Source organism: Panthera leo (assembly GCF_018350215.1).
Source record: "Panthera leo isolate Ple1 chromosome F3 unlocalized genomic scaffold, P.leo_Ple1_pat1.1 chrF3_random_Un_scaffold_30, whole genome shotgun sequence".
Classification (NCBI taxonomy): domain Eukaryota; kingdom Metazoa; phylum Chordata; class Mammalia; order Carnivora; family Felidae; genus Panthera; species Panthera leo.
The window spans coordinates 13,515-156,818 of record NW_024962231.1 but is presented as its reverse complement, the minus strand read 5'-3'; the positions used below and the strand labels follow the sequence as shown (position 1 = coordinate 156,818).

At 49.3% G+C, this 143,304-nt stretch overlaps 1 protein-coding gene and 3 long non-coding RNA genes across 6 annotated transcripts; 1 reads left to right on the top strand and 3 right to left on the bottom strand.

Moving 5' to 3' along the window:
* Positions 1-76,679: 76,679 nt before the first annotated feature.
* Positions 76,680-139,613, bottom strand: LOC122212798. Of its 3 annotated transcripts, none has more exons than XR_006199327.1 (3): positions 139,537-139,613; positions 137,698-137,879; positions 76,680-77,259 (listed from the first exon to the last, which is right to left on the bottom strand). It is a non-coding gene; the product is annotated as an uncharacterized LOC122212798 (long non-coding RNA). The 3 variants fall into 3 exon arrangements; XR_006199326.1 differs by lacking the exon at positions 76,680-77,259 and adding an exon at positions 106,443-107,976; XR_006199328.1 differs by lacking the exon at positions 76,680-77,259 and adding an exon at positions 129,904-130,020.
* On the bottom strand, positions 78,694-82,194 carry LOC122212800. The gene is made up of 3 exons (XR_006199330.1): positions 82,087-82,194; positions 81,043-81,184; positions 78,694-79,198 (listed from the first exon to the last, which is right to left on the bottom strand). It is a non-coding gene; the product is annotated as an uncharacterized LOC122212800 (long non-coding RNA).
* LOC122212797 (serine/threonine-protein kinase SIK2-like) lies at positions 116,920-118,196 on the bottom strand. Its single transcript, XM_042926761.1, has 2 exons — positions 117,558-118,196; positions 116,920-117,240 (listed from the first exon to the last, which is right to left on the bottom strand). The coding sequence occupies exons 1-2, from the start codon at positions 117,928-117,930 to the stop codon at positions 117,236-117,238; spliced, it is 378 nt and encodes a 125-aa protein (XP_042782695.1). The 5' UTR covers positions 117,931-118,196; the 3' UTR covers positions 116,920-117,235.
* On the top strand, positions 125,989-126,793 carry LOC122212799. Its single transcript, XR_006199329.1, has 2 exons — positions 125,989-126,197; positions 126,568-126,793. It is a non-coding gene; the product is annotated as an uncharacterized LOC122212799 (long non-coding RNA).
* Positions 139,614-143,304: the final 3,691 nt, after the last annotated feature.

Genomic DNA, 143,304 nt, shown 5'->3' with positions numbered 1-143,304 from the left:
TGTTTTGATTTAGCTTCCTTGAATGAAGAGCGACATCAAAGATTATTTTGTAAAAAACTAGGAAAAAAGTAAAAGAAAGCAGAGGTTTAATGAATGCCCAAGTAGTACACATCAGGATTAGCTAAAAAGCATCAAGGAGCCAGATGTTCTGAATGAATGGGGAAAAATTAGAACTATTTCTCATACGGTCCCCCCCCCTTAGCCCCACCCATCCATCACTTTCACCTCCTCTGTATCTTATTATACAGATTTGACCTTCCTTCTTCTTACTGTAGGTATGGAGTTCTAAGCCATGTTAAAAAAATTAATGAGGTATAATATACATTAAAAACTCCACAAGTGTAGAGTTTGATGAATTTTTGCCTATATATGCATCCACAATGACTACCTACATCATTTCCAGCACCCCGGAAGCTTGTCTGCACTTCTCAGTCAAAATCCCCCTCACCCCCAGAGATAATCGCTATTTTAACTTCCATCATCAAAGACTGATGGCTACGTTTTCTTGAATTTCATAAATATAGAATCTGCATGTATGCCTACTTTTGTGTCTGATTTCTTTTGCTTATCATTATGTCTGGGAGACTCATCCGTGTGACTGCTTGTGTATTTTCTATTGTTGTATAGTATTCCATTGTGTGACTATAAGCCATGTATCTATTTTCCTAATGACACATTTTTTGATTCCCCTTTTTTTTTGATTATTAAAAGTAAACCTGCTATGAATGTTCACGTACATTTCTTTTGGTGAACACATGCAGTCATTTACCCTTGGTATACACCAAGAGTGTAAATCACTTCTTTTGCTTTTGGCTACTACAAGGGAGACCATTTCATGAAGGAGATTCTGAAGCTTACTTTCTATCTGCAATAGTTGAATAAAGAAATAAGGTCAGGGGCGCCTGGGTGGCGCAGTCGGTTAAGCGTCCGACTTCAGCCAGGTCACGATCTCGCGGTCCGTGAGTTCGAGCCCCGCGTCAGGCTCTGGGCTGATGGCTCGGAGCCTGGAGCCTGTTTCCGATTCTGTGTCTCCCTCTCTCTCTGACCCTCCCCCGTTCATGCTCTGTCTCTCTCTGTCCCAAAAATAAAATAAAAAAAAAAAAAAACGAAGAAATAAGGTCAAAGGCTATCCCACTACTGAACACTAACTAAAATGCCTAAAATGTGTCAGATCCTTTCCATACATAGCCTCATTTTCTTCTCACTACTCTAAAAAGTATGTATGTTTCTATTTTGCAAACAGGAATATCCAACGCAAGACATTATGTTAGGAAGTGGCCCTCGGCCTTGTAAGGTGGAGAGTACATGCATGTAAATGCTCTCTGTGAGGAGCTATGTGAGACAAGAATGTGGTAGAAGGACCCACTACGTAGATGAGGCTGGAGATTGGTCTGTGGAGATGAGACACGACCTGGAGAACACAGAGCAGTGCATCCCAGTTGGACCACATGGCATGGGAGGACTGGAAATGGAAAACAGGCTTTAATTTGATTGGAATGGAATGCATATGTGTATTGTCAGGGGAGAGGGGATAGATTAGACATTAACAGAACCTGCTATTGAATACAACTTGGTGAATATAAGTATTTGCACTTATCTGTGGCTTGTGGTGTGGGCAGAGATCACGGACTCCATTTCACTGATGGGGACACAGAAGGTAAGAATGGTCCAATCTCAGGGTGCCTGGGTGGCTCAGGTGGTTAAGCATGGACTTTGGCCTAGGTCATGATCTTGCCCTTCTAGAGTCTGAGTCCCACATAGGGCTCTGTGCTGACAGCTCAAAGCCTGGAGCCTATTTCAGATTCTGTGTCTCCCCCTCTCTGTCTGGTCCTCCCCCCCCCCACCCCGCCCCATCCTCTCAAAAATAAATAAACATTAAAAAAAAAGAATGGCCCAATCTCACTTCCAAATAAGCAAATGACAGACTCTAGACTTGAATCCCAACCTGTTGCTTCACTACATCATGTTGCCTGTACACAAAGGTAATGATTGAGATGCTTACAAGTTTCTCCCAGTTCCATTTAAATGGAAAACATCACAGGATACAGATGGTCTAGCTTTTGTGAACTTCAACCTTTCCCCTATCTCTAGGTATTTAATTCTCTAAGAGGAGGCCATGTGACATTGTATCTATGTTTACAGGAATCCTGTGCCCTGAAAAAATCTGACCTCAATTTATTTGTACAGTTCTTCTGTCTGATCTTTCCATAGAGAAAGACAAGAGGTCTATAAAGGCTTGAGTCAACAACTTCCAACTATTTCCAATTCAATACTCATTTTTTTCAATGACCATTTACTCTACACACTTTTTCTTGTAAATGTGAGTAGGAAACCGTGTAAAAATGACTATAGATAGGCAAAGAATACGAGATATTGACTTATTAGAAAATCAACCCAAAATGGTTCACATAGGGTTTCTAAAGTGACTCGACACTTTAGAAAATTAGAAAAAAAAAGATTTCAAAGTAATAGACTATATGCTACTTAAAAGCAGGAGTATTTTTCCTCTAGAATCTGTCTGTGCCTAGCCTAATGCCCAGCATATGGTAGGTACCTAAATGTTTACTGAATGAATTACTGTGATATGATAATCCATGGGTGCACCTAAATGTAATGTAACTGTTGTGGAAAGAGCATTAGGCAAAGAAGTTTCCTTTGCGGTCTTAGCTCCACCCCTTCTTAGATTGATCTTGGGCAAATCACCTATTTCGCTGGCCTCAAGTGCCTCCTGTGTTAAATGAGAGACTCAACTAACAGATGATTTGGTAGTTTTATGCCATTTCTCACATTTTATGACTAAGTATGTTTTCCTGGCATCTACTCTATTTTTTCAATGGTAAACTTCGCGTAACTAAGTTCAATAGTGTTTTTTATGCTAGGGAGAGTAGGAAAAAAGGTATCACAGGGTCTTTCTCTTCCTCAGTACCTCCTAGGGAAGTAATGAAGAGAAGGATGCGTTTTGGAAGATCATTAGCTGATAAGTCTTTCTCGCAGTGGTTAGTTCTCAGAGTATGGTTCTCAGCTTGTCAGATTCAAAAGACAACTTGTAATAAAGCAGTTTTGTTCTTTTTCTCATACTAAACAGGTCTTTCACCCCTTGAACATGGCTCATTTTCTCTATTCTCATCCATCAACTAGAGTAGCCACGGGAAATATGTGGCAAAAGTTGTTTTTTGTTGTTTTTTTTTTTTTTCTCTTAAAGGACATACATTCATATATGCCAGTACATTAACCCCAGGTACAGTGAGAATGAAATTGTTTCTAAAATGGGGATCCTCTTTGGAGAGTGTGGTGCATTAAATTCCTGGAGAGCAGGAACTACCTATAGGAGACTTACAACACTATTTAAGCAGCATGGAATAAATGATGGAGGGGCCAACTTTTAAAAGAAATGATTGGTTATCACGTGAGAGAAAGTTCAGTAAAACATCAGATTCCAGCACACACAAACTTCACTTTTCTATCACGGTTTATTGCACATAGTCATTGTTTTGTTAAGGCAACACTGCCCAGCACTAATGGAAACACACCTTATATGGGTTATCGCCGTTATCTACACTCTTCTACTTCTGATGGGGCTGGGACTGACTTGGTCCATACCGGAGGGACATTCCTTTATTCCGTTCCAATTCGTTAGGGGTACTTAAGACAACTTTGTTTCCACATGTCCTTCCAGCTCTGATCTATTTACTGGATTCTCCAAAATTAAAGGCTCAACAATTTCTTCCAGCTAGTTCTGCTTCTTCTGTAAGTTATAGCACTCCCCACATCGTTTTTATATTGGTTACCAGAGATAACATTTGTAACAGAAATGGAACAAAGGAGAGAAAAATCGCCAATAAAACTTCTGGTCTTCAGCTTCACTGTATACAGTGCATTGGCTTTGTTTTGCTGTTCACATCTACCTCTTGAGATATCTACAACCCACGTATTTCCTCCAAATATTTCTGCAGAGTAGTGCTGAGTAAAAATATATACATCCAGATTTCTCAGCACCCGTTTATCCAACATATATTTGCACAAACAGTGGGTAAAAAAGAATGGGGCCACCGACACCGACAAGATAACGGGGGGCTCATTTGCATCTAGAAAGGCCCCCCCCCCCACACCTGCTCTCAGGAAACGCCTTTTAAGGTGTGTGCCTGAGTGGCCTTCCTGAGCCATCCGGATGATGATGCGAGAGGGAAGATTTTGCATTGCAAAGACCGATTTTTAAAAAAACGCTGTGCAGGTAGTTCCTAGCCAAGAGCGTGCTCGTGCCGGGGGAGGCGAAGGAGGAGAAAGGCGGCAGCACCGGCAGCCTGCTGGCGGCTGACCTGATTCCCTAGAATCCTCAGCTCCCTTCCTCTCTCCTCCGACGTCCTTCCTTCCCTTCTCTCCTCCTTCCCCCCCTTCCCTTCCCCAGCGAAGCAGCTGCGAGGAACAAAGAACGCGGGCGCTCCGGGCAGCAGCGCGCAAGCCCCGCGCACGGCGCGCGGCGTCTGGCTCCGCGGAGCTGGGCTCTCCCGGCTCCACGTCCCTCCGCAGCCTCCCCCGCCTCCCGTGCTCGCTCGCTCCCGCCCGCTCGCCGCCTCCCCCACCTTCGCGGCGCCGGAGGAAGGCGGCCGGGGCTCAAGATGGCTTTAGCCGGGCTCTGCGCCCTGCTCGCCTGCTGCTGGGGGCCGGCGGCGGTGCTGGCCACGGCCGCCGGCGACGTGGACCCATCCAAGGAGCTGGAGTGCAAGCTCAAGAGCATCACGGTGTCGGCGCTGCCCTTCCTGCGCGAGAACGACCTGAGCCTCATGCACAGCCCCTCGGCCTCCGAGCCCAAGCTCTTCTGCTCGGTGCGCAACGACTTCCCGGGAGAAATGGTCGTGGTGGACGACCTGGAAAACACGGAGCTGCCCTACTTGGTGCTGGGTGAGTCCCGGGGGAGGTCGAGGCGGCCCGAGGCGCGGCCCGGCGCCCCCACCCCCCACCTCCCCTAGCTCCACACACCCACTAGCCGCCGACCTCCCCTCCCCCACAGCTACCTCCTGGATCCGCCCGCGCCCGGCCCGCCCTCCACACCCACCTGCCGGCCGGCGCCTCCGTGCCCCCGTCTTCTCCCTGCTTCCGACCTGGACGCCGGGCCCTCGACCTCTCCGCGGCCGCCCTGCCCCACGGAAGCGGGTTGCAGGGGTCTCTCTGAAACCTTTCCCGGCCTTGACCTCCCCGCTTTCCTTCAGGAGCCGACTGACAGAGCACTTCTTGGAGGCTACCAGCTCCACTCCCATAAGCCCTTCTCCCCACTCTCTGGCCACATGCTCAGTTCTTGGCTTCACACCCCCTGGACACCTGCGGCATTTCCTGGGGGGAGTTAGGAACAGGTATCTGGCCCCCACCTTGGCAGACGTGTGCAGGCCGGATTGCACCGGCTGGATCTCTAGGCTGCACCCTCTGAGAGGGTTCTTTATCTTTCACCAGATTACTGACACTCTTTCTGGCCTTCCTTCAGAACACTCAAGTTTCCTCTACCCCTGATGTCCATCCTGGCAAGTCCTCCCTCGGTGCCTACGTGCAACAGTGTCCTCATCCAGCCACCTCCACATGTCCATGTCACATCCCAATTCCTCGCATAAAGAAATCATTCGACTGTAGTCTCTTAACGTTGGCATCTTCTTTGTTCCCAGTGCTACTTTAGGTAGGCATAGGCGTTCCTTCACCCAGAATGATCTCCCTGGGTGAGAGCTCTCCGTTCCTTCCTTTGTTTACATCTCTCTCCCAGTACCCCTATTTTAATTTTCTTAGGCCACAAAACTCCTTCAGATCCTGGAACCTCTACGTCATTTCTGATTCACCTCTTTTTCACTACCAGGCTGCAAAGATCTTGTGGTCCTGCTCCAGCATCTTGCAAAGCACCGCAGGTTCATGTGACTTCATTAACCAAAATTTCTTTTCCTACTCCCTGTGCAGATGTGTGTCTCCCCTGCTGTGCAGGCCCACCATGCAGTCCGTTTCTTTAGTGATGCTCTAAATCATCCTTCTTTTGCCCAGGCGAGAATTCAGAGATAACCCAATTCAAAGTCGTCTTTAGACCCCAAAACTGAAAAATAACAACGAAACCGTCCAGGAGGCTGTTCCGTCTACTTCATGTACTACCAGCTGGAGTTCACTTTGTAGGAACATGGCTTCCTGACGGCCATATGTAGGTGACAGCCACATGTGGAATGTCATCTAACATCTCCCTCATGCTCTTTATTCGCCAGAGAGCTCTTCATAGTGAAAGCGTTAAGAAGTGGGTGAGTAAACCTCCCACTCTCCAACCCGCACAGAAAAGCAATTTCAGAAATTGCCCAATCCTTTGAAAAGTTGGTTTGCGTTTCCTAGAGTGCAGCTTAGTTGACCCCATTAAGTCCAGCCTACACTCTGGATGGCATTATTTATTTTTGCGTTAAAGACATACCAATAACATAATAAAAGCTGGGGGCTGGCTGGGAATGGGGACGCTGGGGACATGCTACTCATTAAAAGGTACAAAAAATTGCTGGGTTATTCAGTGGTTGTAGATTTTGTGTGGAAGTCATGCTGATGTGCAAGTACAATCTGTTCATCATAATATCCAAGAATGAGTATAGGGAATTCTGTGTTTCTAAAGAGCCCTGCTTTGGGCTCTACAATCAGTGTTTACTGTGCATGAGGAGGGCTGGGTGTGGTGCATAAAAAATGGGAAACTGGACTAGCAGTTCTTCAAAATTTTCATGTCCCTTTTTGCAGAATCCCAAAGCCAGGGCCTAAGCCTGCTGGGATCCAGTGTGCACAGTGAAAGACCAGATGTTAAAGAATGGGGTTTCTGCACCTCTATGCAAAGCTGCCCACTGCAGCACCCTGCTGGAGTTGCTATGGTAACCTCCTGCAACTTGGCATTTACATACAGGAACAGACACACTCTCACTTCATGGCCAGATGCATTTCCTAAATGCATTGATTGTGTCTCCCCCTATCCCCTGTCAGTGGGGGCATGTTCAGAACCAGAGATGTGCTGATGCCTATCCCTTCTGGCCCAGTATTCCCAGGGGGAATAGGAGTGACTGTCAGCTTGTGTAAGGGAGCAGAGCTAGTCCAGGTTCATGGAGGAAAGATTCAAGTGTATAATTGCTCTTGAAGTTAAGTGTTGTGGTCCTGGATTCTGTCGCTCGTGGCCAATAGTAAGAGCTGTAGTGACTTTGGTTTTGAGCTTCCCGTACTCTTATCTCTGGAACTGAAGTGTGCTTAAGCCATCCTCTAGAGGAATACGAATTCACTAGTCCTGGGAAATTACTGATCGTTCACTTGCTCAGCACTCTTAGGCATTATTAGGATAGACAAGTGAAAAAAAAATAAAAGGCCCCTGCCCTCGGATTCTCTCTAGTCAGGGAAAACAGACTGAAATACCTGTAAGAATTGGAAGAAATAACACTTGATCGTGTGGTATGGGTGTTAAGGGGTGTGGGAATGCTGGGGAAGGAACTACTTGCATGGTAAGAGCAGACTCCATGGATGACATGGGCTTCATTAGCGACCTTGACCCAAATCAGCTCCTTTGATTTCCTTTTGCCTCCAGGATCAAGTCCTGTCTTTTTCGGTGAGGCAAACAAGACTATGTTCTGACTCCAGCCAACGTCTCCAGCCTCATGTCCCTGCAAGACTTTGCATATGCTGTTCCTTCTACCTGGAATGCGCTTTCCCCCTTCTCTACTTGGCACCCATCTGTTCTTCCTTTTAAACCATGCACACTTGTTCCCCTCTCTAGGAAGCTTTACCCGTCCCCCAAGGCACATGCGTGTATCCCACTTCCGTCCTCTTTGTGCGGATTTAAAAAGTCAAAACACGAACGAACAAGATTAAAGATGGATTCAATTTGGCTTGGCCAAGGGGAAGGTGAAGCCATCTCAGCAGTGGGTGGTGATGAACAGGAATACGGGATGGCCCGTGTGTGGTGCAGTACTGGGATCGCCCTTGTGGGAGGAGAGTCGTCGGGACGGTGTGCGGCTCGAGAGAGTGGAGCGTAGTTCTCCACTTAGAAGCCAGGCAGTGCAGGGCTGATTTGACATAGAAGGTCGTGAAGCCTGACTCCCAGCAGCTAGCTCAGCCAGCAATGCTGTGGGTTTTGCTTGTAGGATGGGTCATCCTGTGGGGCAGTGTTGGGGGTGGGGTGGGGTAGTGGGAGCTCTTGTTGTCCAAAGTGAGTTTGCAAATGGTGCAAGGGCCACGTGTAGCTTTCAGTTGTGCTTTGTTTCGCTACGTGTAATTTTAAAATGCTTTGAATCGGAATGTTTTTAGTCAAGGCCTGCCATCTCTAGATTGTCATGCTTCCCTTTTCTTTATGGTATTTATCTAGCAACTCTAAGCCAGGCAGTCTAAACCTGCTTTCAGAAATGTTGGGGAAACTCTATAATGTTCCAAAGTAAAGACAGTTTCCAATTTAAGATCTTTAGATGCATAGACCTGTGGACTAAAAAGAGGCTATAAAATAATCATAGGTTTTTTGGTTTGTTTGTTTTTTGGAGGGGCATGGGTCTTAGGTATTGCAATCCAGGAGATAGAGTCCATGGAAAAAGAAAGTATGCTCAAATTGCAAGCAGAGAGTACAGGTTTGTAAAAGCAAGACCCACATGGTGAGGAAACTTGTTTTGAAAGAATTATGATTGGTGCTGACAGAGTTAACCCAGAGGCTACAGGGTTGGCTATTAAGCTAACAGGTGTTACATTGGATTTCAGTCCAAAGTAGAAAGATATGTTCCAGGAGGCGGTCCAGTTGTAATGGACAGGTTGCAATTGATGAACTCAAAAGTTCATGGTGTTCTAGAGAATTGAAACAGGAGAAGTGAGTGGGCCCTGCTTCGTCAGTATCCTCCCCACCCTATTTTGGACAGACTCTGTTAGCAATGTGTATTTCACGTTGGAAGTTTCTTTAAAAGGCCTTATTACTCTCTCAGGAGAAGATAAAATCATTAAAATTTCCTATCTCAACTAAAATTTTGTATCCGAGCTCTTAAGACCGTAGACCTTCTTGCTTTGGAGGTGTGTCTGATTTTGACACAGTTGCTTAACCTGCATTGAAGTGTGGTCTTCTGTGCTGTGAACAGAACAGATTTATCAGTCTCACTACTGTTGAGGGGTGCTCCTGTGTTTCAGACCCAAAGATTGAGCTCGTGCATGTGTGAAACTTAGTGAAGAAGGCTGTTTCTCCTGAGCCTTGGTGTTTAGTTTTAGCTGCCATGGCTTTTGATAGAAGAAGGTACTCCCAAAGATCAATCAATCAGCCTGCAGAGATGTAGTCCGTTCCCACATGCAAGGTGCAGTTTAATCTGTCTGGAACAGTCCAGTGTGGTGGTTAAAAGAACAAGCTTTGAAGACAGATCTGGTGTCAACTCCTGGCTTTTCACTTCTTCCAACAGTGGAGAAAAGTAAGGATCAGAGAGGTTAAATAACTCACTCAGGGTCGCAAAGCTCACAATTGATGGATCCATTACTTGAACTCAGGTCGATATGACATTTAAACCTTTCTCTTAGTGGCGATTTTATGCCTTAAAATTTTTCAAAATCTGTTCTTTTTCATGATTGGATAAAAGAAGGCTCGGCAATGGTGTAGGATAGGGAAAGTACGCTAACCTACTTTGTACGGAACAATCCTTTATGACGTCTACGTAAATACCTTTTGAATATCCTTGCCCATTGAGTGATTTCTCACCCAAGCCTTAATGCGGAAGAGAGTGAACTTCATCAAGAAATATTTGCCTTAGCAGGTATACTTACTCACCGAAGCAGAGATGGGGATTCTTGTTTCATTTACAGCGTCCAGGTTTGGGGAGCCATGTTCCATGATGTGTACAGACGGCACCCTCTGTGGTGATGAACGATGTAGGATCCGTGGGGATGAAGATAACCTGTCCAGTGCTCTTCTTACAAAGACCCCGCAGAAATGCAAACTGGGAATCCCAGAGAGACGGCTCCACGGATAAATGGAGCCATCCAGAAGGTTTTAGCTGCTTGTCCCAGGCCACTGCCCTTTGTATTAAGTAGCCTTGTGCTTTGAATCCACTGTCAGGGCCCCGTGGAGCTGCTCGATTAGCAGTTACTGAGCTTTTTTTTTTTTAATTTTTTAAAAATGTTTTCTTATTTTTGAGAGAGAGAGAGAGAGAGAGAGAGAGAGAGAGAGAGTGTGAGTGGGGGAGGGGCAGAGAGAGAGGGAGACACAGAATCCGAAGCAAGCTCCAGGCTCTGAGCTGTCAGCAAGGAGCCCGATGGCAGGGCTTGAACTCCCGAACTGTGAGATCATGACCCGAGCTGAAGTCGGATGCTTACCAACTGAGCCATCCAGGCGCCCTTTACTGAGCTTTTTAATTGACCTCCAGTGTGATAGTGGGCATAATTTTCTACCTTTCTGCAAAAGTTGAGCTTTGCTTGTTAGGAAACAACCCTACATTTTTTTTTTTTTTCACTCGTCCGTCCAATTCTCCATTTGAGAAGAAACTTTAAAATTTCTTGTCCTTCCTTTCACTCTCTGTTACAATCAGCTGCTTAGGTTAACAGTAAATAAATTTATATACAGTGACAGCCCATCTAAGACACCAGGAGGATGAATGGTAGCAATCTGAAAGTAGGGTCTCCTATACTTACATAACTCAAAGCAGAAGAATGCACTAATTTACAGTATTGAGAGGATTATTATTTATAGTTTGTCTACAGAAATGTAGATTTTTACATCAAAGGCATTTTGAACGCCAGGGTGATGAATTTTACAACACTTCAGATGCTCTTGTAGATATACTGATAGGTTTGAATTCAAGTCATTGGAGTTTTTGAAGGAAAAAATGAAATACAAGTTTAATTTCTTTACAGTTTTTTGGAGTGAAGATTGAGGTCTTGTTTTATCAAGCATATATATGTGTGTGTGTGTGTGTGTGTGTGTGTGTGTGTGTGTGTGTGTGTGTATGTATGTATTTGGAGGGAGTTTTTTTTGAGGGTGGAAATGCAATTAAACCCAAAAGGCTCGAAGTTTCTCAGATTAACGTCAGTTTATGGGCACAGAACTTGACTTCCTTTCAGCGGGGACACGCCCCATGTTTATTTCTCCACTTTCACACTGAGTTGAAATATATGCACACAAATGGCAGAAAAAAGTTCTTTTATTTAAGCAAGTTAATCTCTCAGGACAAGTTAAGGCCTCTGGCAATTTCTAATGTACCACAACTTGTCATCTATCCTTCTTTTTATTATAAGTATGTAATAGTTATTAACTTATTTTTTAAATTGCATATAATTTAAAATTTTGAGACAACACGATGAGGTGCCTCCGTTGATTCCTGGGTTTCCAAGGAACAAAATTTGTACAAATTAAACTGTTGCTGATAGTTGTCTAAATTGATATATGACAACTTTTATAAAACAGTTTGGTATCACATGGTAAAGTTGAGAACATGCATGTCTCACAATCCAGCATTTCTACTTCCAGGTATTTACTACACAGGAATTTTTATATGTGTATTGTTAACCTTAAAATAAAAGTGCTTGTGGTGCCTGGGTGGTGCAGTCGGTTAAGTATCCGGCTTCGGCTCAGGTCATGATCTCGTAGTTCGTGGGTTCGAGCCCCATGTTGGGCTCTGTGCTGACAGCTCAGAGCCTGGAGCCTGCTTTGGATTCTGTGTCTCCCTCTCTGTCTCTCTGCCCCTACCCTGTTTGCACTCTGTGCCTCTCTCAAAAATAAATAAGCATTAAAAATAAAGTTCTTTTACCAGCAGCAATGGGTTCATTTGGGAATGGCAGAGAATTCCAAATGAGGACATAGAAGCTATGGCAGAACCATAGGCAAGTCTAACAAACAAAGGAGAGGAACATTATTTTATGGAGAAGGCAGAGGAAGTTGAGAGGGGTTGTTTTGAATGACAGTCCGTTGGTGAAAAGCAAGAATTCAGGGTGATGATGATTCCTCATTGTCTGAGTTGCGGGGCTAGTGGACTTCTTGTAGAAGATTCAGTGTACATCTTTTCCTGTTGGGGCCTGTAAACTGATCGTTCTTTCCTATGAATGATTCTTCTGTTGGGGTTTGTGATTGATAGTTCTTCCTGTGATTGACATTGAGTGGTAGGGCTCCCCCTTCTAGCCTCCCCCGGTCACTTCAATGAGGTTTGTCTTTAGTAATCTTCACAATACACAGGAATGTTGTAGTAGCCTTGTCAGTCATAACAAAATCTGGAAGCAACCAGTGTCCATTAATAGGAAGCTAGAAGTATGGAGGTGTAACAGTCATCCAATGGAATGCTATCCTGCCATGAAAATAAATGAATTGCAGCCACATACACCAACATGGATGCATCTTACAACTGTAATGTTAAGTAGAAAATAAGCAACTAGCTGAAACATTCATGCATCATATTGGGGCACCTGGGTGGCTCAGTTGGTTAAGCGTCTGACTCTTGGTTTCAGCTCAGGTCATGATCTCATGGTTCATGGGTTCGAGCCCTATATCAGGCTCTGTGCTGTCAGCACAGAGGATTCACTCTCTCGCTGTCTCTGCCCCTCCTCTGCTCTCTCTCTCTCTCAAATCAACATTAAAAACAAATACAGCACGGTCTCATTTATATAAAATTCAAAATAGCAACACATTATTTGAGGACATAAAGATACACATTTTTTATGAAAAGCAAAGAAACAAACCCACAAAATAAAAGTTGGGTGTTATGTCTGGTGGAAAGGGAAGATAATGTGAAGGCGGAGGGAAAGAAGAGGGGCTTCAGACATTCTGGCAGTGTTTCATTTTTGTTTTTGTTCTCGTTTAAAAATAAACTTACATTTTTTTTTGTGTTTATTTTTGAGAGAGAGAGCATGAGTGGATAAGGGAGGGGCAGAAAAAGAGAGAGAGACCGAGAGAGAGAGAGAGAGAATCACAAGCCGGCCCTGCACTGATAGTGCAGACATGGGGCTCGATCTCACAAACCATGAAATCGTGACCTGAGCTGAAATGAAGAGTTGACACGTAACAGACAGCCCCCCAGGCACACCTAAAGTTAATTTTTTTGTAGTAGTTCTAGATTTACAGAAAAATTGCAAAGATAGTACAGAGTTCTCATACCCCACATCCATTTTCTCCTGTTAAATAACATCTTATGTTGGTATGATGTATTTATTGCAGTTAAAGAACCAATGTTGATATATTACTATTAAAGTCCATCCTTTGTGTAGATTTCCTTAGTTTTTACCTAATATCCCTTTTTTTCTTTCCCAAGTTCTGAACCAGGACGCCACATTACATTGAGTCATCAAGTCTCCATATACTCTTCTTGGCTGTGGCGGTTTCTCAGACTTGTTTTTGATGATCTTACCAGTTTTTGATGACCTTAACAGTTTTGAGGAGTATTGGCCAGGTATTTTGCAGGGTGTCCCTTAACTGGGATTTGTTTGTTCACGATGAGACCGGAACTATGTGTTTTGGGGAGGAAGCCATTTTTCACATCATGTCAAGGGCACATTCTGTCAATATGACTTAGCATTGTTGCTGTTGCCCTCCATCACCTGACTGAAGTAGAATTTGTCAGATTTCTCTACTGTAAGTTACTCTCTTTCCTCCCCTTTCCATGTGTACTCTTTGAAGGAATTCACTGTGTATAGTATATACTAAGAAGCTGGGGAGTTGTGGTCTACCATTTTGAGAGCTGAGTAGCTACATAAATTATTTTGAATTATTGTACATGAGAGAATTGTCTCTTATCCCTCATTAATGTATTTATTTAATCATTTATTTATATCATATGGACTCACAAATACTTATTTTATACTTTGGGTTATAATCCAATACTGCTTTATTGATTTTATTGCTGAAATTGTTCCAGCTTTGGCTAATGGGAGCCTTTTCAGTTGGCTTCTGTGTGCCTTTGAGGTAACCTCATCAATGTGGGCATTTGCTTTGTTTTTGTTTTTTGAGCACTTTGTTACTTTTTATCTCTTTCTGCTCCAGCTCATTTTGTATATGCCTACTACGCCCTCTAGCCCCTGCCCCCAGAGTTCTAGAATCAGCTCTTTCTCTAATTAGCCCTGATTCTTCAAATTAGAGATTAGTATTAAACAAGATCTAGGCACCGTATTTATTTATTCTGGGGTATTGTAGCTTGTAGGATCTCAGCTGACAGAGCAAGGAAATACCATGTGTATATACTAACTCCTATGTATACACATATTTACAAATATTTCTATAAGTAACCATCTGTATCTTATTAAGCTAAGCATGAGTTCATGCTGATGTGTCTGGCTCTAACGCATTATCTAATCCATGGATCATTCTAGTCTCTTGACTTTCTTTAGCCCAGCCCAGCATTGAGAAATCTGGTTCTGTCTTCCATCCATTTTTTTAATTATTCACTTCCACTGTGCATCTGTGGCAGTATCAGAATTGTTTACCCATACCCCAGTGGGGACAAACTTGATCAATTAGAGTATAATTCTTACATCCAGCATCTTTTGTCTTTAGTCTTAAAAGACCAGCCGAAGGTATGTAAGTCAGGATGCCCCCCCCCCTCCTTTGTGAGGTTGTTTCATATATTTTTGATAGAATTAGAGTTCTGCCTCGTTCTACATTCCATCCCAGGATCACCCAGCCTCCTAAATGATTTTTCTTTTAATTTGCATGCATTGAGAGGGGCTCTTTGTGCTCTAAAATTCTATGGGTTTTTAACAAACGAAATGCATACTATCAACTATCTGCAATTCTAGGATCCCACATAATAGTTTTAATGCCCTACACAATCCCCTGCCCTTCACCTATTCAACCTTCCCTTCATTACGTCCAAACTCTGGCAACCACAGATCTTTGCTGTCACTATAGTTCTGCCTTTTTCAGAATGTTATAGAATTATAATCATACAGTGTGTACCCTTTGCAGACTTGCCTCTTTTCATTTAGCATTATGCATTTAAGATTCATCCACATTGATTTTTTTTTTGGCTTGATAGCTCATTCATTGTTAGTGTTGAATAATATTCCATTGTATGAATATACCACAGTTTGTATCCATTTACCTGTTGAAGAATATTTTGTTGCTTCTAGTCTTGGGCAATTAGGAATACAAATGCTGTAAATATTAGCATATGCGGTTTTGTGTGTTCTCTTTTTGTTTTTGTAATTTCAGTGCAGAGGTTTGAGTTAATCATACTCCTCAGTTCACAATACATTTTGTCATAGGCCTATGAAAACCCACCTTCTTCCAGTGGTTCATATATTTGGCTCTTTGTTTCTCTTTCTCACTGCTCCCAATTCCCACCTACCCTTCCTCACGGGCAAGCACTCTAGTTGTCCTAATGTTTATCTTCTGGTGGGGGGAGGGCTATGTCTTCTTGCAAAATGTGAGTAGTTGTTTTGTGTTCCTGCATTTGTGACTTAACTAAATGGTGATGTAATATAATGACATTCTGATTCTTACTCTTTGCGCTCAGCAAAAACTTAAAAACTCTTTGTTTTTAAGATGTCCTCATGTCACTAGGTGCAGATAGAGCCCAACACTGTCTAACTGAGCTTTCCATAATAATGAGAATGTTGTACATATGCCTTATGCAATATGGTAATCCCGAGCCGCACGTGGCTCTTCAGCACCTGAAATGCAGCTGGTGCGACTGAGCAGCTGAATGTTTTACTTTTTAAAAATTTTCATTAATTTGCACTTGAAGAACCTCACGTGGCTCGTGACTACCATATCGAATAGTACGTTTATAGTACATTATTGTGCGTATACATTATGGTACGTGTAACACATATAGTACATGTGATATATGCAGTATTATCTATTTTGTACATACTATAGAATATACATATGTAGTAGATATAACTATATAGTATATACAGTGTATATGTGTGTAATTCTACATACAATATGTATATGTATATAGAACACTTCCATCATCATCGCAGAAAGGTTTATCGGACAGTACAGGTGTAGCCCAATGGTTCTCATTGCTGCGGAGGACTCCGTGACAGGTATCCATCACATTTGACCAGTCTCCTCAGTGATGGACACTGGGTCGCCTCCGGCTCTTCATCCCCATAGATAATGCTGCATGTGTCATCTTTGTGCATCTTCCCTCAAGGACTGTTGTTACAATTTCTCTGGGATGTGTAAGCGGGAGTGGAATCACTGACTCATAAAGATTATGTCTATTTAATTTGACTAAACACTGTCAGATTGTGCTCAGAATGGCTGTACCAGTCTGCGCACTCATCAGTAGTATTTGAGGGCCACTATACCCCCATACCCCCACCAACACTTGTCTTTATCCAGTGTTCTCAAATTTGTCAGTTTGCTAAGTGTTAAGTGATCTGTCGTCGTTACTTCATATTTTTGGAAGCACTTTAAACACTAAGGAGATTATCCCTTTGACTGTAATAGAAGTTACAAATAAAATTTTTCCTCAGATCAAGAGATTAATGTCTCTGGATTTTGCCCGTGTTTTTGTTTAGTTGGCTGGTTTTCCAACAGCTTTTGAATTTTTTGTAAGTTACTATTTATTTTTGGCTTTCACACCTTAAGTCTCAGTCGGGAAGTTCTTCCTCACTTTAAGATAATAAAATGATTCACCATTTTTTATCCCTATATTCTACTGGTTTCATTCTTTGCATTTAAATATTTCATATGTTTTGAACATTCTAACATATTCTGTGAGACATAACCTTATCCAGATGTACTGTGGGAAGTACCAAATTTAGCTCTCCAGATGGTTACTCAGATGTCTCAGTACCATTTATTAAATAGTTTGTGATTTCCCCTTTGATTAGAGGTGTCATCTTTATAACATGCTGAATTCCTTAATACATTTAGGTCTATCTGAACTTCTGTTCTATTACTGTGTGTGTGTGTGTGTGTGTGTGTGTGTGTGTGTGTGTGTGTATACGTGCCTATCCATGTTTTAATGATTGAAGCTTTACAGTATATTGTAGTATGTTTTAATGTTCTGTAGGATTAGTCACCCTCTGCTAGTATTCTTTTTCAGAGTTTTCCTAGCCACTTTTTTTTCATGTAAACTTTCATGGGTGCCAGGGTGGCTCAGTTGGTTGAACGTCCGACTCTTGATCTCAGCTCAGGTCTTGATTTCAGGGTTGTGAGTTTGAGCCCTGCATTGGGCTCCATGCTGGGTGTGAAGTGTATCTGAAACAAACAGACACTTTCAAAGAAGCTTGTTCGGTTCCTGGGAAAAAAAAAAAAAAAAAAAAAAAACAGGAAAAATAAAAGCTGGGTATTTTTGTTTGAGATCTTGTTAAAAATTTTAACTAACTTATTTAGGGAGATTAAATCCTTACGATGTTGAGTTTTTCTGTTTAAGAACTTGGTATATTTGCATTTGGTCGGGACTTCTGGTCTGCCCTCTAGTAGGGTTTTCGAGGTTTTTCTTTCTTGTCATAAAGTTCTTGTACATTTCTTGTTGGATTTACTTCTAGGTATTTTGTCTTTCTGTACTCCTGTAAAAGGAGTATTTTGTATATACCTATGTAGTATATGTATTATGAATTGTGCATATATATATATATATATATATATCTCCTAAATGATTACAGTTTGTGTATATCAAAGATACCGATATTCATGTGTTAATTTTCAACTGCCGCTACCTTACTAAATTCTTTAGCTATTCTTGTGTTTCAGTTGGTTCTCTTGTGTATTTTAGTTAGGCAGACATATAGGCAAATGTTGATCGTTGTATATTGTCCCCTCAAATTTTTATTTCTTTGGTTTCATTTTCTTGCCTGATTACACTAGTAGTAACTACAATACAATGTCAAATAAAAACATGATAATATAATTTCTTGTCTTTTCCTGGCTTTAATGGTAGCAACTGTACTGTCTTGCCATTATGGTAATTGCTTTTCTGTTAAGATAGATAAACGTTATCATGTTAGAGAGGAGTCGAGTGTTTCTTTCTTTGTTGAGAATGATTTTTTAAAAATACTAAAATTTCTTTAGTATTTATAATCATGTGATTTTTCTCCTTAGACTAATTAAAAGGATGAATTATATAAGTGGATTTTCTAATATTGAACTATCCTTGCCTTCCTGAAATAATCTTCACTTGGTAAATAGTGAGTGGTTGTTTTCCTTTAATATGTTGTTGGAGTCTGTTTGCTAATATGTATTAAGGGTTTTTCTGCACCAGTATTCCTAAGTGAAGTTAGCCTCACATTTTCTTTGTGTATTCTTTGCCAAGATTTGGTATCAATTGTACATTTACTGTATAAAATAATGTTTAACTTTTCCTTCTTTATTTGCTCTAGAGCAATTTATATAACATTCAAATGATCTGTAAAGCCTATAGTCTTAGCCACTGTCCTACACAGTGTGGTAAATGCAATGACTTGAGTTAAGAACTGATTGCTTTGTTAGTCAGTAATGAACAACTAAATCAGACAGGATCGTAGGAAATTCTTTCCAGAGAAAGTGTTCTAAATTGAAGTTAAAGGATAGTGGGATTTAATCTGGCAACTATGAGGATTCTAAGTTTTCAGGAGAAGTTACGAGCTGTAGCCTAAGGGAACAGGAAGTAGAAAGTGTAGAAACCAAAATGAGTGAAGAGAAGTGCAGTTTAGAAATATTTAAGTGCCCTCTTTGGGATCTGTGTGAGAAGTTGACAGCCTTTGGTTGAGTGGGTGTGAAGCTAAGGATAGAAACCAGAGAAGTGCCCAGAGAGACTCTTTCATTGCTGCCGGCTTCTAGGTGGCTTTTGTAATGCTAAATAGTGAGAGAATACTTTTAGTGACTATACCACACCATGTAACTTCATGAGGCAGCATTTCCAGTAAAACCCGTGTACCTACAGTGTCCTCTGGAGACGTGCAGTGCAAGTCTGGGCACCTCTAATGGCCTGCACTGATGGCTTCAGATTGTCCTGTTCTCCCCTGTATGTCTACTTTTCTCCCAAATGTTGGGAATTAAAATTCTCCTGCTCATTTTTCCCTCTTATAGTCTCACCCTGTGCCTTGGACTTACTCTCTTCCTCATGTTCCCCCTCCTGTGTTTCCCACTGTCCTCTGGATGGCTCTTTTCAGTCTAGCACGAATCAGAATGCAACCTGGAAGGGTGCAGAGGCAAAGAGCGGCTACTTGATTGAGAAGTGTCCTCTGAACACCTTCTCAGAGTGTTGTCTAAGCACGTAGGAGGGATGGCCGTGCCCTGCTTTCTTCACTGATGCTTCCATACCAGGTGTTCTTAGCCCCAGCATCATGAATGGGCTCCTGAGTCCATTAAGTAGAAGATTTGTGTGTTAAGTGCAGTTTCCTGGAAAGAGAGTCCATAGCTTAATCGGATTTTTAAAGGGGTCCTCTAAGTTGGAAAGAGGTTAATCTTCTGGAACAATGAGCCCTCTAAAAATAACTTAAAGAGGAAGAGTTTATTCTCTCTCAGATGACTGTCCCAAGAGACGTGGTGCAGTTTGGAAGGGCAGCTCCATTCCACGCACTTTTTCAGCACTCCGGGGTCCTTCCGTCTTGCTGTTCTGCCTCCCCGCCAGGTCATCATCCTCTTGTGCATGGACAAGCAGGTTGACCAGCACCTGTTTGTACTTCTAGGAAGGAAGAAGGCAGAAGTACAGGATGACGATATTCTTTTTGTTTCAACAGGTGAGACACACATTGTACATATATATACATCTACCCCCGTGCCCTTGTGAGAACTTTGTCACCTGCCCTAAGTCCAGGCAGATGGTGCTGGGAAATGCAGTCTTAGCTAGGTGGCCACGTGCTCAGCTTCAATTCTTTGTTGTTGTTGTTGCAATATGTTTGACATTTTTATTTTATTTTATTTATTTTTATTTTTTTATTATGAATATAATTTGTTGTCAAATTGGGTTACATACAACACCCAGCGCTCATCCTCAATGCCCGTCACCCATTTTCCCCTCTCCCCCACTCCCCCATCCACCCTTAGTTTGTTCTCTGTATTTAATAGTCTCTTGTGGTTTGCCTCCCTCCCTCTCTGTTTGTATCTATTTTTTTCCCTTCCCTTCCCCCATGGTCTTCTGTTCAGTTTCTCAGTATCCTCATATGAGAGAAAACATATGATATCTGTCCTTCTCTGACTGACTTCTTTCACTCAGCATGATACCTTCCAGTTCCACCCACGTTGCTGCAAATGGCATGATTTCATTCTATCTCATTGCCAAGTGGTATTCCATTGAATATATAAACCACATCTTCTTTATCCATTCCTCAGTTGGTGGGCATTTAGGCTCTTTCCATAATTTGGCTATTGTTGAGAGTGCTGCTGTGAACACTGGGGTACACGTGCCCCTGTGCATCAGCACTCCTGTATCCTTTGGGTAAATTCCTACTAGTGCTATTGCTGGGTCATAGGGTAGCTCTATTTTTAATTTTTTGAGGAACCTCCAGACTGTTTTCCAGATAACCTGCACCAGTTTGCATTCCTACCAACAGTGCAAGAGGTCAACTTAAATTCTAAGCAGGGATACAGAATAGGTGTTTTGGAAAAATAGCAGTCTCTGTCACAGGGACGTCAAAAAAGTTAAGACCCATCCTTCTAGACCCATCCAATTCTGCTGTCCTTCCGGAAGATGCCTCCTTTTTGGAAGTACGCATCAGCAGCTTCATCACCTCCTGCCCCTCCTTGTCCTTATTCTTCGTACTGCCACTCTGTTTTCTTTCTCTCTCTCTCTCGCCTCCTGCCTTTACCCAAGAACATTTCCTTAACTATATAGACCCCATCAACAAACCTATTCTTAAAGGGCAAGATAGCAAATACTTTAGGCTTTTCGGCCCATATGGTCTCTGGTGCAACTACCTAACTGTATCTTTGTAGCAGAAAACCAGCTGTAGACAATGCAAGAATGAATGCGTGTGGTTGTTCCATCGAAGCTTCATTTTCAAAAATAGGCAAGTGGCCCATATGTCATAGGCTGCCAACCGCTGACGTGGACAACATATCCCATTTCCTACTTTGTAAATTCCTTGCCTTCTGGCACTTCATTGACCTTCAGAACCCCATTTTATTCACTTGTAACCGTGGCCACTAACCCCTTACCCCTAAAAGTCCTCCAGTTCTGAAACTGGTCAGCTCATACCACAGATTCCTCTTTCCAGCGCTTTCCTGCTGTTCCTTTCACTCTGACTGGTATTTGACCCTTGAAATTCACCATTTCACTGATCCTTTTATTTTCCCCATGTCTATTAGAATGCTTCTGGCAACTCTGCCTTTTACTGAAGTACTTTTTTTATTAGAATCCTCAATTTCATTGCTTCTTGTTATTGTATAGCATCTACTAGTAAATGTCTAAATTTGGATCCATTTCCCCATACGACATGCTTTACTTTGAGCCCTAGACTGAATGCCAAGATTTGTATGTAAATTCTCCCATTTGTCTGGATTGATGGTTCCATAAATATCTGGATTCCAATTTTGATGTGGTCCTTAACATTGCTTATTAATTTTTTATTGTCCTTGATCACCCTCTCTTCTCATTGCCTTAAGTGACTATTTTAAAATCTTTAGTAGGTAGTTAAGCTCACAACGTAATTTCTATATCTTTACACTTAGCATACAGCTTTGCCTCATACTTTACCTAATAAACAAATTGAGTCTGATGATCAGGCATAGTTTCTGTACACCCCCTACCCTCAAACTTGTAGATATGCTTCCACATTCATTCTTAGCTTCTCATTTCCATCTGACAATATTTTTTCAAGTAGCTGCTAAGTATTGGTGATGATACTAGGCTCTCAGGATGCAAAATAGAAAAGATAGTTCTGTGTTCACAGAACAAAGAATTTTGCCTCTTCTGGGGCCTCACGTATCTGTCATTCCTGTCTTCTAGATCTTTACTTTGTCTTGCCCGTTCCTTTTCTTGGATCTCTCTCTTCAGTCTATCCTGGTTTAAAAAAAAATTGTCTGCTCCCTAGTATACCCTCTTAGCAAGCCACCTGATCAGTCTCTCTCCCTGTTCAGAATGGCTTTTAGCTTCCTGACTGCTTCATTGCACTGAGATGCCATGTGAAATCCAGGGAACGCTCTCTGGCCCCATCTTAGTGACCCACTGCTGATGGCTCCTACTGATCTTCCTTGAAATTGTCTCCTCCTTTTCTTGGATAACACAAAACCTCTTTATAGGTGGGAAGGTACCTTGTAAAACTGAAAGAAAGCCAGTGTGGCCAGAGCATAAAAATGAAAGAGTCCTCCCCAAATCAGCTGGTGGCATTTTCAGAAGATTTATTATTTTCCCATTTATAATATGGTATTGACTTCCTGGACCTGCTGAAGAATGCTCACGATTCTTAGCAAGGTATGGAAGGCACTCCATGATTTGGTTCATACCTGTCAGGACCATGTCAGATCAAGCTCACATTAGTTTGGAATTTTTCCATTATGAGTAAGAGAAAACTGAACTTGAACTGAAGTAATTGATACAGGGGATCCAGAGGCTCAGGCCTGTGAAAGTGGTAATCAGGTGTACTGTTATCCGGGCTTCAACTTTGTGTCTCTGCAGTTCTCATGGCTTTGGCCTCCCGTGTGCATGGTCTGCATCCTTAGACTGGTAGTAAGATGGCGGCTATGGTTGCAGGCACCACCTCCATGTGGAGTATGTCCAGAGGAAGAGTCAGGATCGCTTTGAGAGCTGGCACAAACCTCCCCACAGCCCCCTGCAAGCCCCTCCTTGCAGTTCACTGGGGTGAGTTGACTTAGGCCTGCCCATCCCTGGACCAATCTCTGTGCCAAGAGCGATGCAAGAATGGCTCAGCTTGGACTAGTCGGGGGTCATTCTTGGAGCCGAGGTCGTACTCCCGGGCTGCATGGGGAGAGGGAGTCACTTCAGTCCCTTCCACTTCATGCTTGATGAATGCTGACCTGTTACTTTTCTTGTACCTCTACCTCCCTTTCCAGTTCCTTTCGTTCTTCCATATACGTCGTAGATACAACGTCCTCTTCTGAGGGTTGTTTGCCTGCTGTGTTGTCTCCACACATACCTCCCTAGTAATACTCCCTCAGTCTGAAATTATTTTCTTCCCCATTTGCCTATCCCATGAAAGAATAGGCTCCTTCCAGGCAGTGTCTTAATCATCTCTGTATCCTCAGCTTCCAGCACAGTGCTCACTTGTTTGGCGTAGAGCACGTTCGTTGTGAAAACACCTTGAGCTTGGTTCCATTGACCTTCACCAGGCCAACTCCTGAGGGGCGTTGGCGTTTAGCTCAGTGTTTTATTTTATTTTATTTTTTGTTTATTTATTATTATTTTTTGAAATGGCCTTCATAGTCAAGCCATTTAAAATTTTTTTTAATGTTTTGTTTATTTTTAAGGCAGAGACAGAGTGCGAGAGGGGGAGGGGCACAGAGAGAGGGAGACACAGAATCCAAAGCAGGCTCCAGGCTCTGAGGTGTCAGAGCCCAACGCGGGGCTTGAACTCATGAACCATGAGATCATGACCTGAGCTGAAGCTGGACGCTCAACTGACTGAGCCACCTAGGTGCCTAGAGCTCAGTGGTTCTTTTTTTTTTTTTTTTTTTTTTTTAATTTTTTTTTCAACATTTATTTATTTTTGGGACAGAGAGAGACAGAGCATGAACGGGGGAGGGGCAGAGAGAGAGGGAGACACAGAATCAGAAACAGGCTCCAGGCTCTGAGCCATCAGCCCAGAGCCTGACGCGGGGCTCGAACTCATGGACCGCGAGATCGTGACCTGGCTGAGGTCGGACGCCCAACCGACTGCGCCACCCAGGCGCCCCTAGAGCTCAGTGGTTCTTAAAGTGTCCCACTGACCTTTCCATAGATCGACAGGACCCCTTCCACAGGCTCTTGGAAGTGAAAACTGTTTTCTTCATGATATCAAGATGATCTTTATCTTTTTCACGGGGTTGATGTTTGCAAAAGCAGTGGTGGGAAAAACTGCAGGTGTCTTAGCAGGAATGGTCGCAGGGATGGCAAACCGTACAAGTGTTCATTGAGTATTTCACCACACTCTCGCTTGTTCCACGAATCCACTTTCACTTGCGGATGTCCTAGAATGAAACAATGTAAGTGATTAATTTATTAACTTTTGGCCCTCGAGCATGTGTCCTCTTCTGCTCTCACCTATCGAGTGGGAAGGAGCACACATACGACTTCTGCCTGTAAACTCAAGTGCAGGTGTTTCAGTTGCAAGCTCAACTATCTGCTTTTGTCACATACCGTGACTTGTGCCTGACAGAACAAACGAGCTGTGTTTATTCAGACTTGGGAACTTGGCCGACATTTTCTTGAAAATGAACAAAGTGAGCTTGGAAAATAACTGACAATATTTGTAGCGAATGGTAAAATCCAAGCTTTCAAGAGGAAAAAAAAAAGGAATATCATAACAACTTGTGAATGTCACAGCAAGCGTGACAGCTTTTCAGTACTTATAGACTTGACTCATGAGACTGGTAATGCTATTCGTGAATGGGAGATTTTGCAGTTGTATAATGAACCATGGAAGATCTGTGGAAATCCATGAGCCAATATTTTTGAAGTGAGCAGTGCATGACGTTTTAAAACTGTGCACGAGGGGCCCCTGGGTGGCTCAGTTGGTTGAGCATCTGACTCTTGATTTTGGCTCAGGTCATGATCCCAGGGTTATGCGATCGAGCCCCGTGTGGGGCTCCAGGCTGAGCATAGAGCCTGGTCAAGATTCTCTCCCTCTCCCTCTGTCCCTCCTTTCCCTCTCTCTCTTAAAGCACCCAGAAAACAAACAACCCCCACAAAACTTCCAAAAACCACAAAGCTGTGCATGAGTAAAAAAGTACATTCAAATTTCAACATGGATAATGGACTTTAACGAAGAGTATACAATATGTTCCATGTATGGTTTCTGTTTCCACATGGCCATTTGCCTTTAAGAAGTTAATACTTCCTGAGCTTTGGTATAGTATCAGAAAAGAATATGCACAGTTTTCTGAAATCGCTATTAAAGACTCCTCCCTTTTCTAAATTCATCTCTCTGTGAGGCAGGATTTTCTTCATATACTTCAGCCATAGTATTTTGTAGTATATTTAATGAAGAAGCAGGGATGAAAATCCAACTGTCTTTCTTTTTCTGATTTTTAAAAAAATGTAATTTATTGTCAAATTGGTTTCCATACAACACCCAGGGCTCATCCCAACAAGTGCCCTCCTCCCTGCCCGTCACTCACTTTCCCCTCTCCCCTACCCCCCCATCTGCCCTTAGTTTGTTCTCAGTCCTTAAGAGTCTCTTATTCTGATTTTGTTTAATGTTTATTTATTTTTGAGAGAGAGAGCGTGGGTGGGGGGAGGGGCAGAGAGAGAGGGAGACACAGAATTTGAAGCATGCTGCAGGCTCTGAACTGTTAGCACAGAGCCCGACGCGGGGCTTGAACTCACGAACCATGAGATCATGACCTGAGCAGAAGTCAGATCCTTAATTGACTGAACCACCCAGGCACCCCCTAACTGTCTTGTATTTAAATAGCTGGATATTTAAAAGAATTTTGGAGAATTTTGGAAAGATAATGTCATTCACTATTTCTTTTATCATAAAAATATTGTTTTTTCTTTTTTTTAAATTTTTTTTTTTTTCAACATTTTTTATTTATTTTTGGGACAGAGAGAGACAGAGCATGAACGGGGGAGGGGCAGAGAGAGAGGGAGACACAGAATCGGAAACAGGCTCCAGGCTCCGAGCCATCAGCCCAGAGCCTGACGCGGGGCTCGAACTCACGGACCGCGAGATCGTGACCTGGCTGAAGTCGGACGCTTAACCGACTGCGCCACCCAGGCGCCCCAAAAATATTGTTTTTTCCATACCATACATGGTTTTTGTTAACATGGGGTGGGTTTCTTATTATTGTTTTTAAATGAATTAATAATTAGGGGCTCCCGGATGGCTCAGTCAGTTAAGCGTCTTACTTTTTTTTTTTTAAATATATTTTTTAATGTTCGTTCATTTTAGAGAGAGAGAGAGAGGCAGGAGCAAAGAGAGAGAGGGAGACACGGAATCTGAAGCAGGCTCCAGGCTCTGAGCTGTCAGCACAGAGCCCAATGTGGGGTTTGAACTCATGACCTGTGCCAAAGTCTGACGTCTGACCGACTGAGTCACCCAGGTGCCCCAAGCGTCTTTACTCTTGATATGGGCTCAGGTGGTGATCTCACAGTCATGAGATCCAGCCCCATGTCAGGCTCTGTCTGCACGGAGTGTGGAGGCTGCTTGGGATTCTCTCTCTCTCTCTCTCTCTCTCTCTCTCTCTCTCTCTGCCTCTCCCTCATTTGCTCATGTGCGCACAAGCATGCTCATGCCCTCTCCCTCAAAATAAACAAACACTAAACAAATAATTATAACATTTCTCAGTTCTGGCTTCAGATAAATACCGCAAACTCTGATAGACATAGCCCACATAGAACAACAAAAGCTCGCTGTGGTTCCCATAGTTTTTAAGAAGGAAAATTTCTTGCCATCAGCTCAGGGATAACACCACCCCATTAGGCTCCACTCCCTGCTCCTGACCTGTTTTGGTTTCAGCCCCAAGAGTACTTATTTAGTACATATGTAGTCCAGTAATCTCGCTTAGAGAGTATCTTCCAGAATTTCTGAGACCGAGAAGCTGGAAAATGGCTCACCTAGCTCATGTGGCGCCTCAGCCAAGAGCTGCCCCTGATGTCCCAGGGAGAGTTAATTATCTTCCACATGAATTGTGGGCACTTGGTTTACGTCTGTTACAACACTTTGCAGGGAGCAACAGTAGTTTGTACGCCTGTTGTTCCTAGCCTGTGGTCCTATGCTGGCGCGTCTCTGGTACATGGTTTTTGGTGAATGAACAGAAGAACGAACGAACGAATGAATGAATGGAGGTTCCTCGTCTCCTCGTTCTACTCTAGCTCGTTTTTGTTACCAAATTTTGGTGTGTATTCTGTGGTTCCTCTGGAGGACAGTGCTTTATAGGATCATAACCTGTACCAAGTAGGTGTGCCGTATTTAGCCCCCATGACCTTCATGTGTGGGGGATTTTTACCAGTCAGCAAGAAAAAATGGTTGATTAAGAATCTCAGAATCATGGTGTTTAAAGGTGCTGGCTTACAGAGGTGGTTATTTTTTTTTTTTTAAGTCATGTTCTGTAAGACTTTGGATATATTTTACAGTGAGCCTGGAAGGCACACTGTTATCATTACTTAAAGGTCATGGGGGAGGCCCATTGAGCAACTATGACATTTTAAGCAATTTCAGCTCATTTCCTAGGGGGTTTGAGATTAAAGGTGAGGGGAATGGCTGTTGTTCTAGACCCACTTGGAAGAGTTTGCACTACCCTAAGACAGAGACTCTAAATCTGAGGCATTTTCACCTTCACGCATCACCAGAGGATCAGCGCTGAAAGTTGACTTCTCCAAAGTCACAGGTTAAAGGAATCCAATGAATCATCCGCGTTTCTCGAATCTTGGTTCTGGGCTTTGCGATCCTGGGGATTAGACACTTGGGGATTTGAGGACGTAGCGTGCTCTGAAAGCATCAAGGCCAGTGCTTCCCAAACCTTTTCATCGCAGGAGACCTCTAAGGAGACAGTCTTTGTGGGTCTCCCTGGAGTACCTTACGTGTTTTCTTGAGGTTGGAGGTGATGGGGTTAGTGACTGTGGCTTACTCCAGACCCCATCGGCTACCCTGACGGTTGGAGGTGAACGTTGTGGCATATTTCAATTCGTGTGTAGCATGTCAGTATGCTGTGGTATACCAACTGGGAAATTCTTTTCTAATTTAAAGCGTCTTTGTGGGAAGGAGGTGGAGTCTCATCGTAGCCTGTGTGGAGCCCTTGTGTGCAGCGAGAGATCAGAAACGACCTTGCCAAGCATCTGAACATCGTGGCACCTCCGAATTGGACCAGATTGCCGCTACACCATTGGGGCTGTTATCCAGTAGGCTAAACCAGCTCAGGGATGATGCCACCCCATTAGGCTCCACTCCCTGCTCCTGACCTGTTTTGGTTTCAGCCCCAAGAGTACTTATTTAGTACATATGTAGTCCAGTAATCTCGCATAGAGAGTGTCTTCCAGAATTTCTGATGGCATCATCAACAACAGGTTATGGTCTGTGGAAACATGTTATAGCCATAATGTCCACGGAGACTTGGTAAAGTTCTAGCTAAACCTGAAGGCGAAGAAACTTGACATTTTGTTTACTTGTGGGACCTGGTTCAATGATATTATTGCCCGATAAGTGGTGACTTATTATTTGAAATAACGTTAGGCTTATGGACACATTGCAGAAATAGTGCCGGTAATGCTCTTGTACCCTTCCCCCATCTTCTACCCTTGCCCAGCTTCTCCTCATTCACATTTTGCCCAAATGTTATGAATGACCAAAACTAAGAAATTAGCATTGGTATGAGAATGTTTCTAGGTAGGACATGGGCTGTTATTTTAAAAAATATATGAGATTCAAACATATATTAGAAAATATATATGATATATATATATGATATATATGATATATATATGATATATATGATATATATGATATATATATGAGATATATATGATATTATATGAGATATATATGATATGATATATATGATATATAAGACAAATATATATATTAGAAAATATATCTTTCTAATATATTAAACATATATTAGAAAATATGTGTACTAGGAAATAATAGGTGTACAAAATTAATTTCGTTGATTTTGGTCACTAAGCTTCAGATTAATCAGAAATTGATTTGAAGTAAAGTAAAATTTCAGGTGGTGTTTCAACATGGAAGAATTAAATTATGAAGGTATCCCTTGAATGAGTGAGACTTGGGGAATGTCTGTGAGAGTCAATGCCTAATTTGGAAATTTTAAGAATTTACCTCCTTCTCCTTCCTGCTTGGCTCGGTGCTTCTTGGATGCTGGTTTCCCAGGGCAGGCGTTATTGCTCCAGAATGCCACTGCTGAATGATTTGTGATCTCCATCCAGCACAGTGATGACGGTCGAGCCTAGAATGACGTCCCTGCACCTGTCCATAGCAAAGTTGACTTCCCAGTAATCCTCACGTTACAATGTAGATTGATGGTTATGGTGGTGATGATGGAAGTTAATGTTCTTCCTCAGCCTGGACATTGACAAAAACTTGGAAATGTGCGTACTAAAGGGAGACTTGAGAGGGAAATGTAAATTACCCAGTTAATGGGTTTTCCCCAATATAAATGCAAAAACCGCTTTCGTCTTCAGGTCACCATGTAAATCACATGGCTGCTTGGCAGTTTTACATTCTGCCGGGTTCTGTGCGGAGGTGATTACCAAGAACTCTGGAGCAGGGTGGCTATTTGAGTTTAGATAGCCATGAGGGGTGTGCAGAAGGCTAGGAAGACCTGTGTTTAGTCTGGAAGGGAATTTGCTGACCACATCTGTCTTCTGAAGTTCAGTTTTTCTTCCTGCCTCGGGAGTCAAACTCACTGTAAATAATTTGTGACTCTTCTAACTCACCCTTCCTTAATGTGTTTCTTCTCTTCTCCCTCCCCCCCCGCCCCCCCCCTCAAAGAATCCTGATTTCCTATGCATGTTTTCATTGTTAGTGAGTGAACACCTGGTGAGACATAGGGCTTAAACTAAGGTCCCCCAATTTCATTGTCTTCACAGAAGTCAGTAATTTGCGAGATTAAATAATGACCATCGGATAGAGCAAAAGTGCTGTTTGTCACAAGAGATACTTAAAATTTTTTAACCTCAGTCTTTCTCAAGGAAAGGAAACTCAGTCCCAGTGATTCTCAGATGCTCTTGCTTATTATCCCTATTTTTTTTAAATACAGGGGTGCCTGAGTGGCTCAGTCGGTTAAGCATCCGACTGTGGCTCAGGTCATAATCTCACGGATCGTGGGTTCGAGCCCTGCATGGGGCTCTGTGCTGACAGCTCAGAGCCTGGAGCTTGCTTTGGATTCTGTGTCTCCCTCTCTCTCTGCCCCTTCCCCATTCACACTCTGTGTGTGTGTGTCTCTCTCTCAAAAATAAACATTAAAAAACATTTAAAATATAAAATCGTGGACGTGAAGAGTAACAATGATGTATCAAGGACTATTTGATTGGTAGGTGCTACCTGACAGTCTTCTTCTGTGTTTTGCTTCATATTTGCCTGGCTTCCCAGACCATTGCACATCAACTGGTATTGCAAAGTAATACCAAGTCCTGGGGGTGTTCTGGAATAACAGGAGAGGATTCTGATTTCTAAATGTCAAGCACATGAACTGTAGTTAACTCACTCCTTCATTTTTTCATGGCTTTTGTTTACTAATTTGCTTCTTTATTTTATTTCATTTCCTGTGGTTGTTTATCATGTAACAATTGTTGGCTACAAGCCTAATTTTAAAAACTACGACAGCAATGTGGCCACGGAGCCACATGCTGACCACCTTGCCTGGAATTTGTAAATTTGCTGGCAGTGTGCCGTCATTATTTTTATTGCTTCAAATGACAATAACTACTGAATAAATATGACCAAAGGGAGCTGTCACCAGAGTATGTCTGCATAACCACTAGAGCTAGGGCTCATGGTATCATGATGCACACTCAGTCCCCTGTGGCCCTTGTTATACCACAGACCCTAATACCGCCCCATAGACACATGAAGGACATTCAGCAAATTGGCTGAAACGTTTATGCTTATGTGGCAGGCGGGAGCCGCTATACTCGTGTCCTGCTAACCACTGATACTGATGCAGACTAACTTGACTTCCTATAGACGGGTGAGGCGTAAAGCCCACTATGCTTTGGTCTTGCCCGCAGGTGCTATTTGTGAGATACTAACTGTTGGGGTTGAGTGCACTCAATGAATGTCACCCAAGTTCAGGACCAATTGAGAGACAGAGGGACAAGAGTTAGACAGTTGGAAATGAGAATTACCACCTTTGTTACTGATAACACTATGCTGGGAGACATGGCTTAGTAATGGTCAAAGGCTTGCATACCATTCTTTTTGACTAAACAGACTCGTGTCCCAAATGCCATGCCTCCTGGGAGATGGAGCTGCCCCTGGTAAGCCCCCACTGAGTAGAGAGAGCAGAGCAGAAGGTATGCTTTCTCCGGGCACGCAGACATCAAAAATCCCCAGACAGGAGGGGAGGGGCTGAGCCCTGCCAGCTCAGATCTTTTCCTCCACTCACCACTCAGATCCATTCCCCTTCTCCTCGCAAGGAATCCAAGGGCAGAAAGACCAGCACTGCTGTCCTAATAGGGACTTCTGACATAGGGAAGCATGAATCCAGGGGAAAGGCGGTTCCCAACCACCCCCAATACGCTGTGTGCCAGGTCCTCTGCTAAGTACTCTACCTGCACAATCTCCTACACCACAGCTATCCTGTGAAGTGCTTTGTATTAACATGGAAGCTAAGGCGTCATAAGGCAAGACGTGTCCTCAGGATCACACAGCTAGAAAGTGAGTGAACAAAATGCATTGTTTAGTCTACCTTACCCCAAAGCCTATGCTCTTTTTTTTTTTTAATTATTTTAATCTTTGTTTTTGAGAGAGAGAGCGAGTGGGGGAGGAACAGACACACACACACACACACACACACACACACACACACACACACAGAATCTGAAGCAGGCTTCAGGCTCCGAGCTGTCAGCCGGAGCCTGACACAGGGCTGAGCCAAAGTAAGATGCCAAAGCCTATGCTCTTAACCAGACTTCTGCGAAGTCTCAGATGTTTTACATTCATAGTACTTCTTACGTTGGTGTGTACCTGGACAGAATGCCACATCACTCGATTTTCTTGGTTTCACTATCTGCTCAATGGAGAGAGCTTCCAAGTTATCCTGATTTAGAGGAGAGAACTCTTACAAAGAATAGATCATAAATAACATAAAGAACGTTTGTAAATTACATTTAGCCGACACACACATGGATTCCCAGTGAATCCACATATGGATGAAGGATATACACTTTAATTGGGGAGAACAGTGTGCCCTGGTGCTTTTCAAAATGTTCTTTAAAACAAAATCTTTAAAAATGTTTATTTATTTTGAGAGAGAGGAAGAGGGAGAGGGGGGGTGGGGAGGGACACAGAGACGGGAAGAGAGAGAATCCCAATCCCAGGCAGGCTCCATGCTGTCAGCCCAGAGCCTGATACGGGGCTTGAACTCATGAACCGTGAGATCATGACCTGAGCTGAAATCAGGAGTTGGATGCTTAACCAACTGAGCCACGCACATGCCCCTCAAAATGTTCTTTATCTTGTGTGCTGATCCATGCTGGGTGATAGAGGTTAGCCTTGCTTCCCAGGAAGTGGTCAGTTGGGTCACATGGTGCTTGAGAGATTCTTTCATTCATTTGTCCATAAAATGCATGTATGGTGTCCTCTCCGTACCAGGAGATTTGGGGCTGAATCGGGATGCTCGGAGGGGGACAGATAATGCTCACGTGATCCCCATCAGAGGAAAGGTGTAAGGTCTGCTCAGCCATGGTGGATTCTTTTTTATTTTAAATTTTTTTTTTCAACGTTTTTTATTTATTTTTGGGACAGAGACAGAGCATGAACGGGGGAGGGGCAGAGAGAGAGGGAGACACAGAATCGGAAACAGGCTCCAGGCTCCGAGCCATCAGCCCAGAGCCCGACGCAGGGCTCGAATTCATGGACCGCGAGATTGTGACCTGGCTGAAGTCGGACGCTCAACCGACTGCGCCACCCAGGCACCCCAGCCATGGTGGATTCTTGAGGGACGTTTTCTGCCGACGTGACTTTCATGCTTCTCAAACACACTTTCACTGATTTGAGTGCCAAAAGTAAAACACTGTTTCTTTTCCTCTGCTCACAACCCTTTGGACACCAGACGTCTGGGGATTCTTCTCACACCAACCAATTCTCCACCTCTCTGCACACTTAACTGGGTGTCTTCATAGTTTACGACACCACCTACCCGGAGTTAGTGCAGACTCCACAGGTTAAGGACTTGGTTCCACAAGACTCCCTCCCTACCCCCACTTTAGATGCCAGTCACAACCCAGGTTGTCACTTGTAATTCTGACCAACCAACTATAAATTGGGGTTCCCACAAGCCCCTCCTCAGATTTGATAATTTGCTGTAACAGCTCACAGAACTCATGGAAACACGTTCACCTGTTTATAGTATAGGATATGATAAAGGACATGAATAGCCAGATGAAAAGGGACATATGTGGAAGGGTCCCAAGCATTGATGAGGTGCGCCACCCTCCTAGCACGTGATTGTGTTTGCCAGCCCAGAAGCTCTCCGAACCTTGCAGTTCAGGGATGTTTTATGGAGGCTTCAACACGTAGGGGTGGTCGATTTCGGACTCATTGTCCCACCCCTCTCCCTTGCCCAGATGATGGGGGTGAGGCTGAAAGTTCCAAGCCTCTAATCATGGTGTGGTCTTCCTGGTCACCAGTTCCCATTCACGAGCCTAGCAGGAGTCACCTCATTGGAACAAAAGATACTCCACCTCCCAGGAAAATCCAAGGTATTTAGGAGCTCCGTGTAAGGCACTGGCGTTATCTTCATCCCTCAGGAAATTACAAGGCTTTTAGGAGCTCTTTGTCAGCAGCCAGGGGCAGAGGCCCAAATACATATTCCTTTCTATGTCACAACTGCCTATAGCATCACCACAATGATAGACTTCATTCATTCATTCATTCATTCACTCAGTGTAGTGCCTCAGGGTGGTTGTAAAGCCATATATTTACTTCTCAAGACTCTCTCTGATTAAAGCCAATTGGGAAAAAAAAAGTTTTTTTGAGCTCAAAATGGCAGTGTTTTATGGAAGCTCTCATTTGACGGTTAGGGAGATTTGACTTATTTATGAGTATCTTGTCTTCTTTTTGTGCCAAGGCAAGCATCTTTCAACCATATATGGCAAACTTTCCTAAAGTGACTTATTTTCTAGGTGGTAAAAATACCATGATAAAGAAAGCAGTAGGGCGCCTGGGTGGCTCAGTTGGCTAAGCATCTGACTCTTGATTTTGGCTCAGGTCATGATCTCAAGGGTTTGTGACTTCGAGCCCCTCCTTGGGCTCTGTGCTGGACAGTGTGGAGCCTGCTGTCTCTCCTTTTCTCTTTCCCTCCCTTGCTTTCTCTCTCTCTCTCTCTCTCTCTCTCTCTGTCTCTCTCTCTCAAAATAAATAATTAAAACTGAAAAGAAAAAAAAAAAGAAAAAAGCAGTGAGAGTGCTTGGGATACTTAGATGGAACCAAGGTCTGTGATTCATCCTGTTGGGAACATTTTCTCAGAGGGGCCCCTGGAAGAGAAACAAGGAGGACGAGTGGAGATTGTTCTGACCGTGTCCCACCCTCTTGCTGCTTTCTGTAGACACTGTCCACTTTGAGTCTTCCACTTGTAAAATTGGAATAATAATTACTATCAGATAAGTCCTAGGAATTCACGAGGTTTTTGTCTCAATTCTAATAGATTTCCTGACAGTGAAGATTCTCGGTCATTTCCTCAATATCTCTGCACACCTGTCCTCATTACTGCATCCAGAGTGCCCTCTTGACCTGAGCTATAAGCTTCTGTTTAGGGGAGAGACATCAGTCCTGGTTGGTTCATATCATGTCTTTCCTTTCAGGATGTTCTTTTCCCTTTCTCTACTTCCTGAAATACTAGTCATTCTGCAAAGAATAGCATGGGTCCCTCTCTTTGATAAAGGTTTCCCATAATTGCAGTTTCTCATGTAGATATTCCCCATCTCGAGAGTCCCAGAGCTCCTGGTATCTAACTGTATTCTTTATATTACTTAACTGTTCGCTCTGTGTTTATGTTTCCTCCCAGCTGGATGGTAAGCTCATGTCTGGGAAGCCCTATTTCTTATTGTTTTAAATGTTTATTTATTTTTGAGAAAGAGAGAGAGTGTGAGCAGGGGAGGGGCAGAGAGAGAGGGAGACACAGAATCTGAAGCAGGCTGCAGGCTCCCAGCTGTCAGCAGAGAGCCCGACGCGGGGCTCAAACTCGTGAACCACGAGATCATGACCTGAGCCAAAGTTGGGACGTTTAACTGACTGAGCCACCCAGGCGCCCCGGGAAGCACTATTTCTTAGATGTCTTTCATTAGAGCCCTTGTCTTTTGTTAGAGGCTAGAACAATGCTGTGCTCATCACAGATGCTCCACAAATACTTGGTTACAGAATAAACCCACGAGTCCTCTTGTGCTGAGATTCACTAAATCCTGAGCTCCGTTGTTGACTCACACCTGGAAGGGCTTTTCAGTGGACCGTTCTTTTCTTCCTAGCCCTTCTGTGTGCTGGAGTGGAAAGCTTGAACTTTGGTGTCAGAGAATCCACCACTGACGTGTTAAATGACTACAGCCAAGTTTTTATTCAAAGCCCTGAAACCTCGGCTGTCTCATCTGCATGGGAGAGATAATACTTTTCTCCTAAGAGTGTAGGAAGTCACTTTCGAGGAGAAGCTGGCACGGTGTTTGGCACTGAGGAGGTACCTCTTCTCGCTGCCCCCTTGGACTCCACTCAGGCTGCACCTTCTTCACTGCCTTTAATCAGTAGCTCCCGAGTGCCCATTCTGTTCAGTGGAGTCCTGATTAATGAAAGCTTCCTAAGGAAGCTCAGCTTGGTGCAAACAAACTCACAAAAACCTCCTCTAAATCTTGTGAAGCAGAGCTGTCTGGCTGTATTAGCATGACAAAACCACCCCAGGACAGAGCTATTTGTCCCAGTCCAGTTGCAGAGGGAGCCATGTTGGCTCAGCAAAATGACCAAGTGCTTTAAATATATTTGGATTCACACTGTTTTCTTTCTGTGCTCTCCCTCTTCCTTCCCCTCCTCAACAACCCAATTCCTCAATAGCTTTGCCTCCACTCTGCCACAGAAACTGTGATCTGACATAATTAATACTCTTCGATTAACTGATTGTAGTTGAATGAGAATGAGTTTCAGCCAGTCCGTTACCCCAGCACACTGGTGGTGTGAGAGACTTTGTCCATGATAAGAGAGCTCCAGCATCAGCAAGCAGAGAGATTTCCTGGAGCAGGAAAATTCTGCAGTCCCAGTCAGCTGGCTCTAAGGTCAACCTTTGACATATCCCAAATTTAGCATTTTTAAGGTGATCGGGTATATTGACTCAGAGGTAGTAACATCTTTCTTCTTCCTCGATGGCTTGGTCTCCTCCTCTCTGGGGGGGGGAGTTGACTGGGCTAGGTTCTGGGGCTTGTTGTAGTGGCTGGCAGGGACTGGGATCCAGCCTCTGAAGTGTTCTGTTCCTTGTCATTGGTACCCTGGAAGGTAGCTCGCCTCTTGCTTGAGTGATGGCATCTGAACCTCATTCTAAACCCTGTCCACTTTATTTTCTATTTTGAGACCCAGGGATGCACATTGTACATTTTTCAATACACTAGATATGATTTTATTTTAAAAAATTTTAACGTTTATTTATTTTTGAGAGAGAGAGATGGAGCATGAAGAGGGGAGGAGCAGGGAGAAAGGGAGACACAGAATCCGAAGCAGGCTCCAGGCTGAGTTGTCAGCACAGAGCCCAACACGGGGCTCGAACCCACGAACCGTGAGATCATGACCTGAGCCGAAGTCGGATGCTTAACAGAGTCTGAGGTGCCCCTAGGTGTGATTTTAATCAGCATTTCATTAACAGATTTTCCACACTCTGCAAATCCTCATAAATCACAACAGGCAGAGTGGCATGGTAGAATGATTATCAGGCCAAGAGATAGGAGACCCAGTTCAATTTTATCTTTGATCCTCTGTTCTCCAGGCCCTGCTCTGGGCGTCGGGCAACCAAAGACCATGAACACTGAGCCTCAGCCTTCACAGACATTGAAGGTTTCTGTTCTAACTCTGCCTCTTGGTAACTGTGACCTTGGATTCGTGCATTTACTTCTCTACATTGTGTATAGAATAACGGCATTGGAGTAAGTGAATCTCATACTCATTCCAGCTGTAGATTTCATGAATCTGTATGCAGCAGACCTGCATACAGGTCTTTGAATTAATACTTCAAAGTGATATTTCCTACTGTAGCACCCCTGTTTGTCTGACATCCTTGAACCCTTTTCTCTGTTTCTTCTATGGTTTCCATCTTAGTTGATGATGCGTGTAGCTGAGAAGCAGACCTCTGCTCTTCAGTAAGAGACACTTGCTGGAATTAGAGCCTAGTCCCCTTGGTTTCTCCTTTCTGAATCATGTGTCTCTCTTGAGTCTTCCTTCTGTCTTCACCAGCGCGTTGACTTGCATGTGTTATTAATACCTCTTTGTTTATCTTACCCAAGAATATAAGTGCTGGGCATTTGTGTTGTGGCTCTTTCGAATCACATTTCCATAGACTTCTTCCTTACGCTTCCTGATTGTCCACACTCGTGTTTTCTCACCCAGTGGTTTGCAACCAGCAGCGATTTTATCCCTCCTCCCCAAGGAACACTTGGTACTGTCTGGAGACATTCCGTTGGCCACCACTGAGGGATCCCTGAGACGGGCATCTAGTGAGTGCAGGCCAGGGGTGCAGCGGAACATCTTCCAATGCATAGGGAAGCCCCCACAACAGCAAATCGCCAAGCCCAGCATGTCTGTAGTGCTGATGTTTAAAAAACCTTGTATAATCATTTTGAATGCCTTAGGTGAAGAAACCAAATATGTCCGTTTCCATGTGAGAAGCAAGCAGTACAGTGCTGCCTGACAAGACAGAGAGGCGTTATTCATTTTTGTTTGACTAACAACCCCCCCTGGGGAGGTAAACGGATCCACAGTGAGGGCACATTTCTGGGTGTTACAATCGTACAAGCACATCCAGGAAGGGAGGTCTGCCTAAAACCACAGTGCGATACTTCCTAAAATACTTTGAAACATCTACAGACTGTTCTGCTGGGATTCTTAACCAAATGCAGTAAGACTAAAGGCCCCCAGGCAGTCCAATTGAGCTGTGTTCAAAAGCGGACTCTTGGGGAGAGGACAGCCACCAGGACTGCAGCCATGGCTTCTGAGGCACTGTGCACCTGCTGTGAGCCAAAACTATGAGCAAGAGCCTTGAGTAGGGTGAGATTTAACTTGATGACAAATTTTAGCACAGTGTCAGGCCCTCTTAATGGGCAACAGTGATGCTTGCTTCAAGAGGAGAGGTTGGCTAGACTGGCATTCATTTTGCTTTATTTTGTAATCCTCAAGTTAGAATTGATGATTCTCTCCAAGCCTGTGATAAACTGTTCTAGAACAATGCTTGTAAAACTTTAATGTGCATATGAATCACCTGGGGATATCATTAAAGTTCAGAGTATCTATAAGTACTTCTGGGGTGGGGACCAAGATGCCACATTTCTTTTTCTTTTCTCTTTTCTCTTTTCTCTTCTCTCTTTTCTTTTCTTTTTCCTTCCTTTCCCTTCCCTTCCCTTCCCTTCCCTTCCCTTCCCTTCCCTTCCCTTCCCTTGTCTTCCCTTCCCTTGTCTTCCCTTGTCTTGTCTTCCCTTGTCTTGTCTTCCCTTGTCTTCCCTTGTCTTCCCTTGTCTTCCCTTGTCTTGTCTTGTCTTGTCTTGTCTTGTCTTCCCTTGTCTTCCCTTGTCTTCCCTTCCCTTGTCTTCCCTTCCCTTGTCTTCCCTTGTCTTCCCTTGTCTTCCCTTGTCTTCCCTTGTCTTCCCTTGTCTTCCCTTCCCTTGTCTTCCCTTGTCTTCCCTTGTCTTCCCTTGTCTTCCCTTGTCTTTCCTTGTTTTGAGAGAGAGAAAAAGCCTGAGCCGGGCAGAGGGAGAAGCAGGCTCAACACCCATCGTGGAGTCCAACTCAGGGCTCTTATCTCATGACCGTGAGATCATGACCTGAGCCAAAATCATGAGTCAGACGCTTAACCGACTGAGCCACCCAGGCGCCCCAAGAGGCCACATTTCTAACAAGCTGTAGGTGATGCCGTATATAGATACAGGTGCTGCTGGGCCGTGGGCATACTTGAACTGACACAGTTTTAGAGTGTTAAAAGCTGGAGAGTATGTTTAAAGGTCATTTAGCCCAAGCCTGTATTTCACAAATGATGGAAGTGAGACCTGGGGACTCAAGGGCAGTCCTAGACACAGTATGGTGACCGGATGTCTGTGCCCAGCCTAGTCCCCACTCCCTTTCTCACTCTGGCCTCACTGCACGACCTTTGGCAAATCACATGCTGTTGCTGGGTCTCAGATTTCTCCTTTTAGAAACAAGTGGGCTGTGGTCCCTATGAATTGCGCTGTGATTTCCTCCGTGCCTCTGTCATTTGGATGCTGACGGTCACCGCTGCTCATATCTCCTTTCCTGTTGCCTCTGGCGGGGGTCGGGGTGGGGGGTGAATGTGGGGAATGCAGGAGGCACACCAGACAGATCGAAGATTGCTGGGGATGGTGACGGGGTGCCGGCAGGGGGCGCAGGTGCCGTCCTCATTTGATGAGCACACCGCCTTGAGGTGGGCTTTCACCTTGGTCACAAATGAATCCGGGCACCCATCAAGCTGGCTCAGAGCCCCCGCTGATGTGATGAGATGCACAGAGCTTAATGTGAACTGGCATCCCTTGCTGCCGTGACACAAGCAACAAAGCAAAATCAGCGCCCCGTGGCAGTGAGCACATCCCCCCGCCCCTCCGCAGGTACCGGAAGTTCTCTTCGAATCCCAGGGATGGTCCTTCGATTAATATTGCACCGGAAGGCAGCAAGGAGAGGGAGAGAGGAGAGCACACACAGACCTTTGCCTTCGTTCACTTGAACCCCTTCGTTATTCATCTGCTGTAATGTCTGCCCTAGTATCTTGTTGCTTTTCAAGTCGTTGTTATAACTAACCACCGTGGTTAGCTTTGGACATCCCTCTGGGAATTCCTAAGGCATTTCTCACAACTCATTCAAAAATAATGATGATACCTCTTCTCGTGGATGGTTATTATTGCTAAAGTTTCCTTTCCCTCCCGTAGCCATTCTTAACACTTCCTCTCTGTGTTCCATAGCAGCATCCAGTGAAGACATTTTTAAAACTTGAGGGAAAAAAAATCAATATTTTAAGCAATAAAAATCCATTGTTTCTCACAGGATTTTCATTTGAGGATTTTTGCAGACATCAGACAATAAATCTCCTTTGGATCCCTTTGAAATTATTAAGGAAAGGTAACTCTTTTCATTCAGTTTCGAATAATAGCAAGGCTGAAACACAGCACTTCAGCGTTGGCCTAAATTCAGTCCTGCGGGCTGGTGGGAAGTGGACGCACTTCCAGAATAGAATCAGGTTATCTGGTTGAAATCCAGACACCTTGTGATTCTCCACGCGAGTGAGGTTGTTCCCAGTAGTGTATTAGGCAGGACGCCAGGGGTGGGAGACCAGTGTTCTCTAACAAGATCAGAACTGGAAGAGCTGATTAGACCCGTGAGATGGGGCAGGAGTGGATAATGAGTGGTGGAGAGGTCAGTTCGGTGCTACTGCTTTCCTGGGCCTGCATTTCAGAAGCAAGAAGGCACTCCGTGAAATGAAAACGTAACCCATTTAGTGTTGATGAAATGACATTCTTGTGTTTGCAATCCATTACTAATCTGTGGATCTCAGTGCTCCTTGGAAGCACAGAGGCCAGCAACGTTCGTGGAATGATGAATTTTGTAGATGTTCGTGCAGGAGATTGGGATTTTGTGGATCCAGAGATCGGTGCCATCGTTTCTGCCACCGTCATCTGCAATCAATATGTGCTTTCAGCATACACGCCCTGGGTGACTACGGTGGGCACGGCATGGTCCTGGGCACAGATGATTTTGTCTCGCTAGCATCTGATGCGTGATAGCTACCGAAGTTTGTTGAAGGGGTCAGTGTCTGAATGAGTGAATGAGTACCCTAAGGCAAATGAGGCCTGTTCCTTGTCCTCATCAGCTTTCAGAAGAGTGTAGTCTGGAGCAGATCAGTCATGTTCTTGTGCCTCACTTTCTCCATCTCAAAAATAATAGAAACAAACTAGACCTTTACAGGGTTAACCTGCGAACTCATTCATCCTCGCCCTTTCAGATAAGCAGAAACACTTGCCTACCGATTACTAAGGAACGTCTCAGTCGTTGCATTAGCTGGGCTGTGGGTGGGATGGTGGTCTTTATCTTTGTTCTGTTGACATTCAGTGGGAAAGTGATAATAACTACAACATACGGCCCCATTCCTTTGCCATCATTGTGTTTTGATTGTCGCTATTCTTGCCTTACTCCTCACCAGTTAGAGGGAAAAGAAAGGCAAGGATGAGGAATTTGGGACTATAAGGCATTTATGCTTACATGGCACATGGGATTTTGTACCATGTGTTTTGTTAGGTAGAGGAGAATTAATTCAGTGTCCAAAAAAATCCTAATATATTTTTGAGGTAACAGAATGTTGTGAAAAGAAAAGAGGCTGGGCTTGGTATCCAGGCAGACCCTGTTTTGAATTCGGTCTATGTGTGATTGCAATCCAGTTACTTAACTTCTCTGAGCATAGGTTTTCCTCTGACCACGGGGAAGTCTAGATCCAGCAAAGTGCTTCGCCTGTTCTGATTATTATTTAGGTCAATGCTTCGAGGTATCTTTGCACATGCCTCGGTTGACAGCTAAGGTTGTGTGTGTGATAAGAACGAGATCCAACCTATGTTCATAACTCTAGGACATCAGGGCCTCTTTAGAAGCTATCTTTAAAAGTATATGGTGGGATCAGTTGTGCTTTATGAACTAACCTAAAAGGATTCTTTTCCTGGAGAATCTGACCCAAGCCAGGTGACACAGAAAGGTAGAACAGCATCGCTGGACCCCCTCCTTCATCGTTAACCCCTTTCTCATTCTGGGCACGAATAGCCACCAATGCCACGATCCTGCTGGGGATCCGCGTAAACAAACGTGTGATTCCAGGTCTTCAACAGACAGTTCTGCTGGTGTGTGCCACATGACACCTGTTAAACACAGGCAGTTTGTTGAGCAAGTACTAGAACATGTACCGAGGCAAGGTCGTAGTCAGAGAGGAACTCCATTAGCTTGGTTTTTTCCACTGGGGCCCTTGGAGTCTGGGGACCCAGCCGTCTCCCAGTTTGTACTCACACCTTGGCAGGATTCTGGATTATTGCTTCCTGACTACTGTTCTGGATGTTCGGTTAAAGGACCATCTCAGTGAGGACCTGAGCCCCCTACTGCTGAGAGGAACCCGCACTGTCCTCCTGGTGTTGGGTTTAGGAGTGTTGGTGTCAGGAGGGGGCGTGCTGGGATTTAGCCCCAGGATCACACCATCTGGTTGGAGGCACAGGATGGAGGAAGGCAGACCTTCCCCACTCCTTTTTGGAGACTTTATTTGCTCTCTCCCCTTCTCTACTTGGTGACTACTAAGTCCAAATGGAAGGTAGGGACTGCTAACCCGAAAGAAGTGCTCGTCTTGGCCGAGGTAAGAATCACATCTCCTATTCCGGGAGAAAGGCATTGGATAGGTTGTGTTTCTGTTCATTTGTTCACATGTTTTCAGAAGCGCAGTCCTTCCCTCCCCTCCTTCGATTACAAGGATAATACATGTTCACGGCATTTGTGTCAGAAGAAATAGGAAAGCATAAGGAAGGAAAAAAATCACTCAACTTCCACCAGTGAGAGGTGACCCTGTTGACACGTAGGTGTATTTTCTTCTTTTTTTTTTTTTTTTTTTTTTTTAATTTTATTTTATTTTATTTATTTTTGGGACAGAGAGAGACAGAGCATGAACGGGGGAGGGGCAGAGAGAGAGGGAGACACAGAATCGGAAACAGGCTCCAGGCTCCGAGCCATCAGCCCAGAGCCTGACGCGGGGCTCGAACTCACGGACCGCGAGATCGTGACCTGGCTGAAGTCGGCCGCTTAACCGACTGCGCCACCCAGGCGCCCCGGTGTATTTTCTTCTTTTTAAGCATAGTTTTTACCTACTTGAAATACCGTTGCATATATAACTTAAAATCTTGGGCTTCCACTTCAATTTTTAGTATAAACAAATACCCATGTTATCAGAACCTAAAAACAGTTTTATCAGCTCTGAGAAGGCAGTGCATGGGTGTAGACAGTTTACTATTAAATTCTCAGGGCCTAGCAAATAAGTATTTGGTGACTAAAATGAATAGGAGTATTCTGACCTATGGATGTTCAGTATTCTACTGATAATATTGACATTTCCAGTTTGTTTGCTTTTATACGTAATACGTCAGCAATCACCTATCACAAAGTTCTCTTGTACTTATTATTTTCTTCTGGTAGATTCCCAGAAGTATAATTACACACTCGGTCAAAGAGGTATGAGCATTTTTAAAGTTCTTGGAACTTAGGACCAAACTGCTTTCCAGAAAGGTTGGGTTAATTTATACTTCCACAAGAAGTACGCAAAGGGGCACATGTCACTGTACCCCAGGCAGATCGTGAGGGAACACAGACATCGGGGGCCACTTGGGCGGCTCCATCCATCTGGAGGGTGGACGAGAGCAGCTTCGGGTGAGTCGAGGGGAAGGTGGTTTTTAATGGGATCTGAAGAGTGAAAAGTGCCATGTACTTTAATTTAAAAATCTAGTAAGTGCAAACTGGGGCCGAGAGTAAAGAAAAAAACCTTTTAGGGAAACTAAAATATAAAGCTTTCGCCTGCTCAGGGGACCTACCAGCCAGCCCCCAAGAGCCTTGGAGAGGAGCCTCCATGCTAGGAGCTAACAGTAACCTTGTCTGCCTTCACCACTCAGTGTCAAACACTTTAACGTGGACGAGGCTCACACCAAACTCTCTGGGTGACACTAATCCCTGATTTAATTACCCTTGACAGTGTGTGATGGGCCTTCACGAGCTAGAGTCCCTAATGAGCTACATCTTGGGGTTTTGGAGCCTTACCTGAAGGGTGTGTTCCTCACCCAGGCTGACTCTGGCGGAAGCAGAAAACCAGCTCCCAGCTCAGGGATCTCAGTGCTAGTGACAGAGTAGTATCCGGTGACCTGCAGAGTATGCATCTAAGTGGGGAGATGACACACGATATTTCCCTGGTCCTAAATCATTAGAAAGTAAGAACTGCAGGGACGATTTCAGGAGTGTCAGCATTATGTGGGTGCCTTGCCACTTTCTCTGCCACTCAGTCATCTTCCTGGGCACAAGCACTATTTTTGCTTTTAAGCTGTTCATTACAAGTCTCCTTATTGGCATGCCGTAGGGCTGGGATGGGAGGGTGTGCCCGCCAAGTACTCTGGAGGGATGTCCCTAGCCTTATAACCAGGGTTACATAAACCACCCTGTCCAACACTGGGCAAGGTTTATCCCTCATCCTCTCTGTTAAACGAGGTAAGATCACTGCTTTGAAAAAGGAACTTCAACAGGAATAAACAACAGAAAAGAAAGATCAAGTGAATTTGAAAAAGTAGATCAAGTTACAGAGTAGGATTTAGCCATGAATAAGGTTGTCTAGTCACAAACTCTGTGACCTTGTTCATTAACCTTTGCAAAGTCTGTTTCCTCATTTGTGAAATGCAGAGAATAGTACTCACATTGTAGGACTCTTGTTAACGTTAAAAGACAGAATGCGCCTGGGCGCCTGGGTGGCTCAGTTGGTTGAGTGTGTCCGGCTCTTGGTTTTGGCTCAGGTCGTGATCTCATTGTTTGTGAGATTGATGTCAGGGCAGAGCCTGCTTGGGTCTCTCTCTCTCTTTCTGCCCTTCCCTGTACACTTGCACAAGCTCATTCTGTCTCAAAATAAATAAATGAACATTTTTTAAAAAAGACAGAATACACAAAGAAGAGAATAGAGCGTGGCCTCTAGCACCTTCTTAGGGTTCCAGAAACGGGAGGTGCTTTGTTGGTGTTGTTAGGTTCTCATAATTTTCCTGTTCTTGTCTTTACTTCGCTTTTTCCTCAGGTGCACATTTTGCAGAGACATTCTGACTCCCAGGCTGCGGAAGATTTGGGTTGGCAGTGCTTCTAGATCTGACAGTGGCATAGATCTTACATCCTGCTTCCTCGTCACTGGGTTCCTCCGGTCCTACAACGGCTGTTCTGGAGCCTCTTTTCTGCATGCCCCACCTCCCTAAACCATTCTCCTATCCTGAAACTGATTTTACTTTGACCTTGACGCTGTCATTATCTCGGCCATTCATGTCTGGTCCTTAACACCCAGGATATGAATTTCTTGGAATTCACATCAACTTGTTCTAGGAACTCAGTGATTGCACAGCTCTTACACCTTCAGCATTTTTTACATTGTCTGAAGCTGATTCGTCACTGTGCTTCCCCAGTAAGATGAATCTGATCTCACCATTTGATGAAACCTGGCATCTTCATCTACTGGTCTAGTTGAGCACATTGACCTGGGCTTAAAGCCTGAGTAATCCTAGTAATGGCACCATCTTTCTTGGAGCACGTCTGCACCTTTGACAATCAGACGCCGATTCTCTAATCTTAAAAGCATACTTCTTTTTTTGACTAGTTATCATATTCCTATTTCATGTTGATAAGAAATTCCAAACCTCATATCATAGAGTGGAGATAAGTGATTGCCATGTCCTAAGGCCAGTGGCTGATCCAGACTTTGCTGGGTCGGGTTGCTAGTTGAACCTACTTTTTTCTCTTTAATCCAGTCTATGACATAAACCAACTCTTTCCCTCAGGTGCTCCCACAGGGAATTAGTCCTTTAGAGTCTTGTCTAATACCCAAGGAGTATAAACACACAGTTGAAATCACAGAAGGGAATAGTCATTTTATCACAGATGTTTCTTGTAGACTTCAGTTTGGGAGTTGCTTATAGATCTTGTATTTGGTGCATATGTGCACAGACAGGCATGTACAACTTCAAAAATAGCAATGGTACCATGAGCCCCCCAAACTAAGGGGAAGAATATTTTTTTCATTATGGGCTTTTTCAAAAGTTACTTGTTTGACTTTTGAAAACAACGTGTGGAGAATCTGAAGGTAAACATTTTAACTTTCTAATAATGTTAGACTTTGGGAATTTTGATCAAATTAAGCAGACCTTAAATGTGGTTCGCTGTCTCTGAAATCACCATAGAAAGGCCAGTTCCGGGCATAGAATCCTTCTTGTGCGTAGTAAGATTCGGGGTGAGTATAGCCTACACAGGTAAGAAAGAATCTCTCCAGTAGTTGTGCAAAGAGTGAAATGGAAGCTTGCTTATTTTCTTTTTTCATACGGTACTTCCAAGTTATGACTCCTCTTCAGAAATGTATTTTTTGCTCGAATTCATCTAATGACAAGAGCTTATGTGAATAATCTTAAATCCCAGGTAGGATCGTAACTAAGAAATGATGAAGGCCTCCGTACGTTTTTGCTCTTCATTTGAAACTTAACATTTGTATTATTATCTTTTTTTTTTTTTTTTTATCGGAACCTGATGATTGCTTCACTGGGGCATTGCGAGTCACTATTTGTAAAGAAATTGCATCTTTCTGGAATAAAGGTCATTTTCTGTTGGTGCATAAGTTGACATGAAAAATTACACCGACAGCAGGCATTTATGTTTTGAATCCTATGCGTACAGAATGTGGTTGACCTGACAAACCGTTTAAATAAATCATCAAAATGGGATGCCATCCATCCAACAGTTTTGAAAGAACTTGAGAGTGAAATTGTAAAACCATGGGCCAGATGTGTCCGATGGCGCCTCTAGAAGTAACCTGATTCACGGGAAGGCCTGTGTAGCTGTCAGAAACGCCTAAGGAAATGCAGAAGGGACCCCGAGCCGGCATATCACCCTTCTATTGCAGGACATGGGCGGAGCACTTATTGAGAGAGAGTCATTGAAAGGCTACAAAACCACAGCCAAAGTGGAAGAATAGCCTAGTGGTTAGGATATTGGGTTTCAGACCCAGACACGGCGGGTCAGACGTGCTGAAGCTGTTCAGTTGTGGAGAAGGTACTGGGCGTGGGAAGAACAGGAGAAAATACGGTGACATGGGTGAAGAACTGGCCTAGATGTCAAGGAAAGCGATAAATGGGTGCTTCTCGGAATAAAGAGCATTAACCGAGGGGTCTTCTAGAAACCACTACTTCAGAATTTTCCATTTAACATTTTAATATTTTTATAGAAGAGAGAGGCCATAATGAAATTTCTTTAGTGTGCAATCGACATTAAAGGCTTCTACATACAGGAATGTCAAGCCAATAGAAATAAATTTCAGAAATATTGCAGAAGATTAGACAAGGGAGTTGAAAGATAACTTTTGTAAAAAATTAAAGTTTCATTCTTTGCCACTCAGATGATTATGGCCTGCCTGCACAAAATTTGTCTGATGGTTCCCATGATTGTTTACCCCTCTTCATGCCTTTGTTGCTTGTTATTTATGTGATTTATTTGGCATGGAGCATATGTTAGCTTCAAAATGTTATTTACCTTTTTCCATTTATACCTTGAATCTCCAGTCATATTGTCTTTTTCTTTCTGGTATCATTAGGTCCTTAATAAACCTTTAATGGTATTCTTTTAAATTTTTTAAAAAATGTCATTCATTTTTGAGACACACACACACAGACAGACAGAGAACGAGTAGGGGAGGGGCAGAGAGAAAGGGAGACACAGAATCTGAAGCAGCCTCCACGCTCTGAGCTGTCAGCACAGAGCCCAATGCGGGGGCTCGAACTCACAAGCTGTGAGATCATGATCTGAGCCGAAGTCGACGCTTAACTGACTGAGCCACCCAGGCGCCCCTAATGGTATTCTTGATGCTTACCTTAGCCCAGATTCCCTAGAAATTGGGACCTAAGGGGTAAGTTTTGATGATTGTTGGCAAGGCATGGAGCACAAAAGAGGCAGGGCAGTGAGCAGGAAGGACAAGAAGAGTTACGTGGTGATGCGTTAGGATGATGGCCTTTGCTTCATGACACCAGCAAGAAGACATAGCAGGTGACTTGGTACCTGCCAAATGTGGGCATATATCTGTGGATAGGGCTCTACCACACCTTGGAATAGTTGTGGAATGGGGAAGGACAGATCATCTATCTGCCTGGCTCCTTCCCTTCTCCTTTCTCCTCTTGGTTAAGGTCTGCGTTGATGCTTACTCCCCTGTGCTTCTGGATTGCATGAACAGGCTCCTGCAGTGGCGACTCAGCAAGTCAGGTCTGCAACCCTAAAGCGTGGTGCTACATCTGATCCTGAAGTTGCAGGTGATGCCAAGACTCAAGGGGTATGGCTGATTGTCCTGGTTGTATGTCCCCAGCCAAGGGGGAAGGTCTGTCCCTCCCAGGTAGTCGTTGGTTAGGGCCATGCTGGATAGGATCAATTCATCAGTCACAGAGGCTGTTGAGGTGGAAGCAAGCAGCTGAGGGTCTTAGAGGCAGATGAGACCAAGGCAATCAGACACTCAAAAGCTGTATCTGATAGAAGGGGGAAGAAGTGGAGGAGGAAGGGGAGGAGGAGGGAGAGGAGGAGGAAGAAGGTTGGTGTTAAAGGAGCACTGCCAGCAAGAAACAGAGCCAAGAAAGCACCTGAAGAGGTCATCAAGCATCAACAACAAATAGAGGCAATTTTTAATGTAACGGTAGGTTCAGCCCTCTTTAAAGAGGTGAAGGCCAAGAGACGTTCTAATTAAATGAACATAGATTTGTTCGCAACATCTTGGAATATTAGAAATGAGGGGCATCCTTTGAAGCTTGAAGGAGAGACTTAATTTGGGAGAAACGAAAAGGGGTATTATTATTACTTAATACAGTGAGCGGGTGGTAAACACACAGAATGCATTACCCTCCGAGGTGACACTGTCAGAAAATACAAATTGGTTGAAGAATAATTTAGGCAAGTTTATATTTTATGGAGCCGTAATCGGCTACTAGGAGGAAATTAGGGTGTTTAGGGTACTAACCCTAACCTTTGGAGATTGAGATCACAAAAGATGGTAATGTCCTTCCTTTAATATACTTGGTGTCATTTTCAGTGACCGAATCCTGCTCTGAATGGATCATTGGTCTGAGCCAATACAGAGTGTTTTACATGCCTATTTTTATCATTAATATCCCTGGTAATTATTTCTGCATCTATGAGTTCCTTGGTGTCTTAGTCGGTTAAGCATCTGACCTCAGCTCAGGTCATGATCTCAGGGTTCATGGGTTTGATCCCCGTATAGGGCTCTGTGCTGATAGCTCAGAGCCTGGAGCCTTCTTCAAATTCTGTGTCTCTCTCTTTCTCTATGGCACTTCCCAAGTTGTGTTCTCTCTCTCTCAAAAATAAATTAAGAAAAAAAAAACATAAAGAAAAAGAATATCTGCATCTATGTTCATCAGGGTATTGACATGTAGCTTTCCTAGTTTGTAGTGTAATTTTCTTGCTTTGGTATCAGTGTAATAAGGCCACATAAAATGAGCTCAGAAATGTTTCCTCTTTATCATTTTGGAAGAGTTGAGAAAGAGTCAATGTTAAGTGTTGCAGGGAGTGTGGCTGGAGTTCAAAAAATGAGTCCGCAAACAATATGCAGTTAAGTGAAGGTCCTCATACTGGAGTCAGAATGAGGCCCTGACTCCAGAATGGAGTTTCTCTTTATTAGGATAATTGCTAAAGACTACGTGCATAAAGTCAGCTAAGCAAGTGTGTTAATCAGTCTAGCGGTTTAGCTTTTCAAGGTTGAATTTTGAGTTAATTGGTTTCTATAACACTAGGAAGGGTCAGGTGTGAAGGAGGATCTGGCCCTGGAGGATGTTAATGTCTCTAGGCATTCCTCAGGAGCCACAGCCAAGTTCAGCTATGTAAACATGTCCTAAGGCCTTGCACCTTCTCCAGCCCTTCCCTTTTGAAGTCTTTTCCTTTGATGCTTCTCTCCTGCATCTCCCACAATTAAGTATTTTTAAAATTATTTAATAGAATTATCCTGGAATATATCTAGTTTTGGGTTTGGTTTATTGAAAGATATTTGATATTGTTTCATTGATTATTATTGGGTTGTTCAAACTTTCAACTTCCTTTCAATTCAATCTTGGTAGATTTTGTGTTTATAGGAATTATTATCTTTATCTAAGTTGTATACATTTTCGACATGTAGTTATAATAATCTGTTATTATATCTCTCCTTCCTTCCCTTCCTCCTTCCATTTATCCTTTCTTTCACTCTCTGTCTCACTCCAGGAAAAAAAACAAAACAAAACTGAAGCTGCTTATATTTCCAAGAAAAAAACAGATCTGTTAATTGGATTGATTTTACTTTTTAAATTTGTCATTCTCTATTTGATATTTATGATATACACCATGTTAATTCCTTCTGCCAACTTTGACCTCAGTTTCCTCTTTTTCAAATGTTGTGAGATGTAGGCATCTTATTTATTAAAGTATTTTTTTTAATGTAGGCGTTTTCCATCTTTACTACTTTTTTATGTTGAATCTCATAGGCTTTAGTATGTTGTGTTTTAACTTTTTTTTTTTTTTCATGGTCTGGAGACAAATTTTCTTATGTTATTTTATTTTACCCTCGTGTTTGTTCAACAGTGTGCTGCTTAATCTTCATATAATTTTGAATTTTCTATTTTCCTTAAGTTATCGCTATCATTTTTCATTTTTTTTCATAAAAGATCCTTGGGATAACCACATTCCCTTTAAATCGCTTTATATTTGCTTTGTGACCTAGTATGTGATCCAATGTAGGCAATGTTTTATTTAAGTGTGCTTGATAGGAAGATGTATTTTGCTGTTGTTGGGTAGAACGTTCTGTATGGAATTGATTCACACATTTGGTTTATATCTTTTTCAAGTCTGGTTTTTAAAACGATTATTATATATAGTCTCTCTGGATGATATACCAATTATAACAAGTGGGTTCTTGAAGTCTATTATCTATGATGTTGCTGTCTATTTCTCCCTGCAGATGTATCAATATTGGCTTTAAATATTCAGGTGTTGGGGACACATGTATTTATAACTGTTGTATCATGCTATTGATTCAAACCTTTAGTCATTATGTAATGAACTTGTTTTCTCTTGTGGCAAATATTGACTTCCTGTGTATTTTAAGCATAGCTGACTCCCCCTGTTTTTTACTACCCCTGTTGTAAACATTTGCAGAAAATATCTATTTCTGTACCTTCACTTTAAGATTTATGTGTTTATAAATCAAAGATGTTTCCTGCAAATAACATATTTTTTAGTTTGCTTTTGTTTCTTTTTCATTGAACAATCTATATGTCTGCATTGATTGGCATAATTCTCCATTTACATTTAAAGAAACTACTCAAATGTAAGAACTTATTATTTCCATTTTATTAACAATTTTCTTTATATTTTGTAGTTCTCTTGTTCCTAACTATGTTCCTCCTGTCTTTCTTAGTGGTTTGATCATCTTTGGTGATACAATTTGATTTTTTTCTCTTTAACCTTTGTGTATCTGCTATTACTGTGTTGAAATGCGATATAAAACTATTATAGACATAAATGTCTCTTTAATCTGGTAACAAGATAACATCAATGTCATTAAAATGCTGTGCACTGCTATTATTCCACATTATTTAAGTTCTGATACCACAATTTATTTCTTATATTGTGTATATATTAAATATTTTGTAGTTATTATTATTCCTAATACATTTGCTCATTTTCTCGTTTACTAGTATTATAATTCATTTACCCACCACCATAAAACTATTCCAATATTCTATTTATCTATATATTTATTATAATCAGTGATATTTTTACTTTAATAAGATCTTTTTTTTTCCCTGTCCATTTATTTCAATTAAAACTATTGCTTTTATCCCATCTTTAAACCTAGTGGTGATACATTGCATCAAATTTTGTTTAACGAGGGCAATTGTGATATCTCCTTGTTTAAAGGACAATTTTGTCCTATGTTTGATGGACAATTATTCTGGTAATGATATTCTTGTTTCGTAGTTTTCTTTCTCCTAGGATTCTCCACTTATTATTCCGTTCCCCTCTTGCATTAAAGTTTCTAATGTAAAATCTGCTGTCTCATTTCTAAGGGATTGTTGGATGGTAATTACTATTATTATTAAATTTATTACATACAATGCTTTATTAGTGTCAGGTTCACAACATATTGATTTAAAAATTCTTTTCATTGTTTTATTCTCACTAATATAAATGTAGTCACCATCTTTAATCATACAGTTTTATTACAATATCATTAATTATATTCCCTATGCTGTACTTTTTAAATCCCCGTGACATTTATAGTATAACTTGAAGTTTGTATCTCTTAATCCCCTTTGTCTCCTTCACAAATCCTACCATCACCACTTATGTGGCAGCCACCATTTTGTTCTATTTATAAGTCTGTTTGGTTTAATTTTTTTTTTTTTTAATTTTTTTAAGTTCATTTACTTTTGAAAGAGAGAGACAGAGCATGAGCAGTGGAGGAGCAGAGAGAGGAGACATAGAATCTGAAGCAGGCTCCAGGCTCTGAGCTGTCAGCACAGAGCCAGATGCAGGGCTCCAACCCATGAGCAACAAGATCATGACCTGAGCCTAAGTCGACATTCAACCGACTGAGCCACCCAGGTGCCCCTATTTGGTTCATTATTTTATGTTCATTTTTTGTTTGTACGTTTTGTGTTAAATTTAATATAATTAACTAATATGGTATTTGTCTTTCTCTGATGTATTTCACAATACACGATACCCTGAAGGTCCATTCATGTTGTTGCAAATGGCAGGATATCATTATTTTTTACAGCTGACTAATATTCCACTGTACATATACCACATTTTTATTCATTCATATTTGGATGGGCACTTGGTTTCCTTCCATGTCTTGGCTACTATAAACAATTCTGTAATAAACAAAATATTCACATATATTAGAATTAGGTTTTCATTTTATTGTAGAAATACTCATGGTGGAATGACTAGATCACTTTGTATTTCTACTCTTCTTTTTTTGAAAACTCCGTACTGTTTTTTATTGTGGTGGAACCAATTTACATTGCTGCCAACAGTGTATGATAATTTATACACTTTTTTCCATATCCTTGTCAATATTTATTATTTCTTACAATTATTTTAGTCATTAAAACAGGCCTGAGGTGATATCTCATTGTGCTATTCACTTGCATTTTCTGGACAAACACTCATGCTGAGCAATTTTTCATTTCATTTCTTTTCATTTCATTTCATTTCATTTCATTTCATCTCATTTCATTAACTTTTCATTTTATTTTTTGGTTGTGGATGTCTTCTTTGTAAAATATTCAGGTCATCTGCCCATTGTTTAAATTACTCTGTGTGTGTGTGTGTGTGTGTGTGTGTGTGTGTGTGAGTGTGTTAGAGTTGAGTTGTATAAGATCTTTGTATATTTTGATTATTAACCCGTGTTTTTGAAATAATTTTTGCCAATATCTTCTCCCATTTGGATGTGGTCCTTTTGTTAAATTGCTGGGTGTGTGTGTGTGTGTGTGTGTGTGTGTGTGTGTGTGTGAACGTGTGCATGTGGTTTTAGTTGTGCACAATGTTTATTTTGATACAGTCACAATTGTTCATCTCTGGTTTTATTTTCATTGCATCCCAAGAGTCATTTATTAATTGTTAATGTCAATGTCTAGTTTACTCCTGTTCTTTATTTATTTTAGGATACTTATAATTTCATTTTATTCTATTTTTTATATTTTTATTAAAACATATTGTCAATTTAGCTAACATACAATGTATTCAGTGTGCTCCTAGTTTTGGGGATATATTCCTGTGACTCACTGCTTACATAGAACACCAAATCCTCATCCCAATAAGTGCCCTCCTCAATGCCCATCACATATTTTCCTCTCTCCCTGACTCTCCTCCCCATCAAGGGGAGTCCCCATCAAGGGAACTCTCCTCCCCATCAAGCCTCAGTTTTGACTCTATATTTAAGAGTCTCTTATGGTTTGCTTCCCTCTCTGTTTGAAACTATATGTTCCCCTTCCCTCGTCCCATGGTCTTCTGTTAAATTTCTCAAATTCCACATATGAGTGAAAACATATGATGTCTGTCTTTGTCTGCTTGACTTATTTCACTTAGTATAATACCCTCTAATTTCATCCACATTGTTGCAAATGGCAGGATTTCATTCTTTCTCATTGCCAAGTAGTATTCGATCGTTTATACAAACCACTTTTTCTTTATCCATTCATCAGTTGGTAGGCATTTGGGCTATTTCCATAATTTGGCTATTGTTGAAAGTGCTGCTATAAACATTGGGGTACATTGCCCTTGAAACAGCACTCCTGTATCCTTTGGATAAATTCCTAGCAGTGCTATTGCTGGGTCATAGGTAGTTCTGTTTTTAATTTTTTGAGGACCCTCCACACTGTTTTCCAGAGCAGCTACACCAGTTTGCATTCCCACGAACAGTGCAAGAGGGTTCCTATTTCTCCACATCCTCACCAACATCTGTTGTTTCCTAAGTTTTTAATTTTAGCCACTCTGGCTGGTGTGAGATCGTAGCTCAGTGTGGTTTTGATTTGTAGTTCCCTGATGATGACTGATGTTGAGCATCTTTTCATGTGTCTGTAGGCCATCTGGATGTCTTCCTTTGAAAAGTTCCTATTTGTGAATTCTGCCCATCTCTTCACTGGATTATTTGTTTTGGGGTGTTGAGTTTGGTAAGTTCTGTATAGATTTTGCGTACTAACCTATTGTCTAATATGTCATTTGAAAATATCTTCTCCCATTCCATGCCATTCCCATGCCTTTTAGTTTTGTTGATTGTTTCCTTTGCAGTGAAGAAGCTTTTTATCTGGACGAGGTCCCAATAGTTCATTTCTGCTTTTATTTCCCTTGCCTTCAGAGACATGTCAAGTAAGAAGTTTCTGTGACCGACATCAGAGAGGTTGTTGCCTGTTTTCTACTCTACAGTTTTGATGGTTTCCTGCCTCCCTTTTAGGTCTTTCATTCCTTTTGAGTTTGTTTTTGTATATGGTGTAAGAAATTGGTCCAGTTTCATTCTGCATGTTGCTACCTAGCTCTCCTAGCACCATTTGCTAAAGAGACTGTCTTTTATCCAGTGGATACTTTTTCCTACTTTGTCAAAGATTACTTGGCCATATATTTGTGGGTCCAATTCTAGATTATCTATCCTATTCCATTGCTTTATGTGTCTGTTTTTGTGCCAGTACATACTGTCGTGTTGATTACAGCTTTTAGTAGAAGCTCAAGTCCAGAATTGTGATGTCTTATGCTTTGGTTTTCTTTTTTAATGTTACTTTGGCTATTTGGATTCATGTGTAGTGCCATACAAATTTTAGGGTTGTTCTAGCTTTGAGAAGAATTCTGGTGCAATTTTAATTAGGATTGCATTGAATTTATAGATTGCTTTGAGTAGTATTGATATTTTAACAATATTTGTTCTTCCATCCATGAGCATGGAATTTTTTTTTTTTATTTCTTTGGATCTTCTTCAATTTCCTTCATAAGTTTTCTATTGTTTTCAGCACACAGGTCGTTACATCTTTGTTGCATTTATTCTTAGGTCCTTTATGTTTCTTGGTGCAATTGTAAATGGGATCAATTTCTTGAGTTCTCTTTCTGTTGTTTCATTATTGGTGTATTGAGATGCAACCGATTGCTGTACAATGATTTTGTACCCTGCCACTTAGCTGAATTCATGTATTAGTTCTAGAAGCTTTTTGGTGGAGTCGTTCAGGTTTTCTATGTAGAGTATCATGTCATCTAAGAAAAATGAAAGTTTGACCTCTTCTTTGCCAATTTGGATGTCTTTTATTTCATTTTGTTGTCTGATTGCTGAGGGAGCCTAGGACTACCTACACTATGTTAAACAACAGTGGTGAGAGTGGACATCCCTGTATAGTGTTCCTGATCTCAGGGGGAAAGCTCTCACTGTTCCCCTATTGAGGATGATATTAGTTGTGGGCTTTTCATATATGGTTTTTGTCATGTTAAGGTATGTTCCTTCTATCTCGAATTTCTTGAGGATATTTGTTAAAAAATGATTCTAAGTGAAATAAGTCAGTCAGAGAAAGACAGATACCATATGTTTTCACTCCTATGTGGATCCTGAGCAACTTAACAGAGGACCACGGGGGTGGGGGGGAAGGGGAAAATTATAAACAGAGAGAGAAGGAAGCAAACCTTAAGAGACTCTTAAATACAGAGAACAAACTGAGGGTTTATGGGGGGGGTGGGGAGAGGGAAAGTGGGTGATGGGCATTGAAGAGGGCACCTGTTGGGATGAGCAGTGGGTGTTGAAAGGAAACCAATTTGACAATAAAGTATATTAAAAATAAAATTTTAAATATTAAAAATTAAAAAAATCAAGGATGCTGTATTCTGACAAATGCCATTTGTGCATCTATTGACAGAGTCACATGGTTCTTATCTTTTCTTCTATTAATGTGTTGTTTCACTTGATTAATTTTGTAATTTTGAAGCAGTCCTACAGCCTAGGAATGAATGCCACTTGGTAACGGTGAATAATTTTTGTGTACTATTGATATCGATTTGATATTATCCTCTTGAGAATTTTTGCATCCATGTTCATCATGGATATTGGTCTATAATTCTCCTTTGTTGTGAGGTCTCTGTCTGGTTTAAGAACCAAGGTAATGCTCACTTTATAGAATGAGTCCAGAAGGTTTCCTTCCGTTTCTACTTTTTTGGATCCTATCCTTCTCAAAGAAGCAATATTAAATCTGCTTTAAATGTCTGGTAGAATTCCCCTGGTAAGCCAACTGGACCAGGACTCTTATTTTTTTAGGATATTTTTTATAATTGATTCAATTTATTTGCTAGTGATGGGTCTGTAAAAATTTTCTATTACTTCCCATTTTGAGTTGTTGTAGGGTGTGGGTGTCTATGATTTTGTCCACTTCCTCTAGGTTGTCCAGACTGTTGGCATATCATTTTTCATACTATTCTATAGTAATTGATTATATTTCTGTGGTGTTGATTGTGGTCTGTTATTTTTCATTTGACATTTCATTTATTTGGGACCACTCTGTTCTTTTTGAGAAGTCTAGCTATACCATTATCGATTTTTTTTTCATAAAGAAAAAAGGCTCTTCGATTCATTGATCTGTTCTACTGAGTTTTCTTGTTCCTTGAGATAGGAGTGGATTGCAGTGTATTTTCTTCTTAGGACTAACTTTGCTGCATCTCAAAGGAAAAGAAAAAAAAGGAAAGGAAAGTAATTGAAAGGAAAGGAAGGGAAGAGAAGGGAACGGAAGGGAAGGGAAGGGAAGAGGGAAAGGGAAAAGGAAAGGAAAGGAGAGAAAGAAAAGAAAAGAAAAGAAGAAAAGAAAAAAAGAAAAAAAAAAGAAAAATGCTGGTGCTATTTCCACCACACTAGAGCTGATAATTTGGAGCACTTTGTGATCAGAAGACTTGGTGCATCCATGACAGGAAGGACTGTGTTGGTTCCCTGGGGGAAATGTCTGCTGGCTGAACTGTCCTGGTAAAGAGATCCTGGACGGCAGGGGGGTGGTGGGTGAGTAGAAGGTGGCTGATATAAGCAGCCCCAGCCTCCACTAGGGGTGTTGCATTGCTCTCTGAACTCTGACCTTGCAAGTGGGCAGTGGGTGAAGAGTGAAGATGGCATCACCTTGCTCTTCTGTCCCAGGTGGGAGATCTCACACCCACTGTTGTTCAGGGATCCCTAACAGGAAAGAAATCTCCTCTTCTATGCCTCAGGTTTCCGTCATATCTCTGCCCTCAACTCGTCTCTGCCTGGGACATTGACATGCCTGGCATCACAGCTCTCCTGTGTTTTATGTCTGGTGCGTGGCTGGTATTAAAAACTCCAAACCTTACAGGACTCAGCAAGCTGTGGACCCAATCCCCTCCTCTGGAGGAGAGCCTCTCACCACTACACCTGGTGCCCTTCTGTGCCGGACAAAAACAATTGCATGCCCGAGCAAGGGCCTGGAGTTTATGGTAAAGCACAGGGAAATCTGTGACCAGGTTATGTACCCACTGTGTGGGACTCTGTCCTTGCTGTTGAACAGTTGCTCAAAGGTACCAGGGGGTCTTTTGTTCTTGAGAGACTATAAACCCTCTTCCAAATGTACTCCAGGAGGGGGAACATTCTCTGCCAGTGCAAACCAGGATTTCCCCACGGCATGCTTTCTGCTCTGTGCCTCTGCCCCAACCCCAGGAGCATCACATCCCACCAGGTTTGATTCTGGAAAATGACACACACTTATGAAATCTCATAATTTGAGCTCCAATGTTTGCAAAAATGTGCAATATTAAATTCCTCCCAATTCCCAAGTTAAATTATTTGGGAGGAGTGCTTTGATTAAGTGAATCCAATGCAGTACTCTCTCTCCCCCTCTGTCTTTCTCCTCTCTGCAAAAAGAGTTCTATCCCCTCTTTGACACTGAGGCTTTTCTCACCCCCAATTTATGTCTCCGCACAGAATGCCTGCCACGTCTCTCACTCAAATTATGTACATTGTTTTCTTAATTCTCAGATCTATTTCCTAGATGTTCAAAATGATTTGTAGTTGATGTAGCTGTGTACTGTGTACAAGGGAGAAGACAAGTCCAGGGTCCCCCTACTACTCTGCCATTTTGACTACTTTTGCCATTTAATATCTTATGAGTTCATATTTCTGTATGTGGCCAAAGAAAGAGGTCCATTCTTGGGGCATCTGGGAGGCTCAGTTGGTTAAGCATCTGGCTTCAGCTCAGGTCACGATCTTGCAGTACATGAGTTCGAGCCCAAGGTCAGGCATTGTGTTGCCAGCTGAGAGCTTGGAGACTGCTTCAGATTCTGTGTGCCCCTCTCTCTTTCACTCTTCCCCACTTGCACTCTGTCCTCTCTCCAATGAATAAACATAATCCATATGTATATAGGTATAGATATAGATATATAGATATATTGATATATAGATATATACATACAGGAGGATCCAGGCGCTGAACCCACAGCAGGACAGTGGTCTCCCCGAGGGCTCAGTTGAGGGCACAAGGGAGGGTGCCGGTCAGGATGAGTCTTTGGCCGCCAAGGCCACACAAGTCGATGGGACCCTGGTCGGGGAGGCCTCAGGAATCCTCTCAGGCAGCTGCAGCCGGGCCTGGGAAACGACATGGTGAGCTTCCAGGTTCCCTGCCGAGTGATCCTGCACCGCTTCTGGACCCTGGGCGCGTGGTGTTGTCAGACTTTTCTGTTGGGTCCCCATGGGGAGAGAGCCGTAGCTAGGATTAGGGTTTGGTCCATGGAGTTCGCCAGGGCCGAAGTGACTCCAGACTCGTGATCTCCCTCGAAGTCTGAAGTGACGGCCCATGCGATGGGGCGGCTCTAGTGGAGGGATAGGGTTCGACGCTGGCTTAGGTTTCGGTGGAGGGTTGTGGTATCGGGGTAGGGTTAGGGATAGGGTTAGGGGTTAGGGTTAGGGGTTAGGGGTTAGGGGTTAGGCTTAGGCTTGGGGTTAGGCTTAGGGTTAGGCTTAGGTTTAGGGTTAGGCATGGGTCCGGGGTCCCTGAGATTTGAGCTGGTAGGGGGGGATGCAGCCAGGTAGGGCCCATCCTCTGAGGGTCTCCCTGCTCCCTGAGGGGCAGGGAGGGGTGTCAGAGGGCTGCTGAGGGGGCCTGACCCCTCCCACCAGCAGGCTGGGGCTAAGGCATGGCCAACTTCAGGTCTCAACCAAGAGAAAATGGGGGGTTCACTCCAAGCCTGTGCCACATTGCAGGAAGTGGGCCCACAGACCTCTCAGGTGGACCCTGAGCCCACAACAGCTGCTTCTAAAGAAACCCTACATGGGTGCCCAGCTGCCTCTCTGCTGACTGCCCCCTTATGTCAGGGAAGAGAGCCACATCCAGGCCCCGGCCTGCTGACTCCCTATCCTTAGGCCTGCCCTGTAGAGGCCGAGACAAGGTCTGGCCCAGATCTACCTCCCAGGCTATAGCATTATCTCTCATTACCCGGCACAGAGACCTCCAGGAGTAACTTTCTGTATACATATAAAAATATACAGCTGTGGACAATAAGCTTCTCAAAGCAGAGGCTATTTTTAGAGCTATGCTTACTGAACCAGCATCCAGCATTTCCCTGCTTGTCAGCAGCTCCCGGCAGGATGGGCAGGCACCACAGGGATATGTAGGCAAGCGCTTAGGAATGGTCGGTCTTCTCGGACCTCTCGAGCATAGCAGGGAAGGGGCCGTTTGGCAGGAAGCCCAAGCTGGCGGGGGCGTGGCGGTGGCAGCCAGCTCTTGCTCCTTGCCCTCTGGTCCTGAGCGCCCTGCACAACTCTGCAAGGTCTGCCTCCATCCTAATGTGGTGACAACATGAGTGACAGGGAGAATCTCCAACCCCAGCTTTCCTGAGCCTCGTTTTCCCACTTGCCTGGGGTGGGGGGACGGCCACCACTTCGAGGCAATGTGATGGAGTCGGGTGAATGGCGCCCTGGCAAGGAGCCCTGCAGACAGCCAATACCCTGCCTAATTAGAGGGAATTATCCAGGAGGGGCCTCGGCAGCGCCCTTCCTCAGTTGGGGGTTGTTCTCGTCAGCGCACAGCCAGAGGGAAGAAAAAAGTCTGCTGTCCTGTGAAGCCAGCGCATGCAGCCAGGCCCTCACCCTGTCCTGTCAACATGTTTTCCAAGGTCATCTTTCTGGCCCTGGGGAAGTGGTGGCTCCAGTCTCCCCAGCCCAGGCCTCACTCCTAAACATCAAGAACATCTGTCTCCAGACTGCTGGAGATGGGCTGGACTGTCCCAGTCCTCTGCTTGTGAGTCAGTCCCATTAAAATACCCCAGAGGACCAGAACGGGCTTTGGAGATGGGAATTCAGGGTCCTGGAGACAGGGACGGGCGGGAGGGCAGCCCTCGGAACCTGCGATCAGATATCCCTTGAATGTTTATGATCCTGGGGGCTCCCATCGGGATGAGGGTCTTGGTTGTTCATAAACACTGAGCCCAATGCAAGGCCAGGGGAGGCCCCGCATGGTGCATGGGTGCCTGCCCAGGGGGTCCCATGGAGCTCAGAGCATGGCAAATGTGGGGGGGAAAGGGGTCACCCAGGCAGGAGGGAAGGAAAAGGGGTTCTAGATCTACAAGTGCCACCTCCACTGTCTCGGTCATGTCGAGCTCTTGGGTCTCTTCATAGCACACCTCACTATCTTTTTTCCATTCATTTGTTCTGTAAGTCTTCTCTTGCTGTGAGGAAGCTGACTCCAGAAGGGTGGAGGTGTGGCTGCCTGTGCTGCTTCTGTTTCTGGATCAGGCATACCCAGTGCTGTGAACAGGGCTTAGCACAAGCAGGTGCTCAGTTAGTATTTGTGGATGGATGGATGGATGAGTGATGGATGCTACTGGTGACTAAGGAGCCCACACGAACCAGGAAGGCAGCATCACTCATCTGTCCATTCAACAAACACAGAGAGCTCTATGCCAGGTGCACCCTCCCACAACCGCACCTCGTCTGACCTTCTCCCCTGGACCAAGAGCCGCGGGACCAAACCCCTCTCATTTCCTTCTAAGACCCTTGGGCGGCATCCCCTTATCACACTGTCCCCTGGCATTTCAGCTGGGCCCCCTTGTTCACTCCCTGTGAACCCAGGGCAGGGCTCACTCCTCTCTGGTTTGCAAGCAGGGGCACCAAGGCCTGGAGGGGAGCGAGGCTTAGCTGGGTCACTGACACACTGCACAGCCGAGACGGGGCTCACTCCCTCAACCTGCAGCTGGGCCTCAGAAATATTAAACGGCTGCAGAATGTTTCTCCGAGATACAGATATGTGGTCTGCACCCAGAACACTGCTCTCCAGGCCTGAGTCACAGGGGGACAGGGGCCTCATGCGGTCCCACTCCTTGGGGACCCCTGGCTCAGTTCCCCTGGGCCTACCTCTGCCCTGTGCCCATCTCCCACAATCCTGGGAAGGCTGTGAGGCCAGGCCGGCTCTGGCGGGGCCTCAGACAGGAAGGAGAAACAGAGTCTCACTCCACAAGTTGGTGAACATGCCCTTTTACTTGGGCTGAAAGCCAGCTGGCAGAGGGCAGCCATGAAACTCTGCACGAGGGCAGGCGCCCGGGGCCGACGCAAACACCCTGCAGTCAAGTCCAGCCAGGGCCTCTGCTCGGTGAGGGGCCAGTCCTAGTGGCATCGCCATTAGTCCCAGAGCAGTTGGTTTTCAACCTGCCTGGGATCTCACCCTACATCCTGGAGTCCGGAGCATTAAGCTGGAGATAGGCCTAAACCGGGAGAATAATCAGGCTTCAACACCTGTCCTGCAGTCAAGCCCAGGATGGGCAGCCTTTCCACAGAGAGGCTGTGAAAAAGCCCTTTATTCTCCCCAGTGCTATCTGGGCCAGGCCAAGGCAGGGTGAGGCCCATCCGGGACCCTGAGCCTTGCCCCCGGGGCAAAGCTGGGTGGGAGGCCTGATGCCCCCCTCCCCCATACAGACACTGTAGACCTCACAGAGCTCCCTGAAAGCCAGAGGGTCTCTCTGCTCATGGCTCACGGGGTCTCAACACAGAGCTCCAGGTCAGCAGCCCTGGGCCTAAAAAGAGTATTTAAAAAAGAAACAAACAAAAAACCCTCCAAAGCTATAATAAATCACCACACTTGACATCTAGAAGGTATTTTTTCTCCTTTAAATGCAAATCCAGGCTTCTGACTTTTCTTGGGGAGAGAAACGGTTGAGGATCTGGCCATACTGGGCCCAGGGTCCTGCCTGATGACAGACAGAGCAGGGGTAGCCACACCCAGATGGGGCATGCTCTTCCTCCGCCCTAGTCCTCACCGCTCCCTATTGCTCGCCATACTCGGCCTGCTGCTCCCCCATCGGTCACCTTCTTGCCTGCTGCCATGCTCACAGAGGACCCATCTCAAAGAGCAGCAGTCTGATCTGCGGACCCGGGCTCAGCCATTCCCAGGGAACCTGATTTAGAACACCAGGTCCCGAGGGGCAGGATCCAAGACTTCCCACAGCTCCGCACGGCTAGTGGGAACGTCAGGGCCTTCCGCTCCGCTGCATCCTGTATTTAACTTTTACAAGACCTTACTGATGTAATGCCACCACACTGGTTCTGATCCAAAACCACGTGGCCATCATAGCCACCAAGCCTCAATTTCCCAGATGGCCTCATTTCTCAGTTCCATATGGTCAAGATATCATTTGAAAAGCCCTCTGATGGGGCACCTGGGGGGCTCAGTTGGTTAAGCGTCCGACTTCAGCTCAGGTCATGATCCCACGGTCCGTGGATTCGAGCCCCGTGTCTGACTCTGTGCTGACAGCTCGGAGCCTGGAGCCTGCTTCAGATTCTGTGTCTCCCTCTCTCTCTCTCTGTCCCTCTCCCGTTCATGCTCTGTCTCTCACTGTCTCAAAAATAAATAAACATTAAAAAGAAAAGAAAGAAAAGAAAAGAAAAGAAAAGAAAAGCCCTGTGATAACCTGGTGTCTATTCTCAAACTGGACTCTCAGGTGGTCTCCTGGGATTGGAAGCTCAGCTCTGCCCACCCTCGGCCGCCTCCTCTGCCTGTCTCTGTATTTGGAACAATGCCCTCCTGGCTCCAGAAGCACCCACAGAGAGTATGGGGAAGATCGGTGAGATCAGACCATGTTGAGACGAGGTTCCCACTTCTGGGCTGACTGACCTGGGGCAAGTTACCTCACCTCTCTGGGCTTCTGGTTGTCTCATCTTTGCAGTGGGGATCATTCCTGCCCTTCTTGCCCAACAGAAATGTGGGAATCAAGAGTGGACACACTTTGCCAGCTACAAACCCCTGTGTAGGCATGTGGGGCTGTCTCTGCTGTGCTCCCACTGCTGATCAGAGAAGGGCTCAGTAGAGAGTCTTTTGCTGGGATTGTCAAGGCCAAAAAGAGGGATTCAGGATAAGTGTCCTCCAGCCAAGCACCAAACTAAGCACTTCCTGCTTGGGAAACCAGAAATGTCTCCTGTGGATCTGTACAGAGCTTTATACTTTCAGAAGCCCCTTTCCCTGCATCCTTCCCACTGCTTACCTGGTCTCAAGCAATAAAGTTTACAAAACAGCTTCCCTGACTATGATCTCATCTGTGTATGGCATTGCCCTCTTCCTTTTCTCTATATATAGCTATTTTCTATATACTCTGCCAGACCCTCACCCCCAGCTAAGCCAGCGTAGTCCTTGTTGGTTTTGACTTTTTACTGCATAAAGACGACCAGAGCTTCCAACCCCTGGGGCTCACTCGGAAAGATTTTTCAGAATACACACACACACACACACACACACACACACACACACAGCCAAAAGTCTTCCTGGCTGAGCCAAATTAAATATAGAGGCCTCTAGTTATTTCCATACGTGCAAAATGGACTCAAATAAAGCAGTTCTCTGTGGCAGGCTCCAGCAGACAGGGCTGGGCCAGGGCCCAGGGATGCCCCGGGAGTGCCGGGCGGGAGGCACAGGCTGGGGAGGCTGGTGCTGGGACAGAGTGTGGGCAGAGAGGAGGAAGATGCCCACTGTGCAGGCCTCGCTGCCTCCGGCCCACCCTGCTGGCCAGGGACAGGCGTGTGGCCATCTGGGAGCCTGGGACAACCTCGGCCCCAGCTCTCCAGTCCCACCCAGACTGGCACCCAATACTAAGCTTGCCTACCCTCAACAGCCAGAAAGGCACTTTCTAAAATGCAAATCGCTCAAGTCTTTTCGGGCATAAAATCTTTGTCATGGTCCAGGCGTCTCAATGGGGCACTTCCTCTGCCCTCCCACAGGCTCCCAACCCACCTCCCAGCCTGCTGCCCCTCCCGCTGACCCCACCTCACTCCCAGGCTGCAGCTCTGCGGTGCTGTGACTCCCGGCCTGGCCCTGGATGTGCCACCACGGAGGGAGCAGAGCCCACGAGAGCCCACGGGACTGCTCTGCCCAGCTGTGAGCTGACCCCAGGAGGCGGCACATTTCATGTGTCTGGGTCCGCGGTGATGAAAACCCACATATAAAATGCGTAAATGAGTAAATAAATGAACGGACGACGGCGCGAAAAATGCTACGTTGACAACAGATGCTCGCACAGAAATAACTCGTAGCGTCCTGTCACAATGTTTTAAAACAGATTTTCATTCTTTAAAGCAGTTTTAGGTTCCCAGAAACGCTGAGCAGACAGTAGAGATATCCCATATTCTCCGTCATCCCCCCGCCCCACGCATAACCTCCCCGGCTCTCACCTCCCCAGCCCTCTCTGTGCTGCATTTGCTAATCCATGGACCTACACTGACATGAGGTTTTCACCCCAAGTCCACAGTTTACAGGAGGCTTCACTCTTGGTGGTGCGGACAACCACTACTGGAGACGGATGCAGAGTCATCTCCCCACTTCATGGATGGAGAAACTGACGTGCAGTGGGGCGATGTGACTTAGCACAGCCCACACAACCCCCACGCAGGTGACTGAGGCACCTGGCCAAGCACTTCACGCCCCCCACCTTCCGCATGGTCTTCCCTCTCCTGGGAAAGCCTCCCCGTCACCCGCCGCCCCCCGTCTGCCCACGTCTGGGGGAAAGATGGAGGCTCAGGGTAGGGAGCACCAACCCCTCAACCTCCTGCATCTGCAGCTTTGGCACCCGGCCCTCCCCTGTAGACTGCCTGTCTGGCACCTGGCAGAAAGGGGCTGTGTGACCTTGGGTAAGTGACTTGGCTTCTCTGTGCCTCCATCTGTCGGCCGTAAAATGTGGGTACTGTCTATCTCACAGGCAAATGATAATGCAGACACAAATCCTCAGCCTGGGGCCTGTCACCCAGAGTGCTCAGGGTAGCTGCTGTTATTATCACGATACAGGATTATTACTCCCCACGGTGCACGGGGGCCATGGGGACTAAGGGAGGGACTCTAAGGCTGTGAGTGTGCAACAACGGGAAGAAGCCTTAAGCACACCCTTTGTTCACAAGTAGGCGCTGGACCATGTGACCCAACCCCAGCACGTGCACCTGAGGAGAGCGAGGGGTGAGCTGACAGGGCATGGCCACTGCTCAGAGCAGAACGGGGGTGGGACTCAGGCCCACGGTTTGTTTTTTTAACTAAACTGGGTTGAGGGCCCACTGGGTGCCAAACACTGTAAGGTGCAAGGGGTAGTATATGTTCCTAAAAATATATCAGAATATTATTGAAACTAATACAGGAATTGCAACTAAAATTTGCCAAGCACTGTTATGTGCCAGGCTCCAAAAGCAGCACCATTAGAAGCAGCAGGGTGGAAGAGACCACGTGGTGAGAAGGGAAGGGGACCTGGCAGAGGCCTAGGGAAGCCCGGGACTGACACAGTGTGGTGGGAGGAAGCCGGGAAAGCTTGGTCGCCTAGGCCAGGGAAGAGCGCTCAGAGTGTCCAGAGGCCAAGCAAGGTGAGGGGCCAACGTGTCTCGGGGCAAAGGCAGGTGCCACTGCCCAACTCTGCCAGCAGGCAAGGGGCAAGGAGGGCAGCAGGCAGGGCCTGTGGAGCCAGCCACTCAGCAGAGTCCCAGTCCTGCCTGGGGAGCCGAGGCATGACGGCAAGAGCCTTGGGCACTCCTGACCTGATGCGAGCCCAGGAAAGTCCTCTCCTGATGGGGACGCAAGAGCCTGGCCTCCCCTAGCCACCTGTAGACACAGCGCCTTTGACACAGACTTCTCTGAATGGGGCAGGCATCGCTTGGTCTTCAAGGCTGGGAAACTGGCCCGGCCTCCAGCTTCCCCAGTTGGGTCAACGCGGCCAAGGGCCGTTTAGGGAACTCTACGCTTTGTCCTGGGAACCCACCCCAACAAACTGGACATCTCTGCCTCCACACAACAGGTCCTTGACTAAAACCATCAAAATGTCTGGGATGTGCTTTGAAATAATCTGGGGGCAATGAAATACAATTGTCCGTAGGGCTCATCATACCATTCTCTCTAGTTCTGTGTATGTTTAAAATATTCCATAAGGAAAAGTTCAAAATAGTGCTAAGAATCTGCTATCCACATCAAGGCCTTCCCCGGGCCATTTCGCCAATTTTTACTAAGTAGGAAAACAAAAACAAAATCCCAGTTCCTGACCATTTAAGTTATGGCTCTTAGAAAAGTCAGTGGCCCCAAAGAAACAGAGGAGTTTGCATGGCTGCACCGCCCCCGCTCCTTCCTTCTCTGGTGACAGCAGAGGAAAGAACTGCTTCCCCAAACACTTCCTTTCCAACCGCCCCCCCCCACCCCTGCACGGGACTAATTGCACTTCGGGGTCCAGTCCAGGGCCTGTACAGGGAAATCACGGCAGGAATAACAACTGTGGTCGATACCAATTAATAAGAACCGTAGGAACGACTGGCATTTAGTGAACACCTACTACAAGTCTGGCACCGTTCTAGCCCCCCCTTTCTTGTCATCTCCGTGGAGACTCATCCCAGGGAATGTGGAAGACAGTTCTTACATCCAGATGACCTCCTTGGGGCCGGCAAACACTGCTGCTGGGGTTCAAGGCCACTTGCCAGGGCTTCCAAGGGTCCTCTGTCAACTCTGCAAAATGACAGTGCACCTCTGTGCCCATCTGAGTGCCAGGGCCCAGTGGGGTCCTGCTGGTGTCCTCCCTCTCCTCTGCCCACCATTCTAAGGCCCAGACTCCCCCCACCTAGTGATGTCAGGGAGCAGGAAAGATACATTAACCAGAATACCAAATGACTTTCTGCAAAGCTTGGGCATTATTTTCATTTTTGTCCTGGTTTGCTTATCCGTAAAGTGGGAATGCCACCAGCTACATCCTTAGGGTCCGGGGAGGTTCAAATAAGGTAAGTGTGTAAAATTCAAAGGCCACCCAAATGTCAGATACTATCATTTTTATTCTGTGGCCTGTTCCGGCTCCGGTCTCAAACCTCTGCCAACTCCAGACCCACCAAAAACAGTTGTGGCTTTGCTCAAAGCCAGCTGAACCCTTTCCCTTTCATACCAGCAGGTTCTAGGCACTGTTGTACATGCCACCCACAACCACCTCGCATGATCCCCAGTCACAGAGGTGGCCACCTTGCCCTGGCCATTCATTCACAGAGGAGCAGAATTGGGACTCATGTCAAATTTCTCCAGCCCAAATGTCACCTTCTTCCCGCTGCAGCCAGCTGCCTCACTGCCTGGCGGCTGGACCAGGCTGGGGAGGGCAGGACAGCACAGTGAAGGACCCAAGGCCAGGCTCTGGAGCTCTTAGCCGCATTCGGCACCAGGAGCAACCCCAGGTAGACCAGATGCCACACTTGCCCTAAGTACCAGATCTCAGCACAGGCATCCGGCCGAGAACTCCGGAGGCCACCATGCCCCACCTCAGGGGCACGGGGCTGAGGCATCAGCCTCAATGTCCCCACTCCTGAAGTGTCCCCAGGGGGCCTCTCCATCACCCATGGTGCAGACCATTTCCCTGTCCTGTCTAAGAAACCTTCACTCTAGCTGAGAGCCAAGCCACCTTATTTTGCAATTTTTCCAACCCATAGGCAAAGCGATTCCCAAAATGCTTTGGACCGTCCTCTCTTAGCAGGCTACAAGCACATGCACAAGCCTATGGGCTTTCGTGGCCTGTCACCAAGGCTGCGACTGCCTCGCTCGTGAGCAGCACCAAGACCCTCGCGTGGCTCCCATCAACTCACACCCCTCTTCTTCCTTCTCACTCTTACCCCTGGCTTTGTCTGTGGCCAAAAGGAGAGAAGATGCATTCCTGTCTAACAACACATCTCCCCTGAATGAGTACCACGGTCCAATTTCAGCACAGTTGGCCCTGGAAGCCCTGATGTCACAGCTAAAAGCTAGCACCTCTCGGGTGTTAACTGTGTGGCATTTAAGCACTTTACGTGGATTAATTTGTTTAATCCTCACAGAAACTCCCTTGGTTCCTACTGTCACTTACGTTTTACAAATGGGGAAACCAAGGCACAGGAAGCCTGAGGACCACGCCTGAGATCACAGAGAGTTTGCGGAGCAGAGCTGGGGTTAGGGCTTCGGGTGGGCTGGCCATAGAATCTGCTCCCCTAACACTGGGTCAAACGTCCTTCCTCAGCGAATGACCACAAGAGTCACGAAGCCCACCCCTCTTCACAGAGGGGAAACCAAGGCCCAGAAAGGGGTGGGAAGAGGTGACGGGCGCCAGAGCTTCTAGGGAGGCTGAATGCCAACAGCCAGTTAGAGCCAGCTCTGCCCAGGCCTCTGGAGGGAGAGAACCTTCCAAGCTTAGCAAGAATCAGGATGGATAGTAACAACCACAATGATTATAATTAACACTTATTGAGCACTTACTGTATATAATACAATGAGGCACGGTTTTAAGTGTTTCACGTGTACTGACTCATTTAATTCTTGTGCCACCTAGCCTCCCTGCCAGAAAAAGGAAAAGCAAACACCAGTTGCTTCCATCTTTTAAAACAGCCACCAGGGACAAAGTATTCATGGTGGTGGACAGACCTGGACTGGGCTTGGGCAACAGGTGATTTTGGGGAACCTGAATGAGGAGGCTGTCTCCTAGGTGGGGATTCTTCCAAACTTTCCAGTTTATTAACAGTCCTTCTCCTCTCTCGTGGGAGCGAGTTCAGCAGCCCACATGCATGTGTGTCTCCTAATGACGTCAAAGGCCCTGGCCTTGGGTTTCCTCACCATGCAGAAGCTGGTTGTGTTTGCTCTGGTCCTGCAGAGAGTCAGGGGACAGCTGGCTTTTGTCCCCAAGAGCCCGGTCTGTGCTGAGGCTGGCCTGGGGCAAGTGTGCTCCCTTCAGACTGTGCAAGTGCTCCGGACCAAAGGGCTTGGTCTCAGATTCCGGTTGGAGCATCTGGGGGAGGAGCTCTTGGGGTCTGAGGGGTCTGGCGAGACACCAGGGGGGCCCAGAGGCTTGTCATCAAACCAGCCTGAGGCTGGGACATTTGGGAACATTTTGGAAATGATGACACCAGGGGATACCAGACACACCTGTTCCATGGCTTGGGAAAGATGCAAAAGACTCCATTGTGACGTGACATATTTTGTTAAAGGTTATTTAATCCCAGAGGAGGCAAGGGCTGGCTAATGAAGAACACAGACCCCATAGCCAGGTGGACTGAGTGCAAAATCCCAGCTCTAAGACCTGCCGGCCAGTGACCCTGGGCAAGTCACATAACCTTTCCCCAACTGTTCCCCAAATGGGGACGGAATGCTATTATTATTATTACTACACTGACCTTTGAGCAAAGAGGAAAAAACAAATGTGGTCATAGTTTCCCCGTCCAGACAAACAAGGAGGGACTCTTGCTATGCTTCTGCATCTGGGCCTTCAGTTCAGATTAGACTGTCACCATGTTAGGAAAGCGGCAAACCAAGGAAAGAAAACGGAAAGAATGACCCTCTCGATCAAGAAGCAGGGAAGCCATGGCTACGTTCAAATAAAGCATAAAAGGACATTAAAGTCAGAGCAGCTAGGACCATGCCTCACCCTCAAGGACGGGGGTTGCACAAAAAGCCATGCAGTTCCAGAAGCCACTGAAAAAGAAAACCGCGAGGAGCCACTTTAACTCAGTAGCTCTCCAAAGAGAAGCGGCAGTGATGATGCTGATGTTGACAGCTGTCACTTGTTGGGGCATCTAATAGGTATAAGTCACCTGGCCAAGCTTCATATCCCCTCCGGGGAGCCCCATTTCATGGATGGGAAAATGAAGGCTCAGACAGGGGAGGCAACATCACCGAAGCCACACAGCTGGGAAGAGGCAGAGTTGGTTTTGTGCCACCCCGAGGCCTGTGTTCTGTGGCAGCGGCTTCTCTCTTAGCATAACGTTTCCAAGGGCTGCTCTGTGCTGTGACACAGGGCACCACTTAATTTCTCTTCGCGGCTGCATGGCACTCCGTCGTGTGGACAGACCCCATTTCATTTGTCTGCTCATCAGCCAGTGCGCAGCTGGGACAGGCCTTTCCTCACCACCCAGGTCACGTGCCCTCTCTGCTCCCCTCCCTCGATAAGCCTTCCCGGTTTTATCCTTTTCCTTGAATCCCTGGCCGAAGGCACCTTCATCCTTTTGCTCTGTTTACTGTTTCTGTCCACCCCCCTCAACCCCCGCCCCGAATGTTCGGCTCCATGAGGCCTGGGCCGCCGCCTTACTCCTTGCCATATTCCCAGGGCTCTGGCACGGGCCTGATGCAGAGCAGGGGCCCAGCAAATATTTACTCGCTGGCCGAACGAAGCCTTTTTCCAGCGAGATGCCCAATCTCCCTGCCCGGCTCAGAGGACATGTGCGGCCCTCACCAAGTGACCCAGCATGGGGATCAGTAACTCGAGGCTCTGGAGCCCCAGGTTCCTCCTCTGTCCAGTGGAATAGTGGCCTTCACGGGTAGACCTTAGCTGGCTGGATGGGAGGCTGTACATGAGCATCCAACACAGTGCCAGGGACAGAGTAGGTGTTGAACCCCACACAAAGACTGGAAGGGGGGGATGGGGAGGGGCGGGGGCGGGGGGAGGACAGGGCTGAGGCAGTAAGTCCCATGTATGAAAGGGTAAAGCAGCTGCCAGAAGGATGCATGTGTGCTTAGGGAGGTGGCAGTCCTGCCCAGGAGCTCCTGCCCCATCCCATACTCAGCCCCAGACTCTGCTCAGGGAGGGACAGGGATCATCTGGGCCTGTCCAGAAGGGGAAGGAGGTGGGGAGGGGACCGGAGACCCCATCCGCAGCCTCAGGGAATCCTGGCCACTGCAGGCTCTCCCAGGACGGCAAAGCGGATGGGTTGGGGACCCTGAGAGTAGGGCCGCGCCCTCCCGGTGTGTGTGGGTGTGTGTGTGCGGGTGTGGGGGGGTGCATCATCAGAAGACGGGTGTCAGCTCCAAGTGGGAAAGTATTTCCTTGTATCAGAGCTGCCCAGGCATGGTCCAGGCTGGGAGGCGGTGAGCTCTGTGTCCCAGGAGGTGTGTGCACACAGGGCCTCCCGCGGAGGGGCATCAGATGGCTAATTGTCAGGGAAGTGCCCTGGAAGCTTCCAGAGACCCGCTGCCAGCTGCTCCCAGGGGCTCCTCCTCAGACACACCACAGTGGGGGAGGGGTGGGGGCGGGGCTTGCACCCCAAGCGGGCTGCCTCTGCCCACCAGGCAGCTCAAATGTCCCATGGGCCCTCAAGGCACAAAACGATCTCTCGTTCCCAAAATAACACCAGATGCAAAAGTGATTTTCCAGCCTGGCCCCGGAGGCTGAGGATTACCAATACCACAGACTAAGGCTTCCGACAGACAGGGCCCTGGAGGTGGGTGCTCAGAGACACGGCCTCAGCGCGGCACCGACCCTTCCCCAGCAGGCCCACAGGCCCGACTCCTTTCATCCCAGAACAGCCCTAAAAGTCACTTACACATTAGAAAGCGACTGTGCCGGGTTTCAAACCCAGGCAGGCCTGACTGCCAAGCCCGTGTCCTCCCTACTCCATCACTCCGCCTCTTCAACACTGAGGCTGAGAGGGAAGAAGGGAGCGGGCATCACAGGGAGATGCTCCGCCGGGCGCTGGGCCAACAGAACCCATCTGTGAGTTTCCCAAGGAGCACCTAGCTGGCACCGTTCTCCTCTCATTACCCGCTGCCCAAGGAAACGGGCCCAGAGGGGGTCTAGCAACTCGCCCCAAAATGTACCTCATACAACCTACCGTTGCGCTCTGGGCCCCGGTGTGCCCGGCTCCTAGCTGTGGTGTCCTCTCTCGGAGGCCTGGGGCTGAAGTCCCAGAGACCCCGTCCGCGGCTTCTGGGCTGCAGTCGCTGAACCCCTGGGCAAGGGGCCAGGGCTGGCCGGCCAGCAGCCCGCTCCCCGCACACACCTCTTGCTTTTCCAGATGTGAGCGGGTCCGGGCCGGGGGCGACAGACCCAGGCAGAGGGGAATCTGAAGACGCAAGTGAAAAACTCTGTGCTGTGCGATCGCAACCCTCCAATTTGTCACTGTGGCTGCCGCCAGCCCCGCCTCAGGCCGCAGACCTGCTGACTCAGGTCTTCCCTGGCAGCTGAGGGGGCTGGGATCCCACCGAGGGCCTGCTCTGCCCCTCTGTTTGTCTGCCTCGGGGAGCAGCCTCCACCCTCTCGGGGGCCTCCTAACAAGATGGGGTGGGGGGGTCCGGAGAGCAGAGCAAGTCTCCCGGAGCCCCCTAAGGGCCATCCTCCCCAGCTAACCATGGAGGTGCCCTGTCCTTACAGGTGCTAAGTGCGGGTTTGGGGGCCAACCCGGTGCCAATTACGATGTCTGCACCCACCCAGGGCTGCCTTCCAGCCCTGCGATGCTGTCGGGCCACCAGGCCAAAAAACACTCTTGGAGGACTTACCACGAGCCACGCGAGGCTCTACCCCACAGTCCTGACTGGTAGTTAGCCCCTGTGCCTTTACCCCTGTGCTGTACATGTGGCAAGTGAGGCACGGAGAGGCTGGTCTGCCGGGCTCTGTGAGGCTGTGCAACTCCTCCTGAGCACGGGAGAGCCCCTGGCAGAGCACGGCTGGGCCTCCCAGTGCTGGGCCCCCTGCATCCTGTAAACAGCCCTCGAGGTTTCCATAGTGCCAGTCCCCGGAAACCACAGGAGAGAATGAGACACAGGGAAATCCAGCTGAGGTTGTAGGGAAAGGTACACAGTGATCTTGCCAGAGCCCGGGGACTCACCCTCTGCCTGGCCTGACCTCCAAGGTCCCCACCCAAGGAGGCCTATCCCAGGGTCTAAGGAGGGACAGGTGGCCGCTGACTCACCCCTGGAGTGAGCTCTCCTCTCTCTACTCCCATAGTCAGCCACATCCCCATCCAAGAGAATGCCTCCGCCCTCTCTGTCTGCCCCGTTCTCCTAAAACCAGGCCCCAGGCCTATGTCTGCAATGTCTCTCACCTTCCCCCACACACCTGTTCAGGCCAAAGGCCCAAGGTCCCAGACACTCTCACTCAGCAGCAAAGGCAACTATGGCCATTGTAATGATGATGTCCTATCACAGTGAGTGTGGGCTGAGGGGCTAGGTTTCCCCTTTCTCTTTGGCTGCCAGGAAGCTCAGTAATGTTTAGCTCAAAAGAATGACCTCAGGACCCTGTTTATCTCTGTTCCATTCTATTTTTTTCCCGTAGGTCACGGCATTCTATTCTATATTGTGCTTACCCTGTTCCGGATATTTTATTTTATTTATTGTAGGTATTTCCTATAAGTGATCACAAATATTTTGGAGAGGCAAGAAGGAAGGAAGGAAAGGAGAGTTAATATAGTTTATATACCAGGTGATGAAGGCGGGAAGAAAGAGGGCGGGAAGAAAGAGGGAGCAACCCGGGGGGTGGCCCAGATGGTGGGGAGAAGTAACTGAAACGTTCTCAAAGCAGAGAGCCAGTAGGGATTGCTGATGGATACAATAAGGGGTGAGACAGAAAGTCCAGCCAGAGATGATGCCTGGGTTTCTGGCCTGAGCCACTGGGCTATTGGAGGTTCCACGGACGGCAATGGGGACATGGGGACGGCTTGTGGGAAGAGGTGGGGAGGATGGTCAGGTGGGACGGAGGGGTGGGAACCACGCAGTCTAAACAGACAACTTTTGCTCTCTAGGAATGAGAGCTCTGTTTTCTCAGAAGTCAGAAATCCAGATTTTTCCCTGAAAGCTCTCAGTTTTTACACGTCTGCAATAAATTCAAACTTAAAATGCCCTGTTAGGGCTCATTCCATGCAGGCCAAATAAAGTCCATTTGTGGGTGTCTGGCTCGTGGGTCACCGCCTCTTGAACTCTCAAGAGTTCCTTCTCGCCCGCCCAGGCTCTCTGAGCTGCCATGTCCTACCGGAAGCTGCCATGACTGGTCCAGCTCCAGAGATGCCTGTGGCTCCTCACAGCCCTGACGCCAGGGAAAAAGCCAGACTGGGAGTGACCCGAGGGTGGACATGGGATTTGCTCCTTAGTGTCTCAGGCCCTGGCAGACAATTTGGCCCCGAGAAGGAGTTAATAAGAGTGTGTGCTGAATGAAGGAATAGCTCTTTCCCTTGATCTGTCTGCCTTTTGATTTTGTAACAATGTAAGTGAGGAAACCGAGGCCCAGAGAAAGGATACGGCCTGCCTCGGGTGAGGTCTGGGGCCAGGACCTGCTCACCATCCAGCCTCTGTGTGTCACCTGCCCCTGAGACTGGGTGGGGGCAGGAAGTACAAAGACGGCACCACGAGCTTATCGAGTTTTGCCAGCGGAGGGAAAGCCAGGGCCCTGGGAAGCTCCTAAGTGTTGGGGTGGGTGGGGGGAGACTGTTCCAGGGACGTGCCTGGTATGGTGGATGCCCGCTGGGATCTGGGCAGAGCCAGACCTCAGGGCTAGGACTGGAGACCGCTGCAGGCAGCCTGGCTGTGGGACAGGTGGAGCCCCAAGGGGCGGGGTCTGACATCAGCCATCATTCGCTGGGACTTCTGACTCCGTTCTCTCTGGGCCCTGGCGAAGGCAGATAGTACCGGGGCCTTCAGGGTCGGTGCCCTGATCTGCCACATAGGGAAATCAGACAGTTGAAACGATGGAGGTCCAACTCCCATTCCCTAATGTTGGAGATGGAGAAACGGAGTCACGGAGGGGTTAAGCGACTTACTTAAGATCACACGGCCGGGGAGCAGAAGATCTGGGACTCTGAACAGGGGTCCTGACTAAGACCTGGATCCTCTCCACACCACTGAGTTGCACTGGCCGGGGGGGTCTTCATAAACCATTCCTGATACCCGCCCGGCCCCCAATGCCTCAGTGTCTTCATCTGCAAAACGGGGACAGAACAAAACCTGCCTCGGGGGTGTTTTGTGAATAGCAAGTGCATCCAAGGAGCCGATGCTGTGTGGTCGTGCTTTGAGAAGTTCACGAAGGATCATGAACGGAAAGCAATGCTCTCTGGAGCTTCTAGTCTCTCAAGTCGCTGGGTGTGGCAACCACCAAAACCTCCAGGGAGAGACATCGCACTGTCATCTAATAACAATAACACTGTAGCCAGTGCCCTACATGTGATTACCTCACTGAATCCTTAAGCCCGTCCTTGAGGTAGGTACCGTTATTACCTCGTCTATAGAGTGGAGAAACTAAGGCACCGAGAGGCTGACCAGCATGCCCGGGGTTGCACAAATAGGAAATGGCAGAGCAAGGATTTGGGCCCAAGCACTTTTGCTCCAAAACACACATTATAGACACCAGGCAACAAAACTTTCCTCCTCCGGTATGGAAGTCCTCCTCTATGCCTAACCTAAATCCCACTTGCTGCTGGCTGAGCCCAGCCCCTAGCTCCTTCTCGGGCAAAGGAGAAAAGCTGTTCCCTTGGATGCCCATCATGTGCTGAAAGGCCTAACATCTGTGGCCCCTGGCTCCTAGCTTCCTGGATCTTGGCATGCAGGTCAAGAGACTCCAAATAGGAAATCTCCCCTTGACTGACTGTGCCCACACACGAAGCTCCTTCAAAGAGAAGTGATGAGGACTGCACCACCCTGGGCCAGGACCCCACCTCCTCAGTAGCCTCCCTGCCTCAGGGCTGTTCCCAATACCGCAGCCCTACCCTGTCCGGGTCAGCCCCCTGGCTGAGTCCCCTCCATTTCCTTCCTCTGTTCACAGGCAGTTCCCAGCTCCACTGTCACTCCACCCTTATGCTGCAGACTCTCTCTGTGGACGTGCTGATAGTTCATTTAATGCATGAATGAATTATGCTCAGGTCATGATCTTGTGGTCTGTGGGTTCGAGCCCGGCATCGGGCTCTGTGCTGACAGCTCAGAGCCTGAAGCCTGCTTTGGAGTCTGTGTCTCCCTCTCTCTCTGCCCCAACCCACTCACATTCTGTCTGCCTCTCTCAAAAATAAATAAATGTTAAAAAAAAAAAAAAGTTTAAAAACAATGCACGAAAAAACCAAACTAACTGGCTTTCACTACTGAATACATTTATTTTAAAAGGAAACTTTGTATCACTCCCCCAAATGGAAAAGTCATATCACTTGCTGAAGTAGAGGTTACCATGAAAACAAGACAATGTTATTCAATTTCAGGCAGATACTGTTTCCTGCCGAAGGCGCTGGGCTTAAAATCTGCCCCGTCGTTGTTCTGGAGAAGCCAGGGGAGAGAAGTGAACAGACTCTCCTTGTGGGCCCACTGTCTGGGGACAGTGTCCTGACAGGTCAGGTGCACGAAACACATTGTCTTCTGCTCTTTCCTCCTTCGGGGACAGAGCAGTGAGGGGCCTGGCAATCCCGGCAGCAGAGAGGATCTCAGCTGGGGGACACTGAGACGGTGCAGCAGCCTGCGGCTTTCTGCATCACACAGTCCAAAAGCTTTAGAGCTGGGGTCAAGATGAAGAAATGGAAGGCCAGAGTCGGGTGGGACACTGCCCAAGGTCACTTGGCAAGTCTGAGGGGGAAACCAGGAAGGACAAGACTCGGGGTTTTTTGACCTGCAGCTCTACTGTGTGCCAGGCACAGAGGATGGAGGGGGGCGCGGGGCAGGGACAAGACAGAGTTCCATAGAGCTGACATTTGGAGGGAGGGGGCAGAAGAGACAACCGTTAGGCAAATGGTACGATAATTTCTGATGCTGGTGAGGGCGATCAAACAAAACTGGCGGGCGTGAAAGATGACAAGTAGGACAGGGTGGTGCTGTGCCAGACAAGGTGATCAGGGAGGCCCTCTCCGAGGAGGTGGCATTCCAGCTGAGACCTGAAGGTCTAGGAAGGAGGCAGAGGAGAAATCTGGGGTCAGGAGGCTGCAGACGGAGAGCGTGAGCAGTGAACTAGCTCCCAGTCACCCCGACACTATTTTTAAAAGTATCTTGAGTTAATTTCAGCCTTACAGGAAAGTTGGGGGAAGAGTACAAAGAACCCTTTGTATCCTTCACCCCGATTCCCCACACGTTCACACTGTACCCAGTTTGCTTTATCATATTGTCTTTCTTTCTCCCCCCCCCACCCCACACTTCCACACATACAAGCACACCCACACCCACTCACACACACGTACTTTTTTTTCTCCAGAATTCTTTGAGAGTAAGTTGCCCACCTCAAGCCCCGTTACTCCAGAGTGTCTGCCCTAAAACAAGGACGTTCTCTGACACAATCACAGTACGGTTTTCAAAGTCAGGACATCAACATTGATTCAATACTATTATCTAATCCTCGAATCTTATTCAGACTTGCCAACTGACCTAACGATGTCCTCTATGGAGAATCAATCCCTAATTCTTTTTTTCTAATGTTTATTTATTTTTGAAAGGGAGAACATGAGCAGGGCAGGGCAGAGAGAGAGGGGGACAAAGGATCCGGAGCAGGCTCCACGCTGGCAGCAGTGAGCCCGATGTGGGGTTGGAACCCATGAACTGTGAGATCATGACTTGAGCTAAAGTCAGACACTCAACTGACTGAGCCACCCAGGCGCCCCTCCAATCCCTCATTCTTAAGCCTCCTTTACACATATCCAGAGGGAAACGCAGTCTCGGGATGGCCTTCCGAGGAGAACACCCTGCCTGACCCTTTAAAGTGGACAACGCATCATGCGGACAGCTGGCTCAGGGCCAGCTACAGCACAGGGCAGAGTCACATCAGAGCCCCCTGTGAAGGGAAAAATGTGCACCCCTACATACACTTACCCAAAGAACATGCTGTATCTTGAACAAAGTGAAAAGGTTGATAAGGCTTTAAAATAATAATAATAATAATAATAAAAGAACATATACACAGCCTCAGGGTTCTCTGTCTATTTGCACATCACTGCCAACCCTCACGAACCTAGCCTGCGGGGGACACCAGGCTGCAGCCCCTGTAGAAATGACCGTTCCCGTGGCTCAGTGATGCAGCACCGTAAATCAAACAGCAGCCTGTCTTTGGGTATGATTTTGACATTTGCTTTGCTTGATTGCTGAGGGTTGTCTGGTGCCTGCTTCCACCCTCTGCCTGCGGGGAGGGCCTCACTGGCCTCACCCCATTGTGCATGGCAGTCTCATGGTAAGCCTGGGGAGGGGCCCTTGGGCCCACTTCACAGATGAAAACAGAGAGGTTCGCTATAACAAAGTATCACGGACTAGAGAGCTTAAACAACAGAAATGATTTTTTTTTTTTTTTTTTTTTTTTTTCTGTTCTGGAGGCTAGAGTTCTGAGATCTAGGTGTCCACAGGGTTGGGTTGGTTTCCTCCGAGGGCTCTCTCCTTGGTGGATAGATGGCCTCTTCTCCCTGTGTCCTCACGCCATGAATCATTCAGGGTCGTCCAGAGGAAGAGAACCAACGGGATGTATGTGTCTGTGTACACGCACACATACACGCACACATTTATTTATCATAAACGATTAGGAAGGCCGGCAAGTCCCGAGGTCGGCAGCTGGCAAGCTGGAGACCCAGAACGCTGATGGCAAGTTTCAGTCCAAATGCTGGGAGGCTCGGGATCCAGGAAGAGCCGAGGTGTTGGCGGGAGTCTAGAGCCAGGGCTCAAGGGCAGGCAGGCAGGGGGAGTTTGTGCTCTACTCAGGCCTTCAACTGATTGGACGAGGCCCACCCACGCTGGGGAGGGCAATCTGCTTTGCTCAGTCTATTGATTCAAATGTTCATCTCCTCCAGAAACACTGTCACAGATACATTCAGAAGGATGTTTAGCCAAAGATGTGGACACCCCTCACCCTGGCAAGGTGACACACAAAGTTAATCATCAGACATGGTCTTCCCTCTGTGTATGTCTGTGCCCTAATCTATTTCTTTTTAACGTTTATTTTTGAGAAAGAGAGAGAGAGAGAGTGAGAGAGCGAGTATGAGCAGGGGAGGGGCAGAGAGAGAGGGAGACACAGAACCCCAAGCAGGCTCCAGGCTCTGAGCTGTCAGCACAGAACCCGATGGGGGCTCGAACCCATGAACTGTGAACTCATGACTGGAGCTGAAGTCGGATGCTCAACCAACCGAGCCACCCAGGCACCCCTTCTTTTTTTTTTAAGTTTTGTTTATTTAAGTAATCTCTACACATGGGGCTCAAACTCACTACCCTGAGATTAAGAGTTGCACCCTCCTCCAAATGAGCCAGCCAGGCACCCCTGCCCTAATATCTTCTCAAAAGGACACAAGTAATATTGGATGAGGGCCATCTTAATGATTTCATTTTAACTTAATGGCCCTTTTAAAGACTGTATCTCCAATGCGGTCCCATTCTGAGTTACTGGGGTTAGGACGTCAACATATAAACTCGGGGTGGGGGGCACAACTGACCCCATAACAGGCCCTGACTGGAGAAGGGACCCGGCTTATAAGCTTCGGGGCCCAGCTCTTTCCTCCTGTGAGTTGCCTGGGCATCTGGGGCCCCTCACGTTGGCATGCCCTTCCCCAGGCAGGCTGACCCATCCATCCAATGGCTGCCAAGACAGGGCTGAGGTGCAGACAATCACTCAGTCTGGATAATCTCACGTGCAAAGTCCAGCAATTGCCGAGACAAAAGTGGTTGTTGGGGAGAGCCAGTATTTTCTCCCCCGGCCTCCGGCCGCCAGAGGGATCTTGCTAAGACACAAGGCTGCCAGGAGACCTCAAGCGTGAAAGACTGGAGCCCTGAAGCCTGCTTCCAGCGCCCTCTAGATGCACCTGGCGAGGACAGGTGGATGGAGGCAGGCGGCCTCATCGCAGTCTCTCTGAACTTGAGCTAGGTTCAGCTCTGGCTCCCGGATCCTCAAGCCTTCCCTGACTATCCCGCTGAAGCCCAGCTTCTCCAGGCCCCTGACAATTTGGTGACACTGAGCCTCTGGTGTATACGTCACCATGCCTCACTCTGGTCCAGCAGTGCCTGAACGGGGAGGCCACGCTCACGGGGAACACGGGCCATTTCGCAGCCCACGACTCCATCCTAACAGCTCTCCCGTATAGCCCAGGGCCCGGCCTCTCCCACGCAGAGTGTAGTGCTGGTGGGGGTGGGGGCCGAGGGGTCCCTGGAGGCTCCTTCCTACAGATACTCCCCCTGGCCTCAGCACAGCGAGGGGCAGGAAATGGCCCGCGCCGGACCCGTCAGACTCGTGCCCCAGACTTTACTTCCTGAGGAGAGACACACGGCTGTGGGCTCCACGGATGCAGGCAGCCTTCTTCACAGCTGGGCGGCTCTCCAGGGGGCACAGCGGTCCTGCTCGGGGGCCCAGCCCACTCCCCCAGCTTCCTCTGATCCTCTCACTCCAAGACCCCGGTGTGCTGCAAGGCCTCAAGCCGTGAGCACTCCGGAGAGATCATCTTGGGACAAGAGAGACCTTAGTTCCAAATACTGTGGCCCCGCTGACTTGGCTACCTGCCCTTCATTCTCCCTCGGCTCACCTGCTCAAAGCGGGGGCTTAATGCCTCTTTTGCAGAAGGGGTGAGGGTTTCACCATCAGGTAAAGTGCCCCACCCTCAGCAGTCAATAACCAACAGCCAGAATACACCAGGTGCCCCAAGGCTCTAACAACAAACTCCCCAAAGTGGGGGGTGAAGACTCATCCACCTGCACAACGTGCACATCCCACCTGGTGTGGCCTTCCGCTCAGATGTGGCCGTGCTAATCAGATGCAGGACAGGCCTCTGTCGCTGGCACCCGCCCAAGAGTAGGGACTTCCTTTCTGAGGCAGCCGTGAGACCCTCAGTGCCCGCCCCTTCTGCAGAAAGCCCCTGGAAGAGAAAAGAAAAGCTCCCACACTTTCCCAGAACTGCTCGCATGCTAATGCCCATGGAATTCACAGAGTGTGAAATCAGGAAAAACGAATTCCCTCAGAATAGCTGGTATTCTGATTCCCTCCTCCCAGATCTTTCAAGGCGACCACGGGGAGGCTCCACGGTGCCCCTCCTGCTGGCCTAGGCACCGGCGTTTCTCGGCCAAGGGGTGCGAGCGCACAGAACACACGTGCAGACCATATTGTCAGGTTTGTTAACATTTGAACGCATGGTGTTGGCAGCCTGCATCATTTCCGGGAGCAGTCCCCAAATGCCGCTGCTATCAGTTCCAAATACCTAAAGATGGGGAAACCGGGGCTCAGCAAGGGAAAGCAGCCTGCCCCAAGTCACACAGCAAGGGAAGGGACTTGAACTCTGGTCTCCCGACCTCCAGAACAGGGATCCCCCATTCAGCCTCCCCAAACAGTTCTCAAATTCCTGCCCGGTATCCAGGTAGTCGTGCCTGTTAATCAGATGAGCCACCCATCAGCCTGGAGGGAATGTACCCCGGCAGGGCCAGGCTGCCCTCCCGTGGGGTCACCCCTGCCCAGGATCAAGTCCACTCCAGGGAGGACCCCAACAGCAAGAAACAACGAAAGCAGCATTTGCCCACAGAACACTCTGGGGTGACCACTTCCCTGCAGAAAGCCTACCTGTTTCAGGGCCGGAGGGAGAGGAGGGGACAATCACGCCAAGTTGCAAAGTGACCCACAGCACAGGCCGCCGCCGTTCCTGGCCAGTGGCAAGGACCCTGGGCCGACCTGGGAAGGCCCTCCAGTGGGCAGGCCAGGGTGTGGGGGGGACTTTCCCTCACAGCCCCCTGCCCTACGGCAGAGGTCCTCTCCAGACCGTCCACATACCTTTGATAGACTCCATGCAGCGGCTGCAGGCACAGGAACTGCCAGTAATCCAGGCAAAAGGCCTTGAACTTGAGCGTTTTCACCTTTCGGTCTCCAGCCGGACCACTGTGGCTCCTCCACCGGGGTTGGAGAGGGTTTGGGGGTGGTTGGGGGACTGGCCACGCAGGCCCACCCTGGCCCCACCGCGGCCCCCACTCACATGGCCCGGCCCTGCCCAGCCCGCTCCTAGAGCACAGGCCTCCCATACAAAGAGCAGCGCGCACAAAAGCCTAGCAACTCGTTGGTGCGGCTCACCCGGCCAGTCTTAGACTGCTGCTGTCTCTGGCGGCTGGTTCTTCTTGGGGCTCCTCTGTGGGTCCCCAGGGTACGCCGAGGCAGCCTTGGCTGTGCCCGGCTGCAGGGGCCCCTGGACTGTCATCCTGGGGGGCCTGGATGCTGGGGGCTCCTGATGGCCGTTCCCCAAGCCCCTTCTTCCAGCCAGGCCCCGGACACTTGGCGGCCGTGCCTGCACCTGGCCGGGCAGTCGGCCACCCGCCTGCCTGGCCCAGAGTGGCTCAGGCCCCAAAGACCCGGGCGTGAGGCAAGGAGGGGGCGAAATGACAGACAAACGCTGACCTTGACACCCAGATCAGTTACGTTTGGTGGAATCCTGGTCCGGCCCGAGTGAGCGAGGACTCACCACATAGCCACATGGTATGGGTGGGAGCAGCTTGGCTCTGAAAGACAGGCGGAGAAAGACTGACAGGGCTACCAGGAGCGGTTGCCCGGGCGACAGGGACACATTGATAAAATCTAAAATGGAACCTCGATGACAGCTGCTCATTGGCTGCCGGGAGGGGAACTCCTGTAGCTAGTGAGGGAGGGAGGGAGAAGAGCTGCTGGGCTGGGCTGAGGGGCCGAGGCCAGCCAGGGGCTGTTGGGCAGCAACAGGGTGGGGTGATGGGGGGGACAGGCAGAGTGGGTGGCTCGGTGGCCTCAGGACCTGGCAGTCACAGGCAATGGAGCAGAACCACCAGCCGGGCCTCTCTCTCCATCCCTGCCCGTGGGTCCTGATTCTGCTCTGACCGCCCTAGGGACCATTCCCTATACACCAGCCACAGGGACCTTCGTGTCATTTGGACACACCCTCATGTGGCCCCACGCTGCTCTCAGAATAAAGGCCAAACTCCCGACTGGTGACCGGCTCCTGCTGATGGACCGACAGACCATACCATCTGACCTCTCTGAGGCTCCCGACTCCCAGACACCTGGCCCCCTTCGCACCCCCTGACCCACCACCCCCTTCAGGTCTTCTGTGCAGGGCTTTCTGCTGGGGGTGCCCCCTCCCCCGGGGCAGAGACTCATCATCCAACAGATATCACCTCCAACACCTCCTCAGAGCCTTCTCTGACCATCCGAGCCTCCTTCGCCCTACACCCTGTCTCATTCTCTCCCCTGGACACGCCATCCTCTGAAACGATCCCGTTTAGTCACTCGTTTTCTGCCTGTCTGCCGTGGCTGCAGCATGAGCATCTCCTGGGCATCTCCCGGGCAGGGCCCACACCCCTCCTTTCACAGCCCATCTCACGGGCCAGCCTCATGCCTCGCCCGCCGCTGGCACCCTGTCATCATTAGTTGAAGGAACAAAGGGTCTCGGGTAGCAGAATGGAAGGGTCTGGACCCACAAAGCACAGCACACTCACACCTCCGCTCCTTCAGGTCCCCGGTTTGCTCAACATCATTTACAAAGCGGTGGTCCCTCGGCATCCTTACAACCCTCTCCTGCTGGAAGATGGGGAAGCTGAGGCTCAGAAAAGACTATATGCCCACGGGTGAGGGGTGACATCCAGGAGACATCGGCCGCAGACGGGAGCCTGCGCTGAGCAAGCCCGCCAGGCTTCAGGGGCCTGACCCCAGCCCCGTGCTCTGGCAAAGCCCAAGAACAAGGTCAACGGGCTCAGGAGGGCAGTTTTCTGTCTGCTGTTGGCAAACATGCTGAGCAGAGCTTCTCACCCAGCGGCTGTTAGGGCACCGTCCCCCTCGCCACCAGGGGACACTTGGCAATGTCTGGAGAAGTCTGGGGTGGCCACAACCGGGAAGGAGTGTGCTACTGGCATCTAGTGGCATTTCGATGCTGCTGAACATCCCCCAGGGCTCAGGAGAGCCCCCACGCCAGAGAATGATCCCTCCCCTGCTTCGGAGAGTAGCTCTCTCAGAAATGTCCCATCGTGGACAGTCAGAACTGGAAGGGCATTTCAAATGGCTCAGTCCAAGCCTCCTCTTGTATAAACAAGGAGAGGGAGGCCCAGTGAGGGAAAGGGCACACCCAGCATCAACAGGATGGGTCCAAGCTGGACCCAGGAAGCCCCATGCTGTTCTGGGGCTGGGGAGAGACCAGCCACTGGATAACCGGGCTGGTAACTGCGGGGTAGATGGGGACGGAGGGTGACAGTGGCCATCTGCCAAGGGTGATGAGCCTGTTGGCCTGATTGCCAAGGTAGCACAGGCCCCGTGGAGTGCTGCCCCGCCCCTCTCCCCTGGACAAGGACATCAGCTTCCCTCTCACACCTGTGGCAGAGGAAGCCGGCTGTGCCTTTGAAAGGAGGCAATTACTGGCTGGGACCTTTGTTTCTGAATTCCCAAGCCATGAATGGGGCCTCCAGGACCTCGAATGGCACCTCCTCCCCTCCACTGGGGCCTGAGGGCCAGGTTTCCCAGAGGCTCCGACAGCAGAGCTGGTGACCCTGCTGCACGAAAAGGGCACAGAGGCCACGTGGTGGTAGGGTAGGTGAGGGCCCTGGGTCCCAGGCCTAGATCTGGCACCAATATCCCTCTGGTCTCTGCATCTCAAGTTTTCCTCATCTGTGAAATGCGAACATCGAGCCTGGCTCTGCCTGTGTCCCAAGGCTGCTGTGAGGGTCAGAAGTCAGGACGCGTGGGACTGCAGGATCACAGGAATGGGGGCAGATCCTGTTTAGCGCCTACCTCTTTTCTGTTCCTCAAATGGGCCAAGTATGGTCCACCTCAGGACCTTTGCACTGGCCATCTCCACTGCCTGGATGCTCTTCCTCCAGTCATGGGACTCACCCCCACGTTCCTTCTGGTCTCTGGTTAAACGGCACTTCCTCACAGACCTTCCCCGGCCACCCTCTGATCGCTCTCTATCCCCTTCACCCCGATTTCATTTCCTTCATAGCATTTGCCACCCAACATAGTATATTAAAACCTGATTCCTTTGTTCCTTTGCTGCCTGAGCCCCCGCCTGACACAGTAGCCTAGCAAAGGCAGCACTGTTGACCGTGGTGTAGCAAGCACCTGACACCTGAAATAAGGGCTGGGGGGAGGAGGGGAAAGGGCAGAGCTGAGGGTGGTCCTGCTGTCTGCTCTGACCCCTAGCTTGGTCCTCTAGGACTTGAAGGCACTGGGTCAAGTGCGGCCAGCCTCAGGGGGGTGATTACTATGGCCGCTCCCTGACCACGGCCGCCTGCCAGGCCTGGCGAGAGCTGGGTCTGGGGTAAACCTGAGGGGGCAGGGGGACATGTGACAGTCCCCACCCACCCCCCAGACACTCTGGGACAAAAGCCTCACCCCCTGCCCCCCTTTGTTCCAGAGCCTTTTCCGGCCCGGCCCCTAGCAGAGTGCTGACTAGCTGGCTGTCGGGGGTAGGCAAAGCGGGTGGAGCCACACCGCCATCTGACATGTTGGTGGCTTTCAGAGAAGCCGGTGGCTCAGCTGGTTTACAGGAGTTTCGTGAGCCTCTCACCCTGGGCTCAGCCCGTTCTGCCACAGACACCCATACACCTGCCCAGCACCCCGGGCCGGCCAGGCAGGGCGTCCAGCTGTGAGCCTGCGAAAGCAGAGCATGGCCAGGGGTGGGGGGCTGAGCCCACGCACAGGAGGGATGGAGTGAGGGTCTGCCCGTGTGAGGAACGGAGGGTGCCGATGCTCTGCACGCGGTGCGTGTGAGACTGTGCAAAGCGCTGTGCCAAGAGCTGAGGGTATGAGGTGTGTCCACGGGGGCAAGGAGTGTATTGTGGCCTTGGGCAGCGTTCACAGCAGGATCTGGGTTCAAGTCTGGCTCTGCTGGCCAGCTGAGAATCCTGAACCAGCGACTTGTGTGAAACGGGCTAACACCAACCCGTTCCGAGTGCTCGTGAGGAAGTAGGACACCGTCAGCTTTTGCGGCACCCGCGCACGCCTGTTAGCGTCACGTGTGGCTGTGGCCGTGGAGCGTCCCCCTACAGGGTTATCAGTGTGTGCCGGCAGCCGCCAGCCCCACGCTGGCTCAGGAAAGCACCCCTCTGCCCTTCTCACAGCCTCAGGCAGCTTTAGGGTCTCAGAGCTGGTGGCCATGACCGTCTCGTCCCAGGGGAGCAACTACTAGACCCGCCCCCTGCACAGAGGGCCCAGGCCCTGTCGTGTCGCCAGTGCAGGGGGCTCACGACCACTGGGCCTGCTTTCGGCCTTTCGGGCCCCTTGGTGCGACTCAGCTCCCTCTGCCTCACCCTCCCCGGCTGGGCACGTCCGGCCACATGCAGCCCTGTGGCTCCTCCCTGGGCATATGCCCTTTCCTGGCAGTGGCGCATCTCCCACCCACGGAGAGGGACGCGCCTATTTCCAGTCGGCGTGGCCCAGTCCGCCCCTCCCCGACTCACGCCGCTACACTGGACGTGGCTGCCCATGCCAACACCGCGCCGGGGCCAGCTAGCTGCCCCTTCCTGGTCTTTTGTGGCCCCAGCCTGTGAGCAGAGATCGGCTGACCTCCGATCCAGGGGACCTTCCTGTGTGCCTCAGTCTCTGGCCCCTTCTTGTAACGTTAGACAATGCCTCCTTCTGAAGACATCTCGTAGAAACGACAAGATCCAAAAGCCATGTGAAGGCAGAGGTCCTCAGACACCCCGGCTTCCACGAACCGCGATCGGAAAACCAACTGGAAGCGTCGGCTCGGCCCCTGGGCTGCAACCTGGGCGTCATGGGAACGGGTGGCTGCGGGCTGGCCCTCAGAGGGACCACCAGCCTTGGTTCTCAGAGGAACCCTTAGCCGAGCCCCTGAGGGACCATTCCTAGCTGGACTAGTCCTCAGGGGATGTGTCAGCAGTACTGCTGGTCCCTGGGGGAGTTTGAGGGCCCAATGGGGGGACTAATTTCCCTTGATGCCTCCTGGGGCCCACCCGCGGTGCCGATGGGAACAGGGGGCCCAGAGTGGAGGGAGCGACGGTACCCGTAGCGGTCAGTGGACAGGCTGCTTCTGGTCTCCAGGGAACTCCTGAGGGTGACAGAAGTGAGACAGGGTTACCGGTGACCCCCGACACACAACAAATGCTTCCGGGGGCCGTGCCGGCTCAGGCCACACTGGGTGGTCCCAGGACAGGTCCTGGGGTGGGTGAGCAGCCCCGGGAAGGGTTTGGCGCCCACATGCAAGAAACCATGTGCTTTCTCGCCCTCTGTCTACCTCCCACACTCCCGCTCAGAGACCTCAGTTACAAAGCATCTTTGGCAGCATCAAGTCCAGCTGCTCTCTGTTCGCTGGGGAAGCCAAGGCCCGAGGTCCCCCAGGGGAGTCTCCCAGGCCGAGGCTCTTTGTAGTCAGAGACCCAACTGGGGCCTTGGCCTGCTAGTGTGCAGCTCTGCTCATGGGCCCCCCACCCCTGCCACTGACAAACCCTTGCCACGCAGGAGCTGGCCCCTGCATCTGCACCCTCCTCTCATCCTACCCCATTTTACAGAAGTGGCTTGTTCAGGATTCTCAGCTGGTGAGCAGAGTCAGATTTGAACCCAGGTCCTGCTGTGAACACTGCCCAAGGCCACAATACACTCCTTGCCCACGTGGACACACCTCCAACCAACCTGCTGCCTTACTTGTTCCTGCAACATGTTCCTGCCCCAGGGCCTTTGTACTTGTTCCCTTTTCTTAGGATGCTCAGTCCCCATCACTCACTTGCCATCACTCACTTGCCAGAGAGGCGTTTCCTTGGTGTCTATAGCGGCCCCAGCCGCTTATGCTCTCCATTCATACTCAGTTTTATTTCTTTCAGAGCCCTATGTAAAAAGGGGTAAGCCATTTATCTGTGTGCTTGTTCACTGCCTTTCAGGTGTCCCTCCCCAAAGGCAGGGCCTTGTGTGCCCCGGACATTTTTAGCTCCACTAAGGGCAGGTGGGTGCAGTCAGATGAGAGGAGGGGGCCCTGCCCGAGGTCCCACAGCAACCTGTGAGGCAGCCTCTTAGCCCCCATTGTGGGTGAGGAAACTGAGGCTCAGAGGGGTTAGCACCATACGCAGAGTCTAACAGCTCTGAGAGGCTGGGCTGGGATTGGGACTCAGGTCTGTCCGGCCTGGGACCACCGTGTTCTGTCCCCAAAGAGGCCTCCCGGCCGAGTCCTTGCAGACCACAGGCCAGGCCTACGATCTCCATGCCCAGAGCCCAGAGGCCCGGCAAAGAGACTTGATGTCCAGGTTTGGATCTGGCCCCAGAGACAGCCCAACCTGAGGTCAGGGCCCGTTCCACCCTTGACTCACCATGGATTTGGTACAAGTCCCTTCACCCCTCTGTGCCTCAGTTTCCACATTTGTAAAAGGATGGTAAGTAACAGTAAGTCACTCACAGGAGGAAATAATGGATGTGAAATGACTGTGGAGAAAGAAACAGGAGCCTCTGCTTGCTACGCACGGTGGCATGGCCAGTGTCTGAGGCCTTTGGGGTCTTGGGTGTGCCTGTCAACACTCGGTGGCCTGGCTCCCCCTTCCCTGTCCCTGCCTTTCCGGGCAGCGGCTGCTATGACAGCCGACACAGCCGTGGAGGCACTGTCCCTGGACTCCACCTCTCCTCCCACGCCAGGCTGCCTTTCCTCATGGGACACCACCTCTCCCCACTGGGGGTCCCCTGCACACCTCTCCCCCACCCAATGTCTCAGAAGCCCAGGGCCCCTGCTTCCCGTGGGCCTGTGCTTGGCGCTTGGGCTTTGCCATTCTGAGCCAATGCTGGGTGCTTACCACGGGTCATCTGAGCTTCGGCCTCGGTTTACCTACTTGTCCTTACCACAGCCTTGATGGAAACTCTCCCTGCTGGAGGCTGACCCCCCGCCCCTTCCACATCCCCACTTCCGGTCCAACGAAAGCATCGCTGGTTTTCTGGGTCCCGTGTTCAGCAGATTAGCTTCCCCAGAACCAAGCCCTGCCCCAGGCGCCCCCTCCTTCTCCAGCCCCGGCTGAAGAGGCCACGGACAAGCTTCCCTCCCCCCTGGAGCCAGAGCCGCCCCAGGGCCGTGCACTGTGCCTGTGTCAACAGCACCTTGCCAGAGCCCAACGAGAACAGGGGACGTAAAGGACGGTGTCAGGATGCCACCCCGTCACTGTTCCAGACTGTTTGCTGTCCTGCGCCTGCCCCAGTGAGCGATGGCTTTTCTGGGAGGGAGAGAGGGCGGGGCTGGCGAAGCAGGCCTCACCTCCCTGCCGCGCCAGGACCCTCACTGGCAGAGGCGAGCGATTCCTGCCTTTGGGAAGCCCCTAGTCCAGACAAGGGGACCCAGCCCTCAACGCCTGTCGCCCAGTGACTGGCCCCTCCAGTCAGGTGAGGAGATACCAGTACGAGAGCCCCCTAGTGCCAGGTGCGTTTCTCATCTAAGCCTTGATAAACCTCATGAGGCACAAGGAATTTACAAATGCTACCAGTGCAGCTCAGAGCCACTCTATACCCGGAACACCACTCCATCCCCTGCCTCTTTATTCCGCAGCAAACTCTTATTCACCCTGCAAAACTGTGCTCAAATGTCAACTCCTTGGTGCAGCCTTCTTTGCCCACACTGACCCCCCACGCAGACTACCGTCTCCCTTCCTTCCTCCTTTCCCCTCTCCCTCCTTCCCTCCCTTCCTTCTCTCTCCCACTCCCCCAATGACCATGAGTATTTGTTGAGCAGTTCCTATGTGCTACGAGGGAGGCGTTGCTGTTAACACTTTACGGCGATCAACTCATTCAGTCTTCACCGGAGCCCAGGAGGGAGGTACAGTGACACTCTGCTATGTTGTGACACACGGGTCCAAGATGTTGAAGGGTGCAGGAGATTTTCCAAGCAGATAGTACTGTCACTGAAGTATGCATGTGAAGACGGGGACTGTCTGTTGAGCACCACCTGCCCCCACAGGACTGAGGGGCCCTAATAGCCATGCAGGGCTGACCTGGCCTGCCGTGGCCCAACCCTAAACCCTGTGGCGGGTGGTGAGCTCTGCTTGGGCTCTCCACTCCTCCCCACCCTCTCTGCCTATCCCTGGGGTCCCCTCGGTGGCCTGAGCCCCTTGGCGGTCTCCTTCCTGCTGTCTCACTGACCCTCCATGAGCCCAGTGAGGACTGGCTCTAAGAGGAGAACCAGCCTCTGCCATGCACCCTGCTGGGTCCATGCAGCTTTGGAGTCACAGACGGAGGCCCGTTCCGCTCACCACTGTCTGCTGCTCAGCCCAGCGGTCAACAGGAAAGGTTCGGGCCCGCGCAGGACAGGCCCAGGTTGAGGGTGCTCGGAGAACACGAGAGACCGCCTGGCTGAGCATACCTGGCTTTGGAACCGACCACCTGAGCTCACACCCCAGTCCAACCTTGGGGGCGACAGAAACTCGAAGCCTCGACCTCCTCCTCCGATGATAATAAGAGCTCCACCTCACACGGATGATGCGAGATGAGGTGGTCAGCACAGAGCCCGATGCAGGGCTTGAACCTATGAACCGAGAGATCATGACCTGAGCCGAATCTGGATGCTTAACTGACCGAGCCGCCCAGCCACCCTATTGGTTTATACATCTAAAGCACTTAAGACAATGCCAGATACAGAATCAGCATTCCATAAATGCCAGCTATCATTAGTATAGATAGGATTCAAAAGATTTGCCTATTACTCAATATATCTTATGTAACATACGATATAGAATATATTAATGCTTAACACCAACAGTATAGAAGTGAAATATTAATGTGTCACATTAACATTGATTCTACATCAGTAGATATTTGTGTTATTCACATACATAAAATCCTCATTTTATATGCAGGGAAACTGAGAGGTGGTTTCTTCAATGCCACCAGTCCTACATGAGGACTGGTGCTGCTGTACCTCCCCCTGCTCAGGGGCCCCAGGATCTTTGGGGGACCCCGGACCAGGCTCATGGACACAGGGCTCTCAGTCAGCCAGGCAGGGCTCCAGCTCCTCTTCTGGTCTCCAGTTCTAGCTCAGGGCATAAATAGCCCATTCCGGCCACCCTGGACCAGGAAGACCGCCCCGGGACAGTCCTTCCTCTGAATCCCCCACCCCCAGCCCTCCTTTATGGGGCTCCTGGGGAGGCCACTTCCTTTTCCTTCAGAATAAACTGGCTGCTCCAGTCTCCCCTGGCACAGCTTCTAAACAGCACCCAACTATTTACACAAAGTTCAGGAACAGGAAAAACTACTCAGTGTGCTGTAAGAAGTCAGGGGAGGGCTCCCCTGGGGGATGGGCCAAGACTGGCAGGGCCCCAGGGGGGCCCCAGGGGGGCCCCAGGGGGCTTGATCATGAGTGGGGTTCTAGAGGGGGCCTGGGTCGTCTTGGTTTTGGGGCCTTGGTGCTGATTACGTGAGTGTGTTGTTTGTGACAACGCAATAAGCTGTACACTGTATTTTAATAAAAGTTTACGTGAAAACAAACTGCCTGGTTCAGTCCCAGCCCGGGGCAGCAGGAAAAACCTTGGGCCGCTTGCAGCTGGATGCCATCCCCTTTAGTCACCCTGCAGCAGCTCTGTGGCCCTGGGAAAACCCCTTCCCCTCTCTGGCCTCAGTTTCCCTCTGCTGAATGAGGAAGTGGTCAGTGTGTCTATTCCTGGCTGTACAGCAGGAACGGAGCCTCTGAGAAACACTGATGTACGGATGCCTGGGCCGTAAGACGGACCATTAAGTCATATAGCCTCTGGGGGTGCGTTTCTGCACCTTTGCTTTGTTCTAATTCTTTCCTTTGAAAAAACCATAGCTTCACAGGAAGCTGTAAAATACAACGTCCTGGGAGGTCCCGTGAACCCCCATCCCCAGCCTCCTCCAGCCATAACCCCTTGTGCAACTGCAGACACCATCCAGACCAGGAAATTGACATAGGTAAGTCCGCCGAGGTTATTCTGACTTCACCAGACGAGCACATGCGTGTGCGTGCATGTGGGTCTCCCTGTAATTTTACACCCGGGTCGCTTGCGGTAGTCCCCCGCCGAGATCAATCACACAACTGTTCCATCACCAGGCTCTCGGTGCTACCCCCCATAGCCACGCCCACCTGTCCTCCGCAGTCCCTCCCTGCCGACAATCTGTCCCCGGGCTCCACCATTTTGCCCTTTCAGGAATGCTATACAAATGAAATCGTGGACTTTCACTCAGTGTCCCTGGAAGTTCATCATTACTTCCTTCCTCTTGACGGCTGCAGAATACATGCTCCACGGCACAGATGCACCAGTTTAGTATCCATTCCCCCCCGAAGGGCATCTGGGCACCTTCCAGTTTGGGGGCTGTTCTGAATAGAACCACGATGACCATTCTGATACAGGATGTTGTGTGACCATAAGTCTTCATTTCTCTGGAATGAATGCCCAAGAGTGCGATAGCTAGGTCATACGAGAAGCGTGCATTTACTCTGAAAGGAAACCGCCAAACTGTCTTCCGGAGCAGCTGGACCGTCTTACATTCCCAACAGCGAGGCAGCAGCGGTCCGGTTTCTGCGCATCCCTGCCAGCGTCTCATGCTGCTACTATTTTTTTTTTTTTTTTTTACATCAGCCACTCTAATAGCTACGGGGCGAGAGCTCACTGTGGTTTTGGGGTGCATCTCACTGACGGCCCATGTTGTTGACCATTATTGTTAGGTGTGTTTACCTGCCAGCCGCGTATCTTCTTTGGTGAAATGTCTGTTCGCGTGCACCTTCATTTTTCAAAGCTCCCCGGATGGGTTTGATGTGCGACCAGCTAATCCCCTAGGAGCTTCCGAACTTGGGAAGTTCTGTCAGTTTTAAAAAGAACACGGTCGCTGCTGTAAGAATTCTGGGCAGCCTGCGCTTTCTGGAAGGGCTACCTGCAGAGTTCTGTGGTGGGGTCCAGGCTGCTACAGGTGGCTTGGAGTTACTGTGTCTCAGGCCAGAGGGGGAAGTTTGTCTGTTCCTGACAAGGAATGGGGAGAAAACAGAGAGCAGAGACAGAGGGGAGAAGGAGGCTCTGGAGGCCACGTGGCATAGGAGGGGACCCCTCCCTCCCACGGGAGCCTCTACAGGTATTACTGTCTCGTACAGAGCAGTGAGTGGCTAAGTCCATGTCTAGGGCGAGGGCATGACCCAGGAGGGAACTTGAGGCAAGCCAGCTCCAGACTGTCGCAGGCCCCGGAATGGACCTATTTGTGGAGTTTACGTCAGTCTCCAAAGGGGTGCGGAACGCCGTACCCCTCCCAGTTACAGGGCCCCCTCCCTCTCATTAAATAAGCAATAAATGCCCACTGCACCAACTGTAGAAATAACAGCAGAGCACAACAAGGAAATGAAATCATCCGCCGTCCCAGCTCTCTAGGGACTAACCAGTGTAACTATTTGAGGGTACTTTCTGGCTGGGCCTTTCTCTAAATGTGTGCCTGTGACTGGGCGTATATATGTTTTTTGGTTACACAGAAATACATTCTGTTCTATAAAATACATCCACCCCCTCACCCCACACTTGTCTCAAGCATGTTTTTAGGTCTTCAAACATCCCTCCACGTCACCCCTTTGGAAGCTGCCTGGAACCCCTGTGGGTTCCTCACCGTCCCAGGTGGGTGCTGGCTTAGGTCCATCTCTCCTCTCCTGGTAAACAAAGCTGCGGGACCGTCCCATCAATGCGGCCTCTGTGCACAGGTTGGGATGTTCCTCTAGGACCCATTCCTGGAATTTCTGGGTCACAGGGTGGGAGTGTTTTGATGTCTCTGGGTACACACAGACGCTGACCCAAGAGGTTGGGTCAACACACTCCTGGTGGCAGTGATGGTGAGTGGCCATCTCGGGGCTCCAGAAGTTTCTCTGTTGGGGCAGAGATGAGCGCAAGGGAGAAGGTGCTGGGTGGCACTGTGCCCCACGCAGAATGCCCTTACTCGACGCCAGGTCCACAGGAATCAGCCGTGAGACATGCCGCAGAGGCTGTGTGAGCAACGGTGCACCAGGTCTGTGCTTCTGACCCCTCCACCGGCTGTCGGGGAGAAAGTAGCTAACAGCCAGGGCCAGGTCTGGGGCTCGCCCCTCACCACTGGCCTCCAGAGTCAGTAAGCAGGGTGCCTCTCTGGGGGCGTGGAAGCAGAGACACAGAGAAGGTGCCCTTATCCCTCAGGCGTGAGGCTTTTTGCCCACCGACTGGGGTTCCCAGTTCTGGTCTCACAAGCGAAATGACCCTGCCCCAGTCTCTGCTTCCTCATCTATGAAACGGGGCTGATCTTCCCGCCTCAGAGGCCGTTAATGAGGCTCCTGGGAGCTTACAGACTGGAGGTGCCTTGTAAACAGACGGATGTGAAGCGTTGCCATGCTGGCTCATGCCCGGGCTATCCCGCCCAGTCCCCCAAACCCCACCTGGGGCCTCCCTCTGAAAAGGCCACAGAGGGCTCCTGCCCGCCCACCCTCTGCCTTCCTGTCCTGGCTCTGGGCCCCAGACAGCCCTGCCTGCCAGCCTGAGGCCCCACCGCCCAGCGGCACAGTGAGACGATTATCTCCAGGCTGGCCTCTGTGCCCTTCCGTCCTGCCAGGCAGTTCTGCCCAGGAGCTCAGCCTGAGTCTGGAAAACTCCCTGCTGGCGGTGGGATGGGGGTTGGGATGTGTCTCTTTGCAACGCCCCCTGGGCAGAGGTGTGGAGAGAGAGATCAGGGTGGCCAGGCAGGGGCCCTGGGTGAGACCCCGAGGGCATCTAGTCCCTCTCTGGGCCTCAGTTTCCCTGCCTGCACCATGAGGGTGTTTGTCTAAAGAAGTGGTTCTTCACTCTGTGTGTGTGGGGGGTGCGTCAGGCCATTTGGGGACAGTGATTCATTCATCCCACTTAGTAACCATGCAGTCCCCACTTTGGGCCAGGCTCTCTAAGAGCTTAGGACTGACTCACATCACCCTCACAGCCAGCCTGCGATGTGGGATGTCCTTATCTCCACTTCACAGATGAGAAAACAGAGGCTCCCGGATGTGATCAGGGGCATTATTCCGAGCACAGGACGATACGGAGTGAATAAGACAGACCCATCACTGTCCGTGTGGACGGAGGGGGGCACACCAGAAAAGTAGGTAAGGATATGTGCACAGACAAGGCCGCTTGGACCAGTACAGAAAGGAGGAGCAGCTGCACGAGACAGGAGAGACACTAGCCAAGAAAAGCCCCTAAGAAGTGACTGCTGGCTCTGAAGGGCGGGGCTCCGTGTAATGGATAAGCAAGGGAAAGGCCTGAGGCGGGAGCCAGCTGTGCACGTTCAAGGTGAGGGTCCCTCATGTGGTGCACGGGGCCAGGCCAGGCATCTGCTGCAGGAACGAAGCCTGGCTTGGAGAAGGAAGCCCACTGAGTCCCCCAATACCACCACTCCAGCCCAGCATGGAGCCCAGTTCAGGGCTTGAACTCACAACCCTGAGATCAAGACCTGAGCTGAGATCAAGAGTCAGATACTTAATGGCTGAGTCACCCAGGTGCCCCAAGCTTCTCAAGGGCTGTAGAGGGCCCCGAAGCCTTAGTGGGGGATGGTGGGGGGTGGTGTCTGGATAAAAGGGGAGCCCTAACCTACACCCTCGGTTCATGGGACGGAGGGGCTGGAGAGGAAAGCAGCTCAGTGTGTGGGGGCTTCTATTTCAGGGGTGGCAAGATGCCATCACAGCTCTGTCCCCCACACGGCTGGTCTCTGCTTGGGACACAGAGCACTCTCTGGGCAGATGGCTATGGCCCAGGCAGAAGGCCTTGGGTGTCCTTGGCCCACGGGGTGGGCTGGTGGCTGCAGCAGCAGCAGGCAGAGTCCGTCTGTGGCTCAGCCGAGTGGGTGGATGGAGGCAGTGTCCCCACTGGAGGGTGAGAGTGGCGGTCCGACCCAGCCCCTGACCTCCCCAGACTCCAACCTACAGAACACCCAGCTAGGCCCTCCCCCAGCTCCCCTCTCTGTACCAGCAATTCCCATATGGGGGGGCCCATTTTGGTGATAGCACTGCCACCCACCCAGACCCCCAAGGCAGACCCCTGAGTACTATAGTCTGTGAAACCTTTGATGCCTTCCTCTCCCTCCCCGCCCCCCCCCCCCCCCCCCGGCCTCGGGCTGACCCTCATTGGACACTCTGCTCCATGAGCTGCCTTGGCCTCCCCCTCGGACTACCTCTGGCACTTCCCATAATGCCTGCCCCACCCAACCCAGGCCTGGCATGGGAGCACCCTCTGGACAGTGCTTTCTGGGTGAAAGAAAGAGAGACAGACAACAAACTTCTGGCTGAAGGAGACAACGTGGGACATCCTTCTCTCACCTGACAAACACCGAGAGCTGTTCTGCGTCAGGCTCTGGCCTGTCACTAAGGCCTGGCTCAAGTGCCACCTCCTGGGCATAGCTCCCCTGGGTCTCTGGTCCCTCAGTCAGTACAGAGATAGTTGCAGAGCACAAAAAGGAGGGGGGTGTGGCTGGAGGGAGCAAGTAGGGGGAGGCTGGAAGGCTCCTGAGGGCCTGGCCCCGAGATCCTATGACCCGATATGTGTGCAATGTCAGCGAGACAGATGTGGCCCTAGGAGAGGGGGTGAGCAACCCTGCTGTCCCCAAGCCAGAGTCCATACCCTGGCTTTCCACTGATGGGCTAGGTGACCCTGGGGGAGAGCTCTGTCCTCTCAGGGCTCATGTCCCTGTCTGGGGCTGCCTGGTAGGGATACCTCTCTGAGGCCTGATGACAGGCTAAGCGCGTGTCTACAGAGGCAAAGCCATATGCACAGCGCGGCTAGGGAAGGCTGCTGGAGGGGAGGACACCCTGTGTGTCTGGCCCGTGCAGCACCCACCCTGCCCGTGGAGCTCTGGGGTTGGCAGATCCTCACCCTTAGGCTCCAGGAGGAAGCAGCAGCCCTGAGAACAGGAGGGGGAACCCACACTTGGTCCAGGGAACACATCAGCTGAGTGCAGGACCCGGACCCGGACCCGGACTACCCAGGCCCGAATCCCCTTCAGCCCACAGGGCCCTTGAGGCTAGCTACGTGCCTCCTGGAGCCTCGAGCTCTTCTTCTAAGGAAGAGCCTCCAGACCCTGCTCTGCCTCTCTGGTGGCTCTGAGCCTCATAGGTACCTCCTAGTGAGCGCTCTCTAACCTGGGAAACGCCATGGACAAATCTCGGGCCCTGTACATTCCGGCTGCAGAAGCCCAGGCCATCTGAGGGCCTCGCCCTTGCTGAGAAATTGCTCTCCCCTGAGAACCCTTTTGTGCCACCTGAAGTCATCTCTGTGAGTCCTCACTCTGGCCTCAGGGGCCCGGGAATGGCCCATTTACAGATGCGGGGCAGGCCTGCCCCACAGCCCTCACTCTGCCTCTCCCCCAGGCTGCTCCCCTCCAGGGAGACAAGGCGCAGACAGGTTTCCCCCTCCCTGAGGTGCTGGTTAAAAAGGATGTGAGGTCGATCTGAAACACAATTTTTTTTTTTTTTTTTTTGGAAATATACGGTGCCCCAGGCAGCGTAAAAAAAAAAGTGTGTGTGTTTTTTTTTTTTTTTTTAAATACATACTACTGGGAAAAAGAGCAAAGATGAAATGGTAAGAAAAATGATTTCTTGTTTATAGGTCCCAGCTTGGCTAAGAAGGATGGAGGTGCGGCAGCCTGGGGTGGGAGGTCACCTGGTCCCGGGCATCGAGCATGGGGGTGGGGGGCGGTCCTGAGGATTTATGTAGATACACCCAGGGGTAAACCCTGTCCTCCCATCCGTAGAGCCCCTGGCACTCAGGGTCAGTGAGTCCAGGCTCTGTGCTGGGGCCAGGGGCCGGCCGCCTGGGTGAAGGGGGGCATCCCTGTGCCTACCTGTGGCTTTGGTAGCTGTGTGCATATGCCCCAGCTGAGGCGGCCAACTTGGCCTATGTTGCCTTCTGCTTCCAAATATACTCAGTGGGCTGTCTGTAGCCTCGGTTTACTGCCCCGCCCCCACAAACACACACAAGTGAATCCTCCCCCTACATGGTCAGGTGGGGCTGACCCCACCTGCCCAGCTCTAGAGGCAGCCAAGTGACAGAAGCAAGCTGACTGGCATACAGCCTTCCCTGGGCCATGGAGGTGGTTTCGGGAGTGGCCATGAGCCCCAGGGCTGACCAGTGAGATGGGAGGCCAGAGCTCCCACAGGGGAACATGACCCCAGGGGACATGACAAACAGGGGAGCAGAGTATTAGAGCCCCTGGCACCAGCCACACTGAAGCAGACCCCTGGGCTGTGCCCGGATAGTAACCATTCAAATCTCTTCTGACTCGAGTTTCTGTCCTTTGCCGCCCAAGGGCTCCTGGGTTAAGTCCGCTCCCCAGCCCCGGCCTGGCTTCCTTCCCTTCCCAGATGTCCATGTTCCTTAAGCCCCAGTGTGTCCCAAAGCTTCTCTCTGCGTGGTGAGAATCCAGGGAAGGCAGGGGACAAGAACAGTATTTTAGGTGACAGATCCACCATGTGCTTTATTACCTCACAGGATCCCGATGGCTACCCTGCAAAGCTGGAATTATTGGCCCCACTTGACAGAAAAGGAAACTGAACTTCAGAGAGGTTAAGCCATCTGTCCCAAGCCCCACTGCCACCGGGTGGCAGATACGGGGCTCCATCTGAGCAACGTCTTGGAGGGTGGCTGGGCCCTGTGGCAGGGGGTGATATTGGAAAAGCCCTCGAGAATGCCAACACGGTGCCCCCTCCCAGCTCCGCTGTCCCCCCACCCCCCCGCCCCAGTCTCAGGGAGCTCCTCTGAGGCAGCCTGATCACCCAGCAGCCCTGGAGATTGTCGGGGACTGAAGCCGACCCAGGATGGGGGATTGAGGGACTTGGAAGGTGCCTGCAGCCATCTGGGTGACAACGGAGTGAAGCCGGGCCTTTCTCTCTTGTTCGATAATGAGAGCAAATGTGAGGAAGGCTCTCTGTGTTATCGCAGGGCCCAGCAAGCGTGGCGAGACACAGGCTGTGATTTTCAGTGAGGGCTGTGGTGATTAAAAATGCATCACTTCCCTTATTAACCATTCCAAACAGATGCCGGGACCGTCTTGACGAGGAATGGAACCGCCGAAGCCAATAAAACATCTTGCATCTGGCGACTCACTTTCCTCTCCAGGAATCTGTCTTGCTTGCCTCAGCTGCGGGGTTCTGCGTGCCTGTGTGTGTGTGTGTGTGTATCCGCCTGTGTGTGTGTGTGTGTGTCTATCTGTGTCTATTTTTGGTGACTGGCACCGCTCCTCGGAAACAGAGCGGAAAGGCCTCAGGTCCATATGAAGGGGACAGCGGTCCTCTATGGCCGCCTTATGACATTGCCACAGGCTGGTCTGCTGGGTGGTCTCCTCCTGGGTCTTCATGGGAATCTGCGAAGTCATGCTGGGCTGTGTGTGTGGCTGGGGACCAGCAAGTGTGCCCCCAGCCCCCAGCTCACAGGGCCATGAGCATTTCCTGACCACAGAGCAGCACTCATTCTCTATTCGCTTGTATCTTCATCCATAGAATGCCGACTGCTTCTTGCTTTGGGCCTGGCCCAGTCTAGGCAGTGGGGGTACAAGGTGAGATAAAAAGCCATGTGTCCTGCCCAGAGGAAGGGAACACGTCTTGAGGCCTTGACAGCCAACACCTCTCCCTGCCCAGCTGCCTCCCCTCCTGCCAATCACCCCTGCATCCTTCTCAGTGTCTGGGGCTCAGGTGGGCCTGACTCTGCTCCCAAGAACAGGCATGGCACTCAAGCTGGGCCCAGGAGAGGCAGGCCCAGACTTCACTGACACTGTCGTGCGAGAGAAGCTCTGAACTTGAATTCAAACTTAAATCTGAAAGGGATGAGCCAGCACTTTCCATCGGGCCCCTTGAGGAGGAAGCCAATGCAGGGGGAAGCTAGACTCAGAGCAGAAGAGGGACAGGTCCAGGGTCAGGACTGGAACTTCTGGATCTAGCCATGCCTGAAGCTTTGGGGATATGTGAGAATCTCTTTTCATTTAGGCCAGTTTGAAGTGGGCACTCTGTCACTTGCAACCAAAAGTCCTAATACATGTACCTTCTAATCGTTATAATTCTGAATGGATATTTTAATATTGAGTGATTGTTTCAATAGAAAGATACACAGAAAACTATATGATATGAGGGAAGGAGGGGCAAGTTCTTTGAGAAAGGGGATATAGGAAGGAAAAATGGAAGTTTCCATTTCCAGGATGTTGCAGCTGAGTCTAAAAGGATGACTAGAAGCTTGTCAGGCAGACAGTGCATGGAAAGGCATTACATCCATATGGAACAGCATGTGTAAAGGCGTGGAGGTGAGAAGCACAACAGCGAAAGTCAACTTACTGAAGGGCTTGGGCTTCTTCGGAAGGATGTTGAGGAGGGACATGAAACTAAATAAATCCCTTCGTGGGGTATGGGTTCAAGGGGGAGAGGTTAGAGGCAGGGGGACAGTGCCTCTGGAGAAAGGGAACAGCAGGTCTGGAGGCCTGTGGTGGACAGTCGGTACTTCTCTCTGCCCTGTATACAGCAAGGGGTGGGATGGGAGAGAAGAAATGTGTTGGGGAGACGTATGGGTGAGGTATGACGGCGACGCAGGGTCAAAGTCGACACCCAGGTTCCTAGCTTGGGCATTGGATGGATGGTAGTGCCATTTACCTACCTGGGGACCCAAGAAGAGGTACAGGGTGTAAGGAGAGACGACCCGGCCCCTTTTGGATGTGCTGGGGTACGGAGCCTCGGGGATGCTCAGGAGAAGCATCCAGGAGGCTATAAGAATCTGGCTGGAGGCCCGGCTCCAGGAGGGACAGGTGGGGAGAGAGTGGGTTGAAGAGGGAAGGCCGGGCAGAGCCCTGGGCATGTGGATATTTATGGGCAGAAGCAAAGGCCAGCAAAGGAGAGGGAGAAGGAGCCGCTGGAGCAGTGGGAAGAGGCCTGGCGAGCTCCCTGCCCACAGCTGCAAGCTGCGTTCCGCAGCCCCTCCCCTGCAGGTCCTTCCTGGGGATCCGCCATCTGCCCTGTCCTGCCACAGTGAGTTAGGACCTGCTCCTGCCTCCCCAAGGACCTGAGATAACATAAGAATGGCATTTCTTAGCAAAAAGGAATCCCAAATGAGCACCAAGCTTCATGTTCAAAGATGTTCATCGCAGCATTATTTATAAGAACAATGAGCAAACCTGCCCACCTGTCCCCTGACGTCATCCACCCCGTCACCCTCAAGCCACTATCTTCGGAGCACTTACCACTTTCTGAAAGCATCCCATTTGTTTGCTGACTGTCTCCCTCATTCAGGTATAGACTCCGTAAAGAGGAGGGGATTCTGCTTGTTTTACTCACTGGTATAGACTCAAGCCTCGGGACCGCGCCTGGCACATAGTAGGCACGCCTCACAGGCAGTGTGGGTTTGGCTCCAGGCCATGACGATAAAGCCGGTGTCGCAATAAAATCAAATGAATGTTTTGGTTTGTGCGTATAACACTGCATCTAAAAGTTACGTTTACACGCCACGGTTGACTCTCGAACAATGTGGGCATTAGGGGCTCTGACCCCCATGCAGTTCGAAATCTGCGCCTACATTTTGACTCCCCCTAAACTTAACTGCTAATAGCCTCCCGCGGACCAGAGCCTTACCGGTAACATAAATGGTCGGTTAACCCATACTTTGTGTGTTGTATCTATTATGCACTGTATTCTTACAGCTCTAGCTGTAAGCAAGCTATAGAAAAAAAAACTTTATTAAGAAAATGATAAAGAAGGGAACTAAAGCAAGCTATAGAAAAAAACTTTACTAAGAAAATGATAAAGAAGGGAAAATACATTTGTAGTACTGTAAAAACTCCACACATACGTGGACCCACACAGTTCAAACACGTGTAGTTCAAGGATCAGTCACACTGTTGTCTATCGAGTGTGCGATTGTCTTGTGTCCAAAAAAGCAATATACATACCTTAAATTAAAAATACTTTGGGGGCGCCTGGGTGGCTCAGTCGGTTAAGTGTCCGACTTCGGCTCAGGTCATGATCTCGCGGTTCGTGGGTTGGAGCCTCGCATCGGGCTCTGTGCTGACAGCTCAGAGCCTGGAGCCTGCTTCGGATTCTGTGTCTCCCTCTCTTTCTCTCTGCCCCTCCCCTGCTCGCACTCTCTCTCTCTCTCTCTCTCTCTCAAAAATAAAACATTAAGAAGAAATTTTAAAAAAAGTAGACAATAATGCATTGATTGACGCTTCCTTTCACAAGCCATTTCTCTGTAGCCTGCAATGCTGTTCGAGAGCATTTCACCCACAGGAGAACTTCGTTCAAAATTGAAATCAATCCTTGCAAACCCGGCCGCTGCTTTATCAATTAAGTTTATGTAATATTCTAAACCCTCGGTTGTCATTTCAACAATCTTTACGGCATCTCCACCAGGAGTTCATTCCATCTCAGGAAACCACTTTCTTGGCTCATCAGTCAGAAGCAACTTCTCATCTGTTCAAGATTAATCATGAGATTCCGATAATTCAGTCCCATCTTCAGGCTCCACTTCTAATTCTGGTTCTCTTGCTCTTTCCGCCACAGCTGCAGTGACATCCTCCCCTCAAGTCCTGAACCCTTAAAGTCCTCTGTGAGGGTTGGACTCAACTTCTTCCAAATTCCTGTGAAGGTTGATATTTTTGCCCCTTCCCATGAATCACGAATGTTCTTAATGGCACCTAGAATGGCGAATCCTTTCCAGAAGGTTTTCCATTTACTTTGCCCAGCGCCATCAAAGGAATCAGGATCTATGGCAGCTATAGCCTTAGGAAATGTATTTCTTAAACAATAAGACTTGAAAGTTGAGGGGTGCCTGGGTGGCTGAGTTGGTTGAGTGTCCCAACTCTTGATTTTGGCTCAGGTCACAATCTCACGGTTCGTGAGATCGAGCCCCACGTCAGACTCTGCACTGACAGAGCAGAGACTACTTGGGATTCTCTCTCTTCCTCTCTCTCTGCCCCTCCCCAACTTGTGCATGTGCTGTTTCTCTCTCACAGTAAATAAATTAATTTAAAAAATTTGTAAATGTTTATTTATTTTTGAGAGAGGGAGAGAGAGAGAGAGAGAGTGAACAAGTGGGGGAGGGGCAGAGAGAGAGGGAGACACAGAATCCGAAGCAGACTCCAGGCTCTGAGCTGTCAGCACAGAGCCCGACATGGGGCTCGAACCCACAAACTGTGAGATCATGACCTGAGCTAAAGTTGGATGCCCAACCGACTGAGTCACCTGGGCACCCCAATAAATAAATTAATTAACATATACACACACACACACATATGTAGGGGCGCCTGGGTGGCTGAGTCACCCAGGCACCCCAATAAATAAATTAATTAACATATATATATATATATATATATATATATATATGTATAGGGGCGCCTGGGTGGCTCGGTCAGTTGGGCATCCAACTTCAGCTCAGGTCATGATCTCACGGTTTGTGGGTTCGAGCCCCGTGTTGGGCTCTGTGCTGACCGCTCAGAGCCTGGAGCCTGCTTCGGATTCTGGTTCTCCCTCTCTCTCTCTGCCCTTCCCTGCTCACGTTCTACCACATTCTCTCTCAAAAATCAATAAACATTACAAACATATTTAAAAATATATAAAAGGAATCTTTTTGTCTGAGCAGCAGGTCTCAACAGTGGGCTTAAAATATTCAGCAATTCACGTTGTACACGGATGTGCTGTCATTCAGGCCTTATTGTTGCACGTAGAGAGCATTGGCAGGGTAGATAAAGCGTAACTGTCAAGGGCCCCGGGATTTTCTGCATGGTAAGTGAGCACTGGCTTCGACTTAAAGTCACCAGCTGCATTAGCCCCTAACAAGAGAGGCAGCCTGTCCTTTGAAGCTTTGAAGCCAGGCATTGACTTTGCTTCTCTCGTTATGAAAATCCTAGACGGCGTCTTCTTCCACCAGAAGGCTGTTTCATCTACACTGGAAATCTGGTTAGTGAACCCACCTTCATTCGTATCTCAGCCTGACCTTCTGGAAAACTCGCTGCGGGTTCTACATCAGCACTTGCTGCTTCACCTTGTCCTCGTATGTCGGGGAGACAGCTTCTCTCCTTAAACCTCACGAACCAATCTCCGCTAGCTTCAGACGTTTCTTCTGCGGCTTCCTCACCTCTCTCAGCCTTCACAGAATTGAAGAGAGTCAGGGCCTTGCTCTGGATTAGGCTTTGGCTTAAGAGAATATTGCGGCTGGTTTGATCTCTTATCCAGACCACGAAAACCTTCTCCATATCTGCGTTCAGGCTGCGTGACTTTCTTACCGTTTTTGTGTTCACTGGCGGAGCACTTTGAATTTCCTTCCAGAACTTTTCCTTCGCATTCACATCACAGCCACGTTCCTTGGCTATTTGTTGCACAAGGCCTGGCTTAGGGCCTTTCTCGGTTTTTGACACACTTGCCTCACTAAGCGGAATCACTTCTACCTTTTCACGTGAAGTGAGAGACGTGGGAGTCCTCATTTCACTCGAACGCCTAGAGACCACTGTAGGCCTCTTCACTGGCCTGATTTCAATATTATTGTGTCTCGGGGAACAGGGAGGCCCGAGGAGAGGAAGGGGGGAAGGGGAGGGGCTAGCCGCTGGAGCCGTCAGAACACGCACATCTTTCGATTAAATTCCCCATCTTTCATGGACGCGGTTCACGGCACCTCAAATCAGTTACAGCAGCAACATTCAACAATCTCTGATCACGGATCGCCAGAACAAATAGATTAACAACGAAAAAATTTGAAACACTGCAAGAATTACTGAGATGTGACACAGGGACGTGAAGCGAGCAAATGCTTCAGAAGAAAGGGTGCCGAGCGACTTGCTTAAAGCAGGGTCACCACGAATCTTCGATTGGTAAAAAGAAAAAAAAAATGCAATATCTGCAAAGCGCAATAAGGTAAGGTGTGCTTGTACTCAAAACATATTTGAGGAACGAGCAAATGAACGAGTCTGCTTACATGATGACGGATAAAGTCGCTGGGCTTTTTACTCAAGTGATCGGTCCTCTTCCTTCACCACCAAGCCTGCCAACTTCCCTCTCCCCTCTCCTTTCTCCTTGGCCTCCCTGAGAATACCCTCCTTTGTGGCTCCTGCAGGAGCAGGAACTTGGGCGTGGAAGGTACTGAGAGCCCCCTGTGGGACCTGCCCATGATGCTCCAGAGAAGTCCCAGCTCCCGGCTGTGCTGCGGCCTCACCCTGGCTGGCCTCTCTGAGCCGGCCACTCACCCCTTTGTCCATATCCAGCCATTCCTCAACCTGGCCCATTGTCAGCCTCCCTTTGGGTCCAGGGACACTGAGCGTCTCTGGCATAGAAACAAAGACACAGGCACGTCTGAGAGATCTGCAGGGATTTTCCTGAGAAAGCCTTACCCTCCAGGGGAGGGGGGGTGGTGTTCAGCTGTTTGGAGCTCCTGCCAGGTCTCTTTAGTCTGGAGCTCCCCCATGGAAGATGAACAGGCATAAGGCAGCTTGTGTAGGGCTAGGGTGGGCAGGGCCTGGAGGAACCGGACAGCCCGGTCTGGAGCAGGGCAGCTTGGTGGAGGGCAGCTCAGCACCCCCAGGCTCTACAGGCAGTCCTGAAACCCAGAGAGCAGAGATGACACCAGGAGGGAGCCAACTGCAACGCCTTCTGGGGCCAAGCTGATCCGCGCTGTGCAGGGTTGAAGCTGACTGCAAAAAGGAGTGAGCTTCCCGTCTCCGTGACTAAGAAAGCAAGGGTCTGTCAGGGGCAGAAGAAGGCCTTGGGAGCCTCTGCCAGCCCTGAGGACTCTGGATCCCAGGGATGTCCCCATGAAGTTCTCAGGGAAGTCCTGGTGTTGCCCCAAGCCCAATGTCATGGGGTGTAATACTACGATGTCCCAGCAGAGGGCAGCATGTGGCTGCCACACAGTCCTGGAAAGAGTTGCTGGCAAAACCCCAAACCTCTGGGACTCAAGGAGGTCCAGAGAGGCCCAACAGACCTGGCTCCCTCCCAGGCCTGCCCATGAGACCGCTCGCCACCTCCACACCCACGCCAGTCCCTACATCTTGTTTCTAGATTGGATCCTTTTGGCAACATCTCCGTGCGTGGGATTGTTTTAGCCCCACCCAGGTCCAAAGTCACCCCTCAGTGGCCTCACCCATGCACTAAGTCAGACTTGAAGGTCCCACTCAGATGCTGTCACTTCTCAGTGACCCACCCAGGTCCTAAGTCACAAGGTGTCCCTCGGCAGTCTGCTCTGAGAGCCTGGGGAGGTGGGCCGGGCTGTGCCTGGTCAGCTGCCATATCCTGCCTTGAGGACACTAATTTCGCATTTATCAATTTCCACTGTCCGTTTTTCTTATGTATTTTAATCCAAGGCATTTTGAGTCCTGCCTCCCACAGCCCTGTGAGGAGCTTATAGGCCTGGCCCTGCCCTGCCTGTGCTCAGGAAGATCGTCACTCCGGCTCTGACACCAGGTTCAGGGTGAGCACAGCCCGCACACGGTCTCCCAGGAGGCCACGAGCCTCTAAAAGCAGCTTCCAGAGGAGGAGCGATGTCTCAGGGAGGGGACTGCACTGTGTGACCCTGGGGACTGCCTCACCCTGACCCTCAGGCTCCTCGTCTCTCACGTTTGCCATAAGGAGGTGGTGGCAGAGAAGCAGCCACGTCCACTGATGGGGGGTTGAGCGTGAGTGGTCACAGCAGCCTCTTTCTTCTCCTCAGGCCCATAGAACAGAAGTAGAAACCGAGGACAGTGAAGCTCGGGGTCTGTCTCTCCCCACGCGGCTGAGCAGAGGGGCCCAGGAGCCAAACCCAGGCCAACTGATTCCAGCAACCACATGTTCGCGAGGGCCTTCTCTCAGTCAGTCCTACACCTGCTAAGCTGTGTGACCTGGGGTAGAGTGCATGCCCTCTCTGGGCTTCTACTGGAAATTCAGGGAGGGTGGGAGTTCAGTTCGATCATTGCCTCCCCGGAAAGCAGAGGAGCACATTCAGATTATTCACGAACAAAGGCTTCACTGATGTCAAATCAGACCCCAAGCGAGGTAGGTGTTCTGTACTTGGCGCACGGTAGGGGTTCAGAGGGGCCACTGCTGCTGTTTCACCATGGTAGTGACCATGGTCATCAGTGAGCTGGCACCAGTCAGATCTTGCTCTCTGAGCACCCTCCCTCTTCCTCACCTTGCTCTAGGCTTACTGCACAGGCGAATGAGCCAGAGACTGCCACCATCCCTGTCCCTGGGGTCCCCTGGGCTGCGTGTGACCCGGTCCAGATGGTCACTGCCTTCCCCAGAGGCGAGCCCAGCTGGGCAGGGTCTCGCCCTTCCTGAAGCCTCCTCATGGTTCCTCTAACCAAAGCATCAAATGTCCACCCCAGGCTTCTTGAACCAGAACCCCGGGGCAGGTCCAGCCCTCGGGGTGTTAACAGCCTTCCCGCCGACATCCTTGCAGCCCTATTAGGGAGACACTACCTCTCGAGAGGCAGGAACACAGGCTTTGGCGGCTGATGGAGCAAAGGATATTGTAATCCATGCCCTGCACTTCCCAGAGGCCAAGCTCCCTTCCTGCTCCGTCACCCCTCCCTCCCCAGCCATCTGGGGCTTTTTCTGCCACTCCAAGTCTCCAGGTAGGCCCCAATGGGGATGCTGAGGACACAATCACCAGCCTTTTAGGAACGCGTGTTTGTGAATGAAGCCTGGACGTCTTCTTGCAGAGAATGCTGAGTGAGCCTTTCGGGGCTGGCAATTTGCAGAGCAGTCCAGATGTGGCAGGACAATGGGGGTCTGATTGGCAGGGGAGCAGGAAGGGCCAGCAGCTGCAGAGCAAGGAAAGGTAGGGTTAGGAGGGGGGCGGTGCACAGGAAAATCTGCAGGGAGGTAGGAGTCCTGCAAAGGCATGGGGCGGGCCAGGTCTCATTCTACAGCCCCAAATAAAAGCACTGACCCAGCTGTACCAGAGAAAGGCCTGGGCAGGAGGCAGAGGGACTGGCGTGAGAGAGGAAGGAGGCAGCAGGCTTCTCCTGAGAACTATGTAATTCATTCATTTATCTGTGTACTCATTAAGTCACTCATGCATGCATGAACGCCTTTGGAAGGCATCATCATGAAATGGCAACAGCTCTCAAGGGCCATTCAGACTCTGTGGTTTAAATTCTGGCTCCTGCACATATCTGGGTCCTTCTGCCCCAGTATCCACATCTGCGCCATGAGCTTGGTATGACGCTAAAAAAAGGATCATACAGGTAAAAATGCTCAGCACCACCCTTGACTCTTAGTAGGTGCTTACTAAGCATGGGCTCAGCTTTCCCGTCTCCTCTTTTCCCTCTCGGTCATTCTGACATCTTTTGAGTAGCTAGTATGTATCAAGAACGGACCTGGCCAGTGGGAGACAGACAAAGGCAAGACCCCTAGACCGGGCTCTGGCTCTTGAGAAGTTCACAGTCATGGAGGCAAAGGATGGCGAGGGACAGGCCTCTAAGTGACATCAGGGAAGAGGTAAATGGCCATTCATTTATTTGCTCATCCCTTTAGTTATTCATCAAATTAAAGGTATTATGTCACCGCCTGAGGCGGCACAAAGCAAGGCCCTTCCCACAAGGGATTCACAATCTAGCAAGAATCCAGTATGTTTGGAACACAGAAGTCAAGCAACTGACAGTACTGGGAAGGCAGCACAGAGGAGGTGCAGTATGAGCTAGGTTTTGAAGGATGCGTAAGAGTTCCCTAGGGGAAGGAGACAAGAAAGCACACTCCCAGACAAGAAACAGGACAAGCAAAAGCATAGCAGGCTTCTGGTACTTGGAAAGACTGTCCTAGCAGAGGGCAAACCTGCTTGGCTCTAGACTCAAAATACATCCTCATGCCCTCCGGAGACACGGAAGAAACACCAGCTGTGGTCTGTGACCGGTTCTGGGCCTTCAGAGAGAGTTCTCATTTACTGAGCATCTATTCTCTGCCTAAAGTCTCCCAGGCCTTCGTATACGTGGCCTCCTTCCATGCTTGCAAACCTTTGAGAGTGGTCTGGTTTTCTCCTGGCTCAGGAGGAAGTTGAGGCTCCAAGACAGAAAGCGACTTACCCGCTAATACCACTGGTCGGGAGAAGAGCTGGGGTTTGAATCCAGATCTGCCTAACTCCAAAGCAATGGTCTTCCCCTGCCCTGCATTTGGACCTAGATCCGCTGTCCTCGGTCACTAAGTCCTCCACATGGGATCTTCGTTCTCTCTGCTGGCATGTTATGCAAGCTCCGCCCCCCCTCCCCCCCTTCCACCCCCCTCCTGGGCTGGGGGCTCGAGCCTCTGGCCATGCTCCTGGGCTGGCATGAACCCTTCTGGATTTCACACCATCGCCCTTCACCTTTGAGGATCTGGCCTCAGCCCCTCCCTCTGTGAAATGGGGCCTGGCCCCTCAGCTCTGCCATTCCTGACACCCCTCTCCCCACCCTTTGCCTCCGCATCTGCAAAACCCTGATAAACCATCTCTGGGCCTTTAAGGGCTTTTTATTTCTCCAGCCATGCTTTTCTCTACATTTTAATAAGCTGCCTGCAAAATTGGTGATTGATGAGTAAGAATGAGGAGGATGTGGGGCTGAACATTTTTTTCCTCGGAATCGCTTCTGGCTGCGCACTCGACTTTAAATTGATTAATAACGTGCAGGTCCAACATTAATTATCAGCCATTTGTCACCGGGGGAAGGCTGAGGCCTGAGCCCTGCTTGCAGACCTTGTCCTCATGGCCAGCTCCATGGCACTGTGGGAGATGCCCAGCTGCCCTTCGTGGGCACCGAAGGCCCCGGACACTTAAGGCCCTTGCTGAGCTCGGCCCCTGGAACCCTGAGCACTGTGGCGGCATCTAGAGGCCGAAACTGAGCATCCCAGGGTGATAGCGCTCCTGATGCGTGCCTGCCCCCAGGTGGCTCATGGCCTCACCAGACCCTAGGCTGGCTCTGAATAAGGTTAAAAGGATCCCAGAAGACCCTGGAATTTCTTCATTCAACCAACACAGAGCAGCTATTACATGCAGCCATTTTTGGGGGCACTGAGCAGTGAGCGAGACAAGGTCCCTGACTTTTGGGGAGGCTGATAACAGAAGCATAGGGAAGTGCAGCGATGTCGGGGAGTGGGGGGAAGCTAAGATCTCTGAAGGAAAGCAAAGCTGGTAAGGTTGGAAGGGCCAGGAAGAGGGCGAGAATTACCCATTTAAATAGGGGTTGGGGAAGACCTTGCTGAGGAGGGGAGTGAAGGAAGGAGCCGCAGACGTATCTGAGGAAGAACATTCACGGCAAAGGGAGCAGCAGTGCAAAGGCCCTGAGGTAGGGGGAAATGGATGATTAGAAATAACACTTTGCTCCATGAATGAAGTCGGTCACAAAAGACCACAGAGCGCATGGTCCCGTTTATAGGAATATTCAGGACAGGCGAGTCCACAGAGACAGGAAATGGGTAAGTGGTTGCCAGGGGCTTGGAAGACGGGGGTAATAACGGGGAATGACTATTAATGGGTATAGGTTTATGGGTGATGCAAACATCACAAAATTAGACAGTGGTGATGGTTGCACAACTCTGAATATACTAAAACCGTTGCCTTGCATGCTTTAAGCGGGTGAGCTTTCTAGTATGTAAATTACCTACCGACGAAGCTGTTGCACAATGACTATGTCACATGTCAGGTAGCCAACAGTGCCCTGAAGGAGAAGGAACTGGGATAAGATGGGGAGGGGGGTTAGGAGGCGACACTTGAGCAGAGACCTGAGTGGAGTTTCAGGTCCAGGAATGGGTGCAGCTGGACTAGGCTGCCTGTGTCTGCCACCTGGGGAAGTTGATGCCGGAGTTGGGCACGTGGGCGTGTCAGACTCCGGCCTGGGGGTGCTGACAAGTACTCGGTGGGGTGGGAGGGGAAGGCGCTTCAGGTGTGCTGGATGGCATTTCATGAGAATCTGACGTTTTAAAACCACTAAGACTTGCATCCTCTCAGAGCCAGTGGGACAAAGGCTTTTCAGGCTCAGGTCCCTCGGGTGGTCACGGAGGTCACTACCGTCCTCTGTTCAGAAAGAGCGGAGGCGGCACCAGGCGGGGCTTACGGGTAGTGGCCATTCTGTGCCTGAGTGCTGGCCCAGGCATCCGTAGCCCTTAGAGGCCCCGCTTAAGTCACATCACTGGCAGAGCTCGATCTTTTGGGAAGCCACAGTCAGTATTTACCGGAATGAAGCAGGCCAAGGTAAATGGGACTTCTCCCAGATCACCCTGGGGCTCCAGCTCTGGGAGGGCTTCTTGGCCCTACGTTTTAGGAAAATAGCCATCAGTGTTCCCCAAAAGGTCTCCCTTGGGGCAGCTTTAGATACCAGGAAAGCCCCCTCAACCTCAAAGTGCTCCCTGTTCGTGCCCAATTCACCTTGTCTCCCTATAAAAGCAGAACCAGCGATGAAGGAGGTGGTTCTGGGCAGAGGGCTCAGCACGTGCAAAGGCCCTGAGTGAGGTAGGAGTGTGCCTGGTGTGTTCCAGGATCAGCGAGGAGGCCGCTGTGCTGGTGCAGAGGGAGTGATGGGGACAGTTGAGGAGGGGTGGTCAGAGGACTGGCTGGTGCAGGCTTTGGATGGCCTTGGCCTTTACTCTAAGGTGGGAGCCTTGGGAGGGCCCCTCTGGCTTTGTGCTGAGAACAGATAGCAGGGTGGCAAGGGCAGGAACAGGGAGGGCAGGGAGGAGGCTGGTACAAGGGGCCATGGGAGAAGACTTCCCCATGACCTTGAGTGAAGCTCCACCCACTCCTCCTTAGCACAGAGTGGTGGGGGAGATCCAATGAGGCAGATGAAGACCATAGTCCTCCTTCCAAAATGAGGTTTGGCTGGCTCTTTCCTCTTCTGTCTTTATACCAGGCTCTTCCTACATCTAGGCCTTTGCACACACTGTTCCCTCTGCCCAGGACACTCTTCCCTCTCTCCTCATCTGCCTGGTGAAACTTCATCGTCAAGTCCTAACCCCTTGGGTGTTGGGGTGGTTTCCTCTGCTGGGGTTGGCAGCCCAGGGTGAGGCATTTCCCCTCAACACACACAGAGGGCTTGGACTTTCAGTGCAGACCGGCCTCCAGGACATCCCCTTGAGGCCCGCCCTCCGAGCTGGGACAGAGCCAGGGGCTGAGGACACCACAGGGTTACCTATCCTCAGGTCAGTGGTTTGGGACTGGTGGAGGGGGTGGCGGGCAGACCCAGCACAATGCCACCAAGTGAGGGTAAATCCAGCAAAGCCCAGGATTCCGGGCCAAGTCAGGTTGTGTCTCTGGCTGAATTTTTGCAAAGCCTCACACTCTGTTCATTGATTAATTGTACAAATGTTTACCGAACCCTGGCCTAGGCCCTGGGGATTGGGCGGTAAGTAGGAATGCTACCTATCCTGCTACCATGGGGGTAGGGATAGACGGGAAGCTTGTGCACAGGTGCACACTCAATACTTGGAGAGGGCACTACGCGCCGTGAAGGTGTCTGGGGATGGTCCGGGAGTGTTTCCCAAGGAGGTGACCTGTGAGCTGAGACCTGGATAGTGACAAGGCACCAGTCATGCAAAGACCTGGGATGCTAGTGGTTCAGACAGGGAGTGGCCAGTGCAAAGTCCCTGAGGCCAGAGAACACCCTGTGTACTTGAAGAGCTGCAAGGGGAACGGAGTGTCTGAAGGGGAGTGCCCCTTCAGGGGAGGTAGAGGGGGAGGCGGGGCAGGTGTGATGGGGAATCTAGATTTTGGGCAAAGTGCAAAGCATCGGGTGTTCCAAACCAGCAACATGATGGGGTTTGTGCTTATAAAAGCTCCCCCTGCTGAGACAGTAGAAAGGAAACGGAGACCCAGGAGGCCCTTGGGTGGATGGGCAGTGTGATGCCTGAAGGGCCACTGGTGCTAAAAAGCCTGGAATTGGGGGGGAGGCGGTGGAGATATAGGCTGGAGATATAAATTTAGAGGCCATCTTTCAGTTTCATTGTTTCAGAGATAAACCCTTATAAAGTCCAGCGATCAATAAGCAGACTAACACTGGCCATCTTCCCCACCCAAATCCTGAGAGAGCATTTCACGAGTAAGTGCTTTCAAAATGACTCTGGTCTAGGGAGGGAAGGAGGGGGTGCGGTGAGACAGGAGCCCAGGCACCAGCCGGCGCTTGATAAAGTCTGCCCACGCCTCAATGGCATCCACTCACCAGGGGCAGTGTGAACAGTCACCTGCCTACATTCTAGAGCAGCGCAGCCCAAGATGGGCCGGGGCTGCTGAGCCAGGCCCTGGGCCCAGCCCTGCTGTGATAGTGCGGGGACACCAAAGGAATACAGCCACGCCCGCTCCATGAGCTGTGGCAAAGCACTGCACTGGAGGCTCGGTTTCCTAGCTGTGTGGCCTTCAGCCCTGGCCAAGCGTCTCTGAGCTTTACTTTGTTTGTGTAACGGGCATAAAATTACGTGTATGCCGCAGGGACTCCGTGAAAAGGAAACGAGCAGATCCACATCACCGGTTCTCCGCAATGGTGCCGCAGTCCCCTGGGGGTGTGGGGATCTGAAATTTGGGGGGTATTTGTGGATTGCCACGGTGATGTCTATTCACATCCCAGGCTACTGTTGCCAACTGCAGGCCACCGGGTCCTCCCCCCTCAAGGCCTTTGCACAGGCAGTTCTCCCTGAAACTGTATCTGCTCATTGTGTGTCGCACCCACTAGAGTGTGAGCTCCAGGAGGGCTGAGATGTGGGCCAGGGTGTTTACTCCCGTGTACCCAGCACTGAGGACGGGATTTGTCACAACCCACTTAACCTGACAATAATACCAGGGGTCAGGAGTTTCCAGATGAGGAAACTGAGGCAGGATAGGAGCTCCTCTGATGAGGACCCCAAGCAGAAACGCAGCGGGCTCCCCAGCTCTGAGCCAGAATCAGTACCCCAGGGCCCCACCGGGAGGCTGTGGGCACCTCCTCGGCCCTTCCCCGACCCATGTTCCCAGTGCACCTGGGACCGATCATCTCGGGGAAGGGGCCACATCATTCCTGCCACCTGCCTGTGCCGGAGCTGTCTGCACGCTCAGAAACCATCGGCTTCCCATTAGGCAGATCAATAGCTTCCACTGGTTTCCAATTTGTGTTTCCAGAAATTCATCTCCCAGCCACCTTTTTAATTAACCCCCTCCACCACACCTGGGGCACAGATAGATCACCCGCCCTGGGCCACCTCTGCAGACCACAGATCACGAGGCTCCGCGAGCCACAGGGGAGCTGCAGGTGTATTTAAAGCTGACCAGCTGCTTCCCTGTCACCGCAGGAGCTGACCCTGCTGGCTGGATGCCATCCACTCTGTCCCCTGCTCCTCGCTGAACCCCCGTGGAAGGGGCTGGGTCCTCCCTCACAGAAAGAAAGCAGGTGATGAGAGGCCAAGGCAGTGTCCTGAGGTCCCCCAGCTGGCAAGAGCTAGGACAAGTGCACCTTTGAGGCAGGCAACTGGCAAAGCGCTCCCCAGATGCCGCAGGACAATGGGGTCTGGCTGGCAGGTGAGCAGGAGGGGCCAGCAGCTGTAGGTTCAGGGCAGGGAAAGGTGGAGGGAGTGTGATCCCCAGGAGCCTCTGCTTTCCCACACCTGGGGTCTCCTGGGTATTCCGCACTGCTCACCTGTCTACCCCTCCGGGGCCTACTGCTGCATCCCTGGTGCCTGGCACATAGTAGGTGCTCAGTAATGGCCGCTAAATGAGCAGTAAATACTTGCCGCACTTTGCCCTGGGCAGTGTTCCCAGAGCTTCTCTAAATGACCTTATTTCAATTTCACAGCTGTCCTCGAGGCGGGCATCACTAGCGTATGCATTTTATAGGTGGGAAGACTGAGGCCCCGAGAGGCTAAGTGACTTCCCCAAGGTCACACGGCGAGTCGGGGTAGAGCTGCGATCTGAACCTGACTCTGGAACTGCACTCCACGCTCCCTTACCTATTCCCGGTGGCCTCAGCTCTGAAGGGCAGGAACTGGGTCCTGTGCCCCATGGAACCTCCACCATATATACCATCATGTAAACGTGTTTGTTGAGTGAATAAATGAGTGAATTACGCACTCCTTGTCCTTTAAAACACAGTACAGTCAACCAGTCTGCTGGCACAAATCTGGAGTGTTTCTGGTCGGAGATGAAGGGGAGAGAGGAGTGAATCTCCTGGGGCACCCAGAGGTGACAAGCCTCTCAGTAGTTACAACTCGGGGGCCATTACTAGGGACCCTCTGATCTCACCCCACCTCCTTCCTCACCTGTCTGTTATACTGGGGTTCTCTGTCATGTATACAGAGGGCACAGAGCCATGATTTGGTTTTATGTGGTGTCTTAAGACTTTCCAGTGAGATAAGTGGATTACTGTTGACCCAACATCTGGGCAAAAAGAGCCTGCTATGCGTGGTCATCCAAGTCAGCTTCTGGAGGTGGCCAAAGTGAGACATGAAAGGAAGGGGGCCATGATGGACCCTGCACCTGTGGCCAGTGAGAGCAGGTGAGTCCGGAGCCAGGGCAGAAGGGAGGAGGGGGACAGAAGGGGGGAGGGTGGGGTAGGGAGAGCTGGGACATCCACCGGCTGAGGTCTGGTCCCCAGTGGGTGCACAGGAAAGAGAGGGTGATATCCAGAGTGTTTGCACCCAGCTCATTCCTTCCCCACCAGGTGGGCAGTCCCTGGAAGGGGACCCGGGGCTCCCATTGCCCACACGCCATTGTGACCCACCCCCGGGGCTCCCGCTGCCCACACCCCATTGTGACCCACCCCCCGGGCTCCCGCTGCCCACACCCCATTGTGACCCACCCCCGGGGCTCCCGCTGCCCACACCCCATTGTGACCCACCCCTGGGGCTCCCGCTGCCCATACCCCATTGTGACCCACCCCCCGGACTCCCGCTGCCCATACCCCATTGTGACCCACCACCGGGGCCCCCGCTGCCCACACGCCATTATGACAAATAATGACAAATCTACTTCATCCTAACCCCCGCAACATATATGCTGGCAATCATCCTCCACACTTATGGCCTGCCCAGATCCATCTAAAGGGTCTCATGGCTGAGGTTTCATTAAACGGCAAGAAATGGCGTTTTCCTGGCAACAGCTAGCCCCTCAAGGTCCTGGAACCTTGAGTCCTAGAGTAAGTCTCCAAGGAATTCTGGCTCTCTCCCTAACCCCCTCCCAACCTGAGGGTATATAATGAGCTACCCGTCACGACGCCAGTGCAGCTCTCCCTGCCCATGGACCTGTCCCCGTGCTTTAATAAAATCACCTTTTTGCACCAAAGACTTCTTCACGAATTCTTCCTTGGCCATCGGCTCCAGACCCACGAACCCCCCATCACTCCAAAACTTCACCACCTCCACCTTGTGCTTCCTACAACTCCACATCCAGCAGGTCACTCTCCCACCGACACTCCTCCAGCCTGTGAAGCTGTTCTGGATCTGGTCCCACCCGTCGCCCTGGCCAATCTCCTGTGCCATGTCCCCGGGCTTCCTGGAGCTCAGCATCGTTCCCTGCACTTAAAACGCAGGGACGGGGCTCCTGGGTGGGCCTCAGTGGCTCAAGCGTCCCACTCTTGGTCTTGCTCAGGTCGCCATCTCAGTTTTGTGAGCTGGAGCCCCGTGTCGGGCTCCGAGCTGATAGCACAGAGTAGACTTGGGATTCTCTCTCTGTCCCTCCCCCACTCGCACTGTCCCTTCTCTTTCAAAACAAACATTTTTCCTTTAAAGTTAAAAAACAAAATAAAATAAAGGCATGGACACGTGGCTCTCATGGCTCTCATTTATTTGTTTTTTGGGGGTTGTATTTTATTTTTCTTAAATACATTTTTTAATTTATTGAGATGTTTGAGAACCTGATTTTTTGGCTCTAGGGACATCCTCCTTGGCTGCCTGTATTCACTGCTGGTGTCGGAGTTTGTGGCTGGCGAGTTGCATCTGGGCCCGCTAATCGTGGTCACTATAGTAGTCCCTTCAGAGGTCAGACTACTCTGCTCTGAGGACAGGCCTGTGCTGGAACAGGTTGGGATGGGGCCCCAGCAGCAGATTCTTCTTGGTGTCCTGATCGTGGGCTGGATAGTTGTCAACGTGTACCACAGGTTTTCACTCTCCAGGGACATGAAAATCAAAGCACTGTGTTCCCGGTTTTCAATATTTCGTTCCACGTCCCAGAAGACTTCCCCCTCAAACGGCTCCAACCCGGTGGCCAAGCAGTACCAAACCACCCCCAGGCTCCCAGAGTTTACGGAAGGGGTGTCCTCCCTTTGCTGCAGGAAGAGTCGCGGGGCAGAATAAGGGGGGCTGTCCCAGAAAGTGTGGAGTTTGTAGCCAGCAAACTGGATGCTCAGTCCAACCCCCGTGCGTTTTACCTTCAGCTTCTTGCCAAAAAGCAAGGTCTCTAACTTCAGATACCCGCCGATCATACCTTGTTGGTGGCAGTACTCCACCACCGATAACAGCCGGCAGAATGTGTCTGGAACCTCCTCCGTCACTTGACCACGGTGCGTAGAATCATCACGCAGGTTGTCTCTGCTTACATATTCTGCAAGGAGAACCAACGTTTCCTTGGTGTTGATCACCTCAAGTGACTTGACAACACTTGGGTGACTTGAGGTCTTCATATTCTGGGCTTCACGACAAAGTCCCTGGAGGCCAGCGGGGTCCTTCTGGGTTTTCTTGATGAACGTCACATCAGACTGCTTCCTGGGGGGGATGCTGCCCTCACTGGTGATCTCGGGGATCTCGTAAATACAGAAGTCCTCCTCACCAGCGGTAATGGCCTTACGCCCCTGAAGCATGGTGACCTACTAACTATACTAACGCTAAATAATGCTAATTACACGGACTATGCTAACCAACAATACCAACCTACAAAATACTAACAATACTAACAATACTATGCTTATGAACTATACTAACAACATGAACTATACTAACAATATGAACTATACTAACAATATGAACTATACTAACTGTACTAAAACGCTAACACAAAAAAAAACAAATGAAAAACACACACGCGCACACACACACACTCACACACACACACACACACACACACACACACACAAAGAAAATGAAGGGAGGAAATGAAGAAAAATTGAGAAAAAGAAAAACTAAAAAAGGAGAAAAAAAAGAAAAAAGTAAAAACAGAAAAAGGCAAAAAAAATTGGGAGAGAAAAGGAGTAGAGAAAAAAGAAAAATGAAAATAAAAAAACAAACAAAATGAAAAAAAGAGAATCGAAAACAAACTAGCTAGGGTCAAAGGCCGACAGGTCACCAAAGCTTCCTGGGCTGTAAAGACCAAACACCCAGCCGAGCCAGGGTCTTATATAGACAGGTCTTGCCATGACTTCACCATGGGGCTTTGTGAGGGCACAGCAAGAAATGGGCCAATTATGCAATCATGGCTGGGGATGTCTGAGACCACAGTGGTTTCCTCACTTTTTATCCCCAAAACCCCTTTACTCAATAAAAAAAAAAAGACCCCCAATGGGCTTTTTGTTTGTTTGTGTGGGCTTTTCAAGATTGATATTTACTTTGTTAGAAATCAAAATCTATAAGATGGTTCAGTGGCCTTTTCACTTCAAGTTTAGAAAACTGCAATTTTGGCTTGTATAGACCTCGTAATGTCTACACTTAAAATACTCAGTTCCTGGTCTCAAAATGGTGCTACAATGTATAAGGAAATGTTGTGTTGTGTAAAACACGATAAGGCTCATTATTAACATCTATAAAGCTCAGAGGAACATTGCTTTTCATCATATTTTCACTGATAAGGTTGTGAGGAGATTTCTCATCAGAAACCTTGGAGGCTAGAAGGCATGGGTTGATGTGTTGAAAGCATTGAAGGAAAAAAGCTGTCAACCAAGAATCCTACATTTGGGAAAACTGTCCTTCAAAAATGAGGAAGAAATGAAGACATTCCCAGATCAACCAAAGCTGAAAGCCTTGCCTTGATGACTAGACCGGCCCTGCAGTGAAGGGGGTCCTTCAGGTTGAAATGAAAGGGCACTGAACAAGTAACTCGAAGCCTTCTGAAGAAATAATCTCCGGTAAAAGTAAGCAGACAGACAATTATGAACGCTAGTACTGTTATGACTTTGGTCTGTAGCTCTACTTTTGGTTCTCTATGTTAAGAGACTGATATATTTAAAAACCTAATTATTCATCTATGCTTTTGGACACAAGATGCATAAAGATGTAATTTTGTGACATTAACAACTGAAAGAAGGTGGGGTCAGGGCTGTAAAGTAGCGGAGTTTTCATGTGTTATTGAGGTTAAGCTGGTATAAATTGACATTACAATGTTGTAACTTTAGGATGTTAAAAGCAATCCCATGGTAACCACACACAACCACACACACACACACACACACACACACACACGCCACAGAACATACACAAAAGGAAATGAGAAAGGAATTAAAATGTTTCACAACAAAAAAAATCAACTAAATGCAAAAGAAGATAGTCATGCAGAAAATTTGAGACCGAAAGCAATTAAGGCATATAGAAAACAAAGAGCAAACCACAGAAGGAATTCCTTCCTTATCAGTAATGACTTTAAATGTAAGCAGATTAAACAGATTAGTGAAATGGATAAAAACATAGGATCCAACTATCTGTTACCTACAAGGGACTCAGATCCAAAGACACAAAAAAGTTGAACATGAAAGGAAGGAAAAAGATAATCCATGCAAATAGTAACCAAAAGAAAGGGTGGAGTGGCTGTAATAATACCAGACAAAACAGACGTTAAATCAGAAAATGTTACAAGAGACAAAGAAGGACATTTTATATGAATTAAGAGGTTCAGTACAGCAAGAAGAAAAAATGATAAACATTTACACACATAATGAGAGGCCATTATCGACAGAACTGAAGGGAAAAATAGTTCTATAATAATCATTGGAGCCTTCAATATCCCACTGTCAATAATGGACAGAACAACCAGACAGAAGGTAAGTAAGGACAAAGAGGATTTGAAGAACACGACAGCCCAGCCAGATCTAACAGACGGGCACGGGACCCCACCCAACAATAACGGCACGAGGGACCTTCTCTGAGACAGACTTTGCATTAGGTCGCGAGTTAAGTCTCAGTAGATTTTACAAGATAGATATCATACAAAGTATCTTTTCCAACCACAAGAAGATGAAGTCAGAAATCGGTAACAGAAGGAAGAGTGGAAAATTTAAAAAGCTGTGAAAACTGAAAACACACTCTCAAAGAACCAATGTGTCGAAGAAGAAATCACAGTGGAATGAGAAAATACGTAGAGGTGAAGGGAAATGAAACACGACGCGTCAAAACTCCTGGAAAACAACAAAGCAGTGGTGAGGGGGAAATTTATAGCTGTAAACGCTCACAGTAAACATCAAGACAGATCTTAAATCAACACCATAGATGTGCAACTTAAGAAACTAGAAAAAGCCAAAGGTAGCAAAGGGAAGGAAATAATAAAGATTAGAGCAGAGATAAATGAAACAGAGGGTCTTTTTACTCCTTACAGACGTAGAAAGGGTTAGAGTGCTATCAACAAGTGTATTCCAGCTCATTGGAGAATCCAGATACAATGGACAAATCTCTAGACCTAGAAAACCTACCAAGACTAAATCACAAAGAAAGAGAAAATCGGAAGAGATTCGTACATAACTAGGGAGGAGATTGAGGCTGTAATCGAAGACCACTTGACAAAAAAAAGCCCCGGATCTGACAGCCGCACTGGTGAATTCTACCAAACATTGGAAGAATTGACACCAATCTTCTCAAACTCTTCCAAAAAATTCAGGAGAAAGAACACTTCCTAACTAATTCCATCAGGCCGGCATTGCTTTGATGCACCCTAAATATCTCTGGGCCACCTTCCAGACAGTCACCAGAGGAGTTTTCGAAAATATCCAGCCACATGAGTTATTTTCTCAGCGACAAAAGAGACCTTTCTCTTGTCTGTGGAAAGAGAGGACCAGTAGTGTCTCCAGAATCAGGCTGAACATCTATGGACCTCTTCTGAGAGCCTCCGTCCACAACGGATGGGCCACACCGCAGACTGGACACAGCTGAAGCGGGGCAGGGGGTGGGGTGGGGAGGGGAAAATTCACGGAGGTAACCTGGGCTTCAATTGGTCTGTCAGCTGCTTTGACTGCTTTGGGCATCTTTGAATACAACAAGCCATGTCCTCATTGGACGCTGGGAAAGGACAATCTATCTGCACATCCAGCCCTATGGGCTGGAGTCTCCCAAACGAGGCCATCGTTTGTTTTTGGCAACTCTGCTCCACCACAATATTCATCAGACTCCTGAGAAAGATGACCGATGAAGGGATCCATAAATGGTAAGACCATCTTGCACTTAGCTGTGTTTTGGAAAAGGGAGATATTAGGCAACTGGGCCTTTAAGGTTTTGCTTGCACCCTGTTTGTGGAATGGTACGTGTGTCTATGTATGTTGTAAATGTGAGATAGTTTCTCTACCTCCGGGTGGTGGTTGTGAAAATTAATTTGTTAAAGTGCTCTACTTAGCTGGTTTGAAGGCAAGTGCTTGTAAGAACTGGGTGTTCTAGGGGTGCCTGGGTGGCTCGGTCGGTTAAGCGTCTGACTTCAGCTCAGGTCATGATCTTGTGGTCTGTGGGTTCGTGCCCCACGTAGGGCTCTGTGCTGAGGACTCAGAGCCTGGAGCCTGCTTGAGATTCTGTGTCTCCCTCTCTCTCTAATCCTCCCCCATTCACGCTCTGTCTCTCTCTGTCTCTCTCTCTCTCTCAAAAGTAAATAAACATTAAAACAATTAAAAGAAAAAAAAGAACTGGGCATTCTAAAACTCAGAAAGATAGAAACTAACCCCAGGTGTCTTTCAAGTTCAAGTGATCTTGGATAATATTTGGTATGAAAGCTAATGTAACGTTGTTCGTTTAGTTCAAATGGACATAAGTCTTTAGAATTGCCAACATTAAATATGATAGTTTCACTCTGCTTGTGTTTACTGTAAGTCAAACCAGCTGTTGGTGTTGTGACTGTCACAAAATGTGATGGAAAAGAAAAAGACGTGAGAGCCCTGTCCAATGGCTTCTGAAGCTTTATGGGCAAGCGAAGGACAGACAGACAGATGTAAATAATTTTAATAAATGTAATTAAGGCTACTTGAAAAAATAAGCGAAAAAATTCTGTATTTAATGAAAGTGAGACTGGTTATTCAAAGAGGGAAAACTTGGGGTACCTGGGTGGCTCAGTCTGTTGAGCATCCTGCTCTTGACCTCTGCGCAAGTCATAATCCCAGAGTTGTGGGATTGAGCCCCTTGTCAGGCTCCAAGTGGAGCCTGCTTGAGATTCTCTCTCTGAGTGTCTCTCTGTGTCTCTCTCTCCCCCCCTCCCCCGCTTGTGCTCTCTCTCTCTCAAACAAAATTTAAAAAAAAAATAAAGAGGGGAAAACATAGGACAAAATCTGAAGGAATGCGAAAGGGAAAATTGCAGAAGGTTTGCGAGAAGGGAATCTTTCAAAAGAAATGCTATGCATGGTCGGGACCGAGATTCTGGAGTTTCGCATGTAAGAAACAAGTTTATGAGGGCAGCGATCGACCCCCGGGGAAGAGAAGGGGGAGGCAGAGAACGATGTCAGGCAGAAGTTGAGCAGTGACACTTCAATGGGAGCCTTAGCCAACTCTCTGAGCAGTCCCGAAAGTTGGACTGCCCTTCGGAAGCATCCAAACTTAGGTGAAAGGGGCTGGCTCTTCGTAAGCGTCTTTGGATGTGACCACCTGGGCAGCGGGCAATGCCCTTGGCAAGGCCGCTGTCTAGAGTCATGGCGATCCCTGATGATGTCTGAGGGTCGAAGGCTGTAGGCAGCATTGCTATGGCTGGGAGACCTTGGTTCCTGCCAGAGATTCTCGTCAGCACATCCCAACACCCGTCACAAGAACTCAGACCCATGCAGTGCCCTGGATGTCCTTGTCCAAATAAGTATGTATCAACGTGGGAGGGGACACGGAGGAAGAAAGAAGGGACTGCATATCTTTTTAAAAATTCATCTTGTTGCAACGAATGAGTTTTAATATCCAAAGTACAGCGGTATAAGACTGGAATTTGGGTTTTCTCGCTGTTAATGTGACAGAGGCTTCTTAGATGATGGGTCTAAATCATCAACAGAGGTTTTTCTGTACCTTTAATCTGCCTAGAAAAACAAAGTTTCTATGTCTTGTCTTTGTTAGGTCTTTGCTTACTTAAGAAAGTTGAATCTGCTCAGTGTTAAGAGAGCTAAGGTTTGCTCACAGCTCCATTTACCTTGCTGTCTGCATTTACCTTGAGAATCTCTTCTTGCCATCCTGGCTAAATAAGTATCCCGTTTTGTAACGATCTGTAATCCTATTTAGGCACGTGTTTTGAAACCTTCTGGTATTTCACCAACTTCCAAAAACCCAGCTTGTGAATGGAAGTCTTTTTGACGAATTAGGCTTATTCCCTGGTGTGTCAAATGACATGGGAGGCATCATCAAATAAGCGATGAGGAACCTTCTTAGGCTTTGTTGTATGGGTGATTGCTCTAAGTGTCCTAGAGATTTTATAAGATTCCTAAGGTTTTGCTATGTCCTGGTATAGCGTCATCGCTTGTAATACGAACTACTGAAGTATCGTGTGTCACAGAATCTCCTTGCCAGCTGCACTGCATTGACAAATACAGCTCTCTGATCCCTTCAGGATCATAAAGCTAAGCTTAGTAAGAATTCCCAGAACTAATGGGGAAACTGCTTTCAAACAGACACTTGTGTAAACATTGCTGGTCCTCTAATGTTTGCTCTTCTAAATTTAAGTCTGCCTATGACATTTGGTAGACGTTTGGTAAATAAGTTCTTCATAAACAGATAGGAAACATTTATCCCTTTCTCCCTACCTGGTACCACCAGAATTCAAAACTCTCAGGGAGTATTCTCGTATTTTCACGGCAGTGTATTTATTTGCAGAAGTTCAATACGAATCCGTTCTCCTTGCAACAGGACGCCACTGGAAACATTGGTCATGTTGCCAAGGCTTTGACTGGAATGTCACAGTTGAGGGAGATATGCCTAGACTCAGCTACAATCAGAGAGCTTTAAGGAACTAATTAAGGTTGACTTTGCCGAGCCAATGAAGCCCCTTGGAAAACTTGCCTCGTACCTTGCTTACAAAGTTTCCAGCAGCCCTACCAGGTGAATAAGGAAGGTTGTCACTTCCTGGCAGGTGCAGGAACCTCAGGGTATTTGGGGGATCTCGAGAAGAGAGGGAGCCACCCACATCTATAGGTATGGCAGGCAAAGGCTGGTGGCAAGTATTTGGCTTGGCTTCTTGAGCCTGACAAGGCTGTTAAAAGTTCAATCTGACATTCCTTACGAAAAGTTCCAGCGAAGCAGATTGAAAAAACCAAACACCTATATGACCAATCACCGTTGTGATGGCGCTTGTGTAAACAGGCCCAGCTTCAACTGGACAATTTTACAAACAAAAGTGTCCTAATTTGGCGATCTTTGGTGGAGATGAGGGTGGTTTCAGAGAGAGAGATTGTTCCAGTAACACACCTGTGAAAATGTAAGATCATAGTTCCGATGAACCGTCTTTGAGGGTTCGTTGGTTGTCTATACACCTGGGCTGGGTCCTGAATTCTTCTGGTTTCCTTGAATGTCTGACCCTGACTCTCCAAACTAAGGTTTCCAGTTTTCTCCCACTGTGTTGACTGGAAGCACTGAGAACGAAAACTGCTTTTCCCTGAAGCCCTGCAAACCGAAGCCAGACCACCCGAGGTACACGTGACAGAAAAGTGGCCCGGTGATCTAAGGGCCACTCAGAAAGATCACCAGAGACACACGGATAGCTGAACAAGCTGATCGCAGCCTTCCCGACTGGACAAGCTGCCATCGGATCATCCAGAAGTGGACGTGTTCACGGATGGGGACATTTTCACGGGTCAAAGACAAGGAAGAGCCGGGTGCAGTGGTGACCCATCAGCTATCGTCCGCTGCGGAAGATGCCACAAAGTGGACCGACTGCCCAAGGGAACCATGCTGGCAGCCCGTCGAAGACTCCAAGACCCTCTGGAAGAGCTTTAGTGCCAAAGATAGACTTAACTACATATCAACCCCAACGTCCCTTGGAGGACCAAAGAGGAGTTAAGTAAGGAGTGGGGGTTTGGACACCGTGCTGGCATTGACACCGGCTGGAAATAGAATGAATCCTTACCCTAGAGCATCTGATGAAAGAAATAATTAGCCACATTCCTCGAAGCACCCGTTATGGGAAAGATGCCACTCTCCAGTGGATCCAGAAGTATACTGCGGGCTCCGATTTCAGCGAAATGCTACAAAAGGCAACGCTTGTGCTAAAAACAATCCTAAGACTGGGTGCCCACAAGTTCTCAAGGGTATACAACTGAGAGGCCCCAAACCTGGGGAAGACCGGCAGGCAGCCTTTCCCGGAATGCAAAGAACAACGGGAAATTCTCGGGGTTTGCTTGTATCTGCAGACACCTTTATCAACGGGGTTGAGGTTCCTCCCTGCTGTTCAGAGAAGGCCTCGGGAGTTGTCAAAATGCTTTTAAGCGAGACCATTTCTAGGTTTGGACTGCCGCTAATAATCCAGAGTGACAATGGAGTGACAACCACAGCGTCCAAGGCCTTGGGCATTCAGTGGAAATCACACGCTTCCTGGAGACACCGAGAGAGTGGAAAAAGGGAGAAAAATGAACTTTGGCAAAGCTCTGCCAAGAAACCCACTTCGCTTGGGAACAACCCGTGCCATCTGCCCTGCTTTGGGAAAGGGTGGTCCCTAGAAGAGGGCTTAGTTTCAGCCCCTGTGGAATGTTATATGGAAGACTTTCTATGTCTTTTTCGTGACCTAGGAGTTGCTGGCGGGGCTCCCACCAGCGATTTGGATACTATCAGGTACATCCAGTGCCTGAGTTTGCTTCCGGCAGGCTGATGTACCTCACAGATGTGTCTTCACGCTGCCTGAATCCCTTAGTGACATCCAAAGGTGTCACTAAAGATGTCAGTAAAGACCTGAAGAGCGGGAGCCCAGAGGACCAGCTCCAGCCTCACTGGACAGGTCAGACCCTGCGAGGTGCTGTTGACCCCCCACTCCTCCAAAACTACAGGGAATTGAGCCGTGGATTCACACTTGAATGACAAGGATCCACAGGTTCCCTACACCCTGTCAGCAGGGAGGAGGTCGAAAGGGACCCGGCTCAGACCAGTGAGCCTCTGCCGGACCTGAACCTCCGACTCGGGGTAACTGGTCCAAGGGAATCAAGCCATGAGTACAACATACTACCTGTTGTTCTCTAGTACCCCTAAAACCCTAGACACAACATGGTCCAGGAACTATTGACCAAAGTACAAAAATCCCGGTAATGCAGAACATTCCTTTCCACCCCAAAGTTTCCACTTGTCTAACCCCAGTCTTCACCCCACCTCAGCAGGAAGTAACGGCCGCGGCCGGGTCGTGGTCCCAATACCCACAAGAATGAGGACGGATCAAAAGACCCTGGGGACTGAAAAGGGTAACCCAAGGGTTAGCAGCCACAACTTTGTACCCTGACCTTTTTCCTGTGCCACTAAGTACCCCTGACTCTCCTCCTCTAGGGAGGTGGATGTGAGGCTCGCCCTCCTGCCTCTGGAATAAACTCTTGCTTTGCTTTATACTCCATGTCTCAGTGATGGTCTTTATGCGCATCAGGCAGATGAATTTGGGTTCACTACACATGGCAGGCACTCAGTAAAGACTGCTGAACCCATGTGGACTCTGACGCTTGGAGAGTTCAGTGTCTGGTCCGTGGTGACACAGGGTAGGACGAGGAGAAGGCTTTGATTTCAGAACTGTAGTGCCTCTACTCCCATCCACAGTGCTAAGAAGTTTCTGCTCTCCTCTCAAGGCTACCTGCTCAGCCCTCGGCACAGCACCTCCGTGGCCCCAGCCCCTGTCCCTGCTTTGGAGCCAGCTCTCCATTCCGACCTGGAGGTGACAGACAGCTCAGCCCTGTTTACCCAGCTCCACCAACATCCCAGCCTCATCTGCCAACTTTGGCAATTTTCATACCACCTCGCACACAAAATAAATTGCACGCTCCCATTTTGGGTTTGGGGGGAGAAAAGGCCCAGTCAGTTAATTACAAAGGCTGCCTCGCCTTGGCACGGAGTGGTGGGAGATGTTCACAGGAAAACGGATTAATTTGGACTCATTGCTTTCCCTTCCACGTCCTCGTGCCAATTAAGACAACCCTTGTAACCAAGCCCACCTTCTCCAGAAGCAGCCCCCACACTCCCCAGACAAGCAGTCCTCAGGTTTCACTGGCTGGCTGCTCAGGGTCCCGAGAAGCTTGCTGGGACCTTTGGAAAATGCCAGTCAGGGTTTTAGGATTCTTCTGCCAGGGGTGGAGGGTGGGGGGACCTACGGGAACTTCTTGGTTGGGTGTTTCTGAGCTCACACCGGTGAGCTGGGCACAGCCGAATACTGGACGCTGGCCTGCTTGGACAGAGGCTGGGTGTCCAGGTTGCCTGCTGGAATCACGCAGGAAGGGGGCAAAATTCAGAGTCTCGGGCCCCGCCCCCCGACCCTACCGAGTCAGACACGTCAAGGACAGGGCCTGGAAATCTGTACCTTCCACAGGCACCAAGGACAGGACCTGGAAAGGCTTTACGTGGGAAGTCTCAGATCTGCATTTGAAAGCCGTGTTATCTAGGGAAGCTCTTCAGCATTCCTCTACCCCAGTCTCCCAGAGCTCAAACACTGGGGTGCACCATAACCCTCTTGAACGGGTGGGGTTGGTTGTACAGGTGCGGTGAGGCCCCGACTCATGGCGAACACTCATTACGTGGTACTGATTCCTATCAGTGAACATGACTGAGTTCGTTTCAAGGGGTTGATGAGAAGCAAAAGTGATGCTTTCGTGCTGTGGAAAGTCCTTGTGCCTTAACTACAGCATCAGCACTGGCCCCGGGCCCTCCACGCAGCTAATCATTCCTTCAGACTCCAAACTCTGCATCACTCTTCTTGTCCCACCTCCCCCCGCCACCCCCACCCCGAACCCCCTGAAACCAGTAAATCATTATCATTAGAAGGTTCAAAGTTGGGAGCCTCCACAGGCTCCTTCGGAATGGAGTGAAAACCAGACACACACCCCCCGGGAACAAGGGAGCCAAGTCCTAGGTCTGCAACATGGTCAAAACCGAGTCGTTTCGTTTGTGGAAAATGAATACATCTGACTTTGCACCTGTCTCGCCCAGGGGAAAAGTAGCGCGTGCGCCATCGCAAACGGGCATCTCCCGGCAAAACCCGTTCCCTGCTGCTCGGGGAGGCTCAGACTGCCAGAAAGGCTGCGGCCTTCAAAACCTGTTTCATGTGGTTTGTCCATTTTTGGGGTGTTTCAGCTGTCCCATTCTGTTGGAAGCCTGGGTTTGAACATCAAATGGGTTTTGTTTCTCCAGCAAATTTCAGGGAACGCCAGGGGATCCTGGAACTGGATCCCACATTACAAGCAGATGCTCCCTTCACACCTGAATCTCCTCCCCATGACCCCAGAAAGTGTGGGTCACCCCTCTGCTCTCTGAATACAAAAACGGGGAGGGGGTTGGAGCTCTTTTGAGAGATAAGAAAATGACACGTGTTTCTCTTGATGTCAACATTGCCGTGGCCAATGAACTTGCAGTGCAGGGGTAACACTCGGAATGTCTAACCAGATGGGCCCTTTAGCACCTGTTGTGACCAGAGGGCTGTGGCAATGGAGGAAAGGCTGGGAGAGCCGTCCTAGCTGGCCAGCAGCCTTGCAACGGCCTCCCACTCTGTCCAGGCTGTTGCAAGCATGGATTCAGAACATGTACCCAGATGATGGAGCTGGAATTTGCGGGAAGCTAACTTCCTGTCAGTGTGAAATGTCTCAGGCAGTGATGAGCCCCCATCCCCGGAAAGGTGCAAGCAGGAGCTGATCCTCTAGCAGGGATGTAACAGGAGATGCTCAACTACACGGTGCGCTCTGCCTCTTCCATGTGGTACAGATCTCACGACCACGTGCTGGGAGTGAGAATCCCACTTCGTGGACTCACAGACCCTTCTCCCTTCTGGGAGTGCATTTCCACAGAAATGCCGTGCACAGACCTGCGGCACCTCCCTGCATTGTCCCCGTGGTCCTGGGTGGCTACCACCCACGCCAGGCCTGGCACACCCTGCCTCACTGAGGGGACCGGGCCATGCCTCACTCAGTCCGTTACATAACTGGCCGCTTCTGAAAAGGCGCTGTACCGAGTCACAAGTAGTTCAAGGTAATTTATGACTCTGGGATGCTCGGGTTTCTAAATACAACAGACCTCTACAAACTGCAAAAGCTTCAAGCTCTCTCCCCAAGGGAGACTGCCCGGCCCAGCCCGGGGCAATGGTGCTGATGCCAGGTGGGCAGGACAAGCTGGCACACTAGCAGGCCTGGCTGGCTTAACTCACTATGAGCCCCAGGGAGGCACTCCTGGAGGCCTCGTGAAGACGGCTCCCCCCCCGCCCCCGCACCGCCGCCATTCTTCCCTCCCTTGTCTCTGGTATGCATGAGAAGGTGATGAAGATTTTTCTCGTGTGCTGTGATGGCACCGAAACCACAGGGCATTCGGGGTTGCTACATCCTAGTTGGCTTGTTTCTCTTTTTTAATGCTAATAATATTGATTTTGGGTACAGTGGATCTCAGGCAAGGGAAACTCCAGTAAATGAAAGCTGACTCTAGTCAAACGTGGCTGATGTTTCTTTTTTCCTCGCGGGTGGCAGGCCCTGCCTGCCTTTCCATCTGCCCAGTGCTGGCCTTGAACACCCGGAGTGGCTTCTCTGCATGCTCTCCTGTGGGCTGCCTTCCTGCCTTGGTGCTGGCGCCCAGAGCTCGAGACCCATTTGTGTCTGCAAGAGGACTGTGGTCTCTGCCCTTGCTCCGCTGAGCTCTGGCTGCCGCCTGCATCCAGCATCCGTTCCCAGCACCCCCCGTCCCGGCTCCAGGCCGAGCTCATCTGGGGCCTGCTACCAGGTACAGTGACCCTCCCCTTCCCTTGCAGACATCACCTGTGAGTCAGCACTGAATGCAGGTCCCCAGTATACCCATACCTTGCCAGCCTCATCCTCAGTGCACACTCCCAGCTAGGAGTAGGGATTCGGGGTGAGTGAGACACAACCCCGTCCTCAGGCCTTGGCCTTTCTGACTCAGGAGGCTGACACACACATGCACCAATGAGGGACACAAATACACTGTCTTCTGTGACAGAGGGTGGGGGGTGAGCCTGGGAGAGCCCAGAAGAAGCCTGGAGGGCTTCCTGGAAGAGGTGGTGCCAAAGGTGTGCGATGTTCCATATGATCTCTGCAGTCCTTGGGTGTAAGCATCCCAGAGAAAGACACCTCCATGGGGACTGTTGAGTCTACTGCTACTGGCTAGGTGGCATTTGGTGACAAAGTAACAAATGGTCCGAACTTCCTCTGCCTAGTCCTGGATTGTTGGGGGTCTGGTTTCTTCAGGGCGACAGAGACACAGCCATGGCTGACTGTTCTGGGGCCCTGGCTCCTGCCTTGCTCCTCTCTCCAGAACACGGGACACTGCGGTTGACCCCTAAACAGCTCTGTTCCTCCACGCCCCTGTCTCCCTACCCTTTGCACTAGATGGGGCAGCTCTTCCCATCAGGGGTGGGGTCTAGATCCCCCCGCTTTGAATCTGCGCTGGCTCTGTGACTTGCTCTGGCCGACAGAATGTGGTGGAAATGATGCCGTGCCAATTTCAGGCGTAGGCCTCAAAAAGCCTCGTGGCCTTGCGTGCCCACCCTCTCGGGACCCTGGCACCACCATGTACAGAAGCCCAGACGACCTCCTGGAAGAATGGGACACATGTAGTCTACTCACTACCACCCCTAGTCGCCCCAGCCAACAGCCAGGCAGAAATCAGCCGACCCCTGCCATTGACCACACATGCTTGAGGGAGCCCGGAAGACCTGCCCGACCAGCTAGCTGCTCAGCTAAGTCAACAGTTGGTGCAAGCTGCTACATTTCGGGGTGGTTATTCCGCAGCAGAAACTAACCGATCCAGGCATCCCAGCATTCTGGGCAGGATGCACAGGCTGCAGGATTTATAGGCAGAGGCCTGGCTGCAGGCAGATGGACTGGCTGGCCTCGGGACCTTCACCTGGCCCTCAGGTTTGCTGTTACCTGGGTTCTGCTCTACAGCTAGGATCTACAGTCAGCACAGTTACGACCAACGTATAGTTGGCCCTGGAGTGGCTGCGCCTAAGCCATCTGGCCTCCTCTACAGTTTCCTGGACCTACCCAGGGCCTTCCAGCCGCTTTCCATGACACTCCAGGTGAAACCCAAATGCCTCACCATCCCACACCATGTTCCCTATTCCCACCCTGCTCCCAGCTTTGCGCCTCTCACTGCACTCCAGACACACCTGCCTCCAACCCATAAGACCCAACCTGACCTCCGCGCCTTTGCATGTGCAGCTCTCCTGACTAGCATGCTCTTCCCGGATACCCGCACGGCTCCCCCCCATTTCCTTCAGGCTCTGACCCAGTAGGCTTTGTTAAACAAACCGGAGATCACAGATCATTCTTACCAAATGGCCTGTGTCACTGTCTGCACACTCCTCCTGCTTTATTTCTTTTCAGAGCAATTAGCATGACTGGGTGCAAAAGTGTCCACATTGTGAGACATCCAGAGGGAGCCAGCGAAGGTTAGGAAGGGAGGGTGGGATGCTGAGAAAGACGTCGGCGTTGGGACCTTCATAGCACACAGCCACTGACTGGGAGCCGATGTGTCCTGAAGCAGCCTGCCACCCCCCACTGCCAGACAAACCAGCAGACACACTGTTGGCAGTGCTTCAGCCACATGTAGGAGCCGGTATCGCACTCGGCAGCACAAGCCCAGATTTATGGCCATGGCATAACTGCTTACAAGTGTCATGCAGGTGACACATGTTTGTCAAAAACACCTCGTCTTGAGGTGGCCACAGAGAGCAGTTCCCTGGAACACAAGAAGCTTCACAAAGCAAGGTGTCCCTGGGGCTCCTGCCTTCTGAAACCCCTTAATCGAGGGCCCACCATTTAGGGCCCTTCTCAGAGTTTCTGGAGCCTACAAAAGAGAGAAGTCTCTAACTGGAGCTGGGACTCCCCGGCCACAAACAGGAGCAACACCGGCTGGCCTGGCTCAGCCTCGGAAGCTGGGGAGGGCACCCTCCAGGGCCAAGGAGGCCCAGGGCAGGCCCAGACCCACCATGGATCCAGGGTTCAGGGACAAAGCTCTTCTGCACTCCGTGAGGGGCCCCATGGCAGACCCATCCCCGGGTCCTGGGCCAGTCACCAGGAGGGAGAGCTAGGGCCTGGTTGGGGTCCAAAGGGACCATGCAGTCTCGTGGTAAAGAGCGTGGAGTCTGGAGCCACACTGCCTGGGATCAAATCGCAGCTCACTCCATCACTGACCTGCTGAGTGACCCCAGGCAAGCCTCATAAGGGTTCTGACCCTCAGCTTCCACATCTATAAGATGAGTGTAAAAACAGTGTCTCCTCACAGGGTGGTGAGGACCCCACGGAATGCTCAGACCGGGCCCTGGCACATCACAAATGCTGCAGAAGTGAGTTGTCATCCACATCATCAGAGGCCATGACTCTGCATCACTCAGACCAAGGGTGGAGCCTTCCCAGCAAGGATTCGACTCTGTTCCAGGTTTGAGGGTGCTGGGGTACTGCTCCCAGGGCTCTCCCTCCCTTTACCGGGCAAGGAGCCGGTGGGGAGTGAGAGGCAGGAGTTAAACCTCAGCTGCTTCATCATCAAAAGGACAGCAGGAGGGATGAGGCAGGGGTGAGAAGCAGAGGTGGCAGGAGGTTTTCAGGCCCCCAGGAACAATGTGCCCAAATGGCTTTCACAGCAGCTCAGGGGAGCCTATGGGATGGAAACGGAAAGGCAGGCTGTCATGTCTGATCCCTCCACTGACAGCCCCAGGGTCCTGGGTCCCAACCCACCAGCCCTACTGTGCACAGCCAGACACCAAGAGGAAGGAACACAGAACCCGCCTTCAGAGAATCGGAGACAGACTCCACGTTGGGGTCACCCAACACGGTCGTTGTGTGGCCATTACAAACTCAACCCTCCTCTGTGCTCCTGTTTCCTCATCCTCACAAAAACATCCATGGATGGAGCGCCTGGGTGACTCTGTCGGTTAAGTGTCTGATTCTTGCTGTCAGTCCAGGTCATGATCTCACAGTCAGGGGACTGAGCCCCACATCGGGCTCTGCACTGACAGCATGGAGCCTGCTTAGGATTTTCTCTGTCCTTGCCCCTTCCCCACTCTCTCTCTCTCCTTCTCAAAAAATGATAAAGAAAGAAACATAGAAAAAAAATCCATAGATGGCTACACAGGGCCTCCTGGGGCACCTGCACGTACCAGGGATCGCAATGGTACAAAGAGGGAGAGGGGAGAACGCACGGACAGCAGGCATGAATGACTGCAGGTGTGCTACAAATGATCAGAGATCTGAAGAGCTCAATACTTAGGAGTTTTAAAAAGGCTTCTTGATATGTGACTGGAGAAAGGCAGCCCAGTTAGTAAATGGTGCTGGGACATCGGAACCAATTCCAGACACATTAAAAATCTATATTTGAAAGAGAGAAGTTGAAGAGGGGGATATTCTGGGGGAATATCTTTCCAAACTTGGGGTTTGGAACAATTTCTTTAACAAGGTATTAAAAGCTCAGTAAGCATAAAAAAAAAAAATCGATAGGTTTGACTGCAGTAAAATGTAAATTTCCCTTCACCAAATGACGGTGAAAAGACAAATCACTAAAAGCAGAAGACCTCTGGCATATGTACAACTAGAAAAGGATCAGTATCCAGAATACATAAAGAAGTCCTACAAATCCACAGGAAGAAGAGAGGCAATGAGCAAAAAGACCACAGCAGGCATGTCGTAGAGGAGGAAACGGAGTGCACAGATGAACACGGGAAAAGCTGCCCGATGTCACAAGGATGCAGGGAAGTGCAAGGTAAGGTCCCCGTGAGAGATTTCACATCCATCAGCCTCACAGTGAGGAAGACATGTAACATCTGACAGCACCAAGGGTCTGAGAGGATCAGCTGGCACCCACGGTTGATGAATGTGAAACCTGATCTGGCCACACTGAAAACCACTTTGGCCTTTTCTTGTTAGGTTGACCAGTCCCATAGCTTAGAACCCTGCAAATCCACTCCCAGGAGTCACACAAGGCACACCCAAGAAGAGTTCGTCGCAGCACTGTTAGCAAGAGGAGGGGAAGAAAGGAAATGACCCAGATACTCATTGACAGAGCAATGCAAAAAGAAATTGTAGCACAGTCACACAATTTCTTTCCACACTGGTGACAGCAAACTCCAGCTACACAGCAGCACAGCTCAAGCTTAGAGACACGGAAATGTTGAGTACAAAAATGCAAATTTTAGAGATCTACATACAGAGAGCAAGTTTTTAGAGCTTGAGAACAAAGAATCAATCTAATGTGTAGGCTTATTCAGTCGGCCTGTGAGCAAGAGAATGGCAAACAAACAAACACCAAATTGCAGAGAGGGGTGACCTCCAGGCAAGGAGAAGATGGAAGTGACTGGGAATGTTCTAGTTCTGGAGTTGAGCTGCGGGCCCACGGATGTTCATTGTCCCACCATCCTTCATAATGCACGAAACACACGAAGTATTAAAACAGAACAGAGGCAAAGGAGAAAAGCAAGAAGAGAAACATGGTGTGGGTCCAGACACATCCAGTATGATTTCCTTGTCACACACATAGTTGACTGTTTTCACGTGGTGTCACGGGGGGTACCAAGAGTTCCGTCGAGAGCCCAGAGCGGGAAGTGAAAGGACAGGCAATTGGACGAGGGCATTCTTCCCTCTGGGCCTCAGTTTCTCCATATGCAAAATAAGGGGGTGTACCAGCAGTGGCAAATGGCTGGCATGCATAACCCAAGTCTCCCCTTCCTCACCCGCTGCGGACACTACTCATGGATTGCAGCACTGTTTCACATGGAGCACAGACACACAGCGTTGGGCTCCGCAGGTGGGCCCTGCAGGCTGCCAGGGATGCCAGTCTGAGAGGGCAAACTGATACCTATGTGCTGATCTGTAGAGAGTCCCTCCAGCTGTGGCCTGGAAGGTTCTGAAGCCTCACCAGCAGGCACTAGCTAGTCTGAGAGGCAGGGGCCCTAGGGAGGAGCCGACTGGCTTTGGGACTGACCCTAGCTGGACCCTGGCAGTGTGCAGCCTCAGCATCTACACTGCTCATGCCTGTGGCCTCCGGTCCGCCGCGGGGGGGCCTTGCCCCCCCATCATCTGACCAGAGCCCGTGCTCCCATCCGTCGGGTGGGCAGGCTCATGTCTACGCTCTGCGGGTGAGCTCTGCTGGACCTGAAAACGGCAGGACGGGCAGAGGGCCGGGCAGGAGCTCAGCATCACCCTCTAGCCCAGAGAGCCGTGGAAGCGGCCCCGTTGTGCCAGATTCAACCATCTCTCTGAGGCAGGAGGATGGCATTCCTTGCACCACCGCCTAGGCTTGCCTGGGCCTGAAGGCCTTTGCTCCTCTGCTCCCCTCCCTACCTGCCCCCCCTGCCGCCGCCTGTCCCCTCTTCCTCCCCTTATTGTCCCAGCTCACAAGACTCCTCCTTGGTTGTGCTATTCCATCTACCTCCCACCCCCCACCCCCCCAGTGAGCGCTGACCTCCCTTCCTCTAGACAACCAGCACACAGAGGTCAGCTTTTCCGAGGAGAGCTTGTGTGCTGGGTCTGGTCCAGTTTCTGTGGGTGTCTGTTCCCTCTAGCATGGGGAGCCCGGCAGGGTCCACCTCACAACCGGCATGAAAATAATACCTTCAAACAGCCACAATTCCTTGGAATCAATGGGCTTCTCCAAGAACAGTCCACCTACTGCCTAAGCCGCACAGCCAGTGAGGTTGGCAGTTGGGGAATGGTACCTCCCTCCCTATTCCAACAGTGAGAAACTCAAGGGCCACAGAGGGAGGTGACTTTTCCAGCATCACTGCCCACCCTCCAACCTTCTGGGAGGCTGAGAAGCTTTTCTGTCATGTCCCATCAGGGCCCTCAAACCCCAGGAAACACCTCATTTCCCCAGAGCAGGGGCATGCTGAGTGACCACAGCCTCTAATCATGGAGCATGTGGTTTCATCCGTGTCCCTGTGGATTCTTTTAATAACAAGATCATGTGGAGAGACATCATACCCAGGGACGTGATGCTTTGGCGTTTCGTCTCTCTTTCATTTTGTTCACCTGATACACGTTTTAAATGACTACTGGGCTGTGTACACAGGAAGCCTTGATTCACTAGAAAGAACCGTGGTGGGTTTTCTTAGAATACAAAGTCAGGAATTTAAGGCATCCAGACGTGTCCAATGAGCAGAGTGGAGACAAAGATGTCTCTCCCGCTGCTGTGTCCGGGAACACAGCTGCCCACACACGCCCACCACACCCTCGGATCAGAGCCTGCCACTGATATCCACGGTGTGCAAGGGCTTGGAACCCACTGTCATCTTTATCACCATCCCTCGACCCCAAGAAGCAAACACCATGAGCTTGCAAAGGCACTCCAACAGGAATGCTCACTTGTGTTCCCAGGAATACACACAGACTCCAGATATTTACTTCTGGTTCCAACTTCTCCTGGGTTCATCCTGTTTCAAGTCTTGGAAACTCTGGGCACCACTTCTTGCCCTACAATCCCTCCGTCAGATCCCCCCATCGCCCACTCTCCCAGGAAGCTTCCCCCACCTGGACACCTCCAAATCCTCCTCAAAGTCATCTCTGACTCCCCCTCTTCCAGGCAGTCTCCTTGCCTTCTCGCTGGCCTCTTTACACTAATTTCCTGCTAGAATGATCATAATGGGTTCAAATGCTGCTGGCTTGCACACCTATCTCCCCCGTCATGGGACAGGTTGTGGGAGCAGGGTGCAGGGCTGATGTACTCCCGTTACTTCCAGCCCCTCAGCATGGGCCCGGGCACATTGGTGGGGGGTGGAGTAGGGCCTCAAAGAAGCATGATCTAAATCCCTGGGCTCTGTTTTCCTCAAAATTAGAGTGTAGTGAAAGAGCTCTAATGACAAAGAAGGTAAATTCTAGGTATTCTGAACAGAGACCAGGCAATCCTTTCCTGAGTACTTCACAGCGAAGCCAAGACCTCATTGGTGAGTAACTGTCAACTGCCCAACAGTGGGAGTTAAGAACTTTCCCAGGAGAGAGAGAGTCACAGACAAATGTTGTAAGGTGGGAGGGAGCAACTTGTGTAAGGAACGAAAGGCCAGTGATGCCTCAGCAAAGCAATGGGGCGATGGGCAAGAGTTCATGGATTATGCGTATCTGTTCGGTTAGGATGGGTTATGCTGCATAACACACAATTCTCTAAATCTCAGTGGCCTACAATAAAGTTTCTTTATGTCTCAGACTACATGCACATGTGGCTCTCCTTCGTCTCCTCTCCCCTCTGGACTCAGGTTGACAGAGCAGTCTGTCTCTATCTGGAATATTGCCATTGTCGTGGAAAAAGGAAAAGAAAAGTGGTAAATTACTCACTGGTTCTTAACGCGTGTGCTCACATCTGTTTTCACTGTTCAGCAGCCCCTCTGCCATGCCTGAGGACAACATGGGCCGTGCTGTATAATCCTCCAACCGAGCAGGGCACTTCGATACAGGGCACCGAATGTGGGGGAGTGGTAATCCAGTTCCACACCGTGCTTATGATTTTGACGTCTTTCCTAGGATCAGTGAAATCTGTTGAAGAAACTGTTCATTTCTAAAAATCCCTCTGGCTGTAGTGAGAGACACAGATTGGAAATGGGCAAGAGTGGGATTCGGGAGAAAATTCAGGAGGCTGCCTCAGTTTCCCAGGCAAAAAAAAAAGAATAGTACTTTACACTAGGGTCATGGCAGTGGAAATGGAGAGAAGCCAAGAGATTTAAAAGATGGAAGGGTCTAGTGATGTACAAAGAGGAGCAGAGGTGAGTGAATGTGTGACACCAGAATGGCAAAAAGATACAGCAGGCTTGGCTTCTCATGTCTTAAACAGTTGCTGGCTCCCATCTTTGGGGAGGACCAGCTACTCTATTCTCTACTTGTCCTTGGGCTCTCTATGTTCTCCTAAGAAATCTCCCTTCTTGCTTGAAAAAAAAAAAGGCTGAGCTAAATAAAGATGGGAACACATGGATGTGGTGAGCAGCCGAGTGAGCTGACAAATGAGTGACACAGTGACCAGGGGAATTAATTCATGTCTCCAAGTGTTCAAAGAGTGAAGAGAAACTAGACTCAACCGGAAGAAAAAGAAAGTCCTCCCACTGGACATGCCTCAAAAGGATCCCTCGCCTCCCTACTGACACATCAGGCATCTTTCTTCTTCCACGGGGCTATGACCAATTTCGGCTATAACAGAGAAAGGGGAGTGGGTGAGAGAAGAAGGGAGGGACAGGGAGGCAGAGGAAGGATGGGCTCCATGGACATATAGCAACCTTTATAGAATCCTCTCCTCTCCTCCGTGTGGCCTCCCTCCCTATGCTCCTTTTCAGAGTTCCAGACTTGACTTTCAGTGGTGGGAGGGCTTGGGATTCACAAACACCTCAAAAGAGAATTTCTGTAGCAGCAGCATTAGGCCACCTTACAGGAATTTAGAGCCTTGGGGTACACACAGGCACAGAAAGCCATGGGGTTTCCTCTGCCCTGGGTGTTCTCATTAGCCAAGAAGTGGAAGGTTCAGACACAGAACTGTATGGTTGTGGACTCAGTTCAGCGCACCCATGGGGACAGCAACCACAATGCTCCCTGTGGCAGTAGAGGGAGTGTTGTGGTCACTGTCCATGGTGTTTACAGGCTGACTCAGCTGGAGAGGCTTGTTCTAAGACCCAGCCACACAGGATGTCAGAGCTGAGAGGGCTCCAGGATTTCAACTTTCCCAGTGCCTCATTTTGCAGATAAGAAAGCACAAGTCCAGAGAGGGGAAAGATTTCCCTCGGGGCCACACAGTGGGTGGCACCGAGGGACTGGAAGCTAGCTTCTAGATGCTTGCTCAGACAAAACTCATTTCCTTGGAAGGCTCCTGGGATTTGCCCCCAGAAACCCAGAATAATTAGACCCTGAAAACTCACTGGAGCACATAGTAGGTACTCAGTGGACACTGGTTGACTCAATAAACGATTATACCGGGATGCAAAAAAACAAATCTTGAAGCTGGGCTTGGGCCCCGGATCCTGAATTCAAACAGGAAGTCATGTTCTTTTTTGGTATGGGTGAAATGGTACCGAAGAAAGCAGTGGGGGAAGGGAAGAAGTGCTGCCAGGAAGACAGTGGGGTGGCGGGAAGAGTATAAGAGCAGGTGCAACCCAGGATATTAAGCACAGAGGAGGGCAGCAACTGGGCACTAACCTCTGTTCTCTCAGGTTCACTCCCACCCTGGAAATCAGGTTGAACAGCTCAGGAGTTTCCTTAGGGAGTGTGGTCACCCGACCTCAATCTGGCCATCCTCCCTGGCCACAGTGATTGGCTCAGCACTGGGTATGTGCCAGTCAGGTCCCAGTGGGTCCAGACCTTAGGGCTGGAATCATAGGGAATGAGGGGTTCTTTTTCTGTTGGGAGGCTGAAGGTGACTGTTGGGGGCCATCTTGCTTTCCTAACAGAAAAGCACAGCTGAGAATGATACCAGCACAGAGGAAAGTAAGCAAGGCCAAGAGGTCGGGAAAGATGGTTGCTACTGATGTCATCAAGCACCCAGGTACGGCCTTGCCTAAAACTGTCTGCCCTTAGCCTTCTTAGGTACGTAAATCATTCTCTCCTGCCTCGTTTGATTGCTTGTTTAGGCCTCTTTGGTTTTTCTGTCACTCAGTGGCTATCAAAAAACAACAACAATAACAACAACAACAACAACAACAACTCCAATTGCTCCTTGAAGTTGTCTAAATGGAGCATCCTGGAATTGTGACAGTATGGATTTAGGCTAGGTTCAAGGGGGACTTTGAGATAACAGTGCAAAACTCCATAGTCTAACCTGGAGATCCAAATGGATTCAAACCGTATCTGTTGGCGTCCTGCCATAGGCTGGGCCAGTCTCATTACCCAAATTAATCCTCATAGGACCGACCCTATTAAGGTAGCAACTGATGACCCCATTTTAGAGGACGTGGCGGAGGCTCAGAGAAAGGGGGTGACAGGGCTATAGCTTGGAAGTGTGGGGCCCGGATTGCACACCCAGATTCTGCTGTGTGCAGCCTGAGAAGCCTCATGGTATGGCCTGTCCGTGTGTCAGGGCACCCGGCCCCACGCCTGACATTCTGTGGGCGCCTGAGACTTGGTAACTGTCATGTGCCTGTTACAAGACTCAAAAAAGCAATGTGCACTGAAGGCAGGCAGGGAACTTCTTTCCCCAGCACTAACACACCTTCCCAGTTCCCCGAGGACTAGAATCCCTCTCTTTCCCTTGCTTTCCTTGGCAGAGTCCTGCTCATGTGACCACAGGGCAGTCCCCCATTCACAGCCTGCATTGGGAGCTGTTACAAGGGAGGCCAAGAGCCTTCACCCTTCCACCATGCCTGAGGACATCTCTTTCCTTGGAGCCTTGGGGAGCCTGACACCCGACTTGCACACCCGAGGTCTTTTCCAGAACATGCAAGAGTCTCACTCGGTTTGGAATGGGATGTATCCATCACTGCACTTTCCATGTCTCACTCGTGCACTCCTTTCTGTGCACTGTGGCCTCCAGTGCCTGCCACAGGAGAGGCCGAGCTGACAAGAAATCAACAGCTTAGCACTTGAAGGGACACACGAGGCAGGAGCTGACAGCTAGAAAGCTCTATTTAGAAAAGACCTCACGCTTTACACTGAAGAGGCTGTCGAAGCCCTTGGGGTCCGGAAGCAGTGCTTGGGCCAAACTGAACTGGAAGGCTTCATCATTGCTGGAGGCTCTGGCCATGATGGGGGAGGAGAGGGTGTGGTGAGGTCCTTGGGGTGACCCGAAGGCCCACTGCGTGCAGGCTCAGGTTGGCCAGAGAGGAAAAGGCAGAGGCTTGTCCCAGAGGTGTTCACAGACCAAACATGAATGGGCCAACCAGACAGACAGAGCACCGTAGCTCATGGGTGTAGAGTACAGGGACAGGGGCAGAGACCCAAGTCTGCTGGGGAACTAGTTAAGAACAGAGAAATTTTAACTGACACTAGAAGGCTGTATCAGTTGGATGTGTTTGGCTGAAGTGACAGAAAACCCTACCAAGAGTGGCTTAAACTACGAAGGCATCTAACATTGAATGTTTAATGACTATGTGAGAGATGGGAGGTCCAGAGGTGGTCTGGTGGCTCACAATGTCATCAGTGACCCAGGTGCCGCCTGCCTCTCCGTTCTACCATTAACAGAATATTGGTGTCACTGGTTCACGGTTGCCATGTGGCTGCCTCCACTCTGGCCGTCACATCTGCACAGTTAGCACTCAAGTGGGAAGCAAGGGGGGACCTTCTTGATCCTTGCCCACCTCTTCTCAGGAAGGAGAATCTCTCACAGAAGCCCCCAAAGACTTTCTCTAATACCTCATTGGCCAGAACTGGGTCCCGAGCCCCTTCCCCAGCCAGTCACCAGCTGCAGGAAAAGTGGTTGCCATGACTGGCTTGGACCAACCCTGATTCCTCCAAGTGGAGCATCCACAGGAAGAAGGCAGGGTGGGCTGGACAAAGGCTACTATGTGAGCATCTGACACCATCCAGCTCGAAGGGACAAGTGGATAAGGGAGCTGAGGGCTCAAAGCACAGGGGATGGAGAGCAGAAGGAATGGCACAGAGGTGCAGAGGTGTGGGGACAGCTTGGGTGCTCGAGATTACTGCTGGTTCATTACCGTGGGAACACAGCACAGGTGGGAAAGGTGGGCAAGCCCTCATTTTCCTGTTTAGGCCTGGAGTGGCACAGGCCTTAGGCTATGGGGAGCTCCTAGGAGACGCTGAGCATGAGAGCGAGTGCGGGAGCAGAGGGGAAATTGCAGTTTTATACGGGCACTTTAGGAACGGAGTAGAGCCATTCTGTGACAGCCAAAATTGTCGCTAATAAAACTGGTGGCCTCTATTCAAACGGATGATTATAATTGACAAGAGAGAGTAAACATGACCTTAACTCGTGAATTTGGTAGTGGCAGCTACCTGTTTCTGGATGTTAGAACACACACCCTCAGCCTGGTCCTTTAGACAGCTACTGTGTCACATCCGAGACCCTGTGGCCCCCACAGGTCCCACCTGCCCTCAGCCTGGCTTCCAGCCGGAGGCCCCAGGGGGCCTGAAATGACTGGGTGCCTGGTGTTGTCATGTACACGGGATGCCCCCAGTTCGAGGGTGGGGCTGACTGTGTCCCACTCTCCAGAAAAGACAGCAGAGGCTGGAAGTGAGTGGGGGCTTGCTGTGAGGTGTGGGGTAGGGTGTGACCCCAGAGCCTCTGCCTTTCCCCATCCACCGTGCTATGTATGACTTCAGGACTTCAGGAAGTATGCTTATTGGGTAAACAAAACCAAGGGGGGGCTCAGAACTCCTGCTCACTCCAGCGCTCCACCAGGGGGGTGCAGAGGATGGGAAGGGAGAGGACATGGGGAGGGGAGGGAGGAGGGCTCTGCTCTGTGCCATGCTCACCCATGCCGAGGGGCACACATGTGACCCCATAAACGTGTCATCCATCTGTTGTGCCCTGGGGCCCTCCGAGCCAAGTGTGAAGAATGCCCTGCTCTTGCAGGGACCACACGGTCCGGGGGTGCCCAGGTGGGCAGGTGCACCGCGGGGGAGGCCCTCACGGTCCAGCCCGTGTCTGAGAGGGCAGCAGCCCTAATGAAGGCCCTCTGTTCCAGGAAATCACATCCTGGGATGGACAGGTGCCTGGGTTGCCAGGTCAGCCAATTCTGGCCTTAAAGGGCAAGCTGGTATCATCAGGGGGCTGATTTTTTTTAATTAAATGGCACATTGAGAACCCACTAGTCAAGCCCCAATCCTGCTCTCTTGTAGCCCTCAGCCTCAGCTTTGATTTCTTCTGGGGCCACAGCTTCTGAGCTTCAAGTTGAGTCCCATTATGCACATCAATTCTGTTCCCTTCCTGCGTTGACTTTAGTGTTAAGAGGCCACCCCAATAAACTCCCCCTCGCACACAGGCCAGCAGGCCTCTTTTCATGCAGTTCTGTA

What these genes read in the sequence shown, in the direction of transcription:
- LOC122212797 (XM_042926761.1), bottom strand. Translation starts at nt 117,930, where the DNA reads ATGCTTCAGGGGCGTAAGGCCATTACCGCTGGTGAGGAGGACTTCTGT.